Raw genomic sequence first — 144179 nt, 5'->3', positions numbered from 1 at the left:
ACCTGAAGCCAGGAGTCAGGAACTCCAGCTGAGTCTCCCATGGGGGTGGCAGGGACCCAAGCACTTGGGCCATCATGCATGATCTCCCAGATACACTAAAAGAAAGCTGGATCAGCAATAGAGGAGTAGGGGCTATAACTGGCACTCTGATATGGGACATAGTCACCCCAAGCAGCAGCTTAACTTAACTCTCAGTGCCACATATCCATGCCCATGATGTCTGCTGTGACACAGGATTTTATCCTTCATCTTGACCTGTCTACATTCATCTTATAAGAATTCACATAAGGTCTGCCCATCAAATGTGTGAACAGCACCATGCTGATACTGGCATCTAATAATACAAATAATCTATGTCATAAAGATTTAAAATCAGCTCAACAAAACTGAAAAATGGATTGAAACTGCCAAAATGAAATTTAGTGAGAAGATATAATATATCTGTAATAGTCTTATAGAAATCAATTGCAATATATGGAACAAGGGACCCTGAACTTATGGCATTATTTTTGTGTGCAACCGCTCAAACCAGCCAGAGAAAAAGATTTTTCTGAAAAGATATTGAAGAGTCTTATAAAATCCATTTGTGAAAAATACAGCCGGGCCTCAAAGGAAAAAAGAAAACCATCAACTGGCTATTCTTTCTGAGCCTACTTCTCTCTGAATGTATAATCACTTCTCCTCTTGGGAGGCCACATTCTACCGTAAGCCTGTCAAAATCTAGTCCGCAATAACCCAGCTTTTATTTGAAAAGGGATGACTGGTTTCAACCCCGTAGGGTTCTGTAGTTCTAGTGACAAATGCTGCCTAACTTCTGTTTCTCCACCCTCGCCCAAATTAATGAGCCTGGTATCTGTCTAGATCCAATGAAGTACAGCCAGGGAAAAGGAGGTCAGAGGATGCAAACATGACTTCTAGATTCATCCTTCAGGCCCCTCTGGTGCACAAGCTATGGGAGAATCTCCAAAGTGGAACATTCACACAAGTGCCAGATAATTAACTGTTAGGACTTGCTAGACTGTTGGAATCTAAGTGGTTAACTCCACACCTGGTAAAATTGGGCACAAGCAAAATGACCTTGAGGATAACGCTGTGGTATTTCATTTCCTGAGATTCTGCAGGCTCAACTCTGACTTTTACAGTTCCTTGCCAGGGAAAGGGGCTGATAAGACCTTACAATGTACATTGTTGACTCCGATAAACGCCTGTCAAGGGGGCTTGTGCTCATCCAGGCCCACTTTATCACAGTGGACGTGAGGATCCTAAAGAAGACACAGACCTTTCCCAGGCAAAGAGCATAAAAGAACAACTTCCCACACCTGCAGGGAGGGGGGACTGGGAGCTGCCACCTTACTTCAGACCTCCCTGTCCGCTGTGCAGGTGAGCTAAAATCCTACTTTACCCTGCTGTCTTTTCTATAATCAAAGTCTTTTCTATCCTGTCTTTTGTCTTAAACTTCACATTAACCAGGGTGACAGAACCACTGAATCACAGGTAACAGTCACGCATGGGTGGTAAGCAAAGTGATGCTCTGGGGCTGGCATTGTGGAGCAGTGGGTTAGGATGCCACCTGCCAGACTGGGATCCCATACTGGAGAACCTTGCTCCTCTGCTTTCCATCCAGCTCCCGCCTCTGTTTCCAGGTCAGCAATGGAAGATGGCCCAAGTACTTGGGCTCATGCCACCCACATGGAAGACCCAGATGGAGATCTAGATTCCTGGTTTCAACCTAGCCTAGCTCTGGCTATTGTGTCCATTTAGAGAGCAAACCAGTGGAACAAAGATCTCTTTCTCTCACTATCACCCGCCCCCTCACTCTGTCACTCTACCTTTTAAATAAATAAAATAAAAAAGTAATACCCTAACAGGACAACATTTCAAAACATATTTAAGGGGCTAGCGCTGTAGCATAGTAGGTTAAGCACCCATCTGTGGCGCCGGCATCCCATATGGGCACCGGTTCAAGTCCCAGCTGCTCCACTTCCAATCCAGCTCTCTGCTGATGGCCTGGGAAAGCGGTAGAAGATGACCCAAGTGCTTGGGTCCCTGCACCCATGTGGGAGGCCTGGAAAAAGCTCCTGGCTCCTGGCTTCAGATCAGGCCAGCTCTGGCTATTGCGGCCATTTGGAGAGTGAACCAGCAGATAGAAGACCTTATTCTCTGTCTCTGCCTCTCTCTGTAACTCTGCCTCTCAAGTAAATAAATAAATCTTTAAAAAATTAAATATACATGGACAAACTCAAGTGAGTCTCAAATAACCTAGAAATGTTTTATTTAAGGTATACAAACTTCATGTATTTCATATATACAAATTTAGGAACATAGTGATTCTTCCCACTCATCCCTCCCTCTCGCCTGCACTCCCATCTTTCTTCCTCTTTCCTCTCCTATTCCTATTCTTATTTTTTACAAAGATCTATCTTCAATTAACTTTATAAACAGAAGATTAACCCTACACTAAGCAAAGAGTTCAAAAGTAGTATGAAAGAAAAAAACAAGAACTTTTCCTCAACAGTCGAGACAAGGGCTGTAAACAATCATTGCATCTCAAAATATCAATATTACTTCTATAGATTACCTTTTAAGTACTCTATTAGTTACCACAGATCAGGGAGAACAGACCGTATTTGTCTTTTGGGGACTGGCTTATTTCACTAAGTATAATGTTTTCCAGTTGCATCTATTTTGTTGCAAAAGACGGGGTTTCATTTTTTTGTGACCCTCAATATTGGGATCAGAAAAGGAGTCTGTAATAATATCATTTGGAGAAGCAAGTATGTCATATGAGGAAAACAGGGATATTTGTAAGGACATCTTTTAAAAAGAAACCAGAGGCCAGCACTGTGGCATAGTAGGTTAAGCATCCACCTGCAGCAGTAGCATTCCATATGGGTGCCAGTTCGAATCCTAGCTGCTCTACTTCCTATCCAGCGCCCTGCTAAAGCACCTCGGAAGGCAGCAGAAGGTGGCCCAAGTCCCTGGGCTCCTGCACCTATGTGGGAGAATCAGATAAAGTTCCTGGCTTCTGGCTTCAGCCTGGCCCAGCCCTGGCCATTGTAGCCATTTGGGGAGTTGGGGGTTGAACCAGCAGATAGAAGAGCTCTCTCTCCCTCGACCTCGACCCTCACCCTCAACCCTCTACCCCTACCCCTACCCCTACCCCTACCCCTACCTCTACCTCTCCATAACTCAGAATTTCAAAGAAAATAAATAAACTTTTTTAAAAAAAAGACAGTTGGGAAATCATTAAAAAAGAAAAAGAAATCAAAACTGTCCTTGAGTTTTCAAAAGATAATTGTGTGAAGTACTGCTACTCTACTTGATCTAGCACAGCTGACTAAAGCCAATCATCAGTCTTCCATTCAGCCACCTTTTCCCCATTCTTGGGAAGCCTAGGTAGGTGATGCTAAGTTTGGTTCTCTATCTCTCTTGCTTTTTTCAGCAGAATATTTGACCTCCATGATGTATGGCTGCATATCTTGCCACAAGGTGGCAATGTGGGCATTATATTTTTAAAATCATGTATGATTCCCTTTGCAAGTAACTCTATTAATAGCACAAAATGCACACAAGTACATTTTGGCTGTCTCTGATGAACCGGGGATCCCCTTTGCTATTTAAAGTAAATGTAGAGAAGTTCTAGTAATAGAACACTTTTTTGAATAACCACCCTATGTTCCAAAGTCCTGTAACAGAAATAGAGGTGAGCTTCAGCTTCAGTAATAATGATGAAGAGCCAGCAAGTGCTGTTGGCTATTCTGTGGCTTCAGCTAAGCTGTAAGTTGTGGGGTTTCTGGACAGAGGAATAGGAAGACAGTGTGATTTTTTCAAAAGTCTAAATTGTGTGTTGGGTCGGGGCAGGGTGGGGGGAAGGTTAATCCGGAGTGTCCTCTAACAACTGTGTAAAGGAATGTATAGAAACACTTCAATAACAGTGATATTATGTGTTGACAATGTCTTTGAGAACAGGTTTACATGGCAAAAGTAAAGTGAAGCAGAGCCCTCAGTATCTGAGTGCACGAGAAGGAGAATTCCTCACCATTGACTGCAGCTACTCCACAGGAATGACTACTTTGCACTGGTTGCAACAGACTCCTGGAGGAGGCATTGTCTCCTTGTTTATCCTGAGCTTGGAGATGAAGAAGAATGGAAGAATGAGCGCCACAATAAACACGAAGGAAAGTCAGAGCTCTCTGCACATCACCGCCTCTCAGCTCAGAGACTCTGCCACCTACCTCTGTGCTGTGGGGCACAGTGCTTCCCAAGCACCTGCAGCCCACACCCAAACTCAAAATTTGAGGCCCCATTTCTCATTCTTGTCTTTTCAGACTTTTTGTTGATAACCTCGGAGAGAAGAAGTGTTTTCCATTTTTAAAATATAATATTCACCCCATTCAGAGCACCTATATTCTCTATAACATCAGCACCGACCCAAATACAGTAACTAGCAATACATGATTTTCACATTTTAATTAAAATACAGACTCTGGGTCAAATGGCCGAGATACATGAGCATAGAAAGCCTGGTGCTGTCACTTATTAATTGTATTCTCCTGACCAAGCTACTTCATTTTCCTGTGTCTTCTGGTTCATCGACCACTAAAAGAAAACAGTGTGAATCATAGTGCCAAACTGTGATTGTGGAGGTACATGAAGCAATATTCACAAAGTATCTAACACAGTTCCTGGCATATTGTCTTCTACTAGGGAAATCAGGTGTTAGCATCAGGCTTAAATGCACTATGAGTTGCTAACCTCGACTCTTTAGAGAAGTAAGTGCAATATAATTAATAAACACCTAATAATAATTTTAGTTTCCAAATTCTTTCCTAATGACGCTGAACTGTTGGCCTTTTAAGAAAAGCAGTGGCTCGGCTGGCGCCGCGGCTCAGTAGGCTAATCCTCCGCCTTGCGGCGCCGGCACACCGGGTTCTAGTCCCGGTCAGGGCGCCGGATTCTGTCCCGGTTGCTCCTCTTCCAGGCCAGCTCTCTGCTGTGGCCAGGGAGTGCAATTACTTGGGCCCTGCACCCCCTGGGAGACCAGGATAAGTACCTGGCTCCTGCCATCGGATCAGTGCCATCGGATCAGCGCGGTGCGCAGGCCGCAGCACGCCGGCGGCGACGGCCATTGGAGGGTGAACCAACGGCAAAGGAAGACCTTTCTCTCTGTCTCTCTCTCTCACTGTCCACTCTGCCTGTCAAAAAAATAAATAAAAAAAATTAAAAAAAGAAAAGCAGTGGCTCAAGGAAACACAGTAGAAGGATGACTATGGTGTTTGTTGTATGGAGATGTAAGATTGGCAAGGGCTGGTTCTACAGAAATTCAATGTCTTCTTGGAAAAATAGTTTCTAAGTTTCTCACATGGAGAGTCCCTATTAGAAACTTACATTTGTGGAAATTCATGAAACAAAATATCAAACTCAGTATATCTAAATCATTGCTTTTCTAGTTCTATATACCTAAGGATTTTTATGTTATTTCTCAAAACCAAGGAAATTTTTATGTTGAAATAGCAGTATTATTGTTCTCACTATTGTTGTTACTCAACAAAATTATATTAAATTATATATTAAATTATATTATATTATATATTAAATTATACCTAAGTCCTTTCTTCTTAAAGTCAGATTTTTTTAAATTGACATACTACCTGAGAAAACCTCAAAAGCCAGTGGTGTTAGAGGGCTGTTCCCTCTTGATCATTCCCCGAAAAAAAAAAAAAGAACAGCATGCTCTACAACAACTTTTATATCCAACCCCATTTTATAATTTCTGAATAACATGTTTATACTCTTGATTTTTCAGCATTGGACTTTACATATTGACTTTTTTCAATGGCACCACTTCAATACTCTCACCTTCCCAACTTTGTTCCATCACAATCTAGAATTAAATCATTAGTTAGTGCATAGATACTTGTGACCAAGTAAATATTATTACTGCCTAGCCAAAATAAGTATTATATTTCCCATCTGCACAGCTTTTTAAAATTAACAATCACATCATTTATTTATTTGCTTTATGTCAATGTTCTATTTTTTCTAAGTTCTTCAACATATTCTGAAAAGCATTTATTAATGATTTTTCCAACCTGTTTCAAGCACATCAAATAATTATTAATTTCTTTTTTACCACAGAGATTCCCTTTCAATTGACCTCCATTCTTTGCCCTCTGGGAACCGACTGCTCTTGGTGCCTGGACTCATGGAGCAGCTTAGAACCCTCACAGACTTTCCTATGGGTCTCTTCCTTCAGTTCATTTTAAAGTATCTGTTTCCTGTAATAGCCATGAACACAGTTCTATGATTCTTTCAAGTGAATCACTGAACATGAGAGTGACTTGAGGGAATATCCAAACTTGCAATTGGTGCCAGTACAAGGTGCTCTCACATGGACTCTTCCTCTTCGTAGCTGGGTCCTAACTCCTTGTACTTGGTAGACATGGAATTCTGAAGACAGTACCCTAAGTTCACAGTTTGGTTAAATCCAGGTAACTATATTTTATATCGAGAAATTCTACATACATTAAAGAAATTTTGTCTGTGATGTCTAAACAACTAATCTGTCATCAAGACAGCTGGAAGTGCTGTTGCTGTGGCACTGGCATCCCATATGGGTGCTGGTTCCTTTACCAGCTGTTCCTCTTCTGATCCAGCTCTCTGCTATGGCCTGGGAAAGCAGTAGAAGATGGCTCAAATGCTTGGGCCCCTGCACTCGCGTGGGAGACCCAGAAGAAGCTCCTGGCCCCTGGCTTCAGATTGGCCCAGCTCTGGCCATTGCAGCCACTTGGGGAGTGAACCAATGGTTGAAAGATTTTTTCTCAGTCTCTCCCTCTCTCTGTAACTATGCCTCTCAAGTAAATAAACACATCTTTAAAAACAAAAAGCTGGAACCAGAGTCAAAAGTAGAGCTCACGGGCCAAACACTGGAGAGGTAACCAAATGTCTAAGTTTTGATTACTGTATGTGTTGTTAGGAGGACGCATGTATATGAGATAATTACTCTAGAATATTTTTAGCACATTGGCTGGAAACACCTAAAAATAACAATACTAATTAGTATGTAGTAAGTGCTTACTACTGGCCTTTTTGTTTGTTTTGAGTTGCTGTACATTAACTAATTTAATTCTCATAGCAGCCCTGGTTATTAGCCTAGTTCATAAAAACTGAGTAATAAGAAGGTCAGATACCTTTCTCTAGGTCACATAACTCCAGGATTTGGATCCAAACGATCGGACTCCGCAGGTCAACTTCTTAAACAATACCTTATATGTCTTCTCAGGAGGCAATCACTAAAATTTCTCTTTGATCCTATAAAAGGGTACCGGTAGGCTGGTTATCCAATCCCCCAATCATAATCATATTTGTGGCAAAGTAACCACTTTATATGAAAATGTATTTTTAATTTCTGACATATGATGCTTCTCATATTACACAGTAGCTAGCGAAGCCCTGACTTACTGTAAGGATGAAGGGAAGTCATAGTGCATGCAAAGGAAAAAAGACTGAATTGGGGGAATAAATATTTCTTTACTCCCAAGATTCAAAATAAAATCTGGAAATTTTTTCTAAAGACAACACAATGAGAGAAAATGATTTTGAGTTTGGCTTGACTACCGAGTTTTAAAATTTTGCCTTTTTGAAATTCTCTTAGAATACAGGTTGATACAAAGACCAATTATGCAGCCTTAGATTTAATGCAAATTTCCTGGTCTGTGAGAATTTTCTTGGAGGGGACAGAAACAAAAAGCAAGAGAATAAGACCTTGCTGAAGATCTCTGTGCCATGCCTCTTCTTCCCTCCTATCATGGGGTTGGGGCAGCAATAATGCAGCCCCCAAATAGGCCTTTGGAAACCCTAGAGTAGAGCAGACTCAGGACCAACACCTCTCAGAAAGCCTGGCTGACAACACTTCGCCAGTTTCAGCCAGGGCACAATAGCTCTGCAGTAGTGCCAATAGGTTCAGAGAGCCCAAACTGATGTCTAAGGAGCTGAGTTTTCAAATACACCAAGAAGTGTGGGAATTACTGCTAGAGTCTCTGTGCATCTGGAAGGGTCTCAGGATCATGGGAAAAGGACACCTACAGGAACTCACACACCTGGACGTGTAGAAGCTGTAAAGTCCCAAGCCAGACCCAAAGCACTGGATCCCAACAGACGCAAGGATAGGTCAAGTGCACCCAAACAAAACCCAGTCCTCCAGAAGCCATGGGTCATCCCACGGGCGGGGGAGCGAGCTTGAACTGGTGAAGAAAATCCTGAATTGCCTAAGAAAAATCAGGATTTCACTGAGAAAACCGCTCATTTTTTTTTTCAGTAACTTTTCTGATGCTGAGTAAAAATGGTCCCTGGAGTTAGAAATTAACTTTTCTTAGAAAATGTAGCTGCCCTGGTTTGCATGTCTGAGCAAACTACAAAATGTTTACCCACTGCATCTCTATTCACCAGATCAGCTGCCTTCAATCCTTCTGCTCCTACACAAATGGCAAATGGTTTTTCATGTCTGACATAACCCCTCAGGCCTACCCAGGGTTATGTGCTCTTTCAAGGACCAGGAGACCACAATACCACAACTGAGAAGCACTAACCTGGATGCTTGGTAAAAGAAATCATCTGACTAAATACAGAATATGGTATGACCCTCAAATATGGGAGTTTGTTACTAGAGGCATGAGAGAAATATCACATTCCCTGTTAGGGGCCCTGTTGACAGTATATTACTACAAAGGCAGCCATGGGCAAACAGCAGTTTCAAATAGGCACATAAACAAACACTGAGTAACAGTAAACACATAAGATAATTCATTTGGACACTTTTATATGCAGCATGTATGGGATTTAAAATAACGTTCCCAAGTTAAACTGAAAACATTACTATGTAAATGCCACAACTAAGTCAGATGAAATAGTAAATACCAGCTTTGCAAATTGGTCTCCCTTAAGGGCACTCAAAGGAGTTAGACTGCATGCTGCACTAAGAAGAAATGCCCTCCATTCTATCAATCATTTCTGTTTTGACAGCAAACCCATTGACCAGCATATGTTTTGGAATTTCTGAACAACTGACTTTCAAAACCTAACAAACACTCTTTATCCACTGTCTTAGAAACCTCACAGGAGTCACCGCTGCCAATTAAAAAAAAAAAAAAAACATAAATCTAACCCCAAACTGGAGTGCTTCAGAAGACAATGGACACCCCATTCTCCACACTGAGTGTCCCCATCTGTGCTGACTCGGGTTGAATCGGCCCACGCACACAGGGGACCATCAATCACCAATTGTCAGCATGCACAAGTCAGAATGGCTCAATGGTAAGAGTGAGTCTCTTTTTGAAGTCTCCATTGTGGCCTCCCTAAAATGCAAGTTGTTTGTTGATCTCATCACATTGAGTTATGTCTCGGTGAAGTGTTGAAAAGATCTAGTCTGCATATATTCTAGAAGTTTTGAAATAATGGCTTAGTGAACAGATGTGTGCCTTTTCCTAACAGTTCTTCATGGAAATGAGTTTTTATGAGCCCAAAATTTCTTTAGTTCATCTCTGATTAAAAGTTAAAACTAAATACTATAATTTCTTTTTAAAAGAAACTTGAGAGAAGTTTTAGGAAGTTTTAATTTTTAATTTTAAGTTTTAATTGAGCCCAGGATTAACAATTATGTAAAAGTAAATAACAGTATAGGACACAGGTAAAAAGCAGTCTCTTGGGCCAGACTGTCTAAATTCAAATTCTTCACATTTTAGCTCTGTAAACTTGAACAAATAACTCAACTTCTCCATATTCTGATCTTTTAAAAAAATCAAGGAGCAGGTGTTTGGCATAGGTTTAAAAGACACTTTGGATGCCTGTATCCATATTGGAGTGCCTGGACTGGAGTCTTGGCTCTGCTTCTCATTCTAGATTCCTGCCAATGCACATACTGGGAGGATATAGTAGTTGAATCCCTGCCACCTATTGGGAACCCTGGATTGAATTCCCAGCTCCCAGGTTCAACCCTGACCCAGCTCCAGCTGTTTCAGGCATTTTGCTCTCTCCTCATTCTGCCTTTCAAATACATTTTAAAACCAAATTACTAAATAGCTAGTCCATTGGGTTGCTAGAGAGGACAATGTGAGGTAACATTTATATGCACATACAACAATGCCTGGTACATAGATACTGTTAAGTTAATGCTATTATTTGCATGTGAGTATATAAAAGAAGCAATTAATGAATATGAGAGTACGTCAAAAGGTTCACAGAGATGCATATTATGAAAAAATTATGCATGGATTTAAAGATTTGGGGCACAAAAATCATTGAATTACATTTTCCACAAACTTTCTGAAGTAACCTCACAGTCATATGCTGTTAACATAAAATGTAAGCTAACTCCATACTCTATGTTCTGATGATAAAGTTTGCTGTTTGCCTCTGTTAACTCAACAGAGCAAAAAATTAAAACATTATTTTAATGATTCCGAAGACTGATAATTAGGGATGTTTCTTATAGAAATCTCATTCATTAGATGTTTGTTAAAAAAATTATTCATTGTAGTTTAAAACTGTGTTTACCATTGGAGGCTGTTCTGACTCACCAACCTATGACTCACCAATTAGCAAACAGCTTAATGTAGCATTGCTGATTTAGGTCTAATTTATTCAATCAATATAAAAGGAATGTGCAGATTCTACTAAAATCAGGAACATGGCTCCAGGCAGTCTTCATTGTAAAAATGAATTTTAAAAAATAAGACTTCTCTAACAGAGTTACTTTAAAACACAATGCAATATCTTTATTTTAAATGACAACAATATCTTCTGTCTGTCAAGTGTTCAACTTACTTTCAGATTTATTCAGTGTCTTCTCAACTTTACAAGCACTTGAAAACGCATAAAGGGGAAAATGACTTTTTCTGTTTTCAATGATTACATCAAAGACACTTCAAAAGTCTTTCCTATTTATCATGTTCCCAACAAGCAACTCCTACAATACCCTGAGAGTGTGATAGTGATCATGAGTAATGGCCAACGTGTTCCCCTCACATCTTTACCTGTGTGGAGCACTGTGCTCTTCTCCTAAACCCTCTGACTCCACCAGGAATGAGGTGTACAGGACATGGCTGAGGACTAAGGGACTGGGAGCTCCTGGATCCTGGACTCATTGGTTGGTTTCCTTGGGTTTTAAGTCCAAGGCTTGTAGGTGCACAAAGAGGGAAGCAGGGAAATTCAAATCGGACGATAGTGCTGATGACCAGGCCTTTTATGTTTTCTCACTGTGAATGGATGATTAGCAGATGCCTACATGTGTTCCTTCCTCATCACACTCTCTTTCAGCCAGGTTCTTATTTCCTACCCAGCTGTCACTAAACCCTTTTCTATGGGCCCACAAGAGTCCACAACAAACTGAATGAGCAACAGATCAACAGCAATCAGTCTCCAAAGAAGACTTGATGAAGATTCATGGATCCAGGGACAGAGCTGTGGAATAACAGGTAAAGGTGCCACTCTAGCATCAGCATCTCATACAGCACCAGTTTGAGACCCAACTGCTCCACTTTTGATCTAGCTCCCAAGTAATGTGCCTGGGAAAGCAGCAGAAGATGGCCCAAGTACTTGGGCCCCTGCACTCTTGGGAGACCTGCAAGAAGTTTCTGGCTCCTGGTTTTGGATCAGCCCATCTTTGGCCATTGCAGCCATTTGGGAGTGAACCAGCTGATAGAATCTCTCTCTCTCTCTCTCTCTCTCTCTCTCTAACTCTGCCTTTCAAATAAATAAATAAATTTTTCAAAAAAATAAAAAAGATTCACTACTCCTTTCATCAAGTCTGAGAACTCAAAATCGACTCAAAAAATGAAGACCATGAGATAGGTTCAGGTTACAGGCCAGAACTGAGATTAAGACTGGTATTCAAAATGTGGATTCATCCGGAGACCCCCTTCTCTCTCTCCCACTCTCTCTCTCATATTCATTCATATTCCTTCTCTCTCCCCTCTCTCCCTCTCTCCCTCTCAGCTTGAATTGATCCTCAGTAAGGGATGTTTCCTTCCCAAGTCCCATCTTTCAGAGGATGAGTTCTAATATTTTTGTCCATGGGGACCTCTTTTGTGAAGCCCAAATTTCTCAGATAGTAATGGATTTGAAAAATCTACTAATTGAAAAAAGGACTATGACTACTACAATATTAACATATTTTCAAAACCCACTAGTTAAAAAAAAAAGACTGTGACATTTAAAAAAAAAAGACTGTGAATACAGTAAAACTGTGAAATAAAAATTCTCAACTAATTACAATATATCTACATTTATGTATTTAACCTAGGAGGACAAATATGTATAAAACAAATTGATCACAGTGCCTAACACAGGGAAATCACTCAATACATATTAGCTATAATCACTTCCATTACTGATATTTACTCCATCCAGAGATAATGCTTGGAGCTCCTGTGGTTTCTTAGAGTTCTTATGAAACTTAGCAACACATGAGCTGTATTAGACTAAATTTTCCATGCCAGGAAGTTTATCTGGTTTACATTTCCACCACCAGCAGCAATTAACACTGTGATTTGCTTATAGAAAATGTTTGATAAAGTAATTGAATTTAGTCTATGCCCCTAAAATGTCATGAAGAGATTAAGTACCTTGGTTCTGTATCTTAATCTAAACCTCTCCCATTTAAGTGTATGCTTCTCCTTTTAAGAAGTAAGAAAATTGATCATAATGCTATCCAGGAAGGGCAAGAAAATTCCTCATGGAAAGGAATGGATATGGCAGAGTTCTGGCAGAATCTGCTGTCAGCATGAACTGAGTGCAGTTTTATTCTAGGAATCAGGGTGTTAGGAAAGGCTCTGCTTCAGGCTATCCTAATAATGGACATCACTGGCCAAATGACCTAGCGTAATCTAACTTCTTAACTGGTTATGTTCTAAAAAATAAAGAGCATTTATAAATAAATAAGAAATTTTAACACCCCAATAGAAACATGAACAGTGTCATAAGAGTCAATTTGCAAAAGAAAAAATAAAAGTGGCTAATAAGGATTTGAAAATAAATTCTCATCACAAATAATTAACAAAATGTATAAGCAAGGAGTAAAGACACACCATTTTTGTATAACAAACTGACAAGTGTTGTGGGGGGAAAGAGACTGCCCAAGACAATGAAAGTGTGCTAAAATACACACTCACACAGCGCTTATGAAGATGTAAAGTAGTGTAACTTTTTTGGGTGCTAATGCAGTAATATATACCTAAATCCTTAAGAAAGTTAATACAAACAATGTGAATACCCATTTGTAGTAAACTGATAGGCTAAATAATAGAACATCTTTATGTGGCTGATTGCAAAAGATGGTAACAATTGTATGTGCCTCCCTATATCCATGCCCTCTGCAACATGATTTTGAAGTTCTTCTATGAAGAAGTGAAATCTATTTTCCCCTGACCAATAGAATGTGGCAGATATAGATATATCTGAGCCCACATATTCCTGCTCTTTTGGAGTTTCCACTTTGCTGACTGAATAAACCCAGGCCAGACTCCTGGAGTACCAGAAATCACGTAAACCAGAACCAAGTCAACCCATCCCTGCTGAGGCCCTGGATGAGTGAGAAAGCTCTGCCATAATCAGTAAAGTTGACCTGCAACTGAGATAAGGTCAATTCAGATAGATGAGGCTCTAACCAAGCCAAGAAGAAGCATCCAGTCAAGCCCCACCTAAGCTGCTGACCCAGCATAGCAACTAATCTGCAATATCGTGAGTGCTATGCAGTCATTAGAAAGAATATATTAGATCTCTGTGCAATGGCCTGGAAGAATGTTTATGATATATTGGAACAGGAAATTTGAAAAATATTGCTTATAGTAAAATTCAATTTTCCACAAGAGCAAAACAAAATAAAACCTCTGCATATAAAAGCCTATAGGGAGATATGAATGGGTTTGCACCACTGGTTACCTTGGCAGTGTGGGATTGGCAGAGGAGGAGGAGGATGGGATAGCAACAGAGACTGAGTTTTTCCTTTACCATCTCTGTATTTGGTCACTGCCAAAACGAGTCACTTCTGTAATTTGAAGACACAGATTTTAAAGAAAAGGTAAAGATGGTCATTGCCTAAGTAAAGAGCTAAGGCGTGCCCAAGAGCATCCATAAGTTTCTGACTAAAGACACAAAGTTCCAGTGATGATAAGAACAAGGACTCTGGAATCTGAGCAATGCTACCACTTGAGACAGAGGAAGACAAAGAGACAGAGAGGAAGGAAGGGGTTATGCACTTCTCCCATTAACTCTATTCCCATGAATTTAATGCATGGGAAATAATAATTAATTAAGCTGATGTATTTTATTGTAGACTTCTTTTTATCTCAAAAATTGGAGAAAACATAAGTATCTGCCAGTTGTAGAATCGTTAAATAAATCATGGTGATTTCTATACAAATGAAGCCATAAAAACCAAAAGAGGGGTCTGGAAATAGTCTTGTTGTTAAGGGGGAAATGTAATAAATAAAATTGAATTTACCATGTTGTTACAATTTTGTAAATGTACATAAATTAAGCTAATACACTAAGTTGTAACAAACTTATCTCTGCACATTTGTTGTAAACAGTGGTTCTTATTTTCTTAATATTTTCTGTTTTCCCACCCTATGTAACGAATATGTATTCCTTCAAAACCAGAATATAACCAATACTGTAAATATTTTTGAAGAATACTGGGGGAAGGGTAGGCAGCACTGTGGTGTACTAGGCTAAGCTTGCACCTGCAATGCTGGCATCCCATACGGGTGCTGGTTTGTGTCCCAGCTGCTCCTCTTCTGATCCAGCTTTCTGCTATGGCCTGGGAGAAAGCAGTAGAATACGGCCGAAGTGCTTGGTCCACTGCACCCAGGTGGAAGACCCAGAAAAAGCTCTGGTCTCCTGGCTTTGGATCAGCCTAACTCCAGCTGTTGTGGCCATTTGGAGAATGAACCAGTGGATGGAAGACCTTTTTGCTGTCTCTCCCTCTATCAGTCTGTAACTCTATTTCCCAAATAAATAAATACAATATTTATTTTAAAAAATACTGAGAGAGGGGCATGTGTTTTGGAAAGCAGTTAAGACACTACTTAGGGGCCAGCGCTGTGGCTCAATAGGCTAATCCTCCAACTAGTGGCGCCGGCACACCAGGTTCTAGTCCCGGTCGGGGCGCCGGATTCTGTCCCGGTTGTCCCTCTTCCAGGCCAGCTCTCTGCTGTGGCCAGGGAGTGCAGTGGAGGATGGCCTAAGTCCTTGGGCTCTGCACCCCATGGGAGACCAGGAGAAGCACCTGGCTCCTGCCTTTGGATCAGCGCGGTGCGCCAGCCGCAGTGTGCCGGCCGCGGTGGCCATTGGAGGGTGAACCAACGGCAAAGGAAGACCTTTCTCTCTGTCTCTCTCTCACTGTCCACTCTGCCTGTAAAAAAAAAAAAAATTACTTAATATGACTGGTTTAGTTCTGTAATTGATGCACAGTTATTCTTAAGTGTTGAAAATTAACTGAAATGTGATCCCTGTTGAACATGGGAGTGGGAATGGGAGAGGGAAGAGATGTATAATTTGGGACATGCTCAGGCTGTCTTGCCCCAAGTGGTGGAGTTGGAAGCATACCAGGGGATTCCAATTCAATCCCATCGAGGTGGCATGTACCAATGCCATCTCACTGTTCCAGGTGATCAATTTCAGTTCACAGTTGGTCATGGTGGAGGGACTAGGAGTCAAAGGGAGCACATAGACAAGTCTAGTACCTGCTAACGCTAACCGATGGAGTAAATAAAGGGGAGAGTGATCCAACATGGGAAGTGAGATACTCAGCAGACTCATAGAATGGCAGATGTCCTAAATAGCACTCTGGCCTCAGAATCAGCCCTAAAGGCATTCGGATCTGGCTGAAAAGCTCATGAGAGTATTTCAGGCATGGAAAGCCAAGACACTCTGGCAAAAGATCTCTGTGAGTGAGATCCCAGTGGAAAGAACAGGTCATCAAAGAAGGAGGTACCTTTCTCTGAAGGGAGGAGAGAACCTCCACTTTGACTATGACCTTGTCTAAACAAGATAAGAGTCGGAGAACTCAGAGAGCTTCCATAGCCTTGGAAACTCATGACTGGAGCATAGGGAGATTACTGATGCCATAGACAGGAGTGTCAATTGGTAAAGTCAACAACAGGAGTCACTGTGCACTTACTCCTCATGTAGGATCTCTATCCTTAATGTGCTGTACATTGAGATTTAATGCTATAACGAGTACTCAAACAATATATTCCACTTTGTGTTTCTATGGGGGTGCAAACTGTTGAAATCCTTACTTAATGCATACTAAACTGATCCTCTGTAAAAAAAAAAAAAAAGAAATTATCAATTCCCAACTTGACTCTCACTGGGATTAAACATGACAATAGGTCTGCTCTGATTTCATCATCATTTAAAAAAAATCATCTATTATTTTTCACTTTATGTTTCTGTGTGGGAGCAAACTGTTGAAATCCATACTTAATGTATACTAAGCTGATCTTCTGTATATTAAGATAATCGAAAATGAATCTTGATGTGAATGGAAGGGGAGAGGGAGTGGGAAAGGGGAGGGTTGTGGGTGGGAGGGACGGTATGGGGGGGAAGCCATTGTAATCCATAAGTCGTACTTTGGAAATTTATATTCATTAAATAAAAGTTAAAAAAAAGACACTACTTAGGACACCTGCATTCTACATGCAAGTTCCTGGGTTCAAGTCCTGGCTCCATTTCCAATGTCAGATTCCAGCTAATGTGCACCCTAGAAGGCAGTGGTGATTGACTCATGTAAATGGGTCCTTGCCACCCACCTGAAGAATGGGATTGAGTTCCTGGCTCCCAGCTTCAGCTTGGCCCAGCCCTGGCTTTTGTTGATATCTGGAGAGTGAACCAGCAGATAGAATATCTGTCTTTATCTTTCATTCTTTCTTTTTAAGTCTTATTTAATTTATCATTTCATATATACAGATTTAGGAACATAGTGACACTTCCCCCCTACCCTCTGCCACGCCCATGCTCCAACCCTTCCTTCTCCTCCCTTTCCATTTCCCACTCTTAATTTTTACAAAGGTCTATTTTCGGTTTACTTAATGATCATATAGTTAATCCCACAATAAGTAAAAGAGTTCAACAAATAATATAAAGAGAGAAAAAAAAAAAAAAACACTGTTCCTCAATGGAAGAAACAAGGGCTGTAAACACTCGTCAAATCCCAAAATGTCAATTTCACTCCAATACATTACATTTAAGGTAAACTATTAGTTACCTCAGATCAGGGAAAACATGATACCTGTCTTTTTGGGACTGGCTATTTCACAAAGTATAATGGTTTACAGTTGTGTTCATCTTGTTGCAAAAGAAAGGATTTCATTTTTTTGTTGTTGTTTTTACAGCTGAGTAGTATTTTTTTTTTTGGACAGGCAGAGTTAGAGAGAGAGAGAGAGAGAGAGAGAGGGAAAGGTCTTCCTTTCCATTGGTTCACCCCCCAAATGGCTGCTACAGCCAGCATGCTGCACCAATCCGAAGCCAGGAACCAGGCACTCTCCTGGTCTCCCATACGGGTGCAGGGCTCAAGCACTTGGGCCATCTTCCACTGCCTTCCTGGGCCACAGCAGAGAGCTGGACTGGAAGAGGAGCAACCGGGACAGAATCTGGCACCCCAACTGGGACTAGAACCCAGGGTGCCGGTGCTGCAGGTGGAGGATTAGCCAAGTGAACCATGGTGCCATCCACAGCCGAGTAGTATTCTACAATGTATATATAATTTCTTTATCCAGTCAACAATCGATGGACATCTGGGTTGATTCCATATCTTATCTATTGTGAACTGTGCTACAATGAACATGAGGGTACAGATAACTCTTTAACATACTGATTTCTTTTGGTTTGGGTAAATTTCAGAGAGTGGGATGATTGGATCATATGGTAGATCTATATTCAGATTTCTGAGGTATCTCCATACTATCTTCCATAATGACTATACCAGTTTTTATTCCCACCAAGAGTTGATTAGGGTACCTTTTTCCCCACATCCTTGCCAGTATTTGCCATTTGTTGATTTTTATATGAGAACCATTCTAAATGGGGTGAGGTGAAATTGCACCCTGATTTTAATTTGAATTTCCCTGATGGCTGGTGATCTTGATATTTTCACAAGTGTCTGTTGGCCATTTGAATTTCTTCTCATGAAAAATGCCTGTTCAAGTTCTTTGCCCATTTCTTAACTGGATTGTTTGTTTTGTTGTTGTTGAATTTCTTGAGCTCTTTATAGATTCTGGATGTTAACCCTTTGTCAGTTGTGTACTTTGCAAATATTTTCTTCCATTCTGTTGGTTGCTTCTTCACTTTGCTTAGTGTTTCTCTTTCAGTGCAGAAGCTTCTCAGCTTAATGGAATCCCATTTGTCAATTTCGGCTTTGATTGCTTGTGCTTCTGGGATCTTTTCCAAGAAGTCTTTGCCTATACCAATGTCTTTCAGAGTTTTCCCAATGTTTTCTAATTGATGTTATCAGATCATAGATTTAGGATTTTGATCCATTTTGAGTGGATTTTTGTGTAAGGTATAAGGTAAGGGTCTAAGCCGGCGCCGCGGCTCACTAGGCTAATCCTCCGCCTAGCGGCGCCGGCACACCGGGTTCTAGTCCCGGTCGGGGTGCCGGATTCTGTCCCGGTTGCCCCTCTTCCAGGCCAGCCCTCTGCTGTGGCCAGGGAGTGCAGTGGAGGATGGCCCAGGTGCTTGGGCCCTGCACCCCATGGGAGACCAGGAAAAGCACCTGGCTCCTGGCTCCTGCCATCGGATCAGCGCGGTGCGCCGGCCGCAGCGCGCCGGCCGCGGCGGCCACTGGAGGGTGAACCAACGGCAAAGGAAGACCTTTCTCTCTGTCTCTCTCTCTCACTGTCCACTCTGTCTGTCAAAAAAAAAAAAAAAAAAAAGGTAAGGGTCTAGTTTTATACTTCTGTATGTGGAGATCTGGTTCCCCCATCCCCACTAGTTAAAGATACTGTCCTTGCTCCAAGAATTGACTGATTCATTTTAGCTGCTTTGTCAAAGATAAGTTTGTTGTTGATGCATGGATTGAATTCTGGAGTTCTATTCTGTTCAATTGGTCTACAAGTCTGCTTTCTGTCAGTACTAGGTCATTTTGATTATAACTTCCCTGTAGTATGCCTTGAAATCTCATATTGCGTTACTTCTGGCTTTCTTTTTGTTGTACAAGATTGCTTTAGCTATTCATGGTCTCTTAAGTTTCCATATGAATTTCAGCACCATTTTTTCTATACCTGGGAAAAATGTCCTTGTTATTTTGATTGGTATCACACTGAATCTATAAATTCTTTTTAGTAGTATGGACATTTTGATGATGATTCTTCCAATTCATGAACATGGAAGATTCTTCCATTTTTAATGTCTTCTTCTATTTTTTTCTTTAATGTTTTGTAATCCTCAACATAGAGATCTTTGACAACATCCTTGGTTATATTTAAGTATTTAATTCTTTTTGGATCTATTATGAATGGGACTGATCTTATAAGCCCTTTATTTAGCCAAGGTATTGTCTGTGTATACAAAGTATACTGATTTTTCCATATTGATTTTATATCATGCCACTTTTTTTTTGACAGGCAGAGTGGACAGTGAGAGAGAGAGAGACAGAGAGAAAGGTCTTCCTTTGCTGTTGGTTCACCCTCCAATGGCCGCCGCAGCCAGCGCGCTGCGGCCATCGAGCTGCGGCCAGCGCACCGCGCTGATCCGATGGCAGGAGCCAGGTGCTTGTCCTGGTCTCCCATGGGGTGCAGGGCCCAAGGACTTGGGCCATCCTCCACTGCACTCCCTGGACACCGTAGAGAGCTGGCCTGGAAGAGGGGCAACCGGGACAGAATCCAGCGCCCCGACCGGGACTAAACCCGGTGCGCTGGCGCTGCAAGGCAGAGGATTAGCCTAGTGAGCTGCGGTGCCGGCTTATCCTGCCACTTTTACATGTTGTTCAGTCTTCATGTGTTTGCATATGATCTTGAGAATCTTGAGTTGCTGATTTCAGCTTCATTTCATTGTGGTCAGAGAAGGTGCATTTTTTTAAATTTGCTGAAACTAGCTTTATGGCCTCACAAATGATCTATGCTAGAGAAAGTTCCATGCATTGATAAGAAAAATGTATATTATATAACTGTGGGGTAAAAAGTTCTGTAGATATGTTAGGTCCATTTGGTTCATAGTGTATATTAGCTCTGTTGTTTCTTTGTTGATTTTCTGTCTAGTTGACCTGTCCATTGCTGAAAGTAGGTTGTTGACATCTCCCGTTACTATTGGATTGGAGTCTATGTCTCTCTTCAGATCCATTAACATTTCTTTTAAATAGCCATGCACCCTGTAATTGAGTGCATAAACATTTACTATACTCATGTCTTCCTGTTGAATTGATCCCTTAAATCATTACATAGTGCCCTTATTTATCTCTTTTAACAGTTTTTGTGTTAAAATCTATTTTTGTCTGATATTAGGATGGATATACCAGCTCTTTTTTGGTTTCTGTTAGCATGGACTATCTTTTTTCCATCCTTTCACTTTTAGTCTTCATGTATCTTTGTTGGTGAGATGTGTTTCTTGTAAGCAGCAAATAGATGGGTGTTATTTTTTAATGCATTCAGCCAGTCTGTATCTTCTAACTGGAGAATTGAGGCCCTTTACATTCAAGGTGACTTGATAAATAACTACTTGGCTCTGCCATTTTCCCATAAATATTCCTATTGTTTACTTTGGATTCCTTTTGTATTTTACTGGGGAATTTTCTGTCTTCACATTCTTACCTATTGATGGGCATCATTCTGTGTTTCTCTGTAGCACATCCTTAACCTTCTTTTGTAAGGCTGTCGGACGAGTGGTGACAAATTCTTTCCATTTCTGTTTGTTATGGAAGGTCTTTATTTCATCTTCATTCATAAATAAGAACTTTGCAATGTACAGTATTCTTGGTTCACAGTTTTTTTTCTTTTAAGACTTGGGTGGGGGCTGGTGATGTGGCGTAGCAGGTAAAAGCCACCACCTGCAGTGCTGGCAACCCATATGGGCACCGGTTCGAGTCCCAGCTGCTCCACTTCTGATCCAGCTCTCTGCTATGGCCTAGGAAAGCAGTAGAAAAGTCCTCTGGGCCCCTGCACCCGCGTGGGAGACCTGAAAAAGATCCTGGCTCCTGGCTGCAGATCGGCACAGCTCTGGCCATTGCAGCCCATTGGGGAGTGAACCAGTGGATGGAAGACCTCTCTCTCTCCCTCTCTCTCTCTCTCTCCCCCTATTTTCCTCTCTCTCTTTCCCTTCTTCTCTCTCTCTCTCTCTCTTGCTGCCTCTCCTTATCTGTGTGTAACTCTTTCAAATAAACAAATAAATCTTTAAAAAAAATACTTGGACTAAATCTCAGCATTCCCTTCCAGACTGTTGGGTTTTTGATGAGAAGTCAGCTGTGAATCTAACTGGACATCTTCTGAAAGTAATCTGTTATTTTGAAATCTCATGCACATTTTAGAGTCTTTTCTTTATGTTTTAATGTCAAAAGTTTGACTACAATGTGTCATGGTGAAGGTCTTTCCTGACTATGTCTGTTACTTCTATGTGCCTGCTGTACTTGGACAGTCCTTTCTTTCTCCAAAATGGGGAAGATGTCCATTATTATTATTTCATTAAACAGGCTTCTAGTCCATTCTATCTTTCTGCAACTTCAGGAACTCCTAAGATTTGTATGTTGGGTTGTTTGATAATACCCCATACTCCAATACTGTTTTTAAGTTTTCTATTTTTTTCTTTTTCTTTCTTTCTTTTTTTTTTTTTTTTTGGTCTGATTGTAGGATTTCCAAATATTTGTCTTCTAGTTCAGATATTCTTTTTTCTGCCTCTTTAAGTCTGCTGTTAAGGCTTTCCACATTTTTATAATTAATCTATTGAATTCTTCACTTCTAATATTTCATTTTGATTTCTTTTTAAAATCTCAATTTCATGGGAACATTTTTCATTCATGTCATGTATGGTTTTCTTTAGTTCATGGGTTGGCTTCTGATTGCTTCTGAGTAATCCTATGATTAATTTTTGAATTCTATTTCTGGCATTTCCTGAATCTCTTCTTCACATTTTGATATTGAAATATTGTTGTGTTCTTTCGGGATTGTCCTTGTGTCTTCCTTATTCTTGTTTCTTGTGTTTCTGCATTTATTTTAAGGCATTTGTGGAATTATTTGTTGTTTTCTTCCTCTGATGGCTTTTATCTTTGAATTATGCTTATGTAGCTAAGTGGAATGTCTGCACTTTCAATGAATACCAAGAGGTGTGTGGTGGGTGTGGCCAGGGAGCTCTGGTAAGTGCTACAGCGTGGGTCAAGTATCCAGGGTAACACACAAGTTGAGCGTAGCAGATCTAATGCCCAGGTGTTAGTCCCCAGTGTGTTCCACACCACTGTAGGAACTGCACAAATGATCTACACAGTCTTCACTGAGAACACAGTTCCCATTGCAATGACCTGCTCCAGGCAACCAAGGAACTCACGGTGTGTGGAGCTTCCCCTAGTGACTGCCCAGAGACCATGCTACACTCTGCACATTCTCACGTAACCACTGAGTCCCCACAGTCTCAGCACACAAGGCTCCCACAGTCACTGGGTGATCAAGTTTCTCTCACCCTTGCCGGATGTCCAGTCAACAGAGAGATGGATGTTCCCTGAGACAGCTCCACTTAAGCGTCTTGATCCTGGGAGGCTGTGGGTGCTTCACCGTCCTATGTGGTTGCCCAGACACCTCCCATCCAGGCTCAAAGTCACTGGGGACTGTGGATTGTTCCCTCCACTAGAATCTCTGGATTGCACACATACACAAGATCCACTGACCAAATGCTGCCCTCTCCCTGCCACTGCCACCAGTACTATAGAGAAGACAGCATCCTGTCTTAGCCATTACCATGCACTCACATAGTCTTCCACAGCTCCCGCCCAGACACAAGATGCTTCCCGCCCTTTCTCAGCTGGGCAGCAGGCACTGTCTTGGTGAAGCTAGAGTGAGATAAACATGCCCCCTCTACTTCCACCAGGTCCGTGGGCAACCACCAGCAACCACTAGTCCCCAGTGTTCCAGCCAGATTCACATCATGTTCTCCTTCCAGCTACATCACCACAGGTTCCTGCAGTCCCGTCTCACCTCCCTCTCCAAGCTGCTGCCCACTGCGGCACTCAGCTGCTGCCGCTGTGCTTGTGTTCGTGTCCGTGCTGCGCTTCCACACCCTCCACAGATCCACAGCATCCCTCTTCCTCTTGTAGGATTTCCAGTGCGGTTTTCTCGCCAATTCTCCCCTGAGAGTGCACTTCCTACACGTTTTTTAAACTGTTTAACCCTAGCCTAGCACAGTATGTCGTTCCCTAATCTACCATCTTAGAAATCTCCCTGAAGTAAATTCTTTCTTTCTTTTCATCTCTATGTATCTTTATCTATCCACCTTTCAAATGAAATGAAAACAATTTAAGAAAAGTATTGTGAGAGGACAGAAAAAAAGGAATCACTAAGAAAATACAAGAAGACACACATGAAATGCCTGTCCCACCCAAAGCCTACCTTTCCTTACCTCTCCTATGACACTGAATCACAAACTGCCAAACAAGACACATTTTATCAGGTATGTGAGAGGAGAGCAGACAGATAGAAGCTGGCAATACAGAGGAGAAGTCTGACTTTATGAAGTCCTTGAGTTGGCAAAGTGATGGAGTCCAGGACATAAATGGAGCATTGACTTTAAGATAGGAAAGGTCAGTGCATCCATTCCACAGGGAAGGCAGACAATATGGGTAAAGATGCCTCAGGATTAGCAAAGCCTGAACAGGAAGATGTGCTCTGATTACTTGTATTTTTTAGCGAAATAAGAAATGAGATTACTATCTGAGTACAAGTGGGGAGAGAAAGAGTTGTGAAAGATATGCATACTGGCTGATTTTTCTCTTTGTCAGCTCCAAATAATTCCATATTGAAGAATTATTTTCTAAACACTCTTAAGTGATTATCCATCCCTTTATAACAAAATAGAAAAATGGGATTACAAAATAAGGTTGCTGGTCATACAGAGCTCACATTTTTATTGGTGAAATAAAATAAATAGGAGGTGAAAAGAGATAAGTAAGCCAACAAGAAAGTAGTTTTCAATCAAGAGACTTACTAAATGAAATAAGGGCACCATTTGTGATTCCAGTAAGTAGTACATCAAGGCAGTGAAGGCATGTCTACTGTCTGTAGTTATCCTTTGGAAAGTCTTCATGAGAGAATCTTTAATTGGCCTCAGAGGGGGGAGTTTATATAGGTAAAGAATTAAGTCAGAGTAGACATAGCTTCAGCACCAGCATACAGAATGTTAAATGAAGGATTGGAGTGTGAGAGCCATTTCTAGAAACAGACAGCAGCCTAAGTCAACATGTGAAGAAACAACTAGGCCAGACTTCAAGGCCTCCTACAAGAATATCCCCGTCAGAAAGGAGAAGACACTCCAGGTGGCTGGCAGTGCTTGTGCTTGGGCTTGGGCAGCTTAATAACACAACTAAGTCCAAGGGCCACAAATGTCTGGTGCCTTTTCTCCCTACCCAGCATCCTGCCACTCCTTGAAACCACCAACCTCACACACTCAATTTGCTCACAATCACCTAACAGGTCTTAGCTTGGATTTCACTTTTTCTGGAATACCTTCTCTGGTGGGCATCCCCTTACATGGCCCTCTACCTAGCCAGGTCTAAGCTGCATAGCACATCCAGCATACAACACACAATCTGCACTAGTGGGAACTCAAAACATTCTTGTTGGGGGCTGGTGCTGTGGTGTGGCAGATAAAGCTGCTGCCTGCAGTACCAGCATCCCATGCGGGCTCAGGTTTAGGTTTTGGATGCTCCACTTCTGATCCAGCTCTCTGCTATGGCCTGGGAAGGCAGTGAGGTTGGCCCAAGTCCTTGGGTCCCTGCACCTGGGTGGGAGACCCAGAGGAGATTCCTGGCTCCAGGCTTCAAATCAGCCCAGCTCTGGCCATTGATGCAGCCATTTGGGGAGTGAGGCAGTGAGTGGAAGACCTCTCTCTCTCTCTGACTCTACCTCTCTGTAACTCTTTCAAATAAATAAATAAATCTTTTAAAAAATTCTTGTTGATTCAATGAACCAATTATTTAGTTTCTAGTCACCCTGAAATAGTAGTAAACCTTGGTCTTGGAAATGTGGGGCTTTCATACTGGAAACAGACTTGAAGGTATAAAAGGGGAAGCAAGGAAACATGATCAACAGACAAAGGTTTGGCCAGATCTGCTTGGAAGATCCTAATCCAGGGTAGCAGTGTCAAACAGCTACAGGGATGCTCTAACATATACCCAAGGCATAAGAGAGATTTGTATCCTAAATTTGCTATAATAAGACTATAATCGTAAGTACAGCAATTTCTTGAGCTCTGTGTGTCATTCCATGGAACTATAAAATCTGACGGGGTAAAGGAACCCCAAGAGTTGTAGCCAGTTATTCAGAAGTAAGATATGGGCTGGAGACTTTGAGCCCATGGATGGTGTCTGGAGTGAGGGCAGTCTTGGGTAAGGCTGTGTCCTTAGCTTGTAGGTTGATCTGACTCCAGGCTGTTGGTGTCAGAATTCATTGCCAAGTCTATCAGAGGGAAGCATGGGAAACTGGACTAAGGGTGCGTGACACCAGGAGGTCCTGACCACCCTTCAGGAAGCCTATCAGGAGAGGCCTCTGTTCTCTTCTCCTTCCTATAGGTTCCAGAAGGACTCAGTGGGTCATCAATTCCAACAACAATATCTGGACAGGAAAGGAGCTGTGATTCTATTCTAGTCTGCAAAGACACTATCTATGATACTGATTAATACTTGAACATTACAAACAGCCTCCCAGTGGAGAAGATTTATCTTATTCTTCTGTGTAATTAGAATGAGTATGCAACAAATGAATATTATTCAGTGAACTTCCAGGAAAAAGCTAAATTTATCAACCTCATCAACTCACAATTACAGTGTTCTCAGAGAGGGCGTGAAGAATGGAGTGACAGCAAGAGACCAGCAAAAAACCCAGGAGGCAGAAAAAATCTTCCCCAGGACGCCAGAGCCTGGAGAGACCAGTAAACACACTCAGGAAGAGGCTGGGAAATGGGAATTATGAGTGTTCCTCTGAGATCGCAAAGGAAACTACTGATTACTATTGTTTTTCAGATTTTATTTAAGGTACACAAATTTCATGTATTTCAAATACACAGATTTAGGAACATAGTAGTACTTCCCACTGGGCCCAAAGAACAGAGAGTATTGTTGTCCAGGCCTCGTTTTCAAAACCATTGTTCTGGGGCTAGTGTTGCAGCGTAGCAGGTAAAGCCATCCCCTGCAATGCCAGCATCCCATATGGGCAATGGTTCGAGTCCTGGCTGCTCTGCTTCTAATCCAGCTCCATCCAATGGCCTGAGAAAAGCAGCAGAGGATGGCCCAGGTGTTTAGGGCCCTGCCACCCATGTGGGAGACCCAGATGAAGATCCTGGCTCCTGGTTTCACCCTGGCCCAGCCCTGGGCATTGCAGCCCTCTGGGGAGTGAACCAGCAGATGGAAGATCTTTCTCTTGCCTCTCCATCTCTCTGTAACTTACTTTCAAATTAACAACAATAAAAAAAAATCTTTCTTTAAAAAAAAGCATTCTCCCCACTGGATCTAGTACTTGGGGGTATTGGGCAGTAGATTAAAATAGCGTTTGCTCAAAACAAAGCAAATAGCTTTAAAAATAGCTTGCTGTCAGAGTTGTGTCTCTGTGTAGCTCAGAAGCCCGGTGAGCTCCCCTACCTGTGCTTGCTGGCTGTATGTCTCAGATGGAAGGTTTCTGACTTCATTTTCTTTTCCTCCTCCTCCTCCCCTTCCCCCTCCCCCTTCTCCTTCTCCTCCTCTTCCCCCTCCCCCTCCTCCTCCTCCTCTTGCACCACTCAGTGAGGAGGCACAGGGCCAGTACAGCAACTGAGACAGCTGTTCTCATAGTTGGTTTGGCCACAATCCCCTAACCCTCACCCATCATACACATACCTTTAGGCTCTGCTCACCTGCTCCAGCCCATCTTGTCTAGTGCAGTCACCAGTCTTCCAGACTGTCGTCTCAAAACCAACCCTGGGATTCCTCTGAGAGTGTACTTTCCCTGAAAACACATTGTACTTGCCATTTCCACACTCTGGCTAAGCCCATTCCATTTGCCTCAAAGGCTCTCTGTTCCCCATGCTTCATTCCTGCAATCCTGCTCTGAGACACACCTATCTGAAGGCAATCTCCTTCACTCCAGCCAACTCTAAAACCTCTCTAAAACAGCAATCATCTTGCTTTAGATTGAATTTTCTTGTGGTGAAGTCACAGGTGCTGGATTCGATGCCAGATAAAATGCTAAAGAAAAAAATACACCTGACAACAGTTTCCTTATAGTCTAATGGCAGAAATAGGATAAACAGATGCATTAAAAAGTCTATGCAAATTAAGATGAGTGTTACAGAAGTGATAATAGTAGAGAGAGAGGATGAAGGGTGAAATGTAAAGAGAATGGTCAAAGACCACTTCTGGGAGACATGATGGAGAGGTGGAGGAAGAGAAGTCAGAATTGTTGCAATAATGAATTTTTCTGGATTTACATATACAAAACAAGGGCAAAGGAAGTTCTACCCAACAGAGTTATATGACTACATCAATCACACAGCCCAGAAAAGATGACCCATATGCATTTGCTGCCATTAATCCATAGGAAATGTAATTTGGACTTGTGTCAATCTACCATACCAATGGTAGCATTTGCACCATGTCTGGAGGGGAAATTGTACTCTCTGAGGAATAAACAGTTAGTTGATATTTATGAACATGAACTCTCTCTTTATAATGGTGCTAACAGGCTGAGGATCTGGATATATACAAGCAGATGTCTAGTTAGCAACTGACCCTCTCATGACCAGCGGAGCTCAAAATCACTGTTCAGCTCACAGATCATTATCATCTTCCTGGAGTCACAACTCCAATATGAGGAAGCTCATCTATATCTAAAATTGTCAACTTTGGCATTAGAATCTTGAAAGTGTAGACATCAAAATTCTTAGCCTAGTAGTTAAGAAGCCACATCCCACATCAGAGTACCTGAGCTCCATTCCTAGCTCTGGTTCCTGACTCCAGCTTCCTGCTAATGCACACTCTGGAGGCCATGGTGACGACACAAGTAGCTGGGTCCCTGCTACTGATGCAAGAGACCAGGATGGCATTCCTGGGTCTTAGCTTCATCCCCACCCATTCATATCAGGCATTTTGGGACCACATCAACAGATGAGACTCTCTCTCTCTCTTTTTCTTCTCCTTCTCCTTCTTCTTCTTCTTCTCCCTCTCTTCCTCAACTATCTTCCTCTCAAATAAATAAATATTTAAAATTCCATAGAATTTCTTCTAACTTTTTCTGACAGTTTTTCATAAGATTCCAAGGCTAGTGATTGAAGTACAGTTTGGGAGCAACTAACATAACATTAGAATAAGAGGTTAAGCAAAGTTGTTTTTCTTATGTAACTCTATCAAATTTCTAGTAAACTGTTTGGAAATCTGTTTGGCATCACATGTAAAACAAAATAACTCTACCATTAGATGTCTAACAGAGGTAGACCTTATAATACAACTAAGCTCCTATGCAGATCCAGAACATGAGGATTACTCCATAAAGAGAGAAACACAGGATGAACAACCTGCACTAATGCAATATCAGCTCCTAGGACACACAACTGTCCAGCAGTTGTTTTCATCAACTCTTTCTCAGTAAAACTGTCACCTCTGAGAACTTGGAAGCACCACTGGGATCTCCAATAAGAATCTCTATACTTGGAATTCCTATTGATTGGGACTACCTTTTGGAATAAGAGACAATGTTGAGCTAAGAGAATTGTTTTCAAGCTTCATGCAAACCTTCATGTTTATTTACCATGTGGTGAACACTATGGTCAGTGTCAGTATTATAAACTTGAATAAGATGCACCCCTTACTCCCAAGGAACTCACAGCCATCTTGACATGCTTGCAACAAAAATATAAAGTTACAACAAAATGCATCAGGAAGAACACGTGGATGGGGCATTATGGGAACACATTAAAAGGGCTGCTTTATTCATTCAGTAGTAATGACCCTCCCTAGAGATATCTTCCAGCACAACTTCCCTGTGAGTTAAGAAAAAAGATCCTTAAGTCATAAAATACCATGAAGCTAGAGCTATAAAAATGCTGAATTTCATCTTGAATTATAAAAAGCACATGATATTGATCCCTCTTGTATCCTTATATTGAAGAAATTAGATTAGAACATGTCATGGTTACCAGAAAGCAGGTGGGAGGGATCAAGGAAACACAGACCTTAATTATTTTCACTTCCAATTTGGCGATAGATATTTCCTAAAGTAGGTGTGCCATAAAAAGTCCATCAGCCTCTGAGTCTTGTAGTCTCTCCTAATGCCAAGTAAGGGCCCACCATCTGTGATCTCAATCTCAGAGACACTTTGATACTCTGAGAGTCCCCAGAATATGTGGCAACTGGTTATTAAACAGGGGAAATTGAGGAAAGGACCGAGTTTGGGCTTCTCTGGATGGATGGTGTGTTAGTCTGTAAGGATTGCCATGACAAATTGCTATAGGCTGAGTGACTTCAACAATAGGAACTTATTTACCCAAAGTTCTGGAAGCTAGAAGTTCAAAATCAAGGGTTTGTCTGGTTTAGTTTCATCCTGAGGACTCTCCCCTTGGCTTGAAAATGGTCATCTTCTTTCTTTGCCCTTAAATGCCCATTTTCTATGCATGACATCCCTAGTATCTCTTCCTTTTCTTCTAAGCTTGTCAATCTTATTAACACAGGGCCCCATACCTATGACTTCATTCAACCTTAATTACCTTCTTAAAGGTATTTTCTCCAAATATAGTCACATTGGGGGTTAGAGCTTTATGTGACTCTGGGGAGAACATGGTTCAGTCCTTAACAGGTGAGGGGAGGGCCATTCTCTTCCCAGAGACGGCCTCACTGTACTGGCATTTACAGAGGGACAAAAGCAAACCCTGAGTTCCGCTGAACAAATGCTCAAAGTCTCTACAGTAACTGCAGCTAATAAATCAGAAAGGAAAAAACTTTAAAGAAGCTCAATTCTGGTATCTAGAAATAATAGAGATTTACTCATAGTTTCTTCTGATTTTTCTCTTATTCGGTGTTTATATAGTATTTCTGATTATGACACTATTGTTTCTCAAGAAAATAAAAAATAAAAATCTTCATGCCATCACTTATCCTCCCCCTTCCCTTACTGCCACATTCAATCCTAATTCTCCATGTCTATATAAATACTATCCGCAGTGCTCACACTCTACCAGTATCATAGCTCATTTCTTACTGCTTTCATCAAGATTGCTATGGAAGCCATCCAACTAGTCTTCATGCTCCTAATTCAGAAGCTTCTAATATGGGAAGTGTGTAATTTTAGGTTATCTATATCCCTTCACCCCTGTATTTTATGGTTATACTTATGTACATTTTCATGTGTACAATTGGCATTGGGCTTATAATAATTACCACACCCACAAATACATTAAAAATCAGAGCTCTTAGTCATTTGCCCCTTACAAAAATTATTTTGTATTTGTGACTCACACAGTTGATCATATTCTCCCCCTACTCAAATACTCTATGATAAACATTTTAATGTGTGTTTAAAATGACTCATCATCAGCAATCCTTGATGCAGCCTCTTCCAAAAAAATATCATTTATTACCTCTTCTAGCCAACAGTTCAACAAAGAACTTGCATTTCATCTATTGTAGAAAACATATACACTCATCAACCTTTGAAATTTTTAAAATAAATGACACATACTGTACTAGTTTTCTATGTCTTCATAACCAATCATCACAAATTTAAGGGCTTAAGACAACGTGTATCTTATTATCTCACAATTTCATGGGTCAGGAATCCACACATAATTTAAGAGGGTTTTCTGCTCAGAGTCTCATAAAATCCCAGGCAGGGTATTGCCTGAGCTACATTTTTTTATCTGAATGCATGATTACAAAAGAAAGCAATTCCAAGCTCATTCAGATTACAAGCAAAAGCCATGTACTTGCCGTTGTATGACTCACGACCCAGGCTTTCTGTAAGCTGTCATAAAAATTAATGAATTAGAGACACAGAATGTACAGCATCAATTTTGAATCATTCTTTGGGGTTACGTGTTTGTCACAGCTGGTTCTTTGGGGACAGGTGTTTGTCGTGGCTAGTTCTTTGAGGGTAGGTGTTTGTCACAGCTTGGAACACTTGCATCCCATATCAGAGGGCCTGGTTCAAGTTTCCACTTCTAATTCATCTAATGCACACCTAGGATGCAGCAGATACTCACTCAAGAATTCGGGTCCCTGCATCTCAGATGAAGGGCACAGATTGAATTCTGGACTCCTTGCTTTAACCTGGTCCAGTCATGGCTGTTGTGGGAATGTAGGGAGTGAACCAGCATATGGAAGATCTCTCTATATCTGTCTGCCATTCAAATAAAATGAAAGTAAATAAGTTTAAAATACAAAATAAAATACTTCTTTGAAGAGAATTTTAAAATAGAAAACATTTCTGATGATTTATTAGAGGAAAAAAAGTAAGACACAAAAACACTGTGTAAGATGTAGGCATTTTTGGCACTGTAGCATAGTAGACTAAGCCTCTGCCTCTGCCTGACATCCTTTATGGGCGCCAGTTCATGTCCAGGCTGCTCCTCTTCCAACTGGGAAAGCAGTAGAAGATGGCCCAAGTTCTTGGACCCCTGCAACTGTGTGGGAGATCCGGAAGAAGCTTCTGGCTTCCAGCTTTGAATCAGCCCAGCTCCCACTGTTGCATTCATTTGAGGAGTGAAACAACAAATGGAAGACCCCTCTGTCTCTCCTTCTGTCTGTAGCGTTGCCTCTCAAATAAATAAATTTTAAAAATCTTTAAATTTTTTTAATTTATGTAGGCATTTTGCATAGCAGTTGAGTCACCCCTTGGGATGCCCACGTCCCATACCAGAATGCCTGGGCTTCAGTCCCAGTTCTGCTCCAGATTCCATTTTCTTGCTATGCACACCATGGGAGGCAGCTGATGGCTAAATTACCTGGATTTCTGCCATCCAAGTGAGACACCTGTCAATTTTCTGGCTTCCAACTTCAGCCTGGTCCAGTCCTGAATGCTGTGGGTACTTGGGAAGTGAAACAATAGATGGGAGATCTCCGTCTCTCTCCCCCCCACCCCCACTTTGTCTCTTAGTCTTTTCGATAAAAGGAAGGAAGGCAAGAGGGAGAAGGAAAGAAGGAAAGAAAGAAGAAAGGAAGGAAGGAAGGAAGGAAGGAAGGAAGGAAGGAAGGAAGGAAGGATGGAAGGAAGGAAGGAAGGAAGGAAGGAAGGAAGGAAGGAAGGAAGGAAGGAAGGAAGGAAGGAAGGAAAAGAAAAGAAAAAGGAAGGAAGGAAGGAAGGAAGGAAAGAAGGAAGAATAATTTTTAAGAAATACTGTGTAGGCCGGTGCTGCGGCTCAATAGGCTAATCCTCCACCTGTGGTGCCAGCACTGCAGGTTCTAGTCCCAGTCGGGGCACCGGATTCTGTCCCGTTTGCTCCTCTTCCAGGCCAGCTCTCTGCTGTGGCCCGGGAAGGCAGTGGAAGATGGCCCAAGTGCTTGAGCCCCTGCACCCCATGGGAGACCAGGAGAAGCACCTGGCTCCTGGCTTTGGATCAGTGCGGTGCGCCAGCCGCAGCGGCCATTGTGGGGTGAACCAACGGCAAAAGGAAGACCTTTCTCTCTGTCTCCCTCTCTCTCACTGTCCACTCTGCCTGTCGGAAGAAAAACACACACACACACAAAAGAAATACTGTGTAAATATAAAGACAGGCACAGTAAAAAGCTAAGTAATCATGGCAAAACACAAAGAATAACTCTATACAAATAAATATAAAAACTGAAAATATAAGACTTTCTAAAATTATAAGCTAGCACAACTGACTCAAGAAAAAATGTAGAAAATTTTAATTTACATGTAATCAAAGATGTTATTAGAGAATAACACTGGAAATATGGCAGAATAGGAGTTGCAGCCCTCACCACTCACACACAGAAACTATTTTTGATAACCACTCACAGATGAGTATACTTTTGTGGAAGCCCAAGACTCTAGCAGAGAGGTCCCAACACCACTGGAACATAAGATAATAGAGAGGAGACACATGAAATAGAGTAGAAGCACAGTTTCCCCCAAGTTGCATCACCCTTTCCCCAGTGCAAAAATAGCTAGCTCAGTGCCTAGAGAGACATCTCAAACTGAAGATTTCTCCCATTGAGGAGAGTGACAGCATCGTGGGCTCCCAAGTTCTCTAGTCTTGTGGGACACTGCCCATGTGCTATGGTTTGGATATTAATTTGGTGTTTCTCAAAGGCCTATATATTGAAAGCTTTCCCTCCAAAGTTTTATATTAATAGTTAATAGAGGGGCTGGCGCTGTGGTGCAGCGGGTTAAAACCCTTGCCTGAACACAGGCATTCCATATGAGCACCAGTTCTAGTCCCAGCTGCTCCATTTCCAATCCAGCTCTCTGCTATGGCCTGGGAAAGCAGTAGAATATGGCCCAAGTCCTCGGGCCCCTGCATCCGCATGGGAGACCCAGAAGAAGCTCCTGGCTCCTGGCTTCAGATTGGCCCAGCTCTGGCTGTTGCGGCCATCTGGGGAGTGAACCAGCAGATGGAAGACTCCTCTCTCTGTCTACCTCTCTCTAAAACTCTTTCAAATAAATAAAATAAATCTTAAATCAGCCCTAAAGGCACTCGGATCTGGCTGAAAAGCCCATGAGAGTATTTCAGGCATGGAAAGCCAAGGCACTCTGGCAAAAAGATCTCTGTGAGTGATATCCCAGTGGAAAGAACAGGTCTTCAAAGAGGGAGGTGCCTTTCTCTGAAGGGAGGAGAGAACCTCCACTTTGACTATGACCTTGTCTAAACAAGATAAGAGTCGGAGAACTCAAGGGGCTTCCATAGCCTTGGAAACTCATGACTGGTGCATAGGGAGATTATTGATGCCATAAACAGGAGTGTCAATTTGTAAAGTCAACAACAGGAGTCACTGTGCACTTACTCCTCATGTAGGATCTCTGTCCTTAATGTGCTGTACACTGAGGCTTAATGCTATAACGAGTACTCAAACAGTATATTTCACTTTGTGTTTCTATGGGGGTGCAAACGATTGAAATCTTTACTTAACGTACACTAAACTGATCTTCTGTAAATAAAAAAAAAAAAAAAAAGAAAGAAATTATCAATTCCCAACTTGACTCTCACTGGGATTAAACATGACAATAGGTCTGATCTGATTTCATCATGATTTAAAAAAAAAATCATCTATTATTTTTCACTTTGTTTCTGTGTGGGAACAAACTGTTGAAATCCTTACTTAAGGTATACTAAGCTGATCTTCTGTATATTAAGATAATCGAAAATGAATCTTGATGTGAATGGAAGGGGAGAGGGAGTGGGAAAGGGGAGGGTTGTGGGTGGGAGGGACGGTAGGGGGGGGGGGAAGCCATTGTAACCCATGAGTCGTACTTTGGAAATTTATATTCATTAAATAAAAGATTAAAAAAATAAAAAATAAAAAAAGGTAAAAAAAAAAAGGAATAGTTAATGAATTAAGGGGGTAAACTTTTAAATTAATTAGTTTATTTGAAAGACAGACCTGCAGAGAGAGAGAGAGAGAGAGAGAGAGGTGTTCTAGCCACTGGTTCACTCCCCAGATGCCTGCAACAGCCGGAGCTCTACTGATCCGAGGCCAGGAGCCAGGAGCTTCTTCCGGGTTTCCCATGTGGGTGCAGGGGCCCAAGGACTTGGGCTACCTTCTGCTGCTTTCCCAGGCCACAGCAGAGAGCTGGATTGGAAGTGGAGCAGCTGGGGCTGGAACCAGCACCCATATGGGATGCTGGCACTGCAGGCAGTGGCCTTACCCACTATGCCACAGCGCTGGCCCCAAGGGTGTAAACATAATCCAAATATGGTGTCTAAAGGTGGGGCATTTAGGAGTGAGTATATTGGATTAGGCTGCTGGTATGGAGCTCCATGACTGAATTATGGTGATTTTGTAAACAGTAGATTTTGTAAATAGTCAGAGACCACATGAACATGGATAAGTGTGCTTCTTGAATCTCTGCTTCCTGGCTCATTATGTGATCCTTCCCCCACAAACACTGTGATTACCACCTTTTAGCTTCACCACACTGTTGAGCAAATGGTGCCTATCCAACCTTGGACTATGATCCACCAAAACTGTAAGTCAAAATCAACCTCATTCCATCATAAGTAGCCTGTGTTGAGTATTTATGTATAGTGATGAAAAACTTCCTACCATACCAAGGGATTTGCTTCTTTCTTGTACCACCCAGGGACTGGTATTCTGAATAATCTGTGGGCAAATAGGAGCATGAAAAAGGTGTTGGGTACACATCAACCAGTGAATAGAACTCAATTAAGGGTAACCCCTTGGCAGCTTCAACCAAGTGATCTTTCTAGGAACCACATAGGATGCTACATCTGTGGACCCCACAAACAACTAGCCAATGCATGTTCTTAGCATGAACCTCTCCCCCATCTTCCCAATGCTGGTGCCCAGAGCACAGATAGCATTAGTGAACTTCTGAAGATTATGTACAAGCACACACAGATAGCTAACTAGATTCTGATGGATTGGGAGAAGGAATTTAACATTGAACACTTCATAGCACCACCCTAGGAAAAATAAACAGGAAACTCTTAGCACCAAGCATAGCTTTAGGGAACTGAGAGAAAACATACAATCCCAAGATTTCCCCCCCAAAATGGAATACTAACAGGAATGAGTGCATCTATAGAAAAATCCCAAGAGACCCTCAGAATCCCTAGCTGCACTGTGAAGGCCTTTCTTGCTCAAAGAGGAGAGTAAATAATTCAGATTACTCCTTCTTCAAATGCAAAGACAACTACGTAAGACTTTGGGGAAGGCCGGCGCCGCGGCTCACTAGGCTAATCCTCTGCCTTGCAGCGCCGGCACACCGGGTTCTAGTCCCGGTCGGGGTGCCAGATTCTGTCCCGGTTGCTCCTCTTCCAGGCCAGCTCTCTGCTGTGGCCAGGGAGTGCAGTGGAGGATGGCCCAAGTGCTTGAGCCCTGCACCCCATGGGAGACCAGGAGAAGCACCTGGCTCCTGCCATCGGATCAGCGCGGTGCACCGGCCGCGGCAGCCATTGGAGGGTGAACCAACGGCAAAAGGAAGACCTTTCTCTCTGTCTCTCTCTCTCTCACTGTCCACTCTGCCTGTCAAAAAAAAAAAAAAAAAAAAAAAGACTTTGGCGAACATGAAAAATCAAGGAAACATGGTACCAACAAAGAAATACAATGACTTTCGCTCCTGCTTCTTCACCTGCTGCAGTGCCTTCTTTGTGTGTATACTTTTCAGATTCAGGGATTCTGGGACTTCAACCCATAGACTTTGTTCCAAATGCTCCCCAAAGTGATGGAGACGAGAGACAAGAGATTCCCGTGGTCACTGCTGCATCTGAAGACAGGCTTGGAGGGGCCACTGCAGCCATAAACAGCATTCAGCAGAACACTCGCTCCAATGTGATTTTCTACATTGTTATGCTCAATAACACAGCAGACCATCTTTGGTCCTGGCTCAACAGTGGTTCCTTGAAAAACATCAGGTACAAAATTGTGAATTTCGACACTGCACTCTTGGAAGGGAAAGTAAAGGAGGATCCTGGCCAGGGGGAATCCATGAACCCCGTGATATTCTTGCCCTTTACAATACACCACTGAAGCCAGGGCATGCAACTGCATTTTCAGAAGACTGTGATTCAACGTCTGCTAAAGTTGTTATCCGTGGAGCAGGGAATCAGTACAACTACATTGGCTATCTTGACTATAAAAAGGAAAGAATTCGTAAGTTATCCATGAAAGCCAGCACCTGCTCATTTAATCCTGGAGTTTTTGTTGCAAACATGACAGAATGGAAGTGACAAAACATAACTAGCCAGCTGGAGAAATGGATGAGACTCAATGCAGAAGAGGGACTGTACAGCAGAACATTGGCTGGCAGCATCACGACACCGCCTCTGCTCATCGTGTTTTATCAACAGCACTCCACTATCGACCCTATGTGGAATGTCCGCTACCTTGGTTCCAGTGCTGGAAAACGATATTCACCCCAGTTTATAAAGGCTGCCAAGTTACTCCACTGGAATGGACACTTTAAGCCGTGGGGAAGAACCGCTTCATACACTGATGTTTGGGAAAAATGGTGTGTTCCAGATCCAACAGGCAAGTTCAGCTTAATCCGAAGACATATGGAGATCTCAAACATAAAGTAAAAAAAATTTAAACTATAAGAATCTCTCAGGAAATCCCCAAAGACCATATGTACGTATGGGAAGTTAACAGTTGCTAGGCTTCAATGCATATTTGTAGCGACTGGTAAGAGATGGCTCAGTTGGGCAACATATTGGCCTGTCTGGCAGTCAGCTTGTTCCAGACAGACTGTAAATATGGTTCCTTCTGCCTTACCAAGTGTTTTCTTACTACAGTGCTGACTGACCAGAAGAATGGACTGATAAAGCTGATAGAACTAGTTTTGCCAGCTGGTACAGCTGGTTCCGAACTGCTGCTTGGTTTTAATTTTGTAACCTGTGGCCTCATCTGTAAATAAAATTTGTTTTTCATTTGATAAAAAAAAAAAAAGAAATACAATGACTTTTCAATAACCAATTCCAAAGAAATGGAGATCTGCAAATTGCCTAACAAAGAAATAAAAATAGTCATAAAAAGCTTAGTAAGGTATAAGAGAACACAGAAAACTCAAACAGGAAAGCAACAGATGTACAAAAAATAATAACAGAGATAGAATAAAATACAACTGAATAGGAATTCTAGAGCTGAAAATGCAGTGTATGAAATGAAAAAATGCAATAGAGAGCACCAACTGCAGACTTAATCAATTGAAAGAAAGGATCTGAGTTTGAATACAGGTCATTTTGAAATTCTCCAATCAAAGGAGAAAAAAAAAAAGAAAAAGAGTGAAGAAAGCCTATGTGTTTTATGGAACAATTGTATGAACAGTATCAAATGAACCTCTACATGCATTCTGAGAGAGAGAGAGAGAATGTACTTTAAAGAAATAATGGCTCAAACCTTCCCCAATACTGGAAGAGAAACAAAAATCTAGATTCATAAAGTTCAATAGTTCCAAAACAGGTTATTAGTGGAACTTAAAGGGGAAGTAGACAGCAATATAAGAATGCTAAGATACTTCAATAACCCATTTTTAACAATATAGATCATCCAGACAAAAAATCAACAAGGAAACAGCAAATTGAGTATTACAGTCCAAATGGACCTAGAAGATAAATACAGAATATTCAACCCAAAGTAGCGAAAAATACATTCTTGTCAAAAGCACATTCTTGTCAAGTGTACACAGAAGATTCATCATTACATGTCATATATAGAATCACAAAACAAGTCTTAACAAATTTAAGACTGAAATAATATTATGTGTCAAATATAAAACTAGAAAGTATCAACAGGATAAAAACTGTAAAAATTCACAAATGTATGGAAATTGAACAGTACACTCATGAAAAACCTATGAATAAAAGAAGAAATGAAATTGGAAATAAAAAATACCTTGAGACAAAAGAAAAGAGAAGCATAGCATTCCAAAACTTATGGGATACAGCAAAAGCAGTTCTATGACAGAATGTTATAGTGACAAAAGTCTACATAAAGAAAAATATCTCAAGTAAATAATCTAACTTTGTAACTCTAGGAACTAGGGAAAGAAGAACAAGATGAGGAGAAAATAATGAAGATTACAGTAGAAATAAATAGAGACTACAAATACAAAAAAATTTAAAAGAGATACAAAAGAAAGTTGGGTTTTTATCTTTAAAGATGTATTATTTATTTGAAAGATACAGTTACAGGGAGGAAGTGAGACAGATTTGAGTTTTTTAAGAGATGAGAAAAATTGACACATCTTTAGCTAGACTAAGAAAAAAGAGGGAAGCCTCAAATCAACAAATTATAAATAAAAGAGGTGACATCACAACTGATATCACAGAAATAGCAAGGTTTATAAAAGAACCCCATAAACAATGACACATCAACAAATAGGATACCATCAAAGAAATGGAGAATTTTCTAGAAGCATGCAAGTCACCAAGACTGAATCATGAAGAAACAGAATATCTAAATAGACCAATAGTGAGTAAGGAGATTTAACCAGTAATTAAAGTCCTCTCAACAAAGAAAAGCCCAGGGGAGGGTAATTTGTGCAACAGTTAAGATGCCACTTGGGATGCCCACATCACATATCAAGTTCTGTCTCTGCTCCCAATTCCAGCTTCCTGCTGATGTGTACCCTAAGAGGCAGCAGGAAATGGTTCAAATAATTGGGTCCCTGCTACCCATATGAGAGATCTAGATTCAGTCTGGCTTTGACCTGGTCCAGCCCAAGCTTTTGTGAGCATTTGGAGACTGAACCGATAAATTTCCTTTCTTCTCCCCTTCTATCCCCTCCCCTCCCCTCCTCCTTCTCCTCCTTCTCCCCCTTTCCCTCCCTCTCACTCTCATGCTCCTTCCTAATGAAATAAATAAACAAATAGAAACTTTTTAAAAAAGGCTACATGGGACATGATTCTTCATTGGAAAAGTCTATCAAACATTTAAAGAACAACTGAAGGCAATCCTTGTCAAGCTCTTCGAAAAAAACTGAAGCGGAAGGATCACTTCCAAACTTATTTTATGAAGGCAGAATACCTAGACACCCAAGCCAGAGAAGGCCACTTCCAGTAAAAGAAGTTATGTGCCAATAATCCTAATGATCACAGGTGCCAAAAAAACCTGAACAAAATACTAGCAAACAACTCAACAGCATATTAAAAGTATATACCAATGTGGCTATTATAGTGCAGGAGGTTAAGCCTTCCCTTGGGATGCCTTCATCTCATATCAGATTTCCAGTTCCAGTACTGCTCCTCTACTTCCAATGAGCTTCCTAATTCATTCTAGAATGTAGCAGATGGTGGCTCAAGTGCATTTGTCCCTACCAGCCATGTGAAAGACCCAGATTAAGTTCAGGCTCCTGGCTTCAGCCTTAGCCAATACTGGCTGTTGCAGGTATTTGGGGTGTCAACCAGTGTATGAAAGATCTCCCCTTCCCCCTACCTCTCTCCTTTCCCCTCTTCCTTTATCACTTTGCCTTTCTTTAAAAAAAAAAATTTACTTATTTATTTGAAAGTCAGATTTACACACAGAGAGAAGGAGAGGCAGAGAGAGACAGAGGTCTTCCATCCACTGGTTTACTCCCCAAATGGCACAATGGCTGGAGTGTGCCTATCCAAAGTCAGGAGCCAGGAGCTTCTTCCGGGTCTCCCACATGGGTGCAGGGGCCCAAGGACTTGGGCCATCTTGTACTGCTATCCCAGGCCATAGCAGAGAGCTGGATGGGAAGAGGAGCAGCCGGGACTAGAACCAGTGCCCATATGGGATGCCGTGGCCACAGGCAGAGGATTAACCTACTGTGCCACAGCGCCAGCCCCCACTCTGCCTTTCAAATACAAATTAACTAAACATTTTAAAAATTAAAGGATATAACATGATCAAGTGGACTCTATCTCTGAGAAACAAGAATTGCTCAACATATATAAATCAATAAATTGGTATACTATACCAACAAAATGAGTAATTGAAAGTCATATGACCCCTAAGATGAGGAAAAAGCATCTCACAAAACTTGGCATCTATCCATGATTAAAAAAACTCACAACAAAATCAGGTACAACAGCTAACATTATATTCACAGTCAAAAGTTGAAGATTTATTACTGAGATCAGGAACAAGCCAAGGATGCCCACTGTCACTACTTCTTTCAAAATAGTACTAGAAGTCCTAGCCAGATCAATTTGTCAAAAAAGTAGAGGGAGAGAGAGAGACAAAGGAAGGAAACAAGGAAGCCCAAACTGGAAAGGGATAAATAAATTAGTCCCTGTTTGCAGATGTCACGAAATTATATAAAGAAAACACTAAAGACTACCAGAAGTTGTGAGAACTAATAAACAAATTCAGTGAAGTTCCAGGATTAAAAAAACAATCACATGCATGTTTGTGCCCTGACAATTAACTCTCTGAAAAAAAATTTAGAAAGCAATTCCATTTACCATAGCATAACTAGAAATAAAATTAACTTAGGAGATGAAAGACTTGTATATTAAAAACTATAAAACACTGATAAATGAAATTTTAAAAGAAAAAAATGAAAAGACATCTTGTGTTCATGGATTGGACAATTTAATATTGGTAAAATGTCCATACTACCCAGAACATTCTAAAAATTCAGTGCAATCCCTATCAAAATTCCAATGGAATTTTTGACAGAAACAGAAAAGGTAGTTCTAGAATTCACATGGATCTACAAAAGATCCAAATCAAGCTTGAGAAGCATCACACTTCCTGATTTCAGAATATATTACAGAATTATAATAACCAAAAAGTATGTTACTGGCATGAAGACAGACAGATAGACCATGGAACAAACAGAGAGCCCAGAAATAAAACTGATCCTTTGCAAGGTGCAATAATATACCATGAGGAAAGGGTAGTCTCTACAATAAACTCTACTGGAAAAACTGAATATTCATACCCAAAAGAATTTAACTGGACTCTTATCTCACAAAAAATCAGCACAAAACTGATTAAAAGTACAACATAAGACTGAAAGTAGGAGAAAATGCGAGGAAAGCTTCTGGATATTGGTCTGAACAATAACTTTATGGATATACCAAAGCACAAGGAACAAAAATAAAAACAAGCAGTGAGGCTATATCAAACTAAAAACACACTGCTAAGAAAATAACATAGTGGAAAGGCAGCTTACATGATGGGACAAAAGATTTGCAAACCTTACTTCTGATAAGCAGTACAAGTGGCTCCAGTGAAGCAGAACATTGGCACAACAACCTAGGCAAAACTGATTTATTACTCACGGATATGCAGCAAGAATAAACAAAAGCCTAAGAAGTGTAGTACGCTGATCCCCTGTGGAAGATGGAGTGAAGCCTTGTCTGCACATGCCTGGTAATGCGCCACAGTTGAAGGATTCTGGAAGTTGTGATTTTATACCCTGGGCACCGACTGGCTCACTGAGCTCGAGCATTACAGGGCATCCCGTTCTGGGAAGGATGAAAACACAGTCCAGATGGTTATGAATATTTCCTCCTATCTCAGCGTGTGGCCTTCTGTTGTTCTTCTGAAAATTACAAATAGGAAGGGGGAGAGTTGGGTCAGCCAGGGCCTTTCTTCTTGCTAGACGTTAATTCCAAAAAATATAAGGAACTCCTACAATTCATTAGCAAAATAAAATAATAACAACAATAATAAACTGATTCAAAAATGATCTAAAAGTTTACATACACATTTTTCCAAAGATCAAAAACAAATGGCAAAAAGTTATGTTAAAAAATGTTTAGCATCTCAAATTATCAGGGAAATGCAAATGAAAACCACAACAAGATATCAACTCACACCTATGGGGACAGCTATTATCAGAAAAACAAAAGGCAACAAGTATTAGTAGGGATGTGGAGATACTGGAATTCTTGTACACTACTGTTAGGAATGTGAAATGGTGCAGCCACTATGGAAAAACAATATGAAGATTCTTCAAAAAATTAAAAATAGAATTACCATATGATTCAGCAATCCTATTCTACGAACTGAAATCAGGACCTCAAAAAGATATTAGCGTTCATGCCTACATTGCAACATAAATTATTCACAATAGCCAAGATGTAGAAACAAGTTAAATGACCATCAACAGGTGAATGAGTAAAAAACTGTGGCATATCCAAATAATGGAGTATTCCTCGATCTTAAAACAGAAGGAAAATCTGCAATACATAACTTCATGGATGAACCTTGAGGACGTTTTACCAAGTGAAACAAGTCAGTCACAGAAAACCAAAGACTGCATGATTCTGCTTACATAAGTCATCTAAAATAGTTGAATTCACGGAATCAGAGAGCAATGATAGTTACGAGACCCTGAGGCAGGGGAAATGGAGAGTTACTAATCAGTGAGCATAAAGTTTCAGTGAAGCACAATGAATAAACTCTAGAGATGTGCTGTACAACATGGCACTACAGTCAACAACGGTGTATTCTACACATAATATTTTGCCAAGAGGGTAGATCTTGTACTAAGTGTTTCTTCCATAACAAAATTTTTAAAAAGAAAGCTTAACAACACATTTACAAATACTACTGAATGATGTGATGGCATATTCATATGCCTAATGTTAAACCAAAAAAATAAATTTTCAGTATGACTCCTGTTTCTTCAAAATATGAATATTTTCATTTTAAAATAATGAAGTAAACATAAAAATTACTTATCTTTGCAATGAAATTAGAGTTGAAGTTAGAGTTGAAATTTACTCTTTCATAACTCAAGGTTACTGTGTGCTCTATACTTATGAAAGAAAAGCAGCAACAGACTTGGAGGCAATGTGGAGGGAGGGGCAGTCACAGGCAGCATGTGACACGACTAAACTTGCAGACACAAACCCCATTTCCAGTTCTGCAGCAGCAGGGCCACAGAGCCACCAGCTCTAGTGACACTCCAGAAACCAAAGAGCTATTTTGCCAGTGGTAAAAGCCCCAATAATGCAGCCTGGACTGCCCACTCTCTTGAGCACAGTGACTGCCTTCATCTGCCTTGGTAAGAAACCCATCAACCCTGGAGCCTGGGGCATGCGGAGGTTCAACAGAGAACATGGAACGGACCTGGGCTATGCTTCTCTCCACTCGACTTTCTGTGTCAAAATCTGACTGTTGGTGACAGCTTTCTTGTGTGAACCATGTCAACACCTGTCTTTTTTGTTTGCTTGTTTTGCTACAGGTTCCAGCAATAGCCAGAGTGTTGATCAATCTACAAATGTAGAGTATAAACGAGAAGGGCAATCTGTGACCATGGACTGCAAAATCACAGTCAGTTGGTATTATTATTATATGTACTGGTATCGGCAGCTATCCAGTGGAGAGATGATTCTCATAATTAATCTGTATTCTGAAAACAGCCAAGAAAGAAAAGGACGATATTCTTTGAAGTTTCAGAAACCACAGAAACTCCTAAGCCTCACCATCTCATCCTTGACTATCACAGACTCAGCCGTCTATTTCTGTGCTGTCAGCGATGCCACAGTGAGAAAAGTAACAGAGAAAGCTTTGCAAAAACCCTCAGGGTTTAGCAAAGAGCTAGCCACCTGCTCCAGGAGCCTGGAAGAGGGCAAGCCACAGGACAGGAAGAGGGCAGAAAAGGCACTGGGGGTGGAACTGATGATCTAGAGAGGAAGCTGATGGATGGTCTAGAAACAATTGCCCCACAATTGGTATCAAAGACAGAGTTGTGCTTGCAAAACCGCAGCCTCAATAGTATTCTCATCTCTGAACCTGGTACCTAAGGATGATAGTGAAGCCAGTGAAAATATGCAAATGCTGTTCCTGCCTACTCAGCATCCCCCCCACTCCCCTTCTCTGGTGACAGCATCTTGACTGATTTTCCCTGGAAAGCCAAGCCTCCTCTCCTCCTACTCATAATTAGATCTGGGTGAGGCCTACCCCACCTTTGAACACCCTGACCAATTAACATAGCTCATTACTCTGGCCGCATGAATCAGTTTAAGGATCAGTCTACGACCCAGGTCCACACACCAAAACTTTGCACAAAGTTATTTTTTTAAAGATTAATTTATTTATTTGAAATTCAGAGTTACACAGAGTGAGGAGAGGCAGAGAGAGAGAGAGAGAGAGGGAGAGAGAGAGAAAGAGAGAGGTCTTCCATTTGCTGGTTCACTCCCCAGTTGGCCACGACAGCTGGAGCTGCGCTGATCCAAAGCCAGGAGCCAGGAGCTTCTTCCAGGTCTCCCACATGGGTGCAGGGGCCCAAGGACTTGGGCCATCTTGTACTGCTATCCCGGGCCACAGCAGAGAGCTGGATTGGAAGAGGAGCAGCCGGGACTAGAACCAACACCCATATGGGATGCCAGCGTTTCAGGCCAGGGTGTTAACCCGCTGGGCCACAGCGCCGGCCCCTGCACAAAGTTATTAAGAATACTTCTGGGGATGTGAGAAGCGAGGATGCAAGTCCAGAGCTGCCAACCGACCTCTCCCCACAAGAGAAGTGCATGACCCTGAAAGAGAAAGGGATACCAAGTCCTGGTAGCATTTTGTGGATCCTGAACCCTGCCACGACTAGAACTGACCCACCCACGTCTTTGTCATTGTACAAAGCACAAAGGAAAATAGGTGGACCCAAAAATGCAACACAACTAATTTGTTTTTTTTTTTCTAAAACTATTTTGAGTTGGATTTTCTATTACTTGCAAGCAAAGGAAACTGTCTAAAAACACTAATAAAAATACCACTGAGGGGGCTAGTGTGTGCCACGGCAGGTTATATCAGCCCTTGCAACTATGGCATCACATATCAGAACAACAGTTTGAGTCCTGACAGCTCCACTCTCAATCCAGATCCCTGCTAATGGCCTGGGAATGCAAAGAAAGGTGGCCCCAAGTTCTTGGGCTCCTGCCATCCACATAGGACACTGAGATGGAATTCCAGCCTCCTGGCTTTGGGCTGGCCCAGCAGGCGTGGCCATTACAACCATTTGGAGGGTGAACCAGTCAATGGAAGATCTCTTTCTTTCTGTCTCTTCCGCTCATCTGTAATTTTTTAAAAAGACAACACTGGGTAAAATAAACTAATCCCAAAAAGGCCTTTGACTACCTTTTTTTTTTGGAGACAGGGTACGTACTGTAGTCCAAAAAGCAAACGACTCCTCAAACTGTTCAGATTAGATAGTTATGTTCAGTTCTTTCCTCTCACATTATCCACTATGGTAAGGACAAGGGGAAAATGCAGCGCCTATCCTGGTGTTAGCACACTGGACATTTAACTGTTCTCCCTTCTTTGGACATTTCTTGCTCAAAGTCACCCTACTTAGTGCTTCCAGAATAATCTCCCAAGCGTGACCCTCCAAAAAACCTTGCCTGCTAGAAACTTCCAGATACCCGTGATTCTGCAAAATTCTGTTCCTGACATTCATCTCACTTAATGTGTTCACTCTACATTACTCCTCTTTGAAGTTCAGAGTCCTTCAGAACCTGTTGCATATCCCTCTGCTGGCGTGCTGGGCCAGCAACTACCTAGTGGGGCACAGACTCTGTGCATCTCTTCCCAAGTCCACCTTCATGTTGGCAGCTCAAACTAGTCATGGTGAAAATATTTACACCATGGAAATTGGCAAACACCAGAAACCAGGGCCTTTTTCCTGGGGAGCAGCCTTGCAGCACACCCCCAGTCTCCCTCTGCCCTCTCATCACCTTCACCACACTCTGGTTACCACAGCTCACACTGCTTGCTTGCACTGCACTTCTGTTCATACCTGTCTTGTCTTCCTCTGGCCTGCAAGTGGACAAAGACCTCTGCTACATGAGATGCGTTATTGTTTATTTAGTCCTCACACGACCATGGGTGTTTAAATATCAGAATCTGTGGGGAAGAGGTTGCTGGTTTGGTTTTGTTTTCCCTGTTATTGGGGCACAGCTGGGTTAGGAGACATCCTTAGACACAAACTCCATCGGTAAAGTGTCCCAGCTGAACGAAAGGATGGCCTCTAATCTCTGCGGGAGTTCAGAGAGGAATCAACTTCTCCACTGCTGTGCCCTGGATAATTGGTTTCATCCACTCCTCTCAGATCACTTGAGGCAGAAAAAAAGGTGGAGAAACCTTAATAACTAGGAAAACCTTTCATAAAACCCTATCAGTGCTCCTTATAATCTAATGCCACTTATCCAATAGTCCATGGTCTTCAAATTAATGTGCTACCTGCCCACAGACTCCTCTCTATGCCAAATGAATCCATAAATTGAAACATATTTCCAGTCAAGGTGGGAAGAGGATTTTTATTCTGTACCTTGTAAAAATGTTTTTAAAGGTTCTCTGGAAGGATGAGCTATATATCCAATAAAAATTTAAATACTAGCATATTAGATATTAAAATGTGCTCTAACACCAGGTTAATTAAAATAATGAGATATCAGTGCAAGGATAGATAGCCAGACCAACAGAAATATAAAACCTACAGTTACAAGTAAGAGTCAACTTAGAAGGGATAATTTTGTATATGCTAGAATTACATCTCGAATCATAATAATACATCAATGAGGTGTTGAAAGACACCTGGAAAACAACCCAGAAATCAATATAATTAGATTCTTATATCATCAAATAACTTCCAACTGAAAAGGGATTCATTTTTTATTATAAGAGTGCTGGAAGAATACATATGTGACTTCATATAATTTTTTAAAGTAATAGCTTTTTATAAAAATGGCAAAAAGACAAATTATAAAAGACAAAATTGACAGATGTTACTAAATACACTTTGGAAGATCTTAACATCAACACTGAATATTACAAGACAAATGAGAAAGTAAAAATTGTAATATATATATCAACCCAAAAGTTACATATTGTGGCTGGCACCGCGGCTCACTAGGTTAATCCTCCACATATGGTGCTGGTACCCTGGGTTCTAGCCCCAGTTGGGGTGCTGGATTCTGTCCCGGTTGCTCCTCTTCCAGGCCAGCTCTCTGCTGTGGCCAGGCAGCGCAGTGGAGGATGGCCCAAGTGCTTGGGCCCTGCACCCGCATGGGAGACCAGGAGGAAGCACCTGGCTCCTGGCTTCGGATCAGCGCAGGGTGCCAGCCATAGCAGCCATTTGGGGGTGAACCAATGGAAGGAAGACCTTTCTCTCTGTCTCTCTCTCTCTCTCTCTCACTGTTTAACTCTGCCTGTCCAAAAAAAAAAATTTCCTCAAATGGGTAAAAATAAAATAAGCATAAATAGAACAAAATGATAGTGGAAGCTAATAGGCATTTCATGTAAGATGAGTATAATTGACCAATGGACACATATATAATCAGTGGATTGTATGTTTGAAATCACTGACACTATTTTCTGCCAATCCAATTGGCAAAGACCATCCTATATGCTGCCAAAATTGAGAGTGATGGGGCGAGTGTTAGTAGTTAAGATGACACTTGGTGTCCCAAAGGTGACACTCCCAGGTTACCAAACAGAGCTCCCAGGCCACACCCATCTCAAGCCCTAAGGCTCCATCAAAAACAGATAGTCCACTTAATCTAGAGTCATAGTATAACAAGAAAAAGCACCACAGTGAAGAAACCAAATATCTCCAATATGCCAAATAACAAATGCAAAAACCGAGGTAATAAAAACAAGGAAGTCACCATGATGCCCTCAAATGAAAAAGACACCCCAATTCAAGATTATGAAGATGATGACATAGAAGAAATGCAAGAAGCAGATCTCAAAAAATTGATAAGAACATTAAGAAGTTCTCAAAAACAAATTCTTGAACTACATAAAGCCTTAATGGACAAGATAGAAAATCTCTCTCGTGAAAATGAAATATTAAGGAGGAATCAAAATGAAACGAAACAATTAGTACAACAGGAAACTGTGATAGTGACTGAAGTGAAGAATTCAATAGATCAAATGAAAAACACAATAGAGAGCCTTACAAACAGAATGGGTGAAGCAGAAGAGAGAATATCGGACTTAGAAGAGAGAGAACAGGAAAGGATACAGTCAGATCAAAGAAAAGAAGAGGAAATTAGAAATCTAAAACATATTGTCAGGAATCTTCAGGATACTATTAAAAAAACCAACATTCGGGTTCTAGGAGTTCCTGAAGGCATGGAGAGGGAGAAAGGATTAGAAGGCCTTTTTAGTGAGATATTAGCAGAAAATTTCCCAGGTTTGGAGAAGGACAGAGAAATCCTAGTACAGGAAGCTCACAGAACCCCTAATAAACACGACCAAAAGAGATCCTCACCACGACACGTTGTAATTAAACTCTCCACAGTGAAACATAAAGAAAAGATCCTAAAATGTGCAAGAGAGAAACGTCAGATTACTTTCAGAGGATCGCCAATCAGACTCACTGCTGACTTCTCATCAGAAACTCTACAAGCTAGAAGGGAATGGCGAGATATAGCCCAGGTACTAAGAGAGAAAAACTGCCAGCCCAGAATATTATATCCTGCAAAGCTATCATTTGTGAATGAAGGTGAAATAAAGACGTTTCATAACAAACAGAAATTGAAAGAATTTGTCGCCACTCGTCCAGCCCTGCAACAGATGCTTAAAGATGTGTTACACACAGAAACACAGAAACACGGTCATCAGTATGAAAGAAGATAAAGGAAGGAAACCTCACAGCAAAAGATCACAGGGAATTCAAAGCATATATTAGAACTTATCTTTGGCAAATGGCAGGGCAAAGTTACCACTTTTCATTAGTCACATTGAACGTTAATGGCCTGAACTGTCCAGTTAAAAGACACCGATTGGGATTTGCTTTTTAACCTGATGCAATTTTAAATGATGCTTAATTTTGTTTTTAAATTTCAAATCCTAGCTCTTACCCATACATGGAACAACAATTAAATTGTACATGTAATTCGCCACTTTGCTACACTAACATTGTTCCAGGGGTACTTATGATGTACTTTTGAATTTTCTATACATGCAATAATGACATTTGCTAGCAGTTTTATGTCTTCCTTCCCAATATGTATGCATTTTGTATCCTTTCTTTGTGTTACTGCACTGTCTAGTAATTCCACCATAATATTGAAAAGTAGTGGTGAGAAAAAGACACTTCCCCCTTTCCCCAACTTAAGGGAAAACTGTCCAATTTCACTATTAAAGTTGGTTTTGGTAGATATTCTTTATCTAGATGAGGAATTTCTCTTCTGTTTCTTGTTTGCTCAGTTTTTTTATGCCAAATATCTTTTACAAAAGTTGATGTAACCATTTAACATTTTTGCAGTTTGTGTAGTATGTCCAATTTATTGATTTTTTAAAATGCTGACAGCCTTGCTTACGTGGGATAAATACCACTTGCTTGTACTACATAAAATTGTTGGATTTTACCTATTATTTAAAAAAAAGAGAGATTTCTAAAGGCAACCCAGAGGAATCCTTAATCCAGTTCTTCATTAGAAGAGATGTGCAATTCGGGACATGCTCAAGCTGACTTACCTCAAACGGTAGAGTTAGAAACATACCAGGGGATTCCAATTCAATCCCATCAAGGTGGCATGTACCAATGCCATCTCACTAGTCCCAGTGATCAATTTCTGTGCACAATTGATCATAATGATAGGACTAAGAGCCAAAGGGATCACACAAACAAGACCAGTGTCTGCAAATACTAGCTGATAGAATCAAAAAGGGAGAGAATGATCCAACATGGGAAGTGAGATACACAGCAGACCCATAGAATGGCAGATGTCCTAAACAGCACTCTGGCCTCAGAATCAGCCCTTAAGGCATGCGGATCCAGTTGAATAGCCCATGAGAGTATTTCAGGCATGGAAAGCCAAGACACTCTGGGGAAAAAAAAAATGAAAGATCTCCACGAGTGAGATCCCAGTGGAAAGAACGGGTCATCAAAGAAGGAGGTACCTTTCTCTGAAGGGAGGAGAGAACTTCCACTTTGACCATGGCCTTGTCTAAATATTATCAGAGTCAGTGAACTCAGGGGGCTTCCATAGCCTTGGAAACTCATGACAAGAGCCTAGGGTGATTACTGATGCCATAAACAAGAGTGTCAATTTGTTAAGTCAACAACAGGAGTCACTGTGTACTTACTCCTCATGTAGGATCTTTGTCCTTAGTGGGCTGTACATTGAGATTTAATGCTATAACTAGTACTCAAATAGTATTTTTCACTTTATGTTTCTGTGTGGGAGCAAACTGTTGAAATCTTTACTTAATGTATGCTAAACTGATCTTCTGTATATAAAGAGAATCGAAAATGAATCTTGATGTGAATGGAAGGGGAAAGGGAGTGGGAAAGGGGAGGGTTGCGGGTGGGAGGGACGTTATGGGGGGCAAGCCATTGTAATCCATAAGCTGTACTTTGGAAATTTATATTCATTAAATAAAAGTTTAAAAAAAAAAAAAAAAAGGATTGCTTTAAAAAAAAAAAAAAAAAAAAAAAGATGACACTTGGGATGCTCACATTCCATATCAGAATGCCTGAGTTTAAGTCCTGTCTCTGCTTATGATTCTAGTTTCCTGCTAATGTGCACCCTGGGAGACAGCAGATGAAGGCTCAAGTAATTGGGTCTTTGCCATCCTCATGGGAGACCTGGATTGAACTCCTGGCTCCAACCTTCAGCCTGACCCAGCCCCAACTATTGTGGGAGTCTGGGAAGTGAACCAAAGTGTATCTCTCCCCCCGCCTCATAAATATCAATCAATAAAGTTTACAATTCAATGATAAAGAGCTTAAATGAGGAAAAAGGAGAGTGATAGACAAATCAGTACACTGCTGGTATAAATACAAAATTCTACACCTTTTTTGAGGGAAATTTTTGTAACAGACAACAATATCTTAAAAACAATTATATTTTCGATGTGACCAATTTAGTTCCAGGGGTTTATATAAGAAATAGTATGATAGTAATAAAAATAGTATGTTAGTAATAAAGATAACACATATGCTTATTATAATGTAGCACCTAGGAATGCAAATCGTAAATAATGTGAAATGTCAAACAACAGTGAATTGGTTAAGTAAACTAATTTTGACACAACTACATAATATAAAACTATTGTCAAATGAAGTAATTTGGCATGAAAATGAAGCCAATGACATCAAAAATGTTTGTGAATCATAATATATTAGTAAATGGAAAAAAGTTACAGACATCATTATGAACTTGTGTTTGGCTTAATGTGGACACAGATGGATGCACATAAAAATATGTGTATATACTCACACAAGGGTTAGCATATACATACACATTTCCTTGCTTTGCAGACTGAATGGCAACAACACCCTCATGACAAGAAGCATGACAAGATCCCAGATTTTCATTTCTAATACCATTTTTCAATAAAAGGAACCAGAACTCTTTGAATAAATGTCAAGGAATATATAAGATAAGCCTGGAGAACTTCATAGTGTCAGAAAGCAAGTGAGTATTCAAAAACAAACAGAAAGACCCCCACAATGATGGGGGCATGCAAAATGACATACAAATCAACTGGAATATCTCCCTTTGGCCAAAGTTAGAGCAGCTTGAGCAACAGAATAAATAAAGTAGTCTTCAATAATAATCCAAAGTATAAAATAAATATCCATGAGTTAATACTTATATAAATAAATGGCTGGAAAAATAAATGGGGGAGAACAGACTAATCCCCTATGCAGAGGATTTATAAATAATTCATTATAATTACTAACAATTAATTTAAGTAAGTGGAACATATTCCCCATTCCTTAAATGAATACCACACATAGCAACCTCCTTTCAAAGAGTACAGTATGAAGAGGGGTAAAACACTACAGCTTCCATGTGCTCCATTTTTAACATCAACAGTGATAAATCATGTCAATAGTATGTAACCTTAACATGATATGACAAGAAATGGCAAGTTACCTACATGGTCTTCCCCTAAAAACTCATGATCCCAGTCCAACTCATTAGGATCAGATCCCACACAAGGCTAATTCTGCAAACTGTATCACCAACACTTCTCAACATTATAAAAATAAGAAAAAAACCTGTCAAGATTAAAATTGCCATAACCTAGAGGAACCAAAAGAGACATGACGACTAACTGGAGTATGGTATCCTGGATGGGATTCTGGGACAGAAAAAGAACATTAGGTAAAAATCTAAATAAATATAATAAAATATGAACATCAGTTAATAACAGTGAATTAATATTGGTTCACTAGTTGGAGCAAACGTATCATTTAATACATTAATGGGAAGAGATATTGTGCATGAAGAAATGGGAACTCTGTACCACCTTTACAACTTTCCTATAAATTCAAAATTGTTCTAAAATTAAATGTATTTTAACAAGTTATGTTATAAACGTATATAAACGTATATGAACGTATATGAAACTATACATTTAGATGTCCTGATTTTTTGTGGACAGAGAATTATAATTTTATGCACAGCTATATCACTATATACATCAAAATATGTATATTGAATGCATATTCACTACCTTAGTGTGGCTATTGAGCACCTGAATTGTGGCTAGCCCAATTAAGATGTGCTGTAATGGCTGGCGCTGTGTCTCACTTGGCTAATCTTCCGCCTGCGGCACCAGCACTCTGGGTCCTAGTCCCAGTTGGGGCACTAGGTACTAGTCCCGGCTCTCCTCTTCCAGTCCAACTCTCTGCTGGGGCCTGGGAGGGCAGTGGAGGGTGGCCCAAGTGCTTGGGCCCTGCCCCCGCATGGGAGACCGGGAGGAAGTACCTGGCTCCTGGCTTTGGATCAGCGCAGCGACAGCAGTGGCGGCCATTAGTGGAGTGAACCAATGGAAGGAAGACCTTTCTCTCTGTCTCTCTCTCACTGTCTATAGCTTTCTCTCTCTGTCTCTTTCTCTCACTGTCTAACTCTGCCTGTCAAAAAATAAAAAATAAAAAAAGATGTGCTGTAACTATAAAACATACACCAGGTTTCAAAAACTTAGTATGAAGAAAAAAATGCAAACAATCTCAATAATATTCTAGATTGACTACACATTAAAATGATAATATCTGATATATATTGGGTTAAATTAGATAATTATTTACTATGCTCCCTTTAATATAATTATTAAAAAATTTTTAAAGAATCTATATGGATCACATTGTATTTCGAAAATGATGGATATGAACATATTTGCAGTAGTTATTCCTAGTAGTGGGGTTAAGGATAATATTTTTAGCTTTTCTTTTTTATAATTTTTCCTCAATCAATGTGTGCTCCTCATACAATAAAAAAGTAACAAAAGTAAAAAAGACACGCACTACCACTATGAGACATCACAGTAACTGATGGAAACTCAAGGCAGAAATGCAAAGCCGTGTAATCCTTTTATTGTGGTGGAATGAGAAGACCATGCCAAGATGGCTGCTGGCAAACGAGCATCAGTTACTCAGGAATGGCTTTGAAACCCACCTGGCAATGGAGCCTGCCTGGCAACAGGCTGTGATTGGATGGCTTTGGAAACCACATGGCAATGGAGCCTGCCTGGCAACAGGCTATGATTGGTTAGGGCATAATCCGCCCCTTGACCGGATTGGATGCCTTGGTTATTTAAGCTGCTGTACCAACTGAAATAAATGAGTCTGTGGGCTGCTCGCCCCTGGCCCGCTTTCACCCAACTTCTAGGGTCTGTGTGGTAACTCCGCGCCTCTTGCCCCCACCATGCTCCTCCTCTAAGAATGAATCCACAGCAACATCTTATTAATTATTTATTCATTTAAACATAATATACATATATTAAGAGTCTGGTGTATATGGCCCTGGAATAGTTGGAATAGCCAAATGTAGGAATACAAACACACACAAAAAATGAACTCTAATTATTTCTTTCAGGGGTTCTCGGGAAATTAGGCTTATAAATTGGATACCAAGATTCACAGTGTGGTCAGTGAGTCTACAGCAACTCCCACAGCATCACTTCTCTCTTTTCTGCTTTAAATGCCGACTTTTTGTGGTTTTTTGTTTTTTTCCTGACTCAAACCTAAGTCTACAAGATTGTAATTAATGCCTATATGCTAATAACTATGCTTCTAACCTTAATCTCCTCCAGACCTTACCTTTTAGTCAGATGACCTTTGGGTACTCTAAACAGTATTAGCCTAAAATACCAATCATCTCCCCACTTCTCATACTCCAAAATCTCCTACTTCTATTTTTTTGTCTTAATTAATGATGCTACCATTGAACCAGTGGCCTTATGGCTCCACAAAAGGCAAATTTAGTTATTTTACTTCACTTCCCAAAATTCTTCCAACTTAGCAGTGCACAAGCCCATGTATGATGTTTCCTTAGCTACCAATCCAACCTCATCTCCTGGCATATCTCACATCAGCCTTAACACTGGAAGCATCAAACCACTGAGCTCAGGAAATATCATGAGTTATCACCCCTTCTGGCCATCATCTTTGCCTGTACCTTTCCCTCTGCTCAGAGTGCCCAACCTCATCAACACTTTCTCCTCATGGTCCTCTGACATCTCTCTGAAGCACCCCTTAATCTACTAGGCAAATCTGAGCTCCTCCTCTGGCTCCCTTTGAACTTTGTGCATGTCTCCAGCACCACAACATTATAACACCTAGCTCCTCTAGAAGTCTATTTCTTGAGGGTAGAGACCACGTCTGATTCATATTCCCAGCATCACACAAAATACAGAAAACAGAAAACTCAAATTTTCTGAGTACTTGTTATTTCTCTTCACCTTTCTCACTTTACTGTGGTCACTTATCCCCTTGAATATTCTAGATACTCTTTGAATGTCCAAACAAGCTTCACCTAGGGTCTTGGTCCTTCAATGCTCTTGCCCGTGGCTTCCTCCATTACATCAGTCCCTGCTCTAATGGTACTTCATCAGAGAGATCTTTCCTCCTCCATAAGAGAGTGCCCACTCAACCCATCCCTCTGTCCCCTTACCCTGTCTTATATTTTGCTTGGCAAGACTCACTAGCAGACATTATATTACATTTGTCTATTCATTTCTTATCTGTATTTCCACCAGAATACAAGCATCAAAAGACTCAAAACTTTGAAGTATTTAATAAATAAAGCTCTGATGTATGTATAAATAAATAAATGATGTTATTTAGCACCTAAAATGACACTGTCTGTCTGATTTTCAGTTCCTCTTCATCTGTTATTTTTCTCATCAAGTCATAAATTGTGGACAAAAAAATAGATTGACACAAACTCCAGAAATTGACAAATATTACAAGGCTTAATGAGTGATAATATTAAAACTTGAAAAAGAACAACAGTTCAGCTTAACCATGTAATGAATTTGTTTCAAGAATGTGTTTTGTTTTTTAATTCATTTATTCAACAAATATTTATAGAATGCCTATTACGAATACCTTGTGAAAAGGTGATAACTGTCTCTAACATTTGTATCATTGTTTGTAGTTTACAAGGTCCTTCTTGATGTGTATTTCAATGTATCCTCATAAATAATACTTAAAGGTGGCTAATCCTCCACCTAGCGACACCGGCACACCAGGTTCTAGTCCCGGTCGGGGCGCCGGATTCTGTCCCGGTTGCCCCTCTTCCAGGCCAGCTCTCTGCTGTGGCCAGGGAGTGCAGTGGAGGATGGCCCAAGTGCTGGGGCCCTGCACCCCATGGGAGACTAGGATAAATACCTGGCTCCTGCCATCGGATCAGCGCGGTGCACCGGCCTCAGCGCGCCGGCCGCAGCGGCCATTGGAGGGTGAACCAACGGCAAAAGGAAGACCTTTCTCTCTCTCTCTCTCTCTCTCTCTCACTGTCCACTCTGCCTGTCAAAAAAATAATAAAATAATAAATAATAATAATACTTAAAGGTAAGCAGGTCTCATGAGAGATGAATTGCCAGATTAAGGATCATTGGGTTGTAAAAATTTTGAGCTAGGAAAGCATTCCATCATTTTATTGTTGATACAACTATGTACTGAAGCCCATTATCAACCCATTTATTTCACCTTAGAGAGCTATAATATACACATTGTCCATCAGTACCAGTACATTAATTCCCACTTCTGGGATTCCCAGCCTACTCTTAGCTTCAGTGTTAATATGAATATTTCACGGTAGAAGGCACAAACTTTGAAGACAGGCAAAATACTTTCTTGTGTGTTTCTCCTACTTGCATTCAGACTCTGCACATACTGTGAGTCCTTCATAAATATTTATTATATGGAGAACAGGTATTAATGAAAGAATCTCTCTATTTGGAAAGCATTCAAGCCCACTGTGTCAGTCTCCAAAGTTGGCCCTTCAATGAGCCACGTATCTCAGTATTCAGACTTGTGTGTATTCCACTCGTCTTAATTCTCTACTGGCTCTGTAACTTCATTACAACCAGTAGAATGTGGTAGAAGAGATGTCATATGACTTCTGAGGCTTGGTGAAAAGCAGATTTACAGTTGTTCGCTGGGCCTCTTGGAATACTTACACTGGAAGAGGGCAGCTGCCATGTAAGCAGTTGCACTCCCTTGGCACCACTATGCTGTGAGGAAGCCCAAGCAAGCCAAATGTAGAAAGGTGCCTCATCAAGCCCTTGGCTGTTTGGTCACCCCAGTCCAAGTTCCAGTCATATGAGTGAGGAAGCCATCTAACATGTTGTGCCCAACTGAGTCATCAGATGCCTCTGGCCCAGCAGACTTCTGACTGTAAACACATGAGAGACTCCAAGCAAGAATCACCTGGCTGAGCCCAGTAAACCCACAGAACTTAAAGGTGATAGCAAGCTATTGTTTTAAAGCATCTAGATTTAAATTGGCTTGTTATACAGAAGTTGTAATTTGTTGTTTTATTGGACACTTGCCAAGCCCTTTGGCAAGAGAGTTTAAGGTACCAGGAACTCCAGCATCGCAGAGTGCAAAGTTGTGAGAATGGCAAACATAGTGGTCCCACAGATCACTGGGAGTAAGAGTAATTGAGGTCATTCCTGATTCCACTTCTTGTTCCCCAGACTCATTCATTCTTCCTATTAGGGATACAGAAACATAGAGGTCTCTGATTTAACACATACACTGTACCCACAAGTATAGCAAAACAGCAATGCATGGCCTTCGAGCTGTCCTTTCAGCTTTAGTAAGGATATTCCAGCACTCTATGAAAGTTTTTTACTTCTAGAATGTGGTATCTGATTCAATTATGGTCCTGGGCCCACTCCTGCACCTTCTTTGTCATAACGTTGGTTCCCTAGTTGCATGCCATGTTGTGTGGGATTCCATATTTGTGCACCAAGAATTTCCTGAGGCCATGGACAGTAGGGTTACCCGAGGCTCTGCAAGCAGAACAGACAGACACCTGTCCAGAACATGGCTCTATCCCTGTAATAAGGAACTGCTCACCTTTCCAGTGTGGGAAGAGCTCTATATAGCTGATTTTCCTCCAAGCTGCTGGTGATGTATTTGAGGAATATCTCAACATTCAACATTGCTCTCTATTGCTTGAGACTGGAAATTGAGAGGTAGCAATGGCTTTATCAATCATGGTAAATGAGATTCCATGCTGTTGAATCCATGCATTGCCTTTATAGCTATTTATGATATAAACAAACTATTCATATGCTTCTCACGTCAGTTCCAAGTGGTCTAACACTGAAAGCCAGTTAGCATCAATTGATGGAATCAAAGTCTATTTTCTTGTTTTGTGCCATTTTCATGGTGGATACTTTCTGATGAGTATTAACACAGGATACAAACATCTTCATACTGCGTCCACTTCCATAAGTCCATCCATATGCCATTACCCAGACCTCTTTATCTTTAATCTTCCAATTCTTTATCTTCTAGGCTCCTGACCAGCTAGCTAGGCCATGAACTATGTTTATATATATATACACACACACACACACACACACACCTTGGGCCTTATCCTTCCATACAAAATAAAGATTACAGAGCACTGCTCACAACTCCACAGTTGGGAAGATTTTCTCTTTCCATTGTCTTTTAAGGCCACCTCTGACTATCACTATAAAGCAGTGTTGTACTGTTTCAGATTGGCTACATAAAACAAGCAAATTCAACTCCAAGTCAGGTTCAAACTTTTCCTTTACCCTTCAGCTAGTCACTCACCCACCTGATACAGTGATAGGTGCAAGATGTGGGAGTGGCACTGGTGCAATTGTGGCAACTCTCCTGGCAGTCAAGGTTACTCACTCATAAAATTCTCTTGTGACCTCTAGTCCAGGTTAGGCTCAATTCCAGATGAACTATTTCCATTTGACAATGGAGTGCTGGTAAATTCATTCAACTTTATGACTGAGCAGCTTCTAACTAACCTAGCTCATAGTGGTTATGCTCAAATTTAACCTAGTGATCAGCCTGGGGACCAAGAGAGGAGGGGAGTAGTTTCTGCCTTTCAGGAAGAGGACTTTGCAGCACCTTCTTGCACAGGGAACATGATGTTTCTTATTATAGTGCACCTCCTATGCAAACTGTGAGAGTTCAGAGCAAAAATTCTGAGGAGCATGCATCCAGATAGCCCTATATCATGTTTCAGGATTCTGTATTTTTCCAACCAGGGCCCCATTACCACAGCATAACAGATCTTTCCTGACTGAGCATTTCAGCATATCTGGAGCTCTACAATTCTATCAAATCCTACGTGCTCTTCAGAAGTGTCCGCCCCTCCTCTGTAGAAGATAAAGGTCTTAGTTTTTAAAAGAGGCCCTGTGGTTCTTACTACAACTGTTTATGAATGCTGTCACTTCTCATTATCCCTTTTCAGAGTTTTATTATAATTTAGCAATAAACAGTAAACTCTGCTTTTTACAGGCATTATTTAACTGATACCTTTCAAATGCCTGAGTCATTGCATCTATGAGGGAATTTTTTTTACCAAGACTTCCCCAGCACCACAACCACCAGTGAAATCCTGAGACCCCATATTGTGGTAAGAACTATCAATTCCCCAAATACCGCCAAGTGTGTGGTCTCCTTGGCCAGCAGTGTAGTGAATAAGTCAGTCCTAAGTCACATCTGTTTTCTTGAATAGTTCTTGATACCAACTGAATCCGTTTGAGCCCTCTAAAACTAAAACAAATGCTAAAACAGGATCAGAGCCTCATATAAAGAACATTGAGGAGGCAATTGGAGTTGGCAGCAAGGACAGGACCTTCAGACTATGATGCAGATCCGACACCGACAATAGGGGAGGAGCAAGTAAGGAAGACTGCTCATGGAGTTGCTGTCTGTAACACACTTCTAACTGTTTCTGCCAGGCAAATGGGCAAATAGGCAGTAGACATGGCAAAGTTTCTCATTAGAGGAGTCCCGCATTCTGCAGGGATGAATTGGCACTGGTAACTCCAAAACCCAATCACTGATGTGGAGCAGCCTGGGAATGTGAGGCCTCAGGGCAAATGCAATCCTGGATCCAGAGGGATAATATATAGAGCTGTCAGCTATGTTCTCCCAGGTCGGTGCTCTTGAACCCTGAGTGGGATATTTTAGTGAATCACCAGTGACACATCGGTGTCTAAACACAGTCTCTGCTCTTGACAGACTGAACACTCAACAGTGGATAAGGCCTGATAGACCTTGGTAAGTGGAAGCCCATGTTGCTGAGTCCATGACAACCCTTAAGCATACTACTTTGTTCATTAGCCCATTGAGCAAGGGCCATGTGTGGCAAAAGTTGGCTGATACTTATAAAATAGATTATCTAATCCATCTAAATATTAAGATCTTTATGAGGCTGATCTTCATGAGAATTCATATGGGATACATAAATATTTTCACACGTTATAACCATTCTGAAGAGTCATTCCAAATACCTCTTCCCCAGGTTTCTAATTCACCAGTTAGCCAATTACATTCCTCCAAAGTTTCTGTCCATCTAAACACTTTGTTCTGTCCATATGTCTTCCCAGGTAAAATGAACCACCAGGTGCTTGAAGATTTTCCAATGGGAGGATTTCCTTTTGTCACTGCCCTTTCAGGCACACCCCTGTGTTGTCCACTTTTGTAATATTATGCGGAACAATTTGCTAACCAAGCCTAATGATTTTTCCTCAGTCAACTGGTCATAAGAAACTCTCACTGACTCCATCAGTGTAGGCTAAAATAGATGAGGCAATGCAGCAGAATTAGGAGCTACAGTGATCTGAGCCACTTGACATTATCATTGTGTGCCATCAGTACTTGCTTTACCACTCCCACCCCTGCACATGCCCAACTCTATGGTTTGGTGATTCAAGCAACATGTACATCATGATGGGCATTTCTCAGGATAACTTGGTGGTCCAAAGCCAAATACTTTGCCTCTTCTAGGACCCTGTAAAAAGCTGAGAGCTATTTCTTAAGGGGAGAACAGTTATCTGCAGAGTGTGGCAAGGTTTTGCTCCAAAATCCTAAATGTCTTCTCTGTTACTCATTTAAGAAATCTACCAAAGGCAGCTGCAATTGTATTCATCATCTAATCAACTTTCCAGTAATTCTTTGGCTATGTTAAGTACTACTGAATTGTATCTTTCACATAAACAAAGTGGTGGGGAAGCTTGCATAGCAATTTACTGCAAAGCCTTCTCTTTCTCTAGGCCCTATTTAAAATATTAAGTCTTTCACATTACTCAGTAAGCAGGTCTGGGCTATAACAACACATCCAAATGAGATACATGTCACTTCCAAAACCCACTGAGATGTCTTAGGAGCTGAGACATTATTAATGGTAGCAGGGATCAGAGGTAGCAACTTGATATTCACCTTAGAGAAAGGATCTCAACTTTCCCAGATGATGAGACTTTGAGAAAGTTTACTGAGGGATCAAGTATCCAAACTTTTCAAGGATTTAACTCCCACCCTCTTGCCCATATGTGTCTTACCAAAGTGTTTAAAGTAGTTGCTATTCCCTACTCCCCTGGTCCATCAGGGTAGTGGATCCATGGGATGTCTTGTAGAATGTAAAGACAATCTGTTCCCTGTGGAACAGAATAGGACAAAGTTGGAGAGTTGATATAACCTGAAGAAAAACAAATAAAGAATATTGTTGGCCATTCCATCTAAGAGAAAAATGCTTCTGGTAATCTCTACTAACAGGTACATAGAGCAGAAATGATTTTTCATATCAATATTCACGTATCGGATGTCAACAGATACACTGATTTACTCCAGCAATGAAACCACACCTAGAACAGAAGCTGCAATTGTATTCACCATCTGATTAGTTTACAATAATCCTCTGTCATTATTCAGTACCCACCTGTCTTCTTCATAGACTAAACAGATGAATTGAATGGGTATGTGATGGAAATCACCAGCCCTCCATAGCTGTAGAGTCCTTTATAGCATACTCATCTCAGCTCTCTCTCTCTAGAATGCAGTAGAACTTTGGATTTACCATTCCAGAATTTAGAATCAGTTCTTTTTTTAAAGATTTATTTTGTATTTATTTCAAAGACAGAGTTACAGAGAGAGGTAGAGACAGAGAGAGAGACTGGTCTTCCATCCACTGGTTCACTCCCCAGATGGCCGCAACGGCTGGAGCTATGCCGATCCGAAGCCAGGAGCCAAGCGCTCCTTCGGAGTCTCCCACGTGGGTGCAGGGGCCCAAGGACTTGGGCCATCTTGTACTGCTTTCCCAGGCCATAGCAGAGAGCTGGATTGGAAGAGGAGCAGCTGGATCTAGAACCGGCACCCATATGGGATGCTGGTGCTTCAGGCCAGAGCTTTAACCCGCTGCGCCACAGCAACGGCCCCTAGAATCAGTTCTAATGTCTTCTATTTGTCCTCACTCTACAGATCAGATAATCTATATTGTTATGCTTCCATTTGCTAAGGGTGTCTCCTTCAACTGCAGAATTTGGAATACAGCCATGCAGAGAGTTCAGAGCCCAACTGGATGCACTGGGTGGGCCTGAGCCAAAATACCACTAACCAGTGCATCTCTATAGACTCCTACTCTGGTGAGTACACAATGATGGCATATTGGGCCTCTAGGAGCTGGGATTGAAGAACCAAAGTGACTCCATTTTAAAACAAACAAACAAAAAAGCAGCCTCCCTTTCCCATAGCAGACCCAAGTCCTTGTAAAAAAGCAGGCATTCAGGCATTCCAGAGATATCAAAGCTTACCAGGGACAGCTAGCTCGGTAGACCAAGGACAGCACAGGAGAGATTGCTAAACAAAGTAACTCCCTGCGCCCAAAGCTCCGCTGCTGTAAGCCCCCGCTGTAACTCCCTGTACCCAAAGCTTCCATGCTGTATGTAACTCTTTTTTCCTGCTGATGTAGCCCTTTTTTTCCTTTAAAAACTCTCCCAAACAAAGACCGAGGCCTCACTCCTTCCTCCGCTGTGCCGGTTGGTTGGATGGCGTCCCTGTCGCGGCTTGTACTCCCGAATAAACCTTGCTTTTGCAGTTTGGTGTGATTGACTCTCTGGGGGTCTCTGCGGGGATCTAATGATCTGGGCACAACAGGATCTTTTCAGAGCCAATGTCCAGAAATCCTCCCAAATCTAGTTATTTCCTCTTCTTCAGGGCATTATAACCTTGATAAATTGTTCTGCATCTTTTGGGGAAGGAAAGAAGGAAATTTTACAATATCAATGGTTAGATATGTAAATATAAATCAGAAAAAAACCTGCAATCTTTTTGGCACATATAGTACCTCATTCTTTTGTATCTGCTCCCATGGGACCTGCCAGGATTTGAGGTTGGTGATAGGTCAAAAGCAATGAAAGGTATTGAGGATGAGTCTTGAGGAATAGCCCCATTTCTCCACAGGATGAATCATCAAAGGTACCAAATTCGGACAGAGAGGACAGGCTGCTTCTTCTGGGTAAGGAGACAGAGGACTCCAAGGAGTTCAGCTTTCTTAGAATCTGTCTACGTGTTGCTATCTCAATTTTCAGATCAGTGTATTGCAATCAATGTCTTAACTTTAATCATAGATCTTTTCTAATGTTTGTTTGAAAGTTGGCATGGCAAAGAAAGAGAGATCTTCTATCTTCTGACTCACTCCACATACCCACAACATCCAGGGCTAGACCAGGCCAGAGCCAGGAGCCAGAAAGTCCATCTAGGTCTCTCACATGAGTGGCTGGAACCCAATGATGCGGGCCATCATTTGCTTCCTCCCAGGATGCATTAACAGGAAGCTGGGACTCAAACTGGGCACTCCATCCAAACTGGGATACGGGTGACTCAAGCAAAGGCCCACCCACTGTGCAAAGTGTCTGGCTCTAATCATAGATGTTGAGTTAAACTGGTGTTGCAATCGAGCTACCCATGGAATGAGTTTTTTATTTAGTTTTCAGAAATATCAGACCCTATAGCTATGAAAGATAAGGATTTGTTTCAAAGTAAACACAGAAATTTTCTAATTCCTTGCCTGGATTTTCAGTTAATTATATTTTATTTCCAGCTCTTCCCAGGCACTTGGAAGTAATTCACAAATCCCATGTTTCTATATTTCTTCTTTCTGCTCTATTGTCCTATGATATCAGCTTCGGGTAACTTAACATCTTGCCTTCTATAGATGTTTGATGTCAGACACTACTAGTGTCCCATTTACCATTGGAAATAGGGTCATTAATGCTTCATAAAACAGATCATCAGGGGGCCGGCATTGTGGCATAATGGGTAAAGCCACCACCTGCAGTGCCAATATCCCATATGGGTGCCGGTTCGAGTCCTGGCTGCTTCACTTCCTATCCAGCTCTCCACTATGGCCTGGGAAAGCAGTAGAAGATGGCCCAAGCCCTTGGGCCCCTGCACCCAAATGGAAGACCCGGAAGAAACTCCTGGCTCCTGGCCCCTGGCTTCGGATCAGTGCGGCTCCGGCCACTGTGGTCAATTGGGAAGTGAACCAGTGGATGAAAGACCTCTCTCTCTCCTCTCTCTCTCTCTCTCTCTCTCTCTGCCTCTCCTTCTCTCTCTGTGTAACTCTTTCAAGTAAAATAAATACATCTTTTTAAAAAAATAAAAAAAAAAAAACAGATCACCAGTACCAAACTCACACCCTTAAGGTTCTATCTCTAGAATCACTTCCAGGGCCAGTAACTGGATCAGGAGCCACTCAGGGAATTGAACCTCACAAATGTGGAGAAGTAAAGGCTGGAAAGGAAGTCAGATCATAAAAAGTGTAATTAACATATCTGCCTGAAGCAGGAGCCCAGGTGAACATGCTGGAGTTTGCAGGAAAACCCAAACAGCTAGCTTTCAGCCACAAAAGTGGGACCGTGAAGGGCAACTCTGGGAGGAGTTTATGGGAAGCCCCTCCCTCCACGCAGTTATCACTTGTGTGAGTCCACAACCAAGCACCTGGTGGTGGGCCTGGGGTCACTGCTGGCAATTTGAAGTTATTTTCAAATTTTTAAAATTAGTTTTGTTTGAGGGGCAGAGAAAGAGTCAGACAGGCAGGCAGACAAAGCAGACTCCCATTCACAGGTCTACTACCCAAAAACCCACAAGAGCGGAAGTTTGGAGCAACAGTGCACATATCCTGCCTGGGTAGCAGGGAATCAAACTTTGAGAAATTACCTGCTGCCTCCCAGGGTGCACATTACCTGGACTCTGGAATTCAAACTCAAACCTTGGAACTGTGATGCGGAATGTGGGCATCCCAAACCACAGCTTAACCACTAGGACAAACACTAGCCCATGGATTTATTTTTAAGTGGTTTTCAAAAATAATAGCATAGGGGCTGGCACTGTGGTGTAGAAGTTTAAGCCTCTGCCTGCAGTGCCGGCATCCCAAATGGGATCTGGTTCAAGTCCCAGCTGCTCCACTTCCTATCCAGCTCCCTGCTAATGCACCTGGGAAAACAGTTGAAGATGGCCCAAGTACTCGGGACCCTGCACCCACATGGGAGACCTGGAAGAAGCTCCTGGCTCCTGGTTTTGGCTTGTCCCAGTCCTGGCAGCCATTTGGGGAGTGAACCAACCCAGGAACGATTCTCTCTTTTTCTCTCCCTCTCTCCTCTCTCTGCATCTTTGCCTTCCAAATAAATAAATACATCTTTTTAAAAAACATCATAAAAGTAACCAACATTTCTTTCAGAAATTCTCATAAAGTAAAGGGTAGAACACACAATACTAAGAGTGGCTGGTTACTTACGTTGCGAGCTTAAGTGGCTCCATCATGTGGCAGGAGCAAAACCATTTATGCTTCACTTAGTTCACAACTAAATTATAAAAACCTTAATTTGTTTTGAGTTTGTTGAGAACTAAAAATCTTCTAATTTTATTCATAATATAAGGATCATTAATTTTTATATCATATCAGTTAAATTTCACATAATCTATGCTGTCCAACTTCATATTTTAGACTATCATTCTTCTCAAAACACATTTTTAATTCTCATAAAAACATGAAGAACCATAAAAATTCTACAGATGCACACGTTCCAAGTACGATAAATACCATTTATAATTTTTAAGTCCATCTTTAAATTAATACTTGTTACTATGATAATTTCCATGCAAGTCTTGAAAGTGTCTTAAAAGTGATTACAACATGAGAATTGGTAAGAATTGTGTTGCAGTAATTATCATGAATTTCCTGTGACTCTGAGAATCTAATGTATTAATAAATTCCTTTGAAAAATAAAAAAGTGATTGCAACCTTGTTTCTCTGTTAAAAGAAAATTATTCAAAAAGAGGCAGAGACTTAATAAAATGTGGAAGTTCTTTGCTTTCTAAATTCTTCAGTCAGAAATCCAAATAAACTAAATTCTTGGAATATGTAAAGCATAATTTATTACCTTGTAAATTTCAAAGTAGCATAATGATAACCTGATTACTAAAATTCATTGTTACCAAATTGTAACTTTTTAATTCCTTGGGGAAGTATTCCATCTTGACTCTAGCCATTATATATTTAAGGAAATAATAATTCACAGGCAAAGCATGGTCAGCACTGACCACACCAGATGGGGATTCTTCACATCAGTTTCCTAGAGCTGAGGAAAACTGTAAAATCCCCAGCCCCCAGCCTCTAACTCTCCACGTTCTCAGCAAGAAAATTTATTAGTGATAATTTGTTTTCAATGTATCCTATTAATAGGTAGGAGAAGGAGTGCCTTGGAAAGGGCTTAAAAGAGCAAATGCATTGTCATTTGAGGCGAAGCCTGATCCTTGTCTCAAAATAGCATAAGCTTGCCACCAATGGGGTGGCCCCCTCTGGATTTACTAAAAACATTAATTTTCTTACTCATATTTACGAGGACCAATTACTCAAACAAGCTACTGTCACAGAGAGATTCCTCTGACCATAGGCAAACCCCCAGTAGCCCAAAGCCATTTGGAAGACTACTGTGGATGGATTTGTTTTGTTGTTGTTGTTTTTGAGTGAAGGAAAAAACACTAATGAATTGGGAAAAGACTAAATAGATTTTGTTAATCCTTATGAAACTAACAAATGCAGCAGTCCGGAAGAGCTAGACATTCCCTGATGGATATGCAGGGAAAATTAAGATGCAAAAATTATAAAGAGATTGCTCATGAACACATGAAAAAGTCAACAACATCAAAAATTTACATTTTAAGAATGCAAATGAAAACAACTTTTATCTCAAATTAACAGATTTTTTTAAGCAATCACAACTCAGTAATGATGAAAATGGACATATTAAGAGCACTCGCATTTAATACTACTGTGACTTCAAATTGATAGAGTGTGACAATAGATTTCTAGTATTAGGTATCAAGACTTTTAAAATAGTCATCCTCTTGACTCAATAATTAAGAATCTTTAAGAGTCATCTCATTGAGGACAGGGGTCCTGTGTGGGGAGTTAGCGCACAGGCAGAGTTAGACAATAAGAGAGAGAGACAGAGAGAAAGGTCTTCCTTTACCATTGGTTCACCCTCCAATGGCCGCTGCGGCCGGCACACCATGCTGATCCGAAGGCAGGAGCCAGGTGCTTTTCCTGGTCTCCTATGCGGGTGCAGGGCCCAAGGACTTGGGCCATCCTCCACTGCACTCCCGGGCCACAGCAGAGAGCTGGCCTGGAAGAGGAGCAACCGGGACAGAATCTGGCGCCCCGGGCCACAGCAGAGAGCTGGCCTGGAAGAGGAGCAACCGGGACAGAATCTGGCGCCCCGACTGAGACTAGAACCGTGTGCCGGCGCCGCAGGCGGAGAATTAGCCTATTGAGCCGTGGTGTCAGCCGATTGCCTGCCATCAAAAACACAGATGATAACAAGTGTTGGTGAGGATCCAGATAAAAAGAAATTCTCATCCGTGTTGATAGGAATGTAAATTGGTATGGCCACTACAAGAAACTGTATGGAGGTTCCTCAAAGAACCAAAAAGAATTTTATGATATGTTCCAGCAATCCTACTTCTGGGCATTTACCCAAAAGATTTGAAATCAGTTTGTCACAGAGATATCTGCACTTCCATGTTCACTGCAATTTATGAGTGGGAAACTGAGATCCCGAAAGTGCTAAGATCTCATAAATACATAGAAAGAATCACGATTAGAACCAAGTGGGAGGCCTTCCAGTTGAGTCCTCATCTCATGCTCCCTGTTACTGGAGAAAGGTCAGGGCTCCCTTGGTTGCTAGAGGGGGAGATATTTCAGCTTGTAGGATGATTTAATTCCCCAGAGAGTATCTTTACCACTTCTTCTTGTTCTGCTCTTAGGGAATGTACAGTCTCTACCTACTGACAGATTTATTTTGTTTTGACATTTTTAGAACCGAAGAGTAATTGGTTACGGCTGTATGTCATGCTCATCTTGAACTCACTTCATTCCAATCTTCATGACCTAGCAGGAGTGTCTGGTGTAAACAGGTGTTCAGAATTGTTGAATTGGGTTGAACTTTTTTGAGGACAGTAGCCAAACATGTTTCTGCAGTTCATTAATGTTAGGATTTAGAAACAAAGTATTACTTTATTATATTATTATTATTATTACATATTATTATATTATATAAAGTATTACTTTAGCATGTGTTTTTGAACAGCAATAACAAGATCATTAAAGCTGACACAGTTTGGTTTAAAAAAAAATGAAAGACAGTTCTATTTTACATAAGACAATAATTTTAGCAATTCCTGATTCCATAGGTACACAAATGTATGTTCTGGAGCTATTTGGACAAATTTATTTATGTTAGACAATCCATTTTAAGAAAAGCTAGAGGCCAGCACCGCAGCTCAACAGGCTAATCCTCCGCCTTGCGGCACCGGCACACCAGGTTCTAGTCCCGATCGGGGTGCAGGATTCTGTCCCGGTTGCCTCTCTTCCAGGCCAGCTCTCTACTGTGGCCCGGGAGTGCAGTGGAGGATGGCCCAGGTCCTTGGGCCCTGCACCCCATGGGAGACCACGAGAAGCACCTGGCTCCTGGCTCCTGCCTTCGGATCAGCGTGGTGCCCCGGCCGCAGCGCGCCGGCCGTGGCGGCCATTGGAGGGTGAACCAACGGCAAAGGAAGACCTTTCTCTCTGTCTCTCTCTCTCACTGTCCACTCTGCCTGTCAAAAAAAAAAAAAAAAAAAAAGCTAGAAATGTTTTAAGGACACACAACCTAGTATTCAAAAGATGCTTTTATCAGATGATTTTTCACATTATAAAATATGTGTTCTTTGAAGAAAAAGTGTGATTTTCATATAATTATAAAAAGATGGAAATAATCCATGATCTCATCACCCAGAAACGACATCTGTGTCACTTTGATATAATTTTTTGAGTGCTTGATCTCAATGTATTTTCTTACATTGTTGAGGCCATGTTATTCATTCAATTTTCTGTTAACTTTTCCCCATTTATATTAGACCAAGATTTTTTAAGCCTTTAAAAGTTAATCTTTAAAATTTTAATTTCTAAATTGTAAGTGGACAAATCATAGTCTTATATATGTATTTTTTAGGGTACAAACTAATGTTGGAATTTATGGATATAATGTGGAATAATTAAGTCAATTAATTAATATACTTGACTACCTAAATACTTGCTCTTTTTGTAGTGAGACATTTAAAATTTACTTTCTTAGTGATTTTGAGATACACAATGCATTCCTTACTACATGCACCAGTTCCAGTTCTCGAATCTGAGGGGTCTGTGAGGAGCCCTGTGAGGAGTCTGGTTGGTCCCTAGAGGCACTTGGAGGCTTAGGTGTTAGGGGATCTGAGAATCTCAGCACTGAATGAGGGCATAGTTCTTCAGCAAAGAATTTTAGACAGTTTGCAAGCACTTTGGGTCTTTAAAATAATTAGTTAGTCCCTGGGCTGCCTCTTATAACTTTAATATTTACACTATGACAAAGTGAAAGCGCTCATTAGTGCTCCAGCCAGAGTAATACCATTCTCTTTATTCATTCCAATGAGCTTATTTTACATGAGCAAGAAAGAGCTAAAGAGGTAGAGCCCCATGGGGTATTTTCTTAGTAGAAGAGGATTTCAGACGGTAATAAAATTGAAAAAGTTTTAGCATAATACCCTCTGAGAAACTTTTTCTCACATCTTATCTCCAGAAAGTGAGGCCACAAATAAGTGACTTTTGACACATCCCCTCTCCGGTTCAGTCCAGAGCTGCCCACAGTCCCCGTAAGTACCCCATCATCTCACTCTTCATCAGCAGAACTGGAAATAGTGGTAGCGGAGGAGGGCGGCAGGGTGGCAAACAACATGGAACAATGATCTCTTTCAAATTCTCCTCAGAAGGGCTCAGGGGCCTAGCAGTCCAGGTGCCCCTAAAGACTGTGTTTACTTAGCTGCATTCTCCCTGGTTGTGTTGAGTGCCCTAAAAATGAACAGCTCCCCTCCCAAGTTCACGTAACTATCCATTTCCTTTCCAGCAGAGTGTGTGGTGGCTGCACAGGGAAGCCACCCGGGGACACAGCGTCTTTCAGTTGCAGGTGTGAACTCTGTGTGCTCCTGCTGAGGGCTGGAAGCAACCTCCACACAGGGCCTGTAGCTGGTGCGCTCACGGAAAGGGACAACCTCGGAGGATGGGGCGGCCTTCACCAATTCTGATACATCCAAGGGTAAATCTGGCAAGGTCATCAAGGTTTTTGAGGATTAATTCTGTAAGAACTCCTTACACCAAAGGGAACTCTCCTCCAAGGGATGATTCTGCTCTGTGCTCTGCGCTCTGATGGCAATCATGTCAACCCCATTGGGATCTACAGCAGAAGATGAATACCGCCCACTGGACAGGAGGGAGGCAGACCCTCGGTCATTCCAGGAAAGGACCAGAGGGACGGCACTGCTGCCTGGCTTGACATTTTCTCTAACATCAAAAACAGTGTGATTTGCATTTGAAGCTTTCCGGAATTCTTCACTTTATGCCAGGACTGGCCTTACCTACAGATGAATCACTCGTGCAGTAGGACTTAGCAACAACAAAAAATTCTCCATGAGAAGAATTGTATAACCTGTTGTGATGTCTGACATCTGTCCATTAGTGACCCTCTGGCGTTCAGCCATTGATGGAGCAGGTAAAAATGCACATTTGTTACTTGGAGAGGTTGCACACAGAACCTTTATCAACTATTAATTCCCCAGCGTTGCAGGAATGCCAGACTGTGAAATTTGGGTTAAAATCAACATACCAGTAATTGGAGACTAGCTTTATGTGCTGCATATTTAATTTATGAAAAGGGTAACGTTAATAGGTGATACCAAAATGTAAATACATGCAAGATGATCATTTGGGATTAATTAATGCATGACAGATCCTTGATAGGTTATTAATGGAAATGAGTTTGGGGAATATAGTTTAACCTTTGAGATTAGTGTCAAGAAGAAAGGCTATCTCCCCTGGCACCTGAACATCAGTACAATTCACCACGGATCACATGCAGTTCATAAGTTGACGTAAGCAGACTATATGAGACAGCGAGTAGAAGGACCTGGTTTGACTCTGTCTCTGCTGCTTGCAAGGTGAGTGACCCTGGTCAAGCCACCTACACAATGTGAACCTCAGGTTCCTAAGCTAGAAAACTGGGGTATGGAAAGGAATACTTGGTGTAAAATTCTGCTTATCACACCTTTATTAAAGAACCTCTCTCTCCTTCCTCCATTCACAACTGTCAGAGAAAGGAGCGGACTGGTGGTGCTGACCTCCACAGACCTACACCTACCATGGAGCCACTGAGAGCTCTGAATTTGGGCCAGGCATGCCTCTCCCATGCTTGATCACCTGTCTGCTGGTGCTTGCTCACAATGTCAAAGACATGGCCACTTCCTGGGTAGGAAGGAATTACTTTTGGGTATTTTTACACAGGTCCCTGTGTCTTTCTACCTCGCTTCTAAGAACTGCACATCAATTCAGATGGGGAATTTTCAGAGGGCAAGATTTCTTTCCGTTTCATGAACTGAGAATGGGGCTCAATAGAGAACCACACTGAATTGGGAGTTGAATAAAACATCGGTACCATCATTGTGATGCTATGAATTTTAAAGATGTCTTAAAACATACCTCCCCCTCTTGCTGAATTACTAACTTCCACATTCTATAAAAACAAAATCAAATTGCAAACATCATCACTGCAAAGCAATCTAGGCATGTTGGCCAGACAATTAAATTCTATTTGTCATCCAGAGGGGTCCCAGAGACCTTCAGGACCTGGGAGGAAACCTCTTTGTGATTGGGCCCTACATTTTTGCACAGGAAAAAAAAAAATTAGACTGCACACATACCTACAGCCAGTTTCCAAAAGAAACTAAGTTGCAAAAGGGGAGCATGTTGTTCAAGTGAACCACAGAAAATGAGGGCGAGGGGATCCTTATGGACAGACCTCTGCCATTTGAGCTCCTAGGGCTGGTGTCCAGCTGATCACATGGCTTAATTCTTTGCTTTTATAAGCAAAGAAATTGAGGCTCAGAAAGGTTAACACAGGACCCAAGGTTAGAAGGTAGAGATGGGGCTGAGTGTGGTTTACATAAGAGTTCAGACACAAAGTACGTGATCTCAGTTTACTCCATTGGAAACAGGAAAACCCACACAACCCTACCAGCCTGGACAGCCCCCAGCTATTACCAACACAGAATGGAAGATCAAAGACTGCCAAGGTTCCTGGAAGCCAACCCGAAAGCACACTGGCAGTGACTGCAGGCTGATGCACTACAACAGTGGCTGGTCTCTGCTATGGCCTGGGATAGCAGTAGAAGATGGCCCAAGTCCTTGGGCCCCTGCATCCGCCTGATGGACCCAGAAGAAACTCCTGGCTCCTGGCTCCTGGTTTCGGATCGATGCAGCTGCGGCCATTGTGGCCATCTGGGGAGTGAACCAACAGATGGAAGATCTCTCTCTGTGTCTCTGCCTTTCTCTGTAATTCTGTCTTTTAAATAAATAAAATAAATCTAAAAAAAAAAAAAAAACCACAGTGGCTGGGCTGTTTCATGCACACTGCCCTATACTGTGAATTCCCAGGCCCTGAATTCCAAGTCCTGCTAAAACCTGAAGCTGACAGCCACAGTGATTGGGCTCCTGACACTTGGTGGAGGACCTGGGGTCTTGCAAGTGGGGCTCTATGGCCACAGGACACAGCTGAGGATTCCTGTGCTTCTCAACAATTTGGGGGCCCTTTAACAAGGACAGTAGGGGTGGAAGAGGAGAGAGAAGCATGGGCCTGCTTCTTTCTCTGGGCTGCATACAGACATCAAAGCCACCAGGACTTCTGGCTTGCTTCAACTGGGGCTCTGGCAGTGATTAGCTCTAAACCTTTGGGGAAGTTATCTAACCTCTCAGAGCCTCCTCGTCCATAAAATGGGAATATAAGGCGGACCTCCGTTGGTTGTCAGAGTTAAATGAGTCCGTGTTGTTTAAAGTCAAAGGCACAGTCAGCACTCGGTGGAAACTAAATTACCTCCCCACTTACTGGTTTGGGATTCACGGTGAACGAAGGGAGGGAGAGGAAAGCTCAGAGACCATGGCCCCATGAACCCATGCCAGGCTTTAGGTGACAACTCCTGCACATGCCTGTGGAGTTCAGCAGAACTTTTCTTTTTGTGACATTTGCAGAAACAAAGAAAAAGAGAAGCAAGACATACAGGCAGGGCTTCAGATCACTTTGAGTCTGAGAGTCAGAGCTGAGAGTGTTTGGGAAGTTGCTTGTCCAGGTGATGTGGACAAGACCAAGGTAACGAAGCCCTTGGCCAGGACATAGCTAAAGGTAAGCAACAGCCATCTCCCACGGCCCAGCACCTATGGAGACCCATAAATTATCCAGTTCCAACGGGCCCTGGAAGTCTCTGTCTCTAGAACTGAACCCTCCAGCTTTCTCTGTCTCCATGCAATCCTCCACATCCTCTGTTTCAAGAATAAAACCTTTGCAACAGGACTGGAAAAAAACAAAACGGGCTCTGGGTACATCTACGGTAGCCCTTTATTTCATGCCATTTGCTAAGAGAAAAACTGTGCCCCAGAATTGGGGGGAAGGGGAGAAAGGAAGTCTAAAGTTTTCCTGACTCAATGAGAGAGATGAATGGGTTAAATAAAAGGTTGTGAGTTTATCTACAGCTCAGCTAAGCAAGCTGTATCCTCACACGGACACCCTATGGGCTAAGTGAACAATACGAGGCTTTTTTGAGCTCCCTGGGATCAAATGCTTTGCTGTTGAGGTTATATTCCTTATATTCCGTGGGAGCTGATACTGAAGCTTCCTGCGCCTTGTCACTAAACACAAGAAGAGGTCAAACTACTGTAAATTTAAATGACATAAAACCTTCCCCCAAATGTCTGATCTCTGAACAGTCTTTTTTTTTTTTTTTTAAACTGAGCTCTTTGGTAACAGAACGTAGATCTCTCTGTCACAGCAGCACAGACTTTGGAAAACTTGACATAACAGAAGTTCTTCCTCACAAGGCATAACAAACACCACCACAAACCAACGTCTATTTTACTTTTAACCAGGATTGAATCAAAGCATCTTTGAATTTGCTTTTAAACTTTGTATTTTCACATGACCAATAAAATGCCCTCCCTGAACACTGCTGCTGACCAGAACCCCCAGAGGCCTGCCCAGTGACCCCCAGAGACAAAAATGTAGTGGGACTGTGAAAAAACATAGCAAGACATTTGGGGCGGTAGAGAGAAGAAGATGAGAGGGCCCCTGTAGGCCACTACACAAAGGCAACAAAAACCAACAAGTGCTTAGCAAAGAAATGACTGAAGATGGAGATAAACAGTGGCAATGATTTTGGCATTCTCTGTCCCATCATGCTCCAGTTCAGTGTGAAAACTTAAGAAACATTTCTGGATTTACTTCAGTTACCCCAATGCTAGCACAGTATAGGTTTCTTGAATGAATATATGAAAGAGCATGTAATCAATGAATGAAAGGTAGCAGTGGGAAGAAGAAATCTATTGCAGGTTGATGAATGGGACCCTGGGAAGATCGCCCTCTGACTCTCACAGCTGACTCTGGCCCAGGGAGATGGCCCACAGCTGGAGCAGAGTCCTTAGGGTATGGGGACCAACGAGGCCACACATCTTAGAGAACACGTCATCAACTGCCATTCACTGAGTCATTTACTTCTACCAAACGCTTGCCAGCTGTTGGAACTTCCAGCAAACCACTTCTTTTCTGAATCCTTGCTCCATATATTACACGTTTTGTTTCTTAATTTAGAGAATTAATACTGCCATAGCTGTTGCACTTCTTCCTACTTCCTTCTGTAATAAGATCTTTAAGGGATGAGACTGTGTCATATGCTACTTTTATATGTCTACTTCACTGCATATCCCAGAGCTGAGAACATCTGGAAAAAATCAATCAATTAATGAAATTAATGATCACCTGTCAAGGCTTAAAGAGAAGGACATTACCCGCTTGGATTGATGATAAAAAGCAACTTTACTCTTTGTGCCTCAGCCCCTCCATCCTCGTGTTGGGAGACCACGGTAATACAGAGGCACCTGCAGCCTGTGCATAAACCCTGCAGCTGGCGTGCACCCTGTTGGCTCTTCATTCTCACTCTCCTCACTTGTACTGACAAGTTCAACCCTTTATATGACAATTGTCTTCCATCCTGGGGACTGTGGTACAGCTATCCCCAGCCCCGATCCGAGGAAACAGGGCTAGGCACACATTCTGACGCCACCACAGACAACAGGGCAAATGTCCAACATGGTCAGCCTCAGGAAACATGGGTCCTGGATTAAGACAGTGCCTCGAGTGAAATGAGCATCCACTCACAAAGACTCTGTATTGAAATCTGTGGTGTGGGCAGGCAGCTGAAAAAGTCCCTCAGATTCCCCTGGCGCGCGGCACCTTTCTCCAGCCCAGGACCTGAGGGTTCCTCAAGGTACCAGGGGATACTTCAGCTTGGGCTCTGTCTGCACCCAGGTCACTGGATGCACCAAGGCTTTTGGCAAGCCCAGCCCAGCCCAGTGTGCCAGGTTTTCAGGATACACGTTTGGAATGCAGAAGGCAGACGGCTTGGTAAGAAAGCTGACAGCACTGAGAGAGACAATCCCAAGGAGATGGCAGAATATGGGTCCCAGACCTTGGCTGCAATAAAATAGCTGAGGCGCTCCCTGGTTTTATTTTCTATGCAACTGTCTTACTGCTGTTTCCACAGGGGCCAAGGACAAGTGGCCACTAGATGGCAGCAGAGGGCAAGGAACGCGAGGTGCAGGCCGGCTCCGGGAGCTAGGCTGGAAGCCCCTCCATTTTGCTTTACATCTTTAATGAGATATGTGAGGAAAATGAGTCCCTTACATGCCAGACACAGATGCCGCGGCATATGGAGAGATGCCGCACAGCAATATTTCTCTGGTTATTAAACAGGAGGCACCTCACCACTCATTCCCTGCATCCTCGCGCAGAGCTGTCCTTTACGTCCGACAAGGTAGCAACACCGCGAAGGCGGCTGTGGGGACGTGGGGCCCCGGGCACGCGGGGGGTGTCGCGGCCGAGGTGCCGGCAGGACCCCGGCCACGAGAAGCAGCCCAGCCGGAGGTCCCCGTGTGGCTCCTGCTGCCGGACAACCCGCTGCCCCTGGCTGCCCCCTGGGGGCTCACTGATGCAGGCCGCGTTACTATTACCGCAAGGCAGCTCTGTGGCCTGACCTTTCACCACAACCCCCAGGTGCGGAAAGAGCTCTGGGCATCTTGAAGAACGAACCACACTTGCCTTTCTGGAAGAACTCAAGAGAGGGCGCGCACTCAGACGCCCGGAGGTAGGGGAAGACCGCGGGTCACGCAAGCCGCAGGCGGAAGTGGGGGCGTCCTGCTGATGGCCGGAAACAGCGTCCATGCTGCTCACCCTAATTCCCTGGAGTTTCTGCCAGTCCGGGGCAGCGTTGCCCCAAGCTACTGGCTTAGCCTCGCCCCACTCCCATCACTTTCCCACTTCCCAGCATGCCCAGCCACTCAGTCTGGCCGTTCCTTACTGACTCTTCCACTCTCCCAAACCCAGCGGGGTGCACTCAGTCCAGGCAGCCAGCACCCCTCCCGGGCTCTCTCCTCAACCCTAACGCTCAGAGGTCCCAGAGCTCAGTCATCAGCAAAGCCCTCAACAGCCCTGCAACGAAGGCAACTCCTTATTTATTTATTTTCATTTTATTTGAAAGGCAGACATGCAAAGCTCAGAGAGACCTTCCATCTGCTGTTTCACTCCCCCAAATGCCCACAAACACTCTGGCCTGGGGCAGGCCAAAGCCAGGAGCTAGGAACCCAAGGTGGGTCTACGCGTGTGGGCGGCAGGAACCCAAGTACTCGGGCCACCATCTGCTGCCTCCTAGGCACATGAGCAGGAGAAACAGCACTGTGGCTGCAAGGGGGAACTCTGATATGGGTTGCACGGGGCCCAAGCTTTGACTTTAACCACGGGGCTACGTGCCCGGTCCAATGCAGCCATGTTTCATGCCGAGAAACTAAGACACAGCTGCAGTTCTCCTGGTCCGTATCCCCTTCTCGTGGATGTGAACCTCTACCAAACATTCTCCACTGAGAAAGTAAATAGCAAACGCGCCCTGCCGCTACTTGCCTCCGCTTTCAGGCGGGGACTCCGTGTGCTGGAAATCATCTCTCATCTGTGTGACCTGAGACAATTCACTTAACCTCTCTGTGCCTCATTTATTATCTGTAATTTGAGAGACTCCAATGGGATGATGACTAAGGCCCCTTCCAGCGGTACGATCCTGTGGTTTTAATTTCCCGAGCCTCTGCCAGCCCTCAAAGAGTGTCACGCAGGAGGCTTTTCCCAACAATAGGCAGACTCAACGGGAGCGAGCAGAATTTCAGCCTCCAGTTGAGAAGAAATGTGGTCGGGGCTGGCGTCTTGTTGACATCCTTTGTCCTCAGAGCAAGGCAAACCAGGGGGCTTCAGCTGTTATTGACGCTAACAGCAGCGCCTGGAGGTGGTCACACTCTCGTGGAAGGACCACGCAGGGCCGTCCCCATGGGCGGCAGAGAGGAGAGCCAAGACTGGAGGATGTTTTAATAACTATTTCTCAATAAAGACAAAAAAGAGAGAGAGACCTATTTGATTCGGCACAGGAGTCTGGGGGCAAATGCAGGTCTCCCAGGAGGAATCCACTCTCACCCGTAATGGGGGATTGGTTCAGCTCAGCTACTCTCTCAAAGGGCTGAATGCAGCAGGCAGTGGCACGGGCAGCTCCCCGCAGCTCCATGTGAAAATGACTCACAGCGGTTATGAATATCAAACCTCTTTGATGTGTTCCCAGACAGGAGGAACAGCCGCGGGGGGAGGAGGTGGACCCTGGATGCGCTCTGTGGGGCGGCACGCAGAGGCCTGGACGCATCTGGCACCGTTCGGAAGCTCCAGGAGAAACCCAGGCGGGGTAATTACCTAGGACTTCCTAGGATAACAGAGCTCCCTTTCATCCGTCTCCCGCTCTCCCTCTGTCTCCGGCTATGGAGGAATTAGATTCTCCGAGAAATTGCAGCCTTGTTCTATACCTTCGCCTTTCCCGGGGGGATAACGATTCACATCCCTGAATAAAAGTTGTTTTATTGAGCACAAAATGAATGAGCCCCTCACTCAGCATCTGTGCCAATTGCTTTAGCGCCAGAGACCTGGCCCCAGCCAGCCAGGCGGAAGGAGTTTCCTCTGTAATGGCTGTTTCTAGACTCTCAGCCTTTCAAGTGGCTGCACGCTACCTTGTTCTCCTAATGGGCTCTCAATGATGATTGAATACAAAGCCTCCAAGCCTCTCCTGTGTCGGCAGCGCCAGAGATTGTGTCTGAGTGGTGTAGGGCAGAAGACAGGGCCAGGCCGACCGGCTCTCGGCGGAAGAGAGCAAGCCGCCTCGTGCCTGTTTCAACAGGAAGCCTATTTCGATGGAGCAGGTTCTTCCATGTTAGACAGGGTTCAAGGGCACATTGGTTCTGCAAACTTGGGTAAAGTCCTTCCAGTTAAAGAAGGGATTGGCAAGGGCAGTTGTAGGAGAGAATCTGTTCAACCCCATGCTTGCGCATTTTTCCTTTCTGAAATGGGTTTGGCTTTAGCTTGCAATTAGGTTGGGTTGGGGCCATGCACCCACAGCAATCTGTACACAACCTCACATGGAAATCATATAAACAGCTACTGCTTACTGAGCACCAGCCGTACCCAGACGCAACGCCCAGAACTCCACATGCCCCGTCTCCTGTAATCCTCAGCACATTCTGGGTGAAGGGACTGGGGGAGGTAGTGTTAGCCTCATTTGACTGATAAGTAGCCTATGGCTCCAATCTGAGAATCTTCCTAAGATTGAACGAGAAAAATTACAGGGGATCTAGACTGCTGGATTCCAAGGCCTTGTCCCTTAACCACTGTATTGTGGACAACATGCTTATTATCAAGTACTTGCTGCCTTGGAGGCACCGGGGACCTGAGGGACAGCAGGGTAGACTCAGTTCTTGACTTCACAAAGCCTCAGTTTAATGACACACCAGCACACACACACAGAGGCTAGAACATGTGATGTCTCCCAAGACTCCTGCAACCACGGCATCCATGCTCCATGCTTCCTCATTCTCCTTCCCGCAGGCCTCCTGCTCTTGCTCACCATTTGGATGGTTCACTTGGTCCAGGCTTGGGTCTTCTCCAGTATCCTAAGCTGTTGTGGTTTTTACAGGCAACCATGTGGACAATTCAAGCCATTAGTCATTTTGCTGTAGTTACCCAGCCCCTAACTGGTCATTTGTTTTGTTTCACTTTATAATTTAATCAGAAAGTTTCTCTGACCACTTCTCTATCTTTTGGGGAGAGTAGAGCAGGAAAGCAGCAAGGGCAGGGAGGATTTCAAACCTGTTGGCGGTTCAGGAAGTCAAGTCATAGGTCAATTTGAAGGCATAAAGCGGGGGAGGACCCAAGGAGGGGAGTGAAATTCCCTTGTCCCCGTGACCTTGGAAGGTAAGTGGTGACATTTCTGATGGACACTGTGTGCTAAGGTGAGACAGAAGGAAAGAAGCAAGCATTGCTCTGCTTGCAGATTTTGCCAACAGCAGGTTGGCTGCCAAGGCTACGTCAGCCTTGACAATTAGGTCCATGATCTGGAAGGCAGGACAGTGTCCTACTGTGCTGGACATCTTCCAGTGGCATTGACCCAGTGGGGAGGGGATGCCTTGATGTTAAGAACTCTCCCCCAAAACCCAGTTTACAGGCCACCCACGTGTAAAGCAGGGCGAGATTGAGACCATCGAAGTCCCCAAAGAATGCATTCTTGCTGTCTATGGACCAGTGCCCTTCACAAATTCAATGGTAGAAAATAAAAAGCTTATTACCCAGGGAATTTTGCCTCCAATTTCATTTCTAGAGATTTATGCTGCTTTCTATACCGCCTTTAAGTCTGAAGGTAAATAATTTGAGATCAGTGTCTCTCTAGAACCTTGAAAAGAATGGATTAAGGAGACCCGGTGTCCAGCTCCAGGTAGCCACTCATCCACCACCACCACTACCACCACACTTGCTAATACCCAAGGTAACCTGGTCATCTTGACAGTCAGTGACTGTTTCTCCTGACAAAATCCACATTAGGAAACCAAAGTGGTCTTTGTTGTGTGGTTCTCTCCGCATCCCTCCCAAGGTGCCCAGTCAGTAATGAATCTGAATCTCGAAGCCCCCATTTGCTGTTTTCCCAGTTTCCATCTGGGGGAGCCATTCCATAGGGCTCCTTCCTCCCACCCCCTCAATTAATCCACAGATAGCCTCTCTGAACTTCAGTCTCGGAATTCCTCTTTCCCTACATTCCTGCTTTTGACCACTGGAGGGCAATGCTGGACTGGCCAAATCACTGCAGGCGCTCTGCCCCAGCCGGTCCCCACATTGTCCTGTCCAGGATGCAACCTCTGGTTGGATGCCAAGACCAAGGACCATTAGAGCACCCCTAAGCTGACAGCACAGCTATGCTTATTGAAATGGCTCCACTATACCTGGAATAGTAGGACTAAAAGTTCTCCGGAAAGCAAATCTGGCTTCATGAGAGCTACAATCCCCTAGGAAAGAGACTGTGAGAAGAGTTTGCCTAATTGATACCATTACCCAGGAAAAATCTGTCTCTGACTAGGACGTGCAGATAACTACCTGTCTCTGCTCATTCAGGCTTAAACCCCTTGCGGGTAATGTCTTGGTATGCTCTGCATTCCTGGTAGCAAGCTTGGCAGCAAATATTGGCTCGATGGACGGATGGAAACATGTATAAATTGGAATTGGCCATTTCCAGAGCTGTGGATGTTTTCCAGCTCTTGTAAGACCCAAAGTTTGTCATTAACCAGATGCTGAGCATTCTTAGTCTTGACAACAGCCAAAGATGTTTGGGATGTTAATTAAAGCAGGGGTTGTCATTGTACAAATGCTGTTTCAAATACCACCGCAAGAGTTTCTGGTCTCTTGTTTTCAGGAAGTCCTTCATTACGTCGTCCATGTGTCCTCACACCTGACTAGCCTGTGGATTACAAAATAAAGACACTGTCTCATTTATAAGCAACTTACAGCAAACTACAGCCTCACCATGTGGAAGTCGGAGTGTCCATTATGTCCCTTGGGTGAGCTGTGGGAATTTGTGTCCCACCGAGGGTCTCCATGGGGTACTGCAAGTCCACTGAACCAGAGCTCTTCTCCATCCCCCAACAGCACCAAGTGAGACTCTTCTCCAGGCTGCTCTCCCCTCCGCCACCACTGCATGGGGTCCCATGCCAGTGTGGACACAACCTACTCTCTTAATCATTCAAACCACAGCTAAATATTTGAGGAGGGAAAGAAGTACATATTTTGAGACCTCAAGCCAAACATAAGACCTTCCCTGTCTTCCAGTGGGTTTCCATGTAACAGGGAGCAACTCAATGACCCAGTAAAAACCTGCAGGCATCCCCACGTCTCCATGCACAGAGAGCAGAAGAGATGTTTTTCTTCTCAGTCCCAGGCTAGCTCTTTGCCTGCCTGGGATGACTGACAGTGAGAAGAAACATTTCCCCCAGGGAGGCTCTTCACCTGCCCCTCCACCAGCTCAGATGGGATCTGACTTCCTGGCCCTGACAAGGCAAGCAAGGTACTCAGCTGTGTCATTAGATCTTATTGTGCCATGTATGGACATCAATAACTCTACTAAATTCATATTTGGGGTAAAATACACTCCCTCATTCTAACTAAAAAGACACCATTGAATTTTTCTTAGCACTTACATTTCATTGTGCAGTATCTATGTTCAGTTACATGCTTTTATAATCCTCAAAATAGTGAATTTTTGTTATAGATGTGAATAAACTCATTCCCAACCTTACTCTGGTTTTCTCAACAAAAGAATGCTCTAAAGTTCACCCAGAATCTTTCCCTGCAGAAACCCAACATTTTCAGTAGTCTTCAAGGAGTTCTGCTGAAGAGAAAAGAAGAAAGAAAAAAAGAAGTCCTGCTTTTATGATTCCTCTGTTATAAAATGTCTACCATAAATCTCTCCTTATAGTTTAAACCTAGGTCCTCAGACAGCACAATTCTCATCCTTCTGAAAAAACAATTATGCTGTTTTTAAAAAGTTATCTGGGGCTGGCATTGGGGCATAGTGGATAAAGCTACCACCTGTGACACTGGCATCCCATATGGACCCTGGTAGGAGACCCAGCTGCTCCACTTCCAATCCAGCTCCCTGCTAATGTGCCTGGGAAAAGCAGTGGAAGATGGCACAGGTACTTGGGTCCTTCCACCCATATGGGAGACCCAGATGAAACTCCTGGATCCTGGCTCCTGGCTTTGGACTGGCCCAGTGCTGGCAGTTGCTGCCATCCGGGGAGTAAACCAGCAGATGGATGATATTTCTCTCTCTCTCTCTCTCTCTCTCTCTCCCCTATCTATTTGTAACTCTGACTTTCGAATAAATAAATATTTTTTTAAAAAGTTATCCTTTGATACCTTTCCTGAGAGTAAACAGAGACTGAAAACACGAATTCATTCTAGGACAGCATTTTTTCTATCACTGTCCATGGGAGTTGAGTTGAGCATATATTAAGCATGTCCTATGCTATATTCTTTCTTATTTTGCTTTTAGTGTGATTAAAGGAAGGCCTCTAGAGTAAAATCTCTGTTCCACACCTGCAAAAAAATCAACATACAGGAGTTTCCATATGAGAGGATATTGACAGTCACACACAGACTCAAGAGGCAAGGAAGGTCTCCAGGTTAGCTCACTGCATTCAAATGCACACCTGCCTTGGTGCTGTGACTTCTAGGTCCAGATCCCCACTGGGTGGCAGTGCCTGAGGCCTTAATGCCACATCTGATGTCCAGGTTTGACTTTGATGGCAAGGACAGGCCCTCCTGCCTTGCAATTTAATTAAAGCCCAAAACCCTGCCCAAGTTTTCAATCTACTGACACTCACCTGTCCCAGGTGAGAAATCTCTGAGATGGCTTCTCTTTAAACCATAGTCCTTTCTTATAACTCTGATGCCAAATAATCCTGGTTATTACTGGTGGATTTGATTTTTGGATGCTTCTGTGGTGAGTCCTTCCCTACTCCACACAGTGGGTTACTCCCCGGGGAAAATGATCACGCTGCACTGCCTTGAGCATCAAGGACTTCAATAAGGACTGTGAACACCAATGTTGCCAGAGTGGGAGTCAGGTCCTTTAGTTCATTCACCAGAAATTATCCAACAGGAAAAGTTTCTCTCAAGTTCCATTCAGGGTACAGCAGCTTGCCTTCAGGATTCAAATAAGACTACGACATACCTTTTTGCATACACCATGCCTGGGACAGAGCACATTGGACGTCCCCGGAAAATCAACTCCCCAGGAGATCTACCTTTAGAAATGAACCTTCCTAAGGGTAGTGAGAAGATGGGAGGATCACATATTTTCCAATGGGAAACACATACAGACCTCCCTATCACTAATTTCTAAGGTCAGACTATGATGAATGTTGGTCAGAGTACAATGCACAGTTGCCCAAAGAAGGGAGAAATTAGGTTGATTCAAGAGGACCAGGAAAATCTCCCTGGTGGAAGATGTAGTTGACATGAGTTGAAGGATGAATGATTTTGATGAATTGGGAGATTAGGGAAGGACATCGCAGGCAGAGGGAGTGCAGCCTGAGCCAAGGAGATGCACAGAACTGTGTCTCCGGGGAAACATTGTTCCCTCCGTGAGGCTGGAGTCTGCAACACCTGCAGAGAGGAGTGACTGGAGGGGTGGCCTGTGATCTGATAAAGAAAAATCTTATGAGTTAGACTAAAAGAATTGGATTAGGTACTAGAGAAATGGGCAGAAGTCAGAGGTACATAAGAATACACGTGCTGACAAAGTACTTTAGAAAGACCGCTGCAGATGGGAAGACTGGTTTGAGACTAAAAGCACAATACCACAGGCAAAGTTAGTACAGAAGCTGAGGTGGAGATTGAGAAGGGTCAGAAATAAGGACCTGGAAATGGAAAAACAATTCAACAAACTCCTCAGAAGTAGATGAGTGATGTGTGGTGACGAAGGAGAAGGAAACAATGATCTGGCCCTGGCATCTTTGTGTACACTGGAAGATGCCCTAGCTTCCGTGCCCCGAGACTCTGCCATTAGGAATTAATCCATACTCATCTTTTAGAATATTAACACTTATGGTGTCAGTTCTTCCAGGAATATTTTTCAGTTCCTATGATCCCAAGGGCTGATCTTCAGTTGCAGAATTCCAAGCACCAATAGAGGAGATTTGGGGAGAGGACTCTTCTTGAGCCCCTCGAATGCCAGTTTGCAGTTGAATGCATGCTCCTGTTTCTTATAAAGCCAGCTATGTTGGGAAGCACACAAACAATGTGCCTGTAACTATTTGATTACTGCTTAAACATGAAATCTAAGCTGAACATCTATACTCTTTTTCTTCACTGAATTCTGTTTCCTCGTGTCTCTCCAGATTAGGACATGGAAACCTGATTCCAGCCACAATGTGTCATAAGCCCCTGTCCTTCCCATCCGGTTAGAGCCTTGGACCAGTCACATGGTTTTCAATGTGACATTCCCACAATGCCAGGAAATGCCTTCCCTAGGAGTTTCAGTACACATACATGTTTTCAGAAAGCTCCACTGTCCCAAACATCATCCACACTGTCATGGCCGAACTTCCAGGGAACCCCTAACCACCAGTGTCCCACCAGCCATACCACCCGCGCTTCACCTCCACATGCCTCTGTGTGTCCATAACTCTAAGTCCAAGCATCCTTGAGTGAGTATCACTATATTTCTTTGTCCACTGTCCTGCTATCCCTTTAAAGTGGTTCAGGAGAATGTGTTGCAGAGTCAAGTCATCTTGGGAGAAAGAGAGGAGAAGAGATATTAGAGGGTAAGCAGAGATGGGAGTAAAGACTTTGAGAAACAATAAAAGACAAAGAATCCTTGACCCCCATCAGTCCCAACTCCCAAAATAAGAATGGCTTTAAAGATAGCTTAGTTTATTATTCAATACAAATTAAAATTTCCTGGCTCTGCAGTCATTGTGTACATAATGAAGACAAACCATCATACAAAAAATGCAGTTATCCTCACCGTTGGAGCAATAACAACCAAGCTGATTCTGCTCCAAGAATAGAGTGATAACAGTGCTGAGTCAGGAACTTCAAAAATTTTATTGTTAACAAATAGAATGATTTCTTGATGGGAAAATGGCTACAAAGGAAAGTGGGTACAAAAAGAAGTCTCTGGAGCTGGTGTCATGGGGCAGTGGCACAGCAGACAGCCTGTGGGCGCCAGTTCCAGTCCTGGCTGCTCCACTTTTGATCCAGTGCTCTGTTAATGCACCTGGAAAAGCAATGGCAGATGGTCCAGACGCTTAGGTTTCTACTACCCACATGGGAGACCTGGATGGAGTTCCAGGCTCCTGGCTTTGGCCTTCTTCAGCCCTGGCTGTTGCAGCCATTTGGGGAGTGAATCAGTGGATGAAAGGTCTCTCCTCACTCCCACCCCTCTCTCTCTCGGTCTCTCTAACTTCTAAATAAATAAGTATTGTAAAGGAAAAGAAAAAGTATCCCCCGATTCTTGAATGGGGGTGTGGTTTTCCAGGAGAAATTCCAGTCTGGTGACTTCATGGTGAGCTCACAATCAGCTTTCTCTAGCCTGAAGTTACATGTCATTCATCATCAGACTTTAAACTCCATAATGGCAGAAATTTTGACTGGCTTTTGTTTGCATTATACATTGTATTCAGCAGAAACCTTTTATATATTTGTCACTCAATAAACATTTTCTGAAAGAGTCGTTGATCGATTGATTGATTTAAAATGAGCAAATTGCCTCCTCTTCTATGGCTTCTGAATTGTGAATCCAAGACCAAAACCTGCCAGATGGACAAGAGAAGCCACAGCGCCTTTGGAAAAATGCCCATTCCTACCTTTGTACATCTTTCTGTGCACCTTAGATTCCTGAAATTCAGAAACAAAACCCGAGAGATCGTGACCCACCACGTGTCTTCCAACAAAAGACCATTTCCCTGATTGTTTCCTTTCAGAACATAAGCCTCCTGGGGCTGATAAGGGAACGGCACCAGATGCTGAAAACTCAGGCTTCACGTGGTGGAGGGCACAGAGCCCCTCTAACGGGGCCTATTGTATTGTCGCCTGTGAACGAATCGGAGTGTGCCTTTCGATAGCGCAGGCACCAGCCACCCCCAAGGACCTCTTTGCTTTATTGCTGCAGCAATGAAGCAACCACATGGCTGCTGTAGATAAGGTGGGCCAAGTGCATTGTGCATGCAAAGCAGGCTGCGTGACACACAGCACTGGGAACCACGGATGCGCCACGCACTGGCTTCTCTGCATCTTGCTGTTTCTCCTCTGAAAGTACACCCAGATAAATGTGTAATCCCCCCATTGAATCTTCTTCACTTCTCATTGTTGATCCTTTTTTCTTTGTCAAAGGGCCTCTGTGGAACTCAAATCGTACAATCTTCCAATATGTCTGCCATGATTGGGACATAGGTGAAGTTCCAGTGCCAATATCACATTCCTGGTGGAGTTCAAGGCTCTGTGTATTGGTATCTACAGAGAGCTAACCAGCAGCTCACCTGCGTGTATCATGCCTTTCAAGGCACCCTGGAATCAGAGCATTACCAGTGGTCCGTTGGCAGAAAGATGTCCTCCAGCTCTTCAGCCATTAAGCACGTACAGCCAAGAGCCACAGCCATTTACTATTGTGCCCTGCAGGCACCATGATACATGCTGGAGAGCACACTGAGCAAAAACTGTATGCCTCACACGGGTTCAATGAAGAAAACTCAGAGATTTACCAACAAGACACGAGGCAGTCAGTGTCATCCTAAACTTGCTGCACTCGCTCATCAAAATAAGAGGGTTTTAAGGCTTGCAAATTGATATACTGAATACTGCAGGGGAAACAAAGCAAGCACTTCTCAAATAATAAAATGTATTCATCAGCTAGCACCTCCTTACTTCTATCCTGCTAAACCATGAGAAATGAAAACTAATCCTGTTAAATTGCTTGAATCTTCCACTTGACAAACAAAAGCACAGTCCCTGATACTCAGTTTGACAAATGAGTTAGACACATATACAAAATCAAATCCAGCCATTAATATCTGAATTACAGACCTTGGAAAATTCACCAATATTTCTTTTTTTTCTTTTTCTTTTCTTTTCTTTTTTTTTTTTTTTTTTTTTTTTTTTTTTTTTACAGGCAGAGTGGATAGTGAGAGAGAGAGACAGAGAGAAAGGTCTTCCTTTTGCTGTTGGTTCAGCCTCCAATGGCTGCCGCGGCTGGCGCGCTGTGGCCAGTGCACCACACTGATCCAAAAGCAGGAGCCAGGTACTTATCCTGGTCTCCCATGGGGTGCAGGGCCCAAGCACTTGGGCCATCCTCCACTGCACTCCCGGGCCACAGCAGAGAGCTGGCCTGGAAGAGGGGCAACCGGGACAGAATCCAGCGCCCCGACCAGGACTAGAACCCTGTGTGCCAGCGCTGCTAGGTGGAGGGTTAGCCTATTGAGCCGCAGCGCCGGCCCCAATATTTCTAAATTTCTATTAAAAATACATTAAATAATATTAAATTATATATATATCTATATATATATATAGAGAGAGAGAGAGAGCAAATGGATGTAGAGCAGGTGGCATAGTAAAGTGGTTGACCTCAAATTTAGACTTAAAGGCCAGATTTCTTGGGTTTTGAATCCCAGATCCTCCACTTAGGAACTATATGACCTTGGGCAAGTTACTTCATGCCTTTCTTTCCTCATCTATAAAAGAATGATAATAACAATACTCACCTTAAGAATTGCTATAAAAGTTAAGTGAATTATCATTAATGCATTTAGAGCAAGGTTTGGCACATGCGAAGCGCTCAGTAAGTATCAACTGCTCTTATCATTGATGGTAATGATATCATGATGTGATTACTAATTTCTCTACTGTTGGTCTGGATTAAGCCTTTAGGAAATTGTTGGTAAGGTACAAATTTTGACAAAGTCTCAATTTATCAATCATCTCTTTGACAATTAAATATTCTTTCCTACATTGGTATCCCATCTAGTGGGAACTAAATTTTAATGGAAATCCAGAGAAATACAATTTGCAAGACCTTCAAAACCTTCTAACCGAATGCTGATAAATTATTCAGGGATCTCTATATATGAGGAGAAGAAAAAAGCAAAGGAAAGTAATTTCTGCTTGACTTTCATAAAACAAGCAAATATAGACTTTGTAAGATTAAAATACAATAGTAGCTCCATTCATTAAATGGATTAGATAGTGGAATAATTTATAAATGTAGATCCAGAAATAAAATTAAAATTTTTTATGAACATAATTAAAAGGAATTAGTTCTATTCCACCTAAGAGGCATGTTAGATGACCAGAAAATTGTCCTACCACCAAGAAGACATGAAGTTAAGTCAAAGTATGCCTATTCTTAATGCATCCTGAAAAACTGTCAAATGAGCATGAGCTTAAGATCCCAGAAGAGAGGCCAGCACTGTGGCATAGTAGGCTAAGCCTCTGCCTACAGAACCAGCATCCCATATGAACACCTCTTTATGTCCTGTCTGCCCTCTTCTGATCCAAAATTCTGCTTATGGCCTTGGAAAGCAGCAGAAGATGGCCCAACAATGCTTGGGCCCTCACACTCACGTTGGAGACCTGGAAGAAGCTTCTGGCTCCTGGCTTTGATTTGACCCAACTCAGCCATTTCAGCCATTTGGGGAGTGAACCAGCAGATGGAAGACCATTCTCTCTGTCTCTCCCTCTCTCTGTATGTAACTCTACCTTTCAAATAAATAAATAAAATCTTAATCTTAATCTCCAGAAAAGAATCAACTCAACAAAGACCCATTCTGTCAGCCTCTCAGCATTCAAAAAGCCACCCACGGAAGCTCCTTGGTGTGAACTGCTGAGCTGAGAACCGAGGGTGACGACTGTCTTCCCTACTTCCTCTTCTGAAGCTGCAGCATATCCTGCTCCCTCCAAACCTGTGTATTCACCAGGGGGGGACCCTAACCTCCCTGCTGTCTTCCTGGTTTTCCCACTTGCAACTTATCGGCACTGGTGCTCCTCAAGCACAGCCCTACAGGGGCATAGAACAACACAAAATAGGAGACTTTTACTGGGATTAAAAAAATGGGAAGATCCTTTATAAAATCTGGCTTTAGGGTCCGATTTCAAAGTTCTAACCCTGGTGGGGCACACACAGACCCAGCGGGAGTTTGCTGTTTGCTGGGTTAATGAGTCTCTATTCTTCCTGAACTTATTCTTTCACAAGGCAACTCAGGTCATTGGTGACACATGCGCAGAATTCCCAGATGTCAGTGTAGGGAGGGTGGAATTTCCCGACGCACACTTATAACCCCGGTTTCCTCTGCCTTACTCTGCCAGTAAGGAGCCATTTAGTAATTCTTCCCCAGAGCCAAAGTACAAAAGCCAATGCCATACTACCAGTAATAGGGAAATTTGACTCAGATCTCTCATTCTGATTCTGCACTCGAAGGGTCTCAATGGAAGAAAACATCTTTCTAATTTTTCAAAATTTGCTACAATCAAAGGTAGAGGAAAGTTGAGGGGCAGGGAAACCAAGTCATTAAAGAGCTATATAGTGACCTCCAAGCACTGTCCAAGCACATCTTGGCAGTGATTCTTGGAAATCAAAAGGAAAAGTGTGCGGAAGCTGATGAAATATCTGAGTCTCTGTTCCTGCTCTGCGTCAGCTAACTGGGAGCCCTACAATGTCCCTGTGAAGAAGTCTTAGAAGAGAAGGTGAGCAGGAAGGTTAAACAAGTGTTCATCACGAATCCATAAGGCTCAGCACATAGAACTGGCAGCGTTCACCTTCATATTCAACAATGTGTGTGGGGCGTCTACTATATTGTGCCAAGAATCAAGGACACCAAGGCAAGCAGCTCTAACTCTCGCCCAATCTGGAGTTCATACACAGTGAGGTGTATATGCTGACCGAGGAGCTGAATTAGACTCATGTGGGAGCAAGAGAAATACTTGCTTCTCGTAATCACAGGAGTGTTCCAGGAGGAAAGTACAGATTGGAATTAGGAGATTTAGGTTTCAGGATGAAGTGTGTGATATGAACCAGGAAAACATCCTAAAGGAATTAAACTTTGCACTGAGACTAAATATGGGAAGGTTTGCTTATTTACATCGCAAGGTCCCAAGTCAGTTAACAGAAGCAGAATTACAACTGCAAAACATCCCAACTTGCCTCTGTGCTGTTTTGCTTGGCAGCTGCTTCCCTTGATGCCACACATCTGGGTAACTGGCTTGCAGATGGGATATCAGCAGCCAGAGACAAATGACATTGTGATTTTCCTTAACACCCATTGAAATTCCTCACTTATTTAAAAAATACCTCATTTTTGCTTTAAAACAACCCGTAGGACCCAGACATTTCAATAAAACAAATCAGAGGAATAAAGTTATTCCAGCCATCTGAGCATTCTGGCCCAAATCAGTTAGACTAAGAGAAGAATCACTCATCTCTGACAGCAGCCTTGGAATGCCCGGCAGCTGAGGGCTCTACCAACAGCATCCTAAGCTAGGGAAAATACAAATGCAGTTGGCTTCTTCTCATTTCCCTCTGTTCCTGTTCTTCAGTTGCTTGTCCAACCGGTCAATGATGGAGACGAGAAACTAGACAGCAAAGACAGCAATTAGAAGCAGGGCAATCGTTGGGCCCTGCCTAAACAGAGATATATTATTGGCACACATCACAGTCTGACTTTGAATTACCAAAGTTTTATGGGAGAAGTCTGAGAGTAATGAGTAAGAGAGTGAGGAAATGGTTTTCCTTCACTAAGTTTATCTTTATTTTTTCAACCCAAAGAACTCTAAGAGGGTTAACGGAAAGTGGATATATACTCAGATCAAAAGCAAAATAGGTCCTGAAACCTCCAAGTAGAGAGAAAACCAGAAGCACTGTCACTCTCTCCCATGAATATATAAGTGACCCTGTGGGTAAGTGTTTGATATCAGACACCCCAGGGTGGCAGAGACCATCAGAGAGAATGCTACTAGGCCAGACATGTTGTGGGGTCTTTTTAAATTTTTTAAAGATGTTATTTATTTATTTATTTAAGAGGTAGAGTTACAGACAGAGGGAGAGACAGAGAAAAAGAACTTCCATCCACTGGTTCACTCCCCAAAGGGCCACAATGGCCAGAGCTGGACCCATCCAAAGCCAGGAGCCAGGAGCTTCTTCTGAGTCTCCTACGTAGATGCAGGGTCTCAAGAACTTGGGCCATTTTCTACTTCTTTATCTGGCTATAAGCAGAGAGCTGGATCGGAAGAAGAGCAGCTAGGACTTGACCCAGTGCCCCTATGGGATGCCGGTGCCACAGGCAGAGGCGTAGCCCACTACGGCACAGTGCATAGACTCACTATGGTACAGATTTTTAAGCTCCTGTTTTTTCTTCATACTGGGGCTCTAACTTCTGTGTGTCCTCCATCCTTAGTTACTAAAGACAGACCTTTGCCTAAGGGCATTGAAGAAACTGACACTGCCCATACATCTCTCACATGGCTCCACTCTGCTCAACCATTTCCATACCCAAAGTCCTGCAGCTGGCATAACAGCTCAGCAGAAACCTTCTTCCTTCACAGAAATATTCTGTGCCATTCTCGAAATTATGGGTTCTCTATCTCCCTTGGTGACTATGGCTCAGGAAGGGAAGGAGAACAGTCACAAGCCCCCAGCCCCACAAAGCACAAGAGATGAGGCAAAGAAACGAGCTGTCATGGGCTTGTGAAAGCTGTGTGCCTGGCACAGGGATAAGTGTCTCACGTGTGTTCTCTCATTGCAACCTCACGGCATCCCTGTGAGCTAACTAGAATTATCCCATTTGCAAATGAGGAAATCAAGATTCAGAGATGTAATTTGCCCAGCTACTGGTAATTTGCAAAGCAGGATTCAAAAATCATAGACTATTAGATCTGCAAAGCCAGTGCTACTGCAAGCAGGTTCTACCCAGGTGGGAGCTACCTTGCTGCTACAATGTGCTGACTTCTCCAATGCCTACAAAAAGAAGTGAGGGCCTAAGTCCACAAGCTGTAGTCTGGGTTGCTGGTAAGCCCTTTCCTAATCCCAGCCTTCGCTGGATGAGCAGTCAGCCTTCTAGGCTCCCTGATAGTCAGGGGGCTCCAATCAGAAATCCTTCTTGGGGTGAGGGGCTGGTATTGCAGTATATCGAGTAAAGCTGCCACCTGCAATACTGACATCCCATATGGGCACCAGTTCGTGTCCCAAATGCTCCACTTCTAATCCAGCTCCCTGTAATGGCCTGGGAGATTCAGCAGAAGATAGCTCAAGTGTCTGGGATCCTGCCACTCACATGGGAGGCCCATATGCAGCTCCTGGCTCCTGGCTTTGGCCTGGCCCAGCCCTGCCTGGCTTTTGTAGCCATCTGGGGAGTGAACCAGCAGACGGAAGATTCTCTCTCTCTCTCTCTCTCTCTCTCTCTTCTGCTCTCTAACTTTGGCTTTAAGATAAATAAATCTGAGAGAGAGAAAGGAAGGAAGAAAGGGAGGGAGGGAGGAAGGGAGGAAATAAATAAATAAATCCTGGTTAGACTAGCAAACATCTGCTAATCTCCTAATATTGACAAGTTCTGTACTAGACACTAGGAATGCAAATGTAAATAAAATAGAGTTTCCATTATAAATAATATGAAAGTCCAATGCAGAAAGCAAGCACATTAACAGAGAATTATAATAAAGGCAGTGTGTGCTATGACTCGGCACGTTCAGGGAGACCAGCCTCCCCCAGGTGATTAACAGGAGGCCTTTCCAGAAAAAAAAAACTGGGGTGTAGGAAAGACTACAGAACATCTTTGAACCTGCAAATATTTTTATGGGGCTGAGTTATGGAGTGTGAGTTGGGAAGGACTGAAAGTGAGATTGGAGAAGGCAACAGATCAGAGGTTTGCAGGCAGTGCGTAGGAGACGTTTGGAGGCAGAATGACCATGGCTTGCAGATTATGTTCTTCATGTATTGGTGCCTTTGCTCACAAAGTTCTCTCTCCCTCGGGAAAGCCCTCTGGACATGAGGTTTGACGAGCTCCTATTCAGGGTTCCCTGCTCTGAGTATTCCAGGCAGAAGCGGCTCGTTCCTCTGTGCTTATAGAACATTCTGTGTACTTCTATGGAACTTAGCACTCCTTTGTGAATTGTTGTGTATCTGTCTCTCCTAAAAACTGAACTCTTCGAAGGCAGGAGTCACATTTTGTTCATCTCTGTGTCTTTCAAACAGAATCAGGACTACAAGAAGTAGTTATCCCAGGTTTGTTGGATAAACAACCGAACTTGTAACTTACAGTGCATCACGTCTCTCTCTGAGGACACCAAACCACCTTTGTACCAGACAAGACTTCCCCTAGGCAGACTGCAGCCGATCCAGAAAGGGCAGCAAGAGCCCCAGCCTACGCAGTCATCCAGCAGGCCGTGCTGCGGACCTGGCCGCTCTTCCACCTCACCTTCTTCTGTACCGGTAAGGACAAGGCCCTGCGCTTTTTACTCTGTGTCGCTGGGCAATTTACCTAACAGGGTGAATCATTGCTGAGTGTGCGTCTGACACCCCATCCCGTTGGAATGGAGGAAGCTCTTCACTGCTGCTCTGACTATGGGCTTTTCCTTTCAGGGGTGTCCTTGGATCTAATTCTGAATCAGACATCAAAACTCTGACTGTTCCAGCTGGGGAGTCTGCCACCTTCCGTTGCAGTGTAACGGGAGGGGATCTGAAGAACTGTCAAATGAGCTGGTATAAGAAGAATGAAGATAACTCCCTGATTTTGTGTACAAACTAGACAACAATTCTAATTCAAGAAATAAGTTCAATGGGGAAATTGATGCTTCAAAAAACCAATTTATACTTGACATTCAAAAAGCAAAGCAAAAAATGACAGGACTTACTACTGTGGATTTGATATCCACAGTGCTACAGTTCCCGTTTCGGACCCCTTCAGAAACTGTAGGTTCAACCGGAGGTGGCAGATCCAATTATAGACCATCGGGAGCTACAAGTGTGCACCACATCTGAGATGAGGCCACCTGATAACCCCAAAGTCTGATAAGAGAGGCCTGGAGCTGAGTTAGGGCAAGGGCCTTATCTTTGAGTTGGTTCTGAAGGGCCTCCTTTATCAGTTGGAGAGGACAGAAGAGGCTGTTAGGGTTTATGTGGAGACCAGCAGGCCATGCACCTGTCTCTCACAGATGCTTGGCTGAAAGCACCAACTTGCAATACTGAAAAGGCCCTCCGATTGTGGAGGCAGATTGAGACTAACAGAATTTCTACCAGGAGTGCTGTAGCTCATTACAGAGTCTTTATTGTGAAAGCATTCATGTGTATAAACTAGATAAAGCAAGGATTGTTTTCCATTACCTTCCTAATCAAAATTTCCAAAGCTTCAACTCTACTCTGTAAGGATGAATAGAGTCATCTGTGACATGTTTCCATAACGACTTCAGGTATTGCATGTTCTACATCTTCCCTTAGCTGCAGAGGAGTCCGGAGAACCCATGGAGATGGGAGGCGGAGGTGGTAAATGGGCCTCTCTCCTGCTGGCTGCCGACAGCAATCTTGGAGACAAATACAAATTGTAGCAATGTGGGATTTCGGAGTTGGTCATGAATCAAATGAATAAAAAAAAAAAAAATACCATCCCTAGTCTCAAGTTGAAATAGGAAAACCAAAAGAGTTTGAGACTATAGGGAGTCAAGGCTTGGGAGAATCCACTAAATAGACTGATATCAGGGGGCTTGAAGATGTGAAACTTGAATTCTCATCAAAGAATATTCCTATTGGTTTCAGTAGTCAACTCTTTCTTTTTAAAAAAATTATCTATCTATCTATTTATTTATTTATTTGAAAGGCAGAGTTACAGAGAGAGGGAGAGACAGAGAGAAAGGTCTTCCATCTGCTGGTTCACTCCACAAATGGCTGTAATGGCCAGAGCTGGGCTGACATGAAGCCAGAAGCCAGGAGCTTCTTCCAGTTCTCCCACAGGCCATCTACTACTGTGTCCCCAGGCCATCAGCAAGGAGCTGGATTGGAGGTGGAGCAGCCAGGATTCGAATCAGTGCCCTTATGGGATGCCAGCACCACAGGCAGTTTAGCCCACTATGCCACAGTGCTGACCTTGACAACTCTTTATTCTACTGCTCAGGTATCTACCTGGAATTCTCTCCCCACATACGATCAAAATCAAATCATGGGGCCAGCACTGTGGCGTACCGGGTAAAGCCACCACCTGCAGTGCCGGCATCCCATAGGGGCACTGGTTTGAGTCCCAGCTGCTCCACTTCCGACCCAGCTCTCTGCTATGGCCTGGGAAAGCCCAAGTCCTTGGGCCCCTGCACCTGCGTGGGAAACCCAGAAGAAGCTCCTGGCTCCTGGTTTCAGATCAGCTCAGCTCCTATTATTGTGGCCGTTTGAGGAGTGAACCAGCGGATGGAAGACCTCTCTCTCTCTCTCTCTCTCTCTCTCTACTTCTTCTCTCTCTGTGTAACTCTGACTTTCAAATAAATAAATAACTCTTAAAAATTAGGTCACAGAGTAGACATGGATATAAAAACTGCAACTAAAAGTCCGCTTTCCTGATGCTTTCTATTCAATATTCATCCCATGCACTACCAGGCTCAGTACACATTTATAGAGTGTTTATTGTATTCGTGATATTGGGATAGGCCTGGGAATAGAAAAAGTTCAAAGACAAGTTCTTTCTCATTAATGTAGTTACAATTTATTTTTTAGAGACAAAACATTAGAGGGGCTGGGATTGTGGCACACTGAATTAAGCCACTTCCTACTATGCTGGCATCCCCTCTGAGCATTAGTTCAAACCCCAGCTGCTCCACATCTAATCCAGCTCCCTGCTAATAGACATGGAAAGGCATCAGAATATGGCCCAAGTGCTTGGGCCCTTGCTATCCAAGTGGGAGACCCAGATGGAACTTTTGGCTCCTGGTTTCAGCTTAGCCCAGCCCCAGCCATTGTGGTCATTCGAGGAGTGAACCAGTGGATGAAAGATCTCTCTCTCTCTTTCTCTCTCTCTCTCTCTTTCTCTCTGCCTATGTAGGTAAATAAATAAATATTTTAAAAATAAAGAACATTATAAATTACAATTAAAGCTTACCAAAAAATACAAGACCCACATCCCACAGGACAATGGCTATTACAGACTTTAGAGTACTCTATAGTTAAAGGACCAGCCGCTACAAGAACAGTTTCTCAGAACAACTGAGACTTGAAAGAGGGAGAATTGGATAAGGGAAAGGAGGAAGAAGAAAGTAGGTATACCAGTTATCTGTCATTGCAAATTATCTCAAAATTTAAGAGACTTAAAGAAACATTCATTATCTCACAGATTATGGGGGGTCAAAACGCCAGGTGTGGCTTAGTCAGGTTCTCTGGCTCAAATTTCTCATGAGGCAGAAAGTGAGGTGTTGTCCGGGACTGCGGTCATCTTAGCACTTAAATAGCAGAGGAGTCGCTTCAAGCTCCCTCGTGTGCATGCTGGCAGGCCTTGAGCCCCCATGCAAGTGCAGGGCCTCTCATAACAGCAGCTAGTTTCCCTAAAGCAGACATTGAGGAAAACAGTGTGTCTAAGTTGGAAGCCACAGGATTTTTGTAACTTAATCTTGGAAAGTGCATCCCATTGCTCTTGCCATGTTCTATTTGGTAGAATCAAGTTATATGTGCAACCCACACTCAGGGGGGAGGGGATTACATGACAGCATGAATACCAGGAAGTGAAGATCATTGGGGACAGACCACAGGGAATTAGCACAACACAGCAGAGAATGAGAGGGTTCAGAAATTCTCAGCTGTGGGAGTTGTGGCCCAGCAGGTTAAGCCACTGTTTGGAATACCCACATCATGTATCAGAATGCGTGGTTCAGGTCCTGGCTACACCACTTGCAGTCCAGCTTCCTGCTAACGCACATCCTAGGAAGCAGCAGGTGATGCCTCATTTATTTGAGTCCCTGCCTACCCACATGGGAGACTTGGATGGAGCTCCTGGCTCTTGGCTTTGGGCTAACCCATCCTTGGGTATTGCACAAACATATGGAAGATTTCTCTCTCTCTCCCTCTCTCTCTCTCTCTTTTTCTCACTGCCTTTCAAACTAAAAAAAAAAAAAAAAAAAGACACCTTTTTAAACTCTGGTTTTGAACAACTTACCAACTTGTTTAGAGACCTCTGGCCACAGGCTAAAGAGATTTTATGCCCATGTTTCTCAAACTTTATTGCTCATGCAAAGCACTGGAGAGATTGCTCCCAATACAGATTTTTGAGCTTTGGCTGTAAAGATTCTAATTCAATCTTGCTGATGGCAGGTCCAGGAATGTGTATTTAAAATAAGTGTTCTAGGAGACTGTGATGCAGGTGGCCCCAGAACATGCTTTGAGAAATTCTGCTGTAAGTCAAAGAGGAGCTATAGATTCTTTAACACCCAGGTTTTCCTGCTCTGGCTATGGAGAAATGGGCATTGGATATGATGAAGACATCTATAGAGCCGTGGTTCTCAAGTCCATCTGCATATTTGAATCACCCTTGAAAATACAAGTCCTTTGGCTCCTACACCCGCGTGGGAGACCTGGAGGAAGCTCCTGGCTCCTGGCTTCGGTTCAGCACAGCTCTGGCCATTGTGGCCAACTGGGGAGTGAACCAGCAGATGAAGAACTCTCTCTCTCTCTCTCTCTCTCTCTCTCTCTCTCTCTCTCTGCTTCTCCTTCTCTCTGTGTGTAACTCTAACTTTCAAATAAATAAATAAATCTTAAAAAAAAGAAAACCTTAATTCCTGAGACATATCCCCGGAGATTTATTTTTCTTCCCCAGAGATTTTGATTGAATTGGTGAGGGTTGGATCTCTGGCTCCCCAGGTAATTCAATCTCCCTCTCCTCCCCTCCCCTCCCTTGGGATTGAAAACCACTGATCTAAGACCATGTTATTCCAAGCGCTCTCCAGACCAACAGCATCAGCATCATCCAAAGTTTTTCAGATGAAGTCCCCTGCATCACCCTCGTCAACTGACTCAGCATCTGCATTTTAGCAGTATTTTCCAGTGAACCATATGCTCATTAAGGTTTGAGAAGCTTGTCTAGGAATGCATTATCGTAATCCATGTTGTGTTGCTATAACAGAATACCACAGACTTGGTAATTTATTAGAGAAATAAATCTGTTTCTGACAGTTCTGGAGACTGGAAAGTCCGTGACTGAGGAGCCCACATCTGGCCAGGGCCTTCATGGTGCGCCCTCCCATGGCAGAAGGTGGAAGGGCATGAGATGGCACACATGGCAAGAGAATGAATGGGGTCAAACTCAGCCTTTAATCAGGAACTCCTCCTGCAACATCAGCATTCATCATTCACAAGGGCAGAGCTCTCATGACCTAGTCACCTCTGGAAGGTGCAACATCGTAACACTTCTGCACTGAGAATTAAGTTTCTAACACGTGAACTTTGGAGGACACATTCAAACCACAGCAACCATTATTATTGAAAATTTTTCATAGAGGTTGAAAAATATAAATCAGTCTTTCCCAAATGCAATCCAAGAATTCATATGTATAAAGATCTCCCAAAGCAATTCTGATGTGCAACCAGGTGTGAGATTTACTGATAAGCAATCAGTCATCCCAAAATCAGCTATAGATTATTTGTGTTACTAATATAATAAATATTCTTATTAGGGTGATACTGTGTCCTTGAATGCTTCTTGGAAGAAGGTATAACATAAATTTTATTATTTTTACTTTATTTTTTTCACATAAATACTTTTTTCCCAAAGAAACCTTTTATTTAAGGAGTACAAATTTCTTAAGTACTACTTCAGGAGTATAGGGATTCTTCCCACCACACCCACCCTCCCACCCCACCTCCTCCTCCCTCTCCCATTCCCAGTCCCATTCTCCATTAAGATTCATTTTCAATTAACTTTATACACAGAAGACCAACTCTATACTAAGAAAAGATTTCAACAATTTGCACACATACTCACACACACACTTGAGAACAAAAACTTGAGAACAAGTTTTACAGTTAATTCTCATAATACAACTCATTAAGGACAGAGGTCCTGCATGGGAAGTACACAGTGACTCCTGTTGTTAATTTAACAATTAACACTCTTATGTATGATGTCAGTGACCACCCGAGGCTCTTGACATGAGCTGCCAAGGCTCTGGGAGACTTTTGAATCTACAGACAAGGCCATAAGCAAAGTGGAAGTTCTCTCGTCCCTTCAGAGAATAACATAAATTTTAGATATGATCATTCTCATTTATCCACTAGGTATTTAGGAAATGAATTAATGTTTATTGAGTCAATGTACTTTTTTTAAAGATTTATTTATTTGAAAGTTAGAGTCACACAGAGAGAGGAGAGGCAGAGAGAGAGAGAGGTCTTCCATCCAATGGTTCACTCCCCAATTGGCCACAACAGCTGGAGCTGCACCGATCCAAAGCTAGGAGCCAGGAGCTTCTTCCAGGTCTCCCATATGAATGCAGGGGCCCAAGGACTGGGGCCATCTTCCACTGCTTTCCCAGGCCATAGCAGAGAGCTGGATTGGAAGTGGAGCAGCCGGGACACGAACTGGTACCCATATGGGATGCTGACACTGAAGGCAGCAGCTTTACCTCCTACACCACAGCGCCAGCCCCATCAGTGTACTTTTGATCACAGTTTTATGGAATTGTACCACTTACCCTCAACTCAAAACCATGCTAGAAAAAAGAGCATGAATCCTTAGCGTCTAAGTCTGATTGGACAGGAGAAGAGAGTGTGTGTCTCTAATGGTCTCATTTCCTTGCAGGAGGGATGAGGACACGAAGTTCTGATCCATGTTGGGCTAGGGAAACTCAGAATCTGAAGTGGGCATGGCTGAGCACAAAAAAAAAATTGAGCAAGTAATCAGGGAGAAGAAACGTCTGGAAGAAAGCAGCCCAACTGCCCAGCAACCATCTGAGAAAGTCTGGGCACAAAACAATGAAAAAGAAAACAGACAGGAATTAAGATTAAAGAAGAAAATTAAGTAACTCTGAGCTTATTGGAGGTAATTGATGAAAATTTTCATAATAACAATGGAGGCCTCTGACTTAGGTGGGGGACAAGGCTCTGAAAGTGCATGATTTGGACATGCATGGACTAAGTGCTTCTGCAGAATCACAAAGCCAAATTAATGACATAAACATCAGCTATTGTTTTTGTATTGTTCATGTACTCCACTGGTAAAAGCAAGGGAGCCTTAGCTAAATTCATGTTACTATGGCCTCCATTGTTCTGCTTTCTGTGATTTTAATCTGTGATTAAAAGAGCTCATTTGAAAGAATTGAGTGCAGTGAAGAGAAATCCCAGAGAATGTCTGCCCACCCTGTAAACAAGTCTGGGTTCAACTAACAGGATAAGGTTATTGGTACATCACTTCATGAAGGCTCCCAAGTAGTGGAAATCACAGGCATTCTGTATGGCTTGAAATAAGAGATTCCAATCTGAATGCCCAAAGGAAGGGACTGTGTCATCCTGCATTGTAGAACCATGGTTACAGGTGAGGGGAAAGACAAAAGTAGGGAATCTGAAATCATGTCAGTATGCCTCTCCTCTGCCTCAGACGAGGCCACAGACAGCCAATGAAGATAATATCATTTCTATCACAAGACACATTGTATATTCTGAAGGCATCAGAGCTAGAAAGACCAGACTCATTATAGCATCTTCAAAATGGCCAGGGAGTATATGGGTGGAGTCCGAAAAAGAAAATGGACTCAATCAAAGTCATGACTTTCATTCTGAGCAATTAAGACTTAAAACAGAAAATGAGAATCATTGAATTTGAAGGCCAGAAGGGACCATAAAGGTCAAGCAAGAATCCCTACATTTAATTACATGTTCATTAACTATTAATGGAACAAATGATCATCCAATATGAATTCAAATATTTTCAATGAAAGTTCTTACTTTTAAAAAAGTATTTCCTGTGCCGGCATCCCATATGGGCACCAGTTTGTGTCCCAGTTGCTCTACTTCCGATCCAGCTCTCTGCTGTGGCCTGGGAAAGCAGTAGAAGATGGCCCAAATCCTTATGCTCCTGCACCTGCGTGGGAGACCTGGAGGAAGCTCCTGGCTCCTGGCTTCAGATCTGCACAGTTCTGACTACTGTGGCCAACTGGGGAGTGAACCAGCAGATGGAACACCTCTCTCACTTTCTCTCTGCCTCGCCTTCTCTCTCTGTGTAACTCTGACTTTCAAATAAATAAATAAATCTTTCAAAAAAGATATTTCCTATTTAAAATAAAGATCTGCCTCCTGATAACTTCATATCTTTGTATTTTTATGCCTTTCACCTTTATATATTCAAATATTTGAACATAACTCTCATGTCTAATCATTCATCATGACTATCTAATAAATTTTAAACTCCTTGAGAGTAGAATCCAAGTTCAATGTACTTTTTTGTCCCATACAATTTTAACATACTGACTAATGTGTAGTGGGTAGTCAATAAATTTGTGTTGAATATATGAATTAATTCCTATGGATTCACCCAACTGTTCAACCTTTCTACTTAAATGTCTCAAAGGAACTCAACTCCAAGACTTAAATTAAGATCTTCCTAGAAAATACACTACTTTTCAAAGGCCCTCTATCTCAGTTAACAACATCATCACCTCAGATCCATCCACTGTTCTCCACCCTCCACTACCACCATCCTGATCCAAACCTCCTTTAAATTATCCCTGAATTCTGAGTAACCTATGTGGCCTCTGCTACCTCCGATATGCCCTCCCTAGAGCAGCCAGAGTGATCTCTTCAGGATGCATGTGACCATGTCATACCTCTCACTTAAAATCTTTCATCACTTATAGATGAAAGGCCAAAATTCTTAAAATAGCATCTAACACCCTGCATAATCTGACCCCCTCTTCAACTGCCTTGCCGTGCATCTTAACCCCCTCCTTCATTTTCCATGTTCCTGTCAAATATGCCTTCTATCCCATCCTTCTATCATCCTTCTATCCCAGGGCCTTTGCATACGTTGTTTCTTCCCTATGTAACACTTCTCACATATCTTTGTCACTTGTTTAACAAATGCTTGTACTTTGCATCAAAGTCTGTGCATCAACTCCTCATAGGCATCTTGAGATCTCCCCACATGTATAAGTTTATTTGAGTTTTTAATAATGTTGTCATGTATCAATTTGTAGTAATATTTCATTAATTTAGTAAAGTCTATTTTCTCAATAGTTTGTAAGCCCTTGGAGATCAAGGGCCATATTAGCTTTTTGTTTATCATTGAATCTAACAATTGCATAAATGTATTTGTATGAATAAATGAATGCATCTTCCATATTCTAGGACGTCCCAAAATTTGGTCTCTGTCACAAACTGCAGTAAGACCTCAAGTCTTGCCATATTCTGACTTTTGAATGGCTTCAGAGACCCCAAAGTCACCCTGAGTTGGGGTTTATGGTGGAGGCCACTGATTTCCAATCATTCTGCCTAGCAAACTCAAAAGTCTACTCTTGGGGTCATTATTATGGCATACTAGATTAAGCCATTGCCTCTGACATCAGCTTGTGACATCCTATATCAGAGCTCCAGTTCAAGTCCCAGTTGCTCCACTTCTGATCTAGCTTCCTGCCAATGCACCTGAGAAGGCAATGAAAGATGACTCAAGTGCTTGAGCCACTGCCACCCATGTGTGAGACTAAGATGGAGTTCCTGGTTCCTGGATCCTGGTACCAGCCTGGCCCAGCCCTGAATGTTGTGGCCATTTGAGCAATAAATCATCAAATTAAAATTCTCTCTATCTCTATCTCTATCTCTCTCCCTCACTCTCTCCCCATCTCCCTCTCTCTCTCTCTCCATCTCCCTCTCTCTCTCTCCCTCTCACCCTCTCTCCCTCTCTCCCTCTCCTCTCCTCTCTCCTTTTCAAATAAACATTTAAAATAAGGAATCTATTTTTGCTTGCACTGGACAACTGAGGAAGCTCAGAGAATCCACTGTAGGTCTGAGCCAATTCCCACAGAGGGGCCCTGAACAGGTAAGTAAAACACACCCCACACAGTCTAGCTGCCCATAAGAAAATCAAGGGGGCCCGATATGATTATTATTTTCTCAGTAACTCCTAGCTGGGCTTATGATAAGCCCTTTTGGCATATTTTACTTTGTGTGGCTATTTTCAGTAGCTATATTATTAAACACACAAGTCCACAATTACAGGGAAGTGTGTCCTCATCCCTCAAATATGTACTGAGCACGTACAATGTTCCTGGTGCTGCGCCACATGCTGAGCTACAAAAATGATCAGAGCTCAATCCTGTCCTCCAGGTGCTCTTTCTAGTGGGAGAAACTGACACGAAGTTAGAGGTGTACTAACAAAGGAAGGAATAAGTGGTAGTGAGGACATAGAGAAGCAAGTCTAGAGCTGGGGAAGGCTTCTCAGGAGAAGAGGCATGAGCTTATAACAGAGAAGACACTTCCTCTACCAAATACATGTTTGGAAGTTCTTTAAGATAACCCAGGAAAGAAAATGAGGTTCCTCAACAGTCACACACACACACACACACACACACACACACTCATATTCGGCCATGAAATTCATAGTTCAATAAACTGAAATTTGATGGAAAAATACTGAGCCTTAGCCCAGACACTATCCAGTTCTCTTGTGGGGAAGAGAGCGCACGTCACAACATTCATAGGGGCTCCTTCACCACAGGGTGTAGCTAACTCCCTGCCAAGGAAAGCTTAGAAATTCCAAAATGCTGTTGTTGTACACACCACAAAACAGATCAGCTAAAACGGCTGTGGTCTGGATTGAGAAGATAAAAGAATTAAGAAAAGCAGAGAGGGAAAGGGAGAAGAAGAGAAGAGCGTTATTTCCATGAAGAGTGATCACACCCTTCAAGTGTTCTTATTAAAGAGTTGTCCCAAACCTCTGGGATTTCCCAGCATTTGCTCCTACTGGAGTCAACCTTCCCCAGTTCTGCAAGTGGAAACAGAGAGGAGACCCGGAGAGAGGATTAAGCGTGTTCTTTGATTCCATTCGATGTGAAAGACTATTCTATGCCAGCACCTTCTAGCCAACACTAGGTCTATAAATCTGTATCCAGGCTAGATTGTTTCTGCTCATGGAATTGTTTTCAGTCAAAGCAAGAATAAGACTTTTCTCTTGTGAAGTATAAAAAAAAAACCCAGCTGGAAGTGGAGCCATTCTGACTCTGTTTTCTGCATCTCCTCTAGAGTTGCATCTCTTCTGAGAGCTCTGGAAGGAAACAGCTGCCAAATTCACACCAGCCTTCCACATTTTCCTCTGCATATTAGTCAGCTCTGCTGTAGTGAGAGATAATGCCAGCATCTTAATGGTTCCCGACAGAGAACATTTACTTCTTGCTCTTGCTTTTACTGTAAGTTTGTAGCTACAAGGTGGCTGCTAAGCTCTGCTCCCTGTGTCTTCTCATTCCAGAGCCCAGGCTGAAAGATTTGGGACATGCTGTTTTATGGCACAGGGAAAAAGAATAGAGAGAGAGCTGTTGGCAGAAGCTCAAGATGTTGCTTAAAGCTTCTGCTCAGACGTGGCATCATTCACATCCACTGACATTGGCCAAAGCTTTTCCATGGCCAAGCCCACAATCCATGGGCAGGGACTCCTACCCCTCCCACAGAAAGCTCTGCAAGACCCAGAGCAATGGGCAGGGATTGGCAGTCCTGTTACATGGAGGAGCAATTACAGATCTCAGAACAATAATTACAGCCTAGCACACCCTTTGACTCCACCCATGTAAGTTGTCTCCATCATGGAAAATTTTCTCCTGACGTCCACTAAAAAGGAATTTGGTATGACATTTTCTTCTGAAAATTGTTCATGGTCCCTCAAATGTTCAACCCTTGAAGTGCAAGTTAAAAGAATTTGATGGTTCTATCATTTGGCAGGCACTAATATTGCTACAGCACTCTTAATATTCCCAGTTCTTACTACCGTACTATATGCCCTGAGAACCCCTGTTGTAAAGATACCTACTTCTACCAAAATTGGTATTATAGAATCCTTTTTGTACTGGAATGACCATTAATATCTCACAAGATTCTGGTGGCAAATACTGTTCTAAAGGATTATAGGAGAATCCACCAGCTAGATCCTTGCTGTTCCCTCATTTCTGTATATTCAGATTAAAGGACACCTAATGATGTTAAGAGGACATATGTATAAGGCCAACAGGTCTATAGAGGTCTCCAAAAGGAGGCTTATTTAGTTTTTGATAAGACCAAATTCCATATCAGGAATCTAAAAACACTATTCAGATCCTACTCTGCCTACTGAATTAAGTATAAATACCGCAGACTGGCTTTTGTTCCTTCCTTTCTTTATGCAACAAGTATTCATGGAGTCCTATTTCATAGCAAATACTGTTCCAGGCATTGAGTTCAGACCATGAGCCAAACAGACCTGGACATCGCTCTTGAGGACTTACCTGCTTAAAATGAGGACATACGACAGACACACAGGTCAATGGCTGACAATCATACACACAACCTCCCAGTTGTTCTAAACTGTTGGTCACCCCTTCCTTCTTGAAACACTTCCATACGTAGCTTCTGAGATGCCACACATTGGTGATTTTCTTCTCCGTTATTCCCTTCCTCCTCCCTCCAGTCCCCTTTTCTGGTTCTTCCCCCTCTATCTGGTTTCTAAATCCCATAGCAGTTGCCTAGTTATTTCTCTTTTCTGTCTCTCCCTAGGTGATCTCAGTTATTTTCACAGCATTAAACCTCACATATGTGCTCATAACTTCCAAATTTGCATCTCCAATGCAAAACACACCTTTGAGGATCTAATCTCCTCCCACCAACTGAACCACCTTAATACTTAGCTCTCAAGTTATTTTGTATGCTTTCTCTCTTTTTAAAAGAGATTGTTTGTTTGTTTGAAAGGCAGAGTTAGAGAAAGAGAGGCATAGACAGGAAGAGGGGGACCTTCCATCTGTTTGTTCACTCCCCAAATGGCCACAATTGCCAGCGACTGGACAAGGCTGAAGCAGGAGCATGAACTCCATCTGGGTCCTCCACATGGGTGATAGGAACCCAAGTACTTGGGCCACTTTCTGCTGCTACCTCTGGCTTATTGGTAGGCAGCCGGATTTGAAGTGGAACAGCCAGGACTAGACTAGGTATTCATATGGGATGCTGGTATTGCAAACATCAGTTTAACCAACTTCACCCCAATGCCAACCTAATACATTCTCTTTTTTTACTGTGATTGTTTGGCTAATTCCACTATCCTCCTAATTTATCAATCCCTTGAAAGCAAGGACGCTTGGCTACTTCATCTTCAGTTTCCACAGTGCCTTGCATGGTACGTGTTTAATACATGATTATTGAATTTAATGTTTGAGCTGAATTTCTGCTTTAGGGATCACTAAGACACAGATGTAACGAAACAGAATATTTTATTTAAAGAAATAATTCCTCATCCTTGTTTATTTCTAAATGAACAACCTCAAATGAGAGCTACAGCTATACACATTGGCATGAGGTGAATACTTAAGTTTAAAAATGTTAAACCAAGCCAATACCATCCCCTGTGGTTGCAGAAGCTGCTACAAAGATTTTATAAATTGCCTGTGTTCCCACACCCCATCTGGTGATGCTCACGTGCTACCGTCAAGGATGACTTCCTCTTCACAGTAGTCTTCATTTGGATCTGCTCCCTGCTCCACAATGAAAAGACAAGAAGAGGTCAACTAGGGCCTTGCCTAAAACTCTCCCCCCAACCAGAGTAGCAATCCAGCATCATGATGCAGACTCCTCCATTTGGATTCAGGGCCAACTAAAAGGTCAAGGAAGAGAAGAAAAATCCCTGGATGGCAGAAAAATGTTTCACCAGCAGTTCTAATAATAGCACGTGGCAATTGCACTTCTGGTCCTTGCGCTGAATTTTGATCCTGTTCTTTCACAAGACTCTCCCAACGCCTCTTCTGCCAGTCAAAATCAGCCAGGTTTTTTATGTCCTTAGAAGAAAAGAGGACTGACAGGACCTAAGAAATAGTGAATTGTCTAGAGAAAATTTTGCCCTTGATCTCTCTCAGTGAGCCAAGATCCCCCACGGCCACATAAGGAGCCCTGTTTACATTGAAGACACACTCCCCTGTACACAACTCATTCAGGACGTATAAGGTTGTTTATTTTTTGCCTCCTGGTTGCCCTTAAAAATATATGTTCTTAATCTCCACACACAGTCACAAGCTGTATGCTGAGAAACATGTTTTTTGGCAACTTCATTGTTGTGCAGTCATAGAATGTATTTCTACAAATGAAGATGACTATGACATCGCTAAGTAATATAATTTCTTTTTTTAAAGATTTATTTTACTTATTTGAAAGGCAGAGTTACAGAGAGAGGTAGAGACACAGAGAGAGAGAGATCTTCCATCACTGGTTCACTTCCCAAATGGTTGCAACAGGCAGAGCTGAGCCGATCTAAAGCCAGGAGCCATTCTTCGGGGTCCCCATTGCGGGTGCAGGGGCCCAAGAACTTAGGCCATCTTCCACTGCTTTCCCAGGCCATAGCAGAGAGTTGGATTGGAATAGGAGCAGCCAGGACTCGAACAGGTGCCCATATGGGATGCTGGTGCTTCAGGCTGGGGCTTTAACCTGCTGTGCCACAGCACTAGCCCCCAGGGCAATATAATCTTATTGGATTGCTGCCATATATATCGTCCATTGCTGGTCAAAATGTTATTACATGGTGCATGACTACACATACTTGAAGCTTAGAGTTTAACCAATCAAAATAAGAAGAAGCCTTTTGGGAATGTGTCTCTTCTTCACAAATACATTTTTCAACTGCTTTGGATGATCTTTTAAGCTACATTTTCTTTTTCTGCTAGTGTTCCTTTCTGTCACACTTCCCTAGATAAACATATAGTTTTTGCTATAATAGTTATTAACCCAGGGTCCTCAGGGTGGACAGTGGCATTGGATTTTCTGCTGGTCATTTGGCATGCTGTCCAGTTCAACCACATTGAGCTAATGCAAACACAGTAGATCGGTGAGCAAAAGCAACAGTTATTCTGACCTTCTGAGTCTTTTTTTCCCTAAAGGTTTACTTTTTTATTTGAAAGTCAGAATTAGGGAGAGAGAGAATCTCCCATCTATTGGCTCACTCCCCAGATGGCTGCAACATCCTGGACTGGGCCAGTAAAAAGTCAGAAGCCAGGTCTTCTCTTGGGTCTCTCTTGGGCGGCAGGAGTCCAAATACTTGGACCATCTTTCACTACTTTCCCTAGGCCATTAGCAGAGAAATGGATAGGAAGTGGAGCAGCCAGGACATGAACTAGTACACTTAAGGGATGCCAGCATCACAGGCAGCATCTTTACCCACTATGCCACAATACCAGGCCCTGACCTACTAACTCTTAGCTCAAACTCTGGATCTCCAATCTTGGACTTGAGCTGCCACTTGTTTGTTTGTTTTTTTTAAGTGTTCTGATGGAAAGAGAAAATCATCAGGTGAGTCTTCCAAAACCCCTTTCCCTGGGCTATTCTAGTCCTTCTCCCTGGCAGGGGTCATTCCATACCCATCGTTTGTTGTTCATCACCATGGTTTATTGTTTTTTAAAGATCTATGTATTTATCTGAAAGAGAAAGAGAGATCTTTCATCTGCTTGTTCACTCTCCAAATGGCTGCAACAGCCAGGGCTGGACTGGGCCAAAGCTAAGAGTCAGGAACCCCATCCAGGTCTCTCACAGGGGCAGCAGCAACCCAAGTACTTGAGCCATCATCCTCTACCTTTCCAGGTGCATTAACAGGAAGCTAGATCCGAACCAGAGCAGCAGGAACTCTAACTGGCACCCCTACATGGGATGGGGCATCACCAGCAGCAACTCAACCCACTGCACCACAACAGCAGCCCCAGCATCCTTGGTTTCTCATCGTGTCTGGATGTTTCTGTTGGGCTTGATTGATACCATGAGCTTTGTCATGTCAGTGATTTCCGTCACGGAGTTGTTTCACTGTGATCGAAGCTGAGACTGTGCATCACACAAGGGCAGCCTTGCTGCAGGAGTTTCTTCCATTGACCTCCTTTGGTAACTTTCCAAGTCCCTGCAGTCACTACTCAGTCATTCACATGTGCTAACTCTCAGACAATTTTGCAATTAAAGTCTTGCCAACTGGATAGCGGGTACTCCTATTCAGTAATCTTTTCATTCTCTCATGCTAAGTATTCATTACATAGCTCAATGTTAAGAGCTCAGCCCTTTAACTTGTCATATATATAATGCACATAACAGCACTTGCATTCCAAACTTCGCTTTAACACAGCAGTACAATGGCAATGATAAAACAACTACTTTTACCCATGGCATCTCCACGCAGGGTGTTATAAATAATTGTTCTTGCTCCCATCCTTTCTCATCTGTCTGTCCCTACTCATCAGCAAATACTTGCCATAAATCCCACACAGTCACCCACAAGTCCTAGATACACAGGTCTTGGCAAGGGGGCAGCAGCGGGTATGCTTCGATGAGGGTCCTGGGACAATAGGACAAACTGCTGTGGGTCCAAGATCCTGCTTAAATACTTTCCCACTTAATGGGCTGAGAAACTCTTTTCTTCTTGACCCCAAAGCTACCCTAAAGACTAGCTTGTTTTTTTTTTAATCTTCACAAAAGTACCCTGCAGCGATGCCACATCTCTCTCCACTCTTTCCTCAGTTAGCATTGACTCCACGTTGTGGCATCCTTTTAGCCTCATCCCTTTTTCCTCCCAATCTGTAACAAAGCAAAACAAAATGTAGTAGAAGCAATCACATTTGCTCAGAGCTTATGAATGGGCAGGTACCTGGATGATGGAAGATTTTTTTCAGTGGCTGTGGGAGCTCCTGGCACTGAGGGCCAGAGCCACAGTACCTCTGTTCCAGGGGAAGAGGAAGCATTCCCTCCATCTGTCTTCTCTCCTCCCCTTGCATCCCTGGCATTGTGGGCCCCACCCAGAAGAGATGTGTCCCTTCACCCTTCCACTTGAGGTACAATGGGGGTCTCCCTCCCAAGGAGGTTCCTGTAATTCTCTCTTGTCTGTAATTTAAGGGTAGGGGTCTCTATTTGCTCCCTATGGGAGTTAAAGCAGAGAGTTTCCCTAAAGTTCTGTAAGAGCCCAGCTGTGTCACCAACCTCTGCCCTGGGCAAAAGCTGGTAGATTGGAGAATATAAGATCTGTGGGATAAGATCTTAATTCTGCAACTGTGTAATTCCAGCTACAGAAGTTGAGCTCCCTATAAGCACTAAAGCATCCACCTTCTACTTTTGCGTAAGTCCCACCACCAAAGGAGGAGAAAAAAGTATTCTGATTCTCCCTCCAGCCTATTCCTAACCAAGACCCTTGGCCAAAATTCCTTTTTACACTTTTAGCGGAGTAAGATGCAGGGTGCTGTTTCTTCTATGCAGAGAATGCTGTGGGGGAGAGAGGACTTCTATTGAGGTGCTTAAAGGCTCCTTATCCTTCTGGTCTCAATCCGGGTTTTTTCCAGAATTTCCTCTCCATTGAGATATTGTTGTACAGAAGCAGAACATTCCCATTGTTGTGTTTTTGATTTTTTTATAAATGGGCTTCTTACAACAAAGACGCACCATTAATCTGCTATCCACAGGAAAGCCTCTGTTCTGGCTTCTCCCTGTTCTATGTGAGGCCCCACAGCCTCCCATCCAGCATGGCACATCAAAGAGGACTTACAGAAACAGCAATAATTTCACATTCTACCTGCAACTCTCTCTGTGGCAGCAAATCTTCTCCTTGAAGCCAGCAATTCTGGGAGAGCAGAAGGGAATCCACCTCCCTTCAAAAACAGCTGGCCACTTCAGGAAAATGGACACACTTCAATCTTAGAGGAAGCTCTCCTTGGATCCCTGGGATCTTCTGTGAGCCTGGGGATTACCTCCGCCTGCAACGCCAGCATCCTATATGGGCGCCAGTTCTAGTCCTGGCTGCTTCTCTTCCAATCCAGCTCTCTGCTGTGGCTGGGATAGCAGTAGAAGATGGCCCAAGTCCTTGGGCCCCTGTACCCACATGGGAGACTAGGAAGAAGCTCCTGGCTCCTGGCTTCAGATCGGTGCAGCGCAGGCCGTGGCGGCCATTTGGGGAGTGAACCAACGGAAGGAAGACCTTTCTCTCTGTCTCTCCCTCTCACTGTCTGTAACTCTACCTTTCAAATAAATAAATAAATAAACATATTTTTTACAAAAATACAAAAAGGTGGGGGGGGGGGGACAAAGAGAGGTGAGAAGGGAGGGCAAGAGGGAAAGGAAACCAAAGTTCCCATTACTCTATGGATGGAGCCCCATGGCCTGCATTCCCTGCCACACACAGTGATGTGCTGCCCGGTGTCAGGAATCACAGCTGCTGGGCTCCCCTGGTTGAATGCTGCCTTTCAAAAGCAAGCTGGATAGAACAGAATTGGATCTGGAAGACAAGGGCAGGATTAGGAGAAGGAAAAAAGAGCACAAACTTTGCCCATTTCACTCTTCCCAGAGGGACCCAGAAGGCCAGGATGCACAATTACAGGTGGTCAGGAGAACAGGGGGATGGTTGATGCAGACCTAAGTAGATCCTACACCCTCTGGTTTGGAAGTGGCCAGCAGTGAACAGTCACCAGGCAGGAGAGCTCCTGGGGTCCACATCAGCCAGAGAGAAGGGACAAGGAGCAACAGACCAGCAGAGCCCAATGGCGCAGATGACACCTTCGCCTGATCCCCTGAAGATGACACTAAGAAGCTTTTACTGCCCTGCAATTCCTTTTGTTGCACATTGGCTTTCACCCCTGGCTGCACATCAGAATTATCTAGGGAGCTATTGAAAACCTACCTGTCCAGAACCCCCACCATACTAATCAAATCAGACTTGGTGGGGATAGCACCCAGGCCTCAGCAGTTCTGAAAACTCCCCGGGTGTTCCCAATGAATGGCGAAACCTAAGAACCACCGAGTGGAGATTATTGTGCGAATTACCTCTCCAGCTTCTCTCTGCCCCCACACCCTTCTTACCTAAGGTGCTGTACTTCCTCTTGCTGTTTTAGTTTGTTCTACTTTTCCTTTCAGTAGTTATCCTATGACACACCATTAAACATTTTTTCATGCCTTCACTTTGCTTTTTCTTATTTAATTTTCACTGCCCACTCCACTTAATCCATCTTCCCATTATGCTAGTTTTGTGTTGTGTTTTTTTTTTTAGTTCAACATTAACATTTTCAGGATGCTTGATATGGGCTGTGTACTATAATAGGCAATAACAAAAAAACGAAACCCATGCAATAATATTTTCTGTTAAATTCTGTGCTACAGGGAGATGGCAGAATAGGGGGGGAGCTTACAGCTCTAGTCTAGGGGAAGATACTTTCTAAAAAGTGGAGAGAGTGTAGTTCACTTAAAAGTTAGAGAGAAAGCTCCAGAGGACACTCCATACAAATTAGAGGGGCACTGTGGACCTACATGGAGGGTGTGGATGCACACAACTCAGAACTCCAGCAGCCCAGAGTCTCAACCCAGCTTTGGACTGGGATGAGACCAGACTGCAACAGCCCAAGCCACTGGAGATCAAGCTATGAGAAGAGCCTGGCATGAGGGTTCCTGGCTTGGAAACTTGGGGGGACAGTGTACCTGCCAACCCAGAGTTTAAAGGGGGGGGGGGCACATTCCTCTCTCCCCAACCACCCAGCACCAGTGTCCTATAACTAGCCAAGAGACAGTGCATACCACATTGGACATACATAAGAGCTGCACCAGCTCATGTTCGTGCAGCCAGCCACCAGCCAAAAAGAGACACCTGAGTCTGCCTGGGAGCACTGACAGGAGGCTGGGTGCTCATGACAGTGGGAGGCTTGTGTGCTGGGGCTGAGGAAACACTGTTGCTGCATGAGAGGGTGCAGGGTGTCGTCAGACTTTTGACAGTCATTGTGGGAGGCTCCACACACTCGGGGCTCCCTGATTCCCTGGTAAGGGCCATTACTGCAGGAACCATGCTCAGACCAAGGAATGCACAGATCCTTTGTGTGGTTCTTGTGGCAACATGGATGAATATTGTTCTCACTGGGGCTAGCGACCAGGTATTGATCTCCTCTGAGGATAGGAGGTAAGCATAAGTATGCCAACAAAGCAGAACAAACTTCCCCTATGATTAAAAAAGAGAGAGAGAATTTACCATGCCCAACTTGGGTGTCACCTGGGACATTCCCTTTACCCTGGAGCACTGAACACAGCTCCCTGGCCACACTTAGCACACACCTCTGGGAATCACTGAAAGATCAGAAACTCCACTAAGCCACAGAGACATAGTCCAAAGATAAAAGCAAACACAGGGGAAAAAATACTCATAAGTATCTCCACAAATGCCTAATAATAAGCACAGCAACTCAAGAAACAAGAATATAGAAGGGGCCGGCACTGTGGCAAGGCAGGTAAAGCAGCCGTCTGCAGTGCCGGCATACCGTGTGGGTACCAATTCAAGTCCTGGCTGCTCCATTTCCAATCCTGCTCTCTGCTATGGCCTGGAGAAGCAGTGGAAAATGGCCCCAGTCCTTGGGCCCCTGCACCCGAATGGGAGACCTAGAAGAAGCTCCTGGCTCCTGGCACCAGATTGGGGCAGCTCCAGCCGTTACGGAAATCTGGAGAGTGAATCAACAGACGGAAGACCTCTCTATCTCTTGTCTCTTTCTGCCTCTGCCTCTCTGTAGCTCTGACTTTCAAATAAACAAATCTTTAAAAAAAAAAAAAAGAATAAGGAAGACAACATGACACACACAAAAGAAAACAACACTTCAGTACTAGAATGTGAAGATGAAGAGATTGAAGAAATGCCTGAAATGGAATTTTAAAAATTGATCATAGGATTTCTTAAAAGTAATCAGAAGCAAATCCACAAACTAAAGAAATCTGTGCATGACATGAATGAAAAATTTTCCCACGAAATTAGATTTTAAAGATAAATCAAAACAAAATATTGGAAATGAGAAATTCAATAGAACAAATAAAAAATATAGTGGAAAGCCTTAACAACAGACTCAGTGGGGCAGACAAAGAATATCCAAGTTAGCAGACAAATCACTGAGAGGCCAGCACTGTTGCGCAGAAGGCTAAGCCTCCACCTGTGGTGCCAGCATCCCATATGAGTGTTGGCTCAGGTCCCAGCCACACCTCTTCTGATCCAGCTCTCTGCTACGGCCTGGGAAACAGTGACAAATGGCCCAAGGGCTTGGACCCCTCTACCTATGTGGGAGACCCAGAAGAAGGTCTTGGCTCCTGGCTTCAGATAGGCCCAGCTCTGGCCATTGTGGCTGCTTGGGGAGTGAACTAGCAGATGGAAGACCTTTTTTTCTCTCTCGCCCCATCTCTGTCTGTAACTCTGCTTTTCAAGTAAATAAATAAATCTTTAAAAAAAAAAAGTAGACAAGTCACTGGAAATTTTAAAGTAAGACTCCCCCAAAAAAAGAAGAAATAAGAAAACCAGAAAATAGTGCTGTGGACTTATGGGATACTATCAAACAACCCAACATATGGCTCTTAGGAGTTCCTGAGGTTGTGGAAAGAGAGAATGGATTACAAGGCCTTTATAGTGAAATAATTGCAGAAAACTTCCAGAATTTGGAGAAAGAAAGTGACATCCAAGTAGAGGAAGTATATAGAACTCCTAATAGACATGACCAGAAAAGCTCTTCACCAGGGCACATTATAGTCAAATTCTCCACAGTAAAACATAAAGAAAATATTCTAACACATGCACGAGGGAAGTGCCAGATTACTTTCAGAGGATTTCCAATTAGACTCACAGCTGACTTCTCATCAAAATCCTTACGGGCTAGGTGAGAATGGTGAGATATATTCCAAGTCTTAAGAGAAAAAACTATCAACTCAGAATATTGTACCCTGCAAAGCTCTCATTTATGAATGAAGGTGAAATAAAGACCTTCCATAACAAACAGAAATTGAAAGAATTTGTCATAACTCATCCAGCCTTATGAAAGATGCTTAAGGATGTGCTACACACAGAAACATGATCACCACTGTGAAAGAAGGTGAAGACAGAAAATCTCCCAGTAAAAGCACAAAGGAAATTCAAAGTAAACTAGGAATACTTATGGGAAAATTAGCAGGACAAATCTTTACTTATCAATAGTCACCTTGAATGTAAACGGCCTCAAATCCACAGTTAAACCACACAGACTGGCTGAATGGATTCAAAAAAAAAAAAAACTTCTATTTGCTGCCTACAAGAAACACATCTCACAAACAAAGATACAGGCAGACTCAAAGTAAAAGCTTGGAAAAAGATATTCAATGCTAACAAAATAAACAAAAAAGAGCCGGTGTAGCGAACCTAATATCAGACAAAATAGACTTTAATACAAAATCTGTTAAGGGGCAGGCACCATGCATAGTGGGCTAGGCCTCCACCTGTAGTGTCAGCATCCCATATGGCCATCATATAGGGTCCCAGCTGCTCCACTTCTGATCCAGCTATCTGCTTAATGTCCTGGGAAAGCCATGAAAGATGGCCAAAGTGCTTGGTCCCCTACACCCACATGGAAGACCTAGAAGAAACTCCTGGCTCCTCACTTCAGATCAGCCCCACTCTGGGGAGTGACCCAGCAGATGGAAACCCTCTCTCTGTGTCTCTCCATCTCTCTGTCTGTAATTCTATCTTTCAAATAATAAATAAATAAATAAATCTTTAAAAAAGAACTGTTAAAAGAGACAAAGAAGGGCACTATGTAATGATTAAGGAATCAATTCAACAGGAAGATGTAACTATCATAAACATATATGCACTAATTACAGGGCACCTGGCTATTTAAAAGAAATGTTAATAGATATAAAGGGAAACATAGACTCCAATACAATAGTAATAGAAGGACTTCAATACCCCACCTTCAGCAATGGACAGATCAATCAGACAGCAAATCAACAAGGAAATAATAGAGTTAATGCACACCTTAGGCCAAATGGACCCAACAGATATCTACAGAACATTTCATCCTATAGTTGCAGAATACACATTCTTCTCATCAGTGTATGGAATTTTCTCTAGGATAGGCCACATGCTAGACCTTAAAGCAAGTCTCAGCAAATTCAAAAAAATCAAAATCACACCATGGATCTTCTCTGACCAGAATGGAATGAAACTGGAAATCAACAACTCAAGAATCTCTAGAATGTATACAAACACATGGAGACTGAACAACATGCACCTGAATGAACATTAGGTCACTGAAAAAATTAAAAGAGAAATAAAAAATTTCTAGAAACAAATGAAGACCATAATACAACATATCAAAACCTATGGGCTGCAGAACAAGCAGTGTTAAGAGGAAAGTTTATAGCAATTGGTGCCTACATCAAGAAATTAGAAAGGCACCAAATAAATGAGCTATCAATGCTTCTCAAGGACCTAGAAAAACAACAGCAAACCAAACCCAAACTAGTAGGAGAAAAGAAATAATTAAAAGTAGAGAAGAAATAAACAAAATTGAAACCAAAAACAATCCAAAAGATCAGCAAAATGAAGAGCTTTTTTTAAAAAAAATAAACAAAATTGACACACCATTGGTGCAACTAACCAAAAAAAGGAGGGAAAAGACCCAAATCAGTAAAATTAGAGATGAAAAAGGAAATGTAACAGCAGACACCACAGAAATTAAAAGAATCATCAAAATTACTACAAAGAGCCATATGCCAACAAACTGGGAAACCTAGAAGAAATGTACAGATTCCTGGACACATACAACTTACTAAATTGATCCATGAAGACATAGAAAACCTAAACAGACCCATAACCAAGACGGAAACTGATAGGTCCACTGATGACTTCTACCAGACATTTAAAGAATAACTCACTCCAATTCTTCTCAGGTTATTCAAAACAATTGAAAGGGAGGGAATCCTTCCAAACTCCTTCTATGAAGCCAGCATCAACCTTAATTCCTAAACCTGAAAATGATACAATAGAGAAAGACAACTACAGACCAATTTCCCTGGTGAACATGGATGCAAAAATCCTCAACATAATACTAGCCAAACAAATCCAACAACACATCAGAAAGATCATTCACCTCAACCAAGTGGGATTTATCCCTGTTATGCAGGGATGGTTCAATATTCACAAATCAATCAATGTGATACATCACATTAACAAACTGAAAAACAAAAACCATATGATTACCTCAATAGAAGCAGAGAAAGCATTTGAGAAAATACAACACTCTTTCATGATGAAAACTCTAAGCAAATTGGGTATAGAAGTAACATTCCTCAACACAATCAAGGCAATTTATGACAAACCCATGGCCAATGTCCTATTGAATTGGGAAAAGCTGGAAGCATTCCTACTGAGATTGGGAACCAAATGCCCAATCTTACCATTGCTATTCAATATAATCCTGGAAGTTTTAGCCAAAGCCATTAGGCAAGAAAAAGAAATCAAAGGGATACAAATTGGGAAGGAAGAAGTCCAACCATCCCTATTTGTAGATGACATGATTCTATATATATATAGGGGATCCAAAAGACTTCACTAAGAGACTATTGGAACTCAGAGAACTTTAGTAAAGTGGCCATATATAAAATCAACACACAAAAGTCAACAGCCTTTATCTACACAGACAATGCCATGGCTGCGAAAGAACTTCTAAGATCAGTCCCATTCACAATAGTTCCAAAATAATCAAATACCTTGGAATAAATTTAACCAAGGATGCCAAAGATCTCTATTATGAGAATTATAAAACATTAAAGAAAGAAATAGAACAAGACACAAAAAATGGAAAAATCTTTCATGTTCATGGATTGGAACAGCCAATATCATCAAATGTCCATACTACTGAAGCAATTTACAGGTTCCTTGTGATACCAATCAAAATACCAAGGATGTTCTTCTCAGATATATAAAAATAATCCTGAAATTCATATGGAACCATAGGAGACCTCGAATAGGTAAAGCAATCTTCAACAAGAAAAACAAAGCCAGAGGCATCACAAAACCAGATTTCAAGACATTCTACAGGGCAGTTATCATCAGAACATCCTGGAATTGGTAAAAAAAAAAAAAAAAAAAACCCAAACACAGATGAATAGACCAATGGAACAGAACAGAAATGCAAGAAATCAACCCACACATGTACAGCCTATCTTTGACAAAGGAGTTAAAATCAATCCTTGGAACAAGAACAATCTTCAATAAATAGTGCTGGGAACACTGGTCCTCCATATGCAGAAGTATGAAGTAAGACCCTTACCTTACAGCTTACAGCTTACACCTTACACCTTACACAAAAATCCACTCAAAATGGATTGAAGACCTAAATGTACGAACAAATACCATCAAATTATTAAAGAACACTGGGGAAACCCCATAATCAAAGACTTCTTGGAAAAGACCCCAGAGGTACAGGCAATCAAAGCCAAAATTGACAAATGGGATTACATAAAATTGAGAAACTTCTGCACTGGAAACAGCAAAGTGAAAAGGCAACAACCAACAGAATGGGAGAAATTATTTGCAAACTATGTAACTGATAAAAGATTAATAACTAACATATAAAGAGATCAAGAAACTCAACAACAGCAAAATAACCTAGTTAAGAAATGGACAAAGGACTTGAACAGGCATTTTTAAAAAGAGGAAATCCAAATGGCCAACAAACACATGAAAAAATGCTCAGGTTCACTAGCCCTCAGGGAAATGCAAATCAAAACACAATGAGGCCGGCACCACGGCTCACTAGACTAATCCTCTGCCTTGCGGTGCCGGCACATGGAGTTCTAGTCCTGGTTGGGGCGCTGGATTCTGTCCCGGTTGCCCCTCTTCCAGGCCAGCTCTCTGCTGTGGCCAGGGAGTGCAGTGGAGGATGGCCCAAGTGCTTGGGCCCTGCACCCCACGGGAGACCAGGATAAGTACCTGGCTCCTGCCATCCGATCAGCGTGGTGCGCCGGCCGCGGCGGCCATTAGAGGGTGAACCAACGGCAAAGGAAGACCTTTCTCTCTGTCTCTCTCTCACTGTCCACTCTGCCTGTCAAAACACACACACACACACACACACACACACACACACACACAATGAGGTTTCACCTCACCCATGTTAGAATGGCTTTTATACAGAAATCAACAAACAACAAGTGTTGGTGAGAATGTAGGGGAAAAGGTACCCTAATCCACTGTTGGTGGGAATAAAAACTGGTGCAGCTGCTGTGGCAGGTAGTATGGAGATAACTCAGAAATCTGAATACAGACATACCATATGACCCAGCCATCCCACTCCTGGGAATTTACCCACGGGAAATGAAATCAGACTATGAAAGAGTTACCTGTACTCCCACGTTTATTGCAGCTCAATTCGCAATAGCTAAGATATGGAATCAACCCAAATGTCCATCAACTGAAAACTGGACAAAGAAATTATGGGATATGTACATCATGGAATACTACACAGCAGTAAAAAAAAATGAAACCCTGTAATTTGCAAAAAAAAAATGGATTAAAGTAGAAAACATCATACTTAGTGAATTAAGCCAGTCCCCAAAGCACAAATACTATATGCTCTCCCTGATCCGTGATAACGAACAGAGCACCTAAAAGGAAACCTATAGAAGTGAAATTGACACTTTATGATGCAATGACTTTGAACAGCCCTTGTCTTGACTGTTGTGGAACAATTTTTTTCATACTTTGTTGATCTCTCTATTTAGTATAGAGTTAATCATATGTGTATAAAGTTAATTGAAAATAGATCTTAGTGAAAAAATAAGAATGGGGATAGGAAAAGGAGAAGAAAGAGGGGTGGGAGTGTGGGTACGGTGGAAGAATCACAATATTCCTAAAGTTGTACTTATGAAATGCATGAAATTCGTATTTCTTAAATAAAAGCTTTCTTGGGGAGGAAGAAATACTTTAGTAAAAAATAAATAAATAAATAAATTCTGTGCTATAGTTATAGGCTCCTGTCTTATGAAAGATTGGCATTTTGGAAAGGTATCTCTCTTTTCCTAGGAAGCAGCTGTCTTGATGTATAAATAAAAAATCCATAATAAATATATTGTAACAAAAAATAAAAGGTCATCAGCCGACAGAGGAGAAACAAGCATCAGCAGCAGTCCGAAGCTAAATATCAACATCTCCCCTGCCAAACTGTTGGCTTCACTTTAGATGAGACGATGCTGCTACTTGCAGCAGAAGGAAAAAGGAACCAGATTGTGCAACTGGTGAGGCTATTCTCAGAGGCAGAACATGCTGATCATTTCCTCATTGCCCATAGGCAGCCCCAGAGCACACATGTGGGTCCTTGAAATGCTAAGGATAGAGGTGAGGAAGAAAAGGCCGGGAGAGATGGTCTCAGAAGTGGAGCCCTTCAGTCCTCAGGGGAAGCCTTGCCATGAGGCTGCCAACTTCACCTCCTGCTGACCCCTCCCCTTGCACAGGTAAGAGCTACCAGGAGCCTCAGTTTCCTGGGTCTGATGAGCCCCCTGAGAGCCCAAAACATGGTCTTCAGCATAGAGCCCAGACCAGCACTGAGCAAACCACAGAAGCTGGTGGGTGCTCGCTGAATGACTGAGTGAATGAGTTAAGTAACTCCTCTGATGAAGTGAACATTGCATAGGAAGGCAGCTCTGCAAACTCACAGATACTCTGATGTAGCATCTCAGTTTCTTTATCTTCCTCTTAGCTTGATTTTTTTTCAGGAATCAAGCTAGATACCTTGTTAGAGCAAGAAGAGCTAGAGACATTTGTTTCTTTTAGAGGAAGCAAAAATTTACAATACCAAATGACATGGGAAATGATGGAAAATTACAATATGTACTGGTATAAGAGCAACCAAAACAGCTCCCTGACCTTTGCCTACCAGCAAGGAGATGTCTATGTCCCTGTGTCCTGCAGGTACAGTTGCGAACTCAAGCAGTCAGTTCCCCCGGAGCCTGTCAGAGCCACAGTGAGAGCAGAGGGGCCTTATTGCTCTACTGTCCTATCCACAGCTCCACTCTTCTGTCTCCAGGTAGGTCCCAAACTGAAACCTGCTGCTGTCACCTTCCATGCTGCTCAGCTGACCCCGAGTACATGTCTCATTCTTGGCTTCAAAGTGTATTCATGTGTACAATTTCACAATTACCACAACCACATAGGGCAGTATTATGCCAATTTTATTGTCCAGGAAACTGAGGCCTGGAAAGGTGAGTGATTTGTGAGTCAGTAGCAAAGCCAGAGCTTCCAAGTCCAAATTCAGGGGTCTTGCCTTCAACACGGCTGCCACTTGAAAACTACAGCAAGCAGTGAATAAAGATTACCCCCAAGTTCCAGGTCCTGACCAGTCGACTCCTACGTGCAATTTTCTCTCCGAGGTTTGTCAGAGGCCAGGTATGGTTACCCAACCATATGAAGTCTATGTTCGTATATGCAAAAAAAAATGGAGGGAGTTCAAGAAACTCATGAAGAACATGAAAAGCAACTCTCTGGCTGAGGTTATGAGAAAGTGAAGGCTGAAAGCACAATTACAGGCTTGCAAAGGTCCCTTCCTCCCTCAAATCCTTCATTCTTCCTTCTGTTCCCAATGAAGCCCATGAACACATCTCCCTCCATCACTGTGCAATGTTCGATGTGTCTGTCTGGCACTCCCAACCACTCTGACCCTGAAGGTGAAATAGTAAGTACACCAGCCTTACAGCCATCTTACACTAACAGAAAGGCAGGAAGAGCCCACGGTGGCTTGCATGTTAGGGTCAGCCATCTCTTTCTTAACCCACCTCTGTCTGGTGAAGCTGATGGGAGTAGAATTTCCTGTTTGTAGAGCAACAATTCCAATCCTGGACGCCCTTCCTGTGGCTGTGACAGTGGGATTGAGCTCCCGAGTGCTCTTCCCTGTTTCTGTGAGTGGTGGAGAGCAGCACCTTTCAGGCCAGATATCCTGTGGGCAGAGAAAATCATTTCACTTCAACCAGCATTTCTGAGGACCAGTATGGATTCAACAGGTGCTTTGGAGAAATTACACAGGAGATAAAAACAGACCAGACCAAGCAACAAGCATGAGGCACCATCTATAAATCATAAAATTCTATGCACAATGCAGCTTCACAATTTCTACAAATGGAGACTGAGTAATGGTGATACAGTTGGAAGCCTCAGAAAATTGCATAAGACTATATTTTCATAGCATTTGAGGCTGGGATAGACATTTTTTTAAAAATGGGAGTCTGGGTGTGGATATCTGAACCAGCAGTTAGATGCTGCTTGGGACATCTACATCCCATATCAGCATGCCTGGTCTGCCCCAGCTCCTCTTCCAATTCCAGCGTCCTGCTAATGCACACCCTGGATAGCAGCAAGTGACAGCTCAAGTATTTGAATCTCGGCCACCCACACGGATGGGGTTCATAGCTCCCACTTCTGCCTGGCCCACTCGGCCCTGGCAGTTGCAGGCATTTGTGGAGTAAACCAGAGGATAGAAGATCAATCTATACACCCAATGCTCGCTCTCGCTCTCCCTCCCTCTCTCCCTCCCTCCTTCCCCCTCACCCTTGCTCCTTCCCTCTTTGCCTTTCAAATAAAATTAAAAATAAATAAAATGGAAGATTGATGGACACCATGGGGGAGATGGATCAAGCCCTCAAACCCCTCTTGCCTCTCCTACTAACTCTTCAAGTCTCACATATCCTTATTTTTATGGCAAGGAGAAAACTAACAAATAGCTAAGCAGTGAGATGTTTGCAAGTATAATTTCATTTATTTCTCACAGAAACTCTGAGTTGTTTTCCCTCTTTACAGACCCTAAAGAAATCATTAGTTTTCCCCAGAAGTCACATGAAGGACCTAGGACATTGTGACCTGATTGCAACCTTGACACAAAAAGGATGACTGAGCCCAAGGAACACAGTCTAGGCAGAGCCTTTGAAAGAAGAGCCCAAGGGCAGAGCCCTGGCAGATGTTTCTACCTTCCACATGCAGCTTCAATATCTTGCTCCAGCCATAGACACAGGCCAAACTGAGTCTCCTTGACCAAGGATTGTGGGCGAGCACTTCTCCCAGCCACACTCTGCTCCACGCTTCCACCAAACCATCACCTGCCCCCTCCTGTTTGCCTTCTGACTCTGGTGTTGATTTATTGTTCATGCCAGCTTGCTCTCGCTCACTCGCTCGCTCACTCTCTCTCAGTTGGCCCAAAGGAAGGTTGTTTTTACCCATTAACAATAAACTCCTAAAATTACTTCTAACCTGTGGGAGTTATAAATCACAGCCATAAACATAAACACATTCTTGGGATTTTTCAAAATGACGTTCTGAATAATTTGGGACAGTTCAACAGTAATTATCTAGGAAGATGGGCTCAGTTAAGCCCTGTTAATCATTCTTTTAATATGAATACAGATTTATACCCACAATAATTCTTCCTGCTTCAAAGCTTTTTATTTATTTCTTCATTTCTTATATAGGATGTTCTTTCCCTACACCTGCCCCTAAGCCCAGTATTTCAGGTGTAGTCCCAGAAGGAGGTAGAGGCCACTCCCCAGATGATTAGAGAAAGGCTCACGAAAGGGAAATTTACAAAGGTAAGGGCAGGTGTTAGGGACTGGATTGTGTCCCCCCAAGAAAACCTGTGTTGGAGTCCTAACTTCTAGTACCTTACAATGTGACTTTACTTGGAAGCAAGGTCATTGCAGATGATATTAGTTAAGATGAAATCATACTGGAGCAGAGTTGGGTTCCTGACTGGCGTGACTGCTGTCCTTACAAAATGGCCATGTGAAGATGCAAGCAAACTGGGAGAACACCCAGACTCCAGAGACTGGAATCCTGCACCTGCAGGCTGCAACAAACCACCAAAGCTGGGAAGAGGCGAGGATGGCTCCTTCTCCTACAGGTTTTAGAGGGAGCATGGCACTACTGACACCATGATTTCAGAATTTTCACCTCCAGAACTGTGAGACAGTAAGTGTCTGTTGTTTTAAGCCATCCAGTTTATGGTACTTTAAGGCAGCTATGAGAAACTAACACAACAGAGTTATGAGAAACAAACAACAGAAGTTGGAGAAACACCCATGGACTGGCAACAGAGGCATCACTCCCACCCTAAGCCTGAAGCATGGAAAGTGGGAGTTGAATCTGTAGCTGTAGGACAGGAGCTGTAGCCTCCAGCAGAGGAAGGCACCCATAGCTACTTTCTGCCTGAAAGGAAGGAATCTGGGTAATAAGGCCCATATTAGTCTCACTCCCTACACTCTCCCAGTGCTGCCTCCCTTTGGCCATGCCAAATGGGACGCCTGGGAGGAAAGGACGGGTGGATGCTGTCCTTTCAGATCAGCATCCTGCAGTAGGACAATGAGTGCATCTGGAGGGGCAACTCCAAAGTCACTTCCTTTCAGGAAAGCCCTCCCTGACCTCCTGACCAGACCCTGGCCCCTGTAACACACTCATTATCCTTCTTCTTGGGCAGAGGAATTAATTATACAAATTACTAAGTGATGACTGGCTCTCATGCTGGAACAGCTCCAAGAGAGAACAGGCAATATCTGTCATTCATTAGTGAATCCTCAGGATCTGGTGCACAGTAAGAATGACTAGGTTTACAGGATGTTCCAAGAGCTGGAAACCCTGCTGTAAGAAGACCAAGTATGTAAGTCCAGAGAGGTTGACCTTGGCAACTTTCAAAGAACTATAGACAGTGGGCACCATTATGTCCTGTAGGTGAGTACTGATGGCACAGTTTATAATGTCAAAAAAACATGACCACTTTCGAGTACTTGCTTGCAGTCCTCCAGCAATGGTAGTTGGGCAAAGTGAGGTGAAGCAGAGGTGGGTGTGGAGAGTAACCACAATGAAGTCAAGCAAACTAGGGCTGCTCTGTTTAGATTTCCTTGGGGCCATCTAGGGCCATCTGGACCCAGCTGGCAGAGGAAATCAAGAAAGCCTAGGAGGGTCTTTCCTTTACTGGCATGCCAGTAAGTTTCACCCTGGACTCCTCTCCAAATATGGGACACCTCCTCTGCTCATCTCCTACCAGGTGGCCCTCTTCCAAGCTTCTGCTGCACTCTAGTTCCCATTATTAATTTACCCCTTCGATTTCAAAATTTTAAAGATTTTTGGTCTTTAAATTCAAAAATGTAGATCCTAAGAGTTCAACAACCTCCCTCATTTGAGTATATATAAATTTAGGCTATCATAAACTGGGATGTACTGGAGGTTTCTATGTTGTTTTCTCTGTGTATTTCAACACAGGTGACCTAAGAACCCTACAGTAGAGAAGATCGATGAGTTCAATGAAGATCAGGTAATGCTGGCTCAAATTTGGAGGCAGCATTTCATTGGGTTGTTCTTTTACACAAGGGTGAATCACCCTGATCCAACTTTGCCTGGAGGAAGTTTGCAGTGAACACAATAATCATTACATCCTTAGAGTCTTTGTCCACGTACTATCGATCTCCCTCTTTGATGGTTCTTTTGATTACAGCTGTAAATGCCAATAATTCTTCTTCTTGGTATTAACTGTTAGCATCACTGTGGAGTACCCCATGTGTATACCTAATTGGAAAATGAAGCAGAAACCTTGTGTTTTCCGTCAAATAAGCTGCTGTAACCTCCTCCCAGTTGCCCTGATTTACCTGAACTACATCATCAGTCCTGAGGGCGGCATTGTCATCCTCTTAACAGGCATCAGGCACTGTGAGTCTCCTGTGATTGGCAAGAATTCTCTGCAGAATAAAACAGCTGCTGGCAGGGGCAGTGTCCTCGGGGACAAGTTCATCACAGGGAAGGTGTTGATTTAGAGGAGGGACAAGGCAGGGGCTGCTGGGAGACAAAGCTGTCTCTGTGAGGAGACACCTGTGGGGAGCAATTGCGACTAGACTAAGTTACTGGAATTAAGACTTATTCTATGCATCTGCTCTCCCACAATATGGTGCTGAGAGAGAGCAAACAACTTTCCATGCAGCTGCCTCACCAATTCGACTGATAAACTGCAGGAGCTGATCCTGCTCCTGATTGGAGGAGAGCAGCGTGCTCGGCGTGTGGGTAGCAGAGCATGGATTGGTGGAAGAGGACTATAAAGGAGGAGAGAGACAAGGTGCACCAGGAACATCCGGGGAACATCTGAGCAGCCCCTGAGAGAGCCGGCGGCGGTGTACCGCTCCTCCGCGGAGGCCCGGGGGGGGGGGGGGGGGTGTCTGGCAGCTAACCCGGGACGGCGTCGTTCCTCCACGAGTGAGGGAACGGCAGCTAACCCGGGAAGGGCCAGGGAAAAAGGAACAGCGCAGGGTCCGGTGTTGTTCCTCCACGAATGGGGGAGCAACAGACATCCATCTCACCCACGTCTGAGCAGGTCCTCATGGTACTCATGGCAGTCCCAACCTCATCAGTGATCTTGGCTGCTCACTTGCATCTTTTCTCCCAGGAGCCAGGTCAGATGTTGTGCTGGTGACTCAAGATCCAAAGGTGACGGTGACGTTATCTACAGAGGTGGGGGGTGGATGTGCTAAAGATGACATCAGTCTCTCCTCATCCATTTATGCCATAAATCTAGGTGTTTCAGAGGAGATACAATGGTAAGGTGGAGCCTCCTCTCCCTTCCTTCAGCATCAAATAATGTTCGTTGCCTATTACCTTACCCAACATGGAGGGTAAGACTCCAGCCCCAGCATTCCATTGTTTTGATGATTATTTGCTGAATATGGTCTTTAGTCCTCCATTCCACTTCTGTTTCTTATTTCCTCTTCCACATGTGCTAGAACAAGACATTGAAAAATTCCTTCCACTGACACTTCCTTATACTTCTTTGGACATTTCAATTTAATATTCCACTTCTACCCCCAAACTATCTTTTCCACATAGAGATGATTGACAGGGCTCTCTATTCCAAAGTTGAACTTTGGCAGAAATCAGCCTTCTCTCTGGCCTTGTCTGGAAAATCTACCATTCACCTTACTAAATAGCTTCATTAGAACTTGTGATGATGGATATATTTGGTAACTGGATTATGGTGATGGTTTCCCAAACATATGGGTATGCCAAAATTCATCAAATTATGCACAGTAAATATGAGAAGATTATTACACATTAAGTATACCTCAATAAAATTGTAAAAATATTTGTTAATGGGGCTTGCACTATGGCATAGTGGGTAAACCCACCGCCTGCAATGTCAGCATCCAATGTGGGTGCTGGTTTGAGTCTTGGCTGCTCCACTTTTGATCCAGCTCTCTGCTGTGGCATGGGAAGGCAGTGGAAGATGGCCCAGGTCCTTAGAAGGACCCAGAAGAAGCACCTGGCTCCTGGCTCCTGGCTTCAGATCGGTGCAGTTCTGGCTGTTGCATGCCATCTAGGGAATGAACCAGAAGTGCAAAGAGACTCTTGATATCCCAGACACACATATTCAGTTCCAATCAGAGCTCTTCATTATTCTACCAAATGACTTCCCAATCCTCCCTGATTGATCCTCTGCCTGATCTCACATATATAAAATGTATATATATATATATGTGCATGTATACATATATATGTATTTACTTATAGTATATAATTATCCATGCATGTAAGTGATGACTCCCTCCATGAGCTATTACTATTTATCTCTCCTAACAGCAGCTTCTTCAGATAATCTCTTCTCTACCCTCCAACCCAAACTCACTCTGTCCTGGTGCCCAGTTCCAGCATAAACCTGTAGCTGGTTTCTACATTTCTGGCCCACCCCTCCTTGGACAGCTTCTTTGGTAGAACTGTCTACAAGGCTCTGAATATTGACTCTGCCCTCAGACAAAATCACTTTCCTGGATCCCCATTCAGATAGGGCACCCTGAGCCCCACACTCTAGGAAGAGTTTAAGCCCAACCTTCCAAGTTTGTATCCCAGGTTCCCACATAGGGCCCATCATGATTCATCAAGTCCCCTGCCTGCCACTCACATCTGTTTATTCTTCTGTGAACAATTGATAGGCAGGGAGGTAGAGTGTATCCCCAGCACCGAGAGGATGCAATTCTTCTCCTAGTTTGAAATCATGACTTTGGAAAAGGAATGACATCAGGAAAGATAGTTGTGCAGATGTCAAAGTTGGGAAGTCATGGTTTTATAAGGTCTGCAGGCTTCAGTCCTAGTAAGGGACCCAGTGAGCCCTTCTGCTTGAGACTGGAAAGTCTGTCTTTGAGGAGAATGAGGGAGAAAAATGGACAGATTTGTAAAATGACAACTTAGCTACAACAAAACCCCATATCTGTTGGGTGCTTATTATATGCCAGGCACTGTTCTAAGCACTTCATGTGTTGCATGATTTAATCTTCACTACAACCCTATGATTCATTTTCTAGTATTACCCCCATGTTTCAAATGAGCACACTAAGGTGCAAAAAAGCTAAAGCAATTCCTCAAGATACCACAGCAGGAGCACAGTGTTCAGACACTGCAACCAAAGGACACAGCATACAATTCAGGGAAGAGGAGTGGCATCTTTGGAGGTCATCTCCAGGGTATGTCTGAAATAAGGAACACCAGGGACTATGCCCTTGCTGACAAACCCATTCAAACCAATGCTCTGAGACCATTGTCAAAAAACTGGGACAATGGAGCAGTGCTCTCAAATGGCCTGTCAAATGTTTTCTAACTCTGAGACTTTGTGATCCTTCATAAGCTTCACCCTGTCTTCTAAAATCATCTTTGAAATGGGGACGATAAAGAGCTCTAACCTCACAGTGTTGGGAACATCTAATGATAGAAAGTAAATAAATTGCTTTGTACATGATAATTATTCAATAAATGTTACTTATGAGAAAGTAAATTATAAGGTGCAAAAATTGAGGAAAAAGTGAACTAAATTACAGAGCACCAACAAGATGCAGATGCTTTGCAGGTATGAGTTCATTTAACCCTGTGACAACCAGGTGAGGTTGTTATTATCAGTTCTCCTTTACTGGTTGGGAGACTAAATGTGGGTGATCCTGTGCCTGGCTGGAAGACTGCCTGCCTAGCCTATGCAGGAGGTTAAGAGGGCATGGAGGCTGGCACCACAGCTCAATAGGCTAATCCTCCACCTGCAGCGCCAGCACACCAGGTTCTAGTCCTGGTCGGGGTGCGATTCTGTCCTGGTTGCCCCTCTTCCAGGCCAGCTCTCTGCTGTGGCCCAAGAAGGCAGTGGAGGATGGCCCAAGTGCTTGGGCCCTGCACCCTCATGGGAGACCACAAGAGGCACCTGGATCCTGGCTTCGGATCAGTGTGGTGCGCTGGCTGCACTGCGTTGGCCGCAGCAGCCATTGCGGGGTGAACCAATGGAAAAGGAAGACCTTTCTCTCTGTCACTCTCTCTCACTGTCCACTCTGCCTGTCAAAAAAAAAAAAAAAAAAAAAAGGCATGGAACACCATGCCTCCTGGGAAAGGCTCTGGTTGGGGGCTCAGCACACTGAGACCCACACATGACCTGACTGCTGGCAGGCAGCAGTGGCCCAGGCACATTTCCTCCACCCCCACTTCCTGTTGAGGGGCATTGTACAGCTCCCGGGTGTGGCCCAGACCCATAAGACCACCTGGAAGGTTATATAGGCTATGTGACCTTCAAGCTGATTGGAAAAGCATAGATGTACCAGTATTGGCTTTATCCTATGGAATTAGTGTTGCCACCCTGAACTAGCTACTCCCCTTTGCCTGCCTCATAAAAGCTTGTGCCTGATTGTTAAGAAACAGATGTGTTCACCAAAACTGTCACTGGTGTTTCTTGTCAAAGAACACTGTTGCCCCACCATCCTGACTGTATGGGCCTCTCAGGACCAGCCCACAACTAAGCCTCAGAGAGATTGGAAAGATTGCTTGCAGAAGCAGAGCCAGGACTTGAGTCTGACTTGGAGACTGATTGTCCTGGCACCACTATAACAGCAATGGCATAAACTAAAGAAATACCTAATTTTTAGCAACACCTAAATTAAAGATCAAATGGGAAGAGTGTGCGAGTTCAGTCATATCTGCTGATGCAGAGGTTGTTTCGATCCCTTGGCAAGTCTCCTGAAGAGGGGTTGGGGGCTGGAGTATCCAGGTTTTTTTTTTTTAACTTTTATTTAATGAATATAAATTTCCAAAGTACAACTTAAGATTACAATGGCTTCCCCCCCATACCGTCCCTCCCACCCACAACCCTCCCCTTTCCCACTCCCTCTCCCCTTCCATTCACATCAAGATTCATTTTCGATTATCTTAATATACAGAAGATCAACTTAGTATACATTAAGTAAGGATTTCAACAGTTTGCTCCCACACAGAAACATAAAGTGAAAAATGATAGATGATTTTTTTAAAATGATGATGAAATCAGATCAGACCTATTGTCATGTTTAATCCCAGTGAGAGTCAAGTTGGGAATTGATAATTTCTTTTTTTTTTTCTTTACAGAAGATCAGTTTAGTATGCATTAAGTAAAGATTTCAACAATTTGTACCCCCATAGAAACACAAAGTGAAATATATTGTTTGAGTACTCGTTATAGCATTAAATCTCAATGCACAGCACATTAAGGACAGAGATCCTACATGAGGAGTAAGTGCACAGTGACTCCTGTTGTTAACTTTACCAATTGACACTCCTGTCTATGGCATCGGTAATCTCCCTATGCTCCAGTCATGAGTTTCCAAGGCTATGGAAGCCCTCTGAGTTCTCCGACTCTTATCTTGTTTAGACAAGGTCATAGTCAAAGTGGAGGTTCTCTCCTCCCTTCAGAGAAAGGTACCTCCTTCTTTGAAGACCTGTTCTTTCCACTGGGATCTCACTCACAGAGATCTTTTGCCGGAGTGTCTTGGCTTTCCATGCCTGAAATACTCTCATGGGCTTTTCAGCCAGATCCAAATGCCTTTAGGGCTGATTCTGAGGCCAGAGTGCTCTTTAGGACATCTGCCATTCTATGAGTCTGCTGAGTATCTCACTTCCCATGTTGGATCACTCTCCCCCTTATTTATTCTATCGGTTAGTGTTAGCAGGTACTAGACTTGTTTATGTGCTCCCTTTGACTCTTAGTCCTTTCATTATGATCAATTGTGAACTGAAATTGATCACTTGGAATAGTGAGATGGCATTGGTACATGCCACCTTGATGGGATTGAATTGGAATCCCCTGGTATGTTTCTAACTCTACCATTTGGGGCAAGTCAGCTTGAGCATGTCCCAAATTATACATCTCTTCCCTCTCTTATTCCCACTCTTATGTTTAACAGGGATCACATTTCAGTTAATTTTCAACACTTAAGAATAACTGTGTATTAATTACAGAATTAAGCCAGTCATATTAAGTAGAACAGATAAAAAAACTACTAAGAGGGATAATGTATTAAGTTGTTCATTAACAGTCAGGGCTATGCTGATCAAGTCACCGTTTCCCATAGTGTCCATTTCACTTCAACAGGTTTCCTTTTTGGCGTTCAGTCAGTTGTCACCGATCAGGGAGAACATATGGTATTTGTCCCTTTGGGACTGGCTTATTTCACTCAGCATGATGTGTTCCAGATTCCTCCATTTTGTTGCAAATGACTGGATTTCGTTGTTTCTTACTGCGGTATAGTATTCTAAAGAGTACATATCCCATAATTTCTTTATCCAGTCTACCGTTGATGGGCATTTAGGTTGGTTCCAGGTCTTAGCTATTGTGAATTGAGCTGCAATAAACATTAGGGTGCAGACCTCTTTTTTGTTTGCCAATTTAAATTCCTTTGGGTAAATTCCAAGGAGTGGGATGGCTGGGTCAAACGGTAGGGTTATCTTCAGGTTTCTGAGGAATCTCCAGACTGACTTCCATAGTGGCTTGACCAGTTTGCATTCCCACCAACAGTGGGTTAGTGTCCCTTTTTCCCCACATCCTCGCCAGCATCTGTTGTTGGTAGATTTCTGCATGTGAGCCATTCTAACCGGGGTGAGGTGAAACCTCATTGTGGTTTTGATTTGCATTTCCCTGATTGCTAATGACCTTGAACATTTTTTCATGTGCCTGTTGGCCATTTGGATTTCCTCTTTTGAAAAATGTCTATTGAGGTCCTTGGCCCATCTCTTAAGTGGGGGCGGGAGTATCCAGTTCTTGACACCTCCCTTCTCTCCCTCTCCTACTTTTAAAATTCCAACTGCAATGTGAGCATCTAGGATGTTCTCCAGAGATGTCTCACTTCTTGGCTGAGGTAGAATACCTGGTGTCCATCCCACTGCCACTTAGATGCCTGAACACCAGCCTAGGTCAGTAGCTTTTGTCCCAGGCCTCAATATAGGAAATGAGCCCATCCATTGCTTCTGATGCTTGTCAAAGGCCACATATTTCTGGACTCCCTGAGAGTCTCTGGGAATCCTCATGAATTTTCTGCCTTCTCCTGCCCTTCCCAGGGGTCTGCCTAGAATCACAACTGTAGGATGCGGAGTTGATGTGATGATGGCAGCTGGAGGAATTCTATGGGTTTCTGTCAGGTTCACAGAACTGCTAACTTTACCACCCACATGTATCTGTACTGTTGAAGCAAAGTGTCCAAATTTGTCTTTTCCATTGTCACCCACTTATCACTTAAACCAAAGCAGCAAAATGGCTCAAGATTTGACATCCACAGTTCTCTGCAGAAAACACAGCAGTGTATTACAGTGTGCAGAGAGTAGAAAGTAATTTCTAACCAAACTTCCTCTGCTTTAGGTATGTTTTTTTTTTTTAATATAAAGATTCATTTTATTGGGGCCGGCACTATGGTGCAGCAGGTTAACGCCCTGGCCTGAAGTGCTGGCATCTCATATGGGCACCGCTTTGAGACCTGGCTGCTCCACTTCCTAGCTAGCTCTCTGCTATGGCCTGGGAAAGCAGTAGATGATGGCCCAAGTCCTTGGGCCCCTGCACCCACATGGGAGACCTGGAAGAAGCTCCTGGCTCCTGGCTTCAGATTGGCGCTGCTCCAGCCGTTGCAGCCAATTGGGGGAAGAACCATTGGATGGAAGACCTCTCTCTCTCTCTGCCTCTCCTTTCTCTGTGTAACTCTGACTTTCAAATAAATAAAATAAATCTTTTAAAAAAAGGGGGGGGGGCCCAAACATTTGGGCCATCCTCCACTACTTTCCAGACACATTAGCACGGAGCTGGATCAGAAGTGGAACAGCGAGGTCTCAAACCAGTGCCCATATGGGATGCCACCATCTCAGGCTACATCTTAACCTGCTACACCACAACCTTAGCCCCTTTAGGTAGGATCGTAATCCACTGTTTTTATCATAGACAATGAGTCTAGTTGATAAATTTCCACACTTTGAGACTACAGAATGAAAGCTTCTTTCCTACTCATCAATGATAGGATTATACAGCTTCATTTATGTATTTGGTCAGAATGCTTCACTCATTCTTCCAGCACATACCACCTTTGGTATCTGCTTAATTCTTCTCCACAGCAGCCATCACCCCCTCGAGATGCTGTATATTTTACTTGTTTATTTGTTTCTCAGCCATCCGTAATATAAAATCCTTAATGCCAGAGATTTTGTCTGCTTTGTTCATTGTCCCAGCACTAAGAACAAGTCTGGCGCATATTAGTCATTCAATAAATGTGCTAAATGAAGGAGTAAATACAACAATGAGCGAGGGTTGTGTGCATGCTGCCCTGTGCTGAATATCAGTGGGCACACAAAGTTGGTGCTAACTTATTCCCCTGAGCTGCTTCTTCCAAGCATCATCTGTCTGCCGGCAAAATGTTAATAACTACAATGAGATTTTACGAATGGTTGATAATACAGAATGGTAGGACACAAATAGCTTACTCTGTGAGAGCAGAGTTCCTGGGACATCCCCCCATTCAGGGGGTGAAATAAGGAGAGTGAAAGGCTCTCTTCTTTCTTCACCTTTTCAATCCTTTGGGTCCCAAGGTCCCATGCCCTGAGTCCTGCAGTGTTAGGGAAAAAACTAAACACTTCTACTTACTTTTCAGGAGTAATTTTGTAAACTTGCTCTCCAAATAGACTTGCTAGGACCTGCTATTTCATAACTCAAAGCTGCAATAACACATTTCCCTAAATAAAGAAAAAAATCCAACTTCCATGTACCTTACCACCACCACCCCCCACCAACGATTTTGGTATTCTTCAAGAATATAGAACCCTCTAGGGCTAAACTTTTGGGGGTTTTGGTGTCACCTGCACAAACATATGAGTGGCAAGGGCAGTGTGTACCACATACTGAAAGAATGCTCTGCAGGCATTCCTGGGTGCTCCAGAGCCCCCAAGGCCACAGTCAGCCAGTGGAGCAGGTGCCCCCAGCGTGTCGCACTCGTTGGAGAAAGACCTGCTGACAGAACAAGTTAGTCCAGCCAGAATATTCCTTGAAATAAGGCCAGCTTCTCAGACTCCGTGTTTAAATAAGAAATTTAAGTCATACTTTTCTTTTTACCTGCATACCTAAGGGAGAAGAGGGAAGTTTAAGTCATCCTCCACTGGCTTAGGACAAAACCTCATGGGTATTTATAAATTTCCAAAAAAGAAATGTCAGTGTAAGTACATCCCCAGGGCAACAAATTACTAAGGAAGGAAACAAATTTCAAAAAGTATAGACTTTCAGAGATCAAGGTTGCTCTTATAGATATAACAAAATTTATTTATTCGTTCAATAACAGTTTGAATCAAACAGGGATGCAGGAGAGATGGAGAGGAAGAAAGAGAGAGGGATAGAGGGGGAGGGAGGGAGGGAGGGAGGGAAGAGAAGACAGTTACCAAGGTCCTAGGAGAGATTACAACTTTAAATCAGGTTGTCAAGAAATGCTACAACAAGATGCAACCTTTCAACCAAGCCTGGGTGGGCAGGAAGCCTGATACTTGGAGTCTGAGCACCTGCTGGACTCCTGTCTCAGCAACAACATATTCACGTGTAACTTTCAGACACTTAGTGATATCGGCCTTTCTGTAGGTTGTGAGGGAAGGGAAGAGTTTTCCCTTCTTATCTTGCTGAGAGTTCTTTCACCCATAGTGTAAATTTTCATTTTTAAAATATATTTAAAAAATGGATGTTGGTGGGTGGCTGTGAGGGGATGGCAAAGAAGCAGTTCTGAAAAGGTCAAAGTTTACACCACAGAAAAGGAGATGACTAAATGGTATGATTGACAAATGGAGAGTGGAGGATGTGACACTGAGCCCTCTGCCTTGATTCTCTCCCTGCTCGTGCAACCCCACTCTATGGGCTGCTGGAAAGTGTACACAGTGGATGATGTATGTCTCACACTGGTCCCAAGATGACTCAACTCCAGCAGCCCTGGGAGAGAATCTGCAGCCTCATCTACATTTGCAGATCAGCGTCCCTCCCCAAAACTACCACCTAGATGGTGAGACTGCAAGAAAAACTGTGTTCACCTCAGGGAGGTGATCAGTTTCTCCTCCTCCCCAGGAAGCCAGTCACAGAGAAACCTGGGGGATTTGGAGTGATGATGTAGAAAGCTGGAGTCCTGTACAATGTCTAGCAAAACTTTAAGAATTCTAGCTTCAGGACCTCTGGGTGTTCTGGGGCCATGATGGCCAGGACAGGCTCCCTAATGGGTTTCCATCTTCACTTGCCACCTGACAAGGTATTGCAGTGAAGAAGAAAGGCAAGCTTCCACCCACAGGGACAATGCCACAGAGACACTACGGGTTAAGCTGCCACTTGCAATGCCAGCATCCCATATGGGTGCTGGTTTGAGTTTCTGGCTGCTTTGCTTCTGATCCAGCTCCCTGCTAATGCACCTGGAAATACAGTGAAAGATGGCCCAAGTACTTGAGCCCCTGCACTCACATGGAAGACTTGGATGAAACTCCTGGCTCCTGACTTTGGACTGGGCCAGCCCTGGCCACTACAGCCATTTGGATGTTGAGGGGTGGGGGTCAACCAATGGATTGAAAATCTGTCTCTCTCTAATCTCTCTCTCTCTCTGTAACTCCAACTTTCAGATAAATAAAATCTTTTTTAAAAAACCCACATAATTGTCAGTGTAACTGGCACTGTAAGTTGAAATCAAAGAAATGACTCACCAACAATAATCCTCAGTAAGAATCAACTTAAAATATTTGAGTCCAAATCTGATGATCCATCAAAACCCCAGCATCAAAACCATCATTACTCTTTCCATGTAAGAAATATGGGTCCTGTGTTGTGGTATAGTGGGTAAAGCTGATGCCTGTGGTGCCGGCATCCCATATGGGTGCCAGTTCAAGTCCCAGCTGCTCCACTTATGATGCAGCTCCCTGCTAATGCACCTGGGAATGCAGTGGAGGATGGCCCAAGTCCTTGGACCCCTGTATCCACGTGGGAGACCAGGAAGAAACTCCTGGTCCTGGCTTCAGATCGGCCCAGCTCCGGCCATTGTGGCCATTTGGGGAGTGAGCCAGAGGATGGAAGATCTCTCTCTCTCTCTCTCTCTGTGTCTCTTCTCCTTCTCTCTCTCTGTAACTCTCCTTTCAAATAAATAAATAAATCTTTTAAAAAAATCCACTCCCATGTACACAGAGTGTTAGAGCAGTGAGAAACCCTCATCAACACTCGGATCAACCACTTCAGCTGAACATGCAGAGACTGAGGAATGGGAGAAATCAAGCGACTTTCCCACCATCATGCAACCAAGTAGCAGCAAAGTCAAAGAATCCAGGTCTCCCAACTCCTGGTCCAGACCTCCCTTCGCCACACCCTAGCACCTGGTTGCACAGGAAAACCCTCTATGACCCACTTGCCTCTAGTCTGCGCCCCCTCCAGTCAGCTGGAAAACCTTTCTCCTTTCAACCAAGATGAACCCTCATTCGTGCCTTTATAAAGCCACCTCATCCGTGCTACGGGGCTGCAAGGTTCTCAAAGAACCGCAGAGAGCTTGACCATACTGCAGTCTTTGAATTCTACCTCTTCCTAAAAAATGCCTTGTAATTTCAAACCCTGCACCGGGTCCTCCTTATTCCATGAGTGCCCAACCTCTGGGCACCTGTGAACACATAGGTGCTCAGTGCACATTGCTGGGGAGGAAAAACAGGTGTCCTCCTCTCTCACTCAACCAGTATGACCCCACTAGATAGGGCTCCTGCTCCTCACATCAGGGCCTCTGACCCACTCTGCTGAGGACTGGCCGGAGCCTGTCTGGAAGTTTTCCCCCACCTTCCATTCAGAGACAAAATATCCCCTCCTTTCTTTTTCAGAATAAGGCAAGATCAACAATAAGACAATGTTGTTAAGAGAACCAACAAGGTGCTATAAGATTATAGGAATGACCATTTTATTATACTCAGTACTGGTCAGTCGTTTCCACGGGATCACAGGCCTGGTCCATTTCTGAGCTACTCTGAGTGAGTCGCAGGGAAATTAGACAGGGTTTGATTGCTGCACATGAAGGTACTACACTGGACTGAGACTGTTTGCAAAACCCTGGTTCTGCTGAGGGAGAACTCCAGTCCATCATTTCGCCTCGCCAGGCTCACTACAGGGTGGAGAAGCTGGACTGACACAGCCTGAGGTCCCTTCCAGTTCTCACCCTCCATGACTCTCTGATCAGCTGTACCCATTTCCTGTAAGTTAAGAGAAAACTTTCTGAAATCTCAGCAAAAAAATCAGCTAAAAATGAAAATGCCCTGGAAATGAACATCATTAGCAACTGCAAAGAGTCACTGGCAATAGCAATAATTGACAGCCTGCAGCCATAGAGTACTTTTCCATATGCAAGTTTCTGTTCAAAGTGGTTAACCTATTTTAATTGGTTTAAGCCCTGCAGGAACCCCATTGCTATTGTCGTCTCTATTTTATATATAGTGGAAATCAAAGCATGGAGAGGTTAAGGCATTGCGTAGGGTCATAGACCTGGTAAGCGGCTAAGCTGGGACACAAGCCCAGGCAGCTTAAGATGTTCCTTTCGGGCCGGCGCCATGGCTCAATAGGCTAATCCTCCGCCGGCACACCGGGTTCTAGTCCCGGTGAGGGCGCCAGATTCTGTCCTGGTTGCCCCTCTTCCAGGCCAGCTCTCTGCTGTGGCCGGGGAGTGCAGTGGAGGATGGCCCAAGTGCTTGGGCCCTGCACCCCATGGGAGACCAGGAGAAGCACCTGGCTCCTGCCTTTGAATCGGCTCGGTGCGCTGGCTGCAGCGGCCATTGGAGGGTGAACCAACGGCAAAGGAAGACCTTTCTCTCTGTCTCTCTCACTGTCCACTCTGCCTGTCAAAATAAATAAATAAATAAATAAAAATTTAAAAAAATAAAAAATAAAAAAGATGTTCCTTTCTCTGGAGTGCATTACAAGCTGGTTTTGGGGGGCAGGCATTTGGCACAGGATTTAAGCCACCCCTTGGGTGACTTAAAGTACCTGGGTTTGAGTCCTAACCCTGCTTCCAGTTCCAGCTTCCTGCTAATGCACACCCTGGAAAGCAGTAGGCAGTGGCTCAAGTACTTGGATCTTTGTCACCTACATGGGAGAGCCAGATTGGGATCCAGTCTCCTGGGTTTGGCCTTATCCAGTCCCAGTTGTTGCAAGCAATTGGAGAATGAACCAGTCTCACTAGCTCTCTTGCTCGCTCTCTCACTCTCTACCTTTAAAATAAAATTTTAAAAATAAAAGCTGGTTTTAAATCATGTCTGTGGTAAGTAGAATGGGTCTAATACCCTCCCAAGTCCTTTCTGATGGCAGTAAACTCTATTCTGTAAAAGGAAGCTAGGCACAGGGAGTAGAACTACTTCCTATTGGGTCCCCATGGTACTCCCCCTGCACTTGGCATGAAAGAATACTGGCAATCTTCATTGTACTGTATCTGTGGTATCTCTTTGGTCACTTTTCCATCTTCAGCCCCCAGTACACAGTATGTTCCTGGGCTAATACTTCTCTATGTGCTTTTTCTCTATGGTAATGCAGGAGGTCTCCATTTGTGAGGTGATGTGATGTCTGTGTCTTAAAATTACTAGCAACGTCTTCTTTCCCCATGGTCCAGTCCCTGAATCAGCCAGCAGCCTTTGGAGGGGTTGTGAGGAATATGCAGCACTTCTCGCTGATCACCTACAACCCCTCTGGGTTTAACTTGGAAATTTTCTGGACAACATGGTTATGCAAAGCTCCAAAAAGACTGCATGAATGCTTCCAAAATTAATCCTTTGGGGGATATTAAGCATTACCAGGTTTTGTGAAAGGAAGATCTAATATCATCAGGAGCAGTGTCAACAATCAGTTACATTTACAAACCAACAGACTGAAACAGGATTGCTCCGCTGACATGATTGTACTCTCACCCTGGGAACCACAGCGAACCTGAACAGGAGCAAAAGGGGACTGTGCACATACAAGTAGGAATCTTATCCTCACTGATCTCCCCTCATAGGGGTCACACCTCCACCCTCATCAAAACTGGGGCCCTCTCTTATTGCCATGTAAAATACAACTTCTTCACTTGGCTCCTCTGAGTTTTCCTGGTCTTTTCCCATCCAACTTACTGCCTCCAGAGTTTGTCAGACAAAAGGGTTAGGAGAAATGTAATGAGTTCCTGTGGGATCCATCCTGAGTGGCCCTTCCAGAAGTCTTATGAGCCAGAGGGGTTGTTCTGAATGATTACTAGGCCATGAGAAAGTCTAACTCACACCTGCTTCTTAGGTGGGACTGGTTGCCCTTTGTGGTTGTTCTTCTTAGCCCTTGACTCTCAGGACATTGGAGAAAAGAGACAGAAGCAGCAAAACAAGTGATTGTGCCAAGCTGGAAGAAAGAGGAGGCTGAGTTTTCTCTGAGTTCCAGATGACTACCTCCTCACTGCATCTGGAGTTTCATGAAAGGCCATGCATTGTCTTAACAAAAAGCATCATGGCACAATTTAAACTGATGAATTTTCTTCTCTTTAATACAGGATAATATAGCCCAGAAAGCTAAAGTCATAATACCAAAATAAGCAGGTTTCATCATTCTAAAAAATATTCATGTATATTGAACTTAAAAACAATAATAAGCAAATCATCTCTAATCATGGTAAGATCCTTTCACTATTTGAAAATGAATGACTTAAAATTTTTGGACTATAAACTGCATATATGTTTTTATATGGGAATTCTTTTAGTGGAGAAAAGAATTAGACAAAAGTGAGTGAGAACCACAGCTCCTAACCTACTAGTTCTGGGACCTTGAAAAAGATTGATTAACTTCTCTAAACCTCTATTCCCTCATCCATGAAATAGAAACAATGATTTGGAGAATCATTACAAGGATTATATTAAATAATTGCTAGTAAGCATCTGACACACTGGGGTGGCCAGCACACCCAACATGCTCAGTAGTGCTAATTCTCCACTCCTCTCAACACAAGATTTTGAAGTAAAGTGGTTTATACCTAGAAGAGAAAGGACTGGAGGAGCTAGAATGGGAGGGAAGATTGCCAATTACCACCAGCATTTTTCCAAACCAAGAAATCCAAATGTGCTGCCAGCACATTTTTCATAAAAATACCTCATCAGGATGTTCTTCCCACATAACCTCTCTGAATTCTTTCCCGGCACTAATGATAGTGAAAGTCCCAAAGGCAAGTCTCATTCATCATTGTGAGGGTCTAAGACCCTGTGTCCTCCCTGCCCTTCGTCTGTACCAGATGGAGGTGACTCAGCCCAGTCTCAGCCTCACCAGAAGAAATGTGGAGACTGAATCGCTCCCACCAAGCATTTTCCCAACAGACTTAGTTCAGAGATCTGAGCCAAGAGCTGGACAAAAGGGTGACAATTTTCAGAAGCCGTCTCCAGCTTTGGGGATTCCCTGGGAGTGGAGTCTTCCCAGGGTTAACATATATTTAATTACTGCATCCTTTTAAGGGTAGAACAATCTTTTCCTGTCCCTCAAAAGGAAAACTCTCAAGTTAATCACTAAACCATGAGAGGCGACATCTGTCTGTCCTCATGCAGCCCAGGTTATCTACACAGGGTTAGTTTTCACTGCAGTACCTGGGCAAGAAAACAAGCTTCCCTACATTAATTCTAAGGACAAAAATCATTCCTCTGGCTTCTCCCATCAAAGAGTTACAGGAATCTGGCCCAGGGAGACTAAGGGAGAAAAGCCAGAGAATCAGAGCTGCTGTCTTGCCAGACATGGGTGTTCTGATGACAGAAGATAGTGAGGGGTATCTGTGCCAAATCACATGCCAGAAAAAAGCTCTCCTAGATTGAGGAAACTTCCACCTGCTTGCCCGGTGCTGGGGTGGGGTGGGGGTGGGATCTGAGAGTCAGAGCTCTTACTCCTAACTTTTTGCGTGACTTTAGAAAAGTTAGTGAACTTCTTGGAGCCTCAGAAATTCATCTGTAAAATAAAGAATTTAGATTAAGTTATAGGTCTCCACCCAGCAAGAAAAAGGGGGAAGTAACTGTGGGACAAAGGGGATCAAATGTGACAGATTCACAAGATTTGGGAAGCACAATCCTGGCCTAGCTGAATCTTTTATGTGACCCAATGAGGATAAAATCAAAAAAAGGAACTAAATGAAATGCACTCATGATTAATCAAAGGGGATTGAAAGTCATTGCTAACCTCACACCTACCTTGCATCGCCTCCTGCTCACCTCCCTTGGGACACCCCTCCTCCTCTTTAATGCCTCCTTGTGAGTCTCAAAAACTGTGATCACTCAAGGTTGAAGCTTTTAATCTCCCATGTATAAAAGGATATGCAAATAGAGTTCAGTTTCCTGTTGAGTTTCTGCCAAGGTCTTAGCCTGGCAGTTCTGGGAAAGGAGCCAAAGGCCTCGTATTTCTTGGCTGTTCACATTCCCCCATCTGTGCTCCAGTCAGCAGCCTGGGCTCCAGCCTGTGGTTTATCTTCAGTCTTGTACTTTCCCTAGTTTTCTAAAGAACCCTTTAGACGTTCCTGCAAGAAAGTAAGATACAGCTGGCTCCCAAGTAATCAGAGGATTATCTGGTCATATTTTGGAGTAGTAAGAAAAATACCAAAAAGCTCAGAACTCAATCTTGTAAGCTACTTGAGGTATTGATATTGATTCAGTCTTAGACAGGGCTTGCGATAAGTCATCTGTGTCTCCAGGAAGGGGTGAGAAGGAAAAGGTCTTCAGGTACAATTAAGCTATACCTAGGCAGCTTCCGAAGCAAAAAGTCTGAAACACACACACACACACGCACGCACGCACACCAGATATCCTAGTGTGCTTCTGAGCTGGAGACTCCGCTAACCAACAGAATCAGGGACCAGACTAATCGCCCTATGTCTCCCTAATTGAACTCTTATACGACAGCAGCTGCCATTTTTGCTCCACACAAGGCATGCAGATGCAAGTTCACTGAAATGTTGTTAGCAATATTCTCATGGAAATTATATGTTCCAAGCTATGTGGAGTCTAACCATTTATCAAGCATGGGATTTCCAGTTTTTCTGTAAATGCCGCATCTTATTTGTATTTCCCAGTACCTCTCCTCTGAAGCTAACTCCCACCGGGGCTTTCCTATGCGTTCTCATTTCCATTACAAGGTCAATGTGTGAGTTAAATTTTTGAATTTCTTCAGAAACCTCTGCGGAGAGATTTTCTGTTTCATTTCCCTGTTATAGCAGACAACCTGCACTACCTCGTGACAATACAACATCAGTTAAAAATGCTCTCTGTGTTATTGCTCCATATCCAATCATTCATTTGGTGTCATCTTCAACATTTCTTTCCAAATACGTCTCTACTCCTAATCCCTGGGCCTACACTTTTTAAGAATCACGCCTTCTTTGCCATCTACTCACTGAATGTTGACACGCTACAAATTTTCCTCCTTACATGTGGACTTCCCAGTGCCCTCTCACCCTGAACCTTATGCCCTCCACAAGGATCACTGGCATCTTGTCACCAGGGAAGTGATGGATGGAAAGCCTTCCTATTCTCGTTTGGTGTAGGCTTGTTTTTTTTTTTTCTTTACTTAGAGACAGAGAGAAAGGTTTTCCTTCCATTGGTTTACCCCCCAAATGGCCGCTACAGCCGGCGCTGCGCTGATCCGAAGTCAGGAGCCAGGTGCCACCTCCTGGTCTCCCATGCGGGTGCAGGGGCCTAAGCATTTGCGCCATCCTCCACTGCCTTCCCAGGCCACAACAGAGAGCTGGTCTGGAAGAGGAGCAACCAGGACTAGTACCCGGTGCCCCAACTGGGACTAGAACCCCAGGGTGCCGGCCCCTTTGGCAGAGGATTAGCCAAGTGAGCCGCTGTGCCGGCCCATGTGGGCTTGTTTTGGTTTGGTTTGGTTTTGGTGTTTTTGCTTCTCAGTCCCTCCCCAGTTTCTCTGAGTCTTGAAGTTAGCACCACCTTGTGCCATTTGTGGGCATTTTTCTCAGAGCTTTGTTCCCGGAGCAGTACTTTGAGACTGAGCATGAATTCCATTGATATTATGGCCCTTAGAGGTGCCTGGCTCAGAAGGATTCGGGAGTTTCTACCTAAATCCCAGTGCAGCTACTTCATCACTGTAATTTGTCAGTGGGAAAGGTTGTGCTACCAGCATCTCTCTCCTGTAATACCTTGGAACTGTGTCTTAGATTCTACAGGATATATGGATCCTATAAAGGCAAAGACTTGAATATGCTGATTGTATGGGCTGTGATGGGAGCCATCCAGACCAATAGCTCTGTTGGAAAAAAAAAAGAAATACTGGCACCTTAGACAACCTCTGTGGTGTACTTTTGTTTTCCATATATCACACTTGTTCTGTGAAGTATTTATGGGGGAAC

At 43.0% G+C, this 144179-nt stretch overlaps 2 long non-coding RNA genes and 1 pseudogene across 5 annotated transcripts; 2 read left to right on the top strand and 1 right to left on the bottom strand.

Moving 5' to 3' along the window:
• Positions 1-36376: 36376 nt before the first annotated feature.
• On the top strand, positions 36377-37781 carry LOC103351212 (glycosyltransferase 8 domain-containing protein 1 pseudogene; annotated as a pseudogene). Its single transcript, XR_016217968.1, has one exon. The product of XR_016217968.1 is annotated as a glycosyltransferase 8 domain-containing protein 1 pseudogene (transcript).
• A 4001-nt stretch (positions 37782-41782) lies between these two features.
• Positions 41783-142097, bottom strand: LOC103351159 (uncharacterized). Of its 3 annotated transcripts, none has more exons than XR_016217976.1 (4): positions 142012-142097; positions 122313-122473; positions 61553-61689; positions 41783-42344 (listed from the first exon to the last, which is right to left on the bottom strand). It is a non-coding gene; the product is annotated as an uncharacterized LOC103351159 (long non-coding RNA). The 3 variants fall into 3 exon arrangements; XR_016217974.1 differs by lacking the exon at positions 142012-142097 and adding an exon at positions 126162-126610; XR_016217975.1 differs by lacking the exons at positions 41783-42344; positions 61553-61689; positions 142012-142097 and adding exons at positions 79236-81512; positions 126162-126608.
• Positions 43670-44290, top strand: LOC149123032 (uncharacterized). Its single transcript, XR_016217977.1, has 3 exons — positions 43670-43814; positions 43995-44083; positions 44173-44290. It is a non-coding gene; the product is annotated as an uncharacterized LOC149123032 (long non-coding RNA).
• Positions 142098-144179: the final 2082 nt, after the last annotated feature.

This window comes from Oryctolagus cuniculus, chromosome 12 (assembly GCF_051225735.1).
Source record: "Oryctolagus cuniculus isolate XC-2025 breed Fujian yellow rabbit chromosome 12, ASM5122573v1, whole genome shotgun sequence".
Taxonomy (NCBI): domain Eukaryota; kingdom Metazoa; phylum Chordata; class Mammalia; order Lagomorpha; family Leporidae; genus Oryctolagus; species Oryctolagus cuniculus.
The sequence above is the reverse complement of the archived record's forward strand: the minus strand, read 5'-3'. Positions and strand labels throughout refer to the sequence as shown.